At 39.9% G+C, this 119,975-nt stretch overlaps 3 protein-coding genes across 9 annotated transcripts; 1 reads left to right on the top strand and 2 right to left on the bottom strand.

The window, feature by feature from the left end:
• The first annotated feature begins 15,260 nt into the window (after positions 1 to 15,260).
• LOC116055761 (very-long-chain enoyl-CoA reductase) lies at positions 15,261 to 27,939 on the top strand. The gene is made up of 13 exons (XM_031307774.2): positions 15,261 to 15,441; positions 19,546 to 19,596; positions 20,034 to 20,085; positions 20,669 to 20,713; positions 22,107 to 22,210; positions 22,649 to 22,764; positions 24,270 to 24,375; positions 26,223 to 26,295; positions 26,424 to 26,467; positions 26,559 to 26,616; positions 26,882 to 26,970; positions 27,066 to 27,111; positions 27,200 to 27,939. Exons 1-13 carry the CDS (start codon positions 15,418 to 15,420, stop codon positions 27,325 to 27,327), a joined length of 936 nt encoding a protein of 311 aa, XP_031163634.1. The 5' UTR covers positions 15,261 to 15,417; the 3' UTR covers positions 27,328 to 27,939.
• A 5,032-nt stretch (positions 27,940 to 32,971) lies between these two features.
• On the bottom strand, positions 32,972 to 70,939 carry LOC116055741 (retinal-specific phospholipid-transporting ATPase ABCA4). 3 transcript variants are annotated; one of them, XM_035999445.1, is made up of 51 exons: positions 70,823 to 70,939; positions 70,258 to 70,369; positions 69,502 to 69,595; positions 69,226 to 69,367; positions 68,857 to 68,996; positions 65,935 to 66,062; positions 65,202 to 65,399; positions 62,362 to 62,451; positions 60,751 to 60,985; positions 59,984 to 60,123; positions 57,027 to 57,143; positions 55,141 to 55,338; positions 52,535 to 52,740; positions 52,276 to 52,452; positions 51,686 to 51,908; positions 50,648 to 50,869; positions 50,110 to 50,314; positions 49,437 to 49,514; positions 49,056 to 49,289; positions 48,164 to 48,341; positions 47,884 to 48,015; positions 47,541 to 47,680; positions 47,144 to 47,281; positions 45,667 to 45,845; positions 45,230 to 45,335; positions 44,479 to 44,684; positions 44,035 to 44,089; positions 43,791 to 43,871; positions 43,086 to 43,261; positions 42,650 to 42,774; positions 42,413 to 42,511; positions 42,123 to 42,312; positions 41,870 to 41,964; positions 41,385 to 41,417; positions 40,752 to 40,857; positions 40,579 to 40,653; positions 40,229 to 40,398; positions 39,763 to 39,940; positions 39,479 to 39,594; positions 38,504 to 38,651; positions 38,301 to 38,424; positions 37,889 to 38,018; positions 37,616 to 37,736; positions 37,407 to 37,469; positions 37,202 to 37,308; positions 36,562 to 36,703; positions 35,820 to 35,954; positions 35,569 to 35,672; positions 35,384 to 35,476; positions 34,983 to 35,232; positions 32,972 to 34,113 (listed from the first exon to the last, which is right to left on the bottom strand). In XM_035999445.1, exons 2-51 carry the CDS (start codon positions 70,321 to 70,323, stop codon positions 33,994 to 33,996), a joined length of 7,008 nt encoding a protein of 2,335 aa, XP_035855338.1. In that variant the 5' UTR covers positions 70,324 to 70,369; positions 70,823 to 70,939; the 3' UTR covers positions 32,972 to 33,993. The 3 variants fall into 3 exon arrangements, with proteins under 3 accessions (XP_035855338.1, XP_035855343.1, XP_035855345.1); XM_035999450.1 differs by having other exon boundaries at positions 45,230 to 45,332; XM_035999452.1 differs by lacking the exon at positions 43,791 to 43,871.
• Positions 70,940 to 71,313: 374 nt separating this feature from the next.
• Positions 71,314 to 112,347, bottom strand: arhgap29a (Rho GTPase activating protein 29a). 5 transcript variants are annotated; one of them, XM_035999456.1, is made up of 24 exons: positions 112,096 to 112,347; positions 110,568 to 110,709; positions 110,267 to 110,537; positions 93,737 to 93,880; positions 90,599 to 90,695; positions 89,975 to 90,047; positions 89,433 to 89,493; positions 88,803 to 88,949; positions 87,446 to 87,510; positions 87,234 to 87,344; positions 87,047 to 87,127; positions 86,246 to 86,440; positions 84,339 to 84,476; positions 84,000 to 84,190; positions 82,026 to 82,195; positions 80,085 to 80,213; positions 78,519 to 78,617; positions 77,978 to 78,141; positions 76,442 to 76,630; positions 75,750 to 75,887; positions 74,721 to 74,956; positions 73,712 to 74,012; positions 73,432 to 73,540; positions 72,283 to 73,241 (listed from the first exon to the last, which is right to left on the bottom strand). In XM_035999456.1, exons 2-24 carry the CDS (start codon positions 110,607 to 110,609, stop codon positions 72,283 to 72,285), a joined length of 4,110 nt encoding a protein of 1,369 aa, XP_035855349.1. In that variant the 5' UTR covers positions 110,610 to 110,709; positions 112,096 to 112,347. The 5 variants fall into 5 exon arrangements, with proteins under 5 accessions (XP_035855347.1, XP_031163632.1, XP_031163633.1 ...); XM_031307771.2 differs by having other exon boundaries at positions 110,267 to 110,709; XM_035999454.1 differs by lacking the exon at positions 112,096 to 112,347 and having other exon boundaries at positions 71,314 to 73,241; positions 110,267 to 110,609.
• Positions 112,348 to 119,975: the final 7,628 nt, after the last annotated feature.

Genomic DNA, 119,975 nt, shown 5'->3' with positions numbered 1-119,975 from the left:
TCCACTGCTCGCTTTTAATGCAAAGTGTACAACTGTTAGTTTTTGCAAATGACAGTGACTCAGTGAATGGTTTCAGTTAAGAGCAGTAGTTCATAAATGTATATTTTTATCATTCAGTCTGTCCGCTATTATCTGCCATGCTTTTTCTCGCGTTTTTTTATTTTTTATTTTTTTATAGATGACGAGTTTCCTTCTCTACATATTATATGCCTTGCTCCCTTGTGGACATAGAAAATAAACACACTGAAGAAATTGGACTCTAAAATCTAGAAACTATAAAGATAATTAAGTGATAAATTCCATGCACACTGTAAACATGAATGGAACAGAGTATATCCATCAGTTATTCCCCCCCCCCAGCAATATATAAGGTCAAAAACCATTGGGGTGTCCTCTCCCCTGTTGTTACATGAATGTACAGTAGCCTACATCACTAGATAGTTACTGGTCCAGTGAACTAAGACTATAATTTGGGAGAATTGTACAATTAGGATATGTTCTTTAAATTGTACAATCCTCCCAAATTACAGTCCCAGTTTACTAGACAACACAATTTGTGTGCTAAGAACGCCAAATACAATGCACATGGAAGCAGAACAAACATGATCCTTATTGTTAAAGAATAAAAAAAAATTAATCAACTAAAATAATTCAAGGTACATTGGTCAACTATAGAAATGTACAGCATTGTATGTATTGCCCTAGTAACAGACTTCATTTAAAACAGCCTTATCAGCCTTTTCTAATTATCTCAACAACTGCAGTAATATATTCATCAAACTTCTAACAACAATATGAACAGCAGTCTTCATACAGCAATATAACAGTAACAATGACAGTAACAACAATTATTAAAAAAAAATTATGGTCCCAACTTTAAATAATAACAGTACTTAAATGAACAGCAATATGCACCTGTGGTATTTTAATCCAGGCTGATAACAATAGGGTAAAACCACTGCTGGGTGATCAGAAAAGGCTCCAGGATTAAATAAATCCTGTCTGTTAGCCTGGTCGGGAGCAGGCTAGCTGCATAGAATAAATCTCCATGGTGATTTATGTGCCTCCGCTTTCGTGAAACCGAGTCAAGGCTAAATTCATCCAGGATAACGGGGAAATCCTGGCTTAATCCCTTATCTTGGTTTTGTGAAACAGGCCCCAGATTTCTGCTCTGGAAATTAGCTCATAGTTAACAAGATAATGCTTCATTTTCATATTTTAACATAAAATTCCAGAAAACTTGTAATACAAAAGATATTTGTCTTAATGTAAGTAATCAACTGGGGAAGTTTCATGGTAATTATTTTTTTTTTCCTATTCACCTGCACTGTCTCCCCTTAAGAGAAGCAGAAGAGCATTGTGTGTGTACAAAGACAGAAACATGCTTGTATTGAACCATGGCTATTTCTTCTATTAAACGTTGCAAAATGAAGATGGACGTGTTAATGGCAGTTTATTCTGAGGGTGCAACGTAGACTTTACCTGTAGAGGTGATTAAGGAACTGCTGTATTGACAGATTCCTGGTAGTTGTCTTGGCTTCTAAACTGATATAAATTCACAGACAACTACCCAGACTTATGCAAGTTAAAATTACCCCAGAGTTCCATGAAAATGTCTATGTAGTAATACTTACTGGCTGGCTGGCTGAAACACTCCATTTCCAAGCCAGAAAAGTAAATGACAAACCTGTATTGTCATTTACTTTTCTGGCTTGGAAATGGAGCATTTCAGCCTTGGTGGTGCAAAGTTTTACAATGCCAAGAGCACCAATGTACAAATTCCAGCACGTAGAAGTTTTTTTTAATCCCAAAAATATATACAGTATAAAACAGATCAGAAAGTGAGTTTTGAAAGTCAGAATTCACTGCACTCAGCCAGGTAATGGTTGAGACATTGGTACCGATTGACAACTCTATCAAAGCCACAAGATATATATCATGGTCACTTTGTAGGCTACTTTGGTACAGGAAAAACGTATTTACTGCACTTATACAGAAATGGGAGAGGAATTTCGAAGGATTAAGGTGAAGAACTGTAGATAATGCTGCTGTAGCTGCTGTTTGGCATTGAGTGCAATATCTGCACTGATACACTCACTATGCCTCTGGCTCATGTACAGATCTGGAAAAGAAAACAACCTAGACACCCAAGTGCTTGAATTCTGTCTCTTCTGTCTGTCCTCTTCTAAACCCAACTTTCTCAAAAGTCTAAACGTATTAAAGACGATATGATTGGACTGCATCTCAAGCATGAATTGTTTCCAATAAATCAAGGCTAAATAATTAAAGGATTTAGTATTACTCCACCAAAATATATTCTTGGCAGCATGAGAAGAGCTTAGAAAAGGCATGTATACCTAATGTTAAGGAAGCAACTCAGGAGCAGCACAACTGATATTCACACATACGTGACGAAGGTTCGGGAGACTTCAATGACTTACACAGAAGCATTAAATGAAATCTCATTTAAGGAGAATTGAGGATTAAACAGTGCCATCCCAACTTCTGGAGTTCCTTTCTTCCTGAAGGTGTATTTAATCTCATGCTGGAGGCGTTTACTTTAGGCGAACCTTCAATGTTAACAAAGATGTCCTCCTTGGCTACAAGCAACTGTGTGGAGGAGGGGTGGGTGTGGTGCGCGATCACGGAAGGCTTGTATCATGTGGATGTGCCTACAGTTTTGTTGTCATTACTTTTAAATTCCTCATGGAGGAAACAAACTACGCACTATAGCTTTAAACATTCAAAGACACAAATATAAAACATAAGGCTACTTATGAGTACTAAAGAAATACGTTGTTAATATAGAAGGTGCTTGTTTTCCTTCGTGACAGCATAACTTTAAGAACAACGTATCCAATATATTTGTTCCCAAGAAACATGAGAACAACAGACTTATTGTGGTTTTCCAATGTAAAGTACTGCGCAGAAAGTGTCCATGCCACCGAACAACTTCTCACTGCCCAGGAGCCATCAGTCTCCACCCGGGTTTCGGTCATGGTGCAACATAACATAAATGCACACCCAAAACATTAACGAAACGCACTTTACCTAGGACTGAAACCATTCTGAATTTTTTTTTCCCCATGAGCCTTTGTATCACTTCAGCCAGAACAGTTCAAATGACCCCGCCCCTCCCACACAGAAACTTAACATCTTTAGTTATCTCGGCTTAATATGATCTGTGCACTGCATTAGGCTGATTATTACAAACAACTAATGTGATTTAGTAATGAACATGGTTTTTAACAAAACATGAAAGAATAAGTAGTGAGCACTAAAAAGTTCACACACACACACACACACACACACACACACACACACACACACACACACACAAAAGGAAAACAAAACGGCCATCCAGTAGCTTAATTAAAAGTACACAAAAAGTCTTAAACTGGGAAAAACAGTGGTTGCCTTATTCAGCAGTGTCTTTGTTTAGAACTTTAAAAAAATGCTTTACAGAAGAAAACATCACAAATACATTAGCACTTTAAAAAAAATGCTTTACAGAAGAAAACATCACAAACACATTAGCAAAAGATATGCAATAAAATAAAATAAATGTACCTTTCGTAGCTAGGATAGTCCCTTTTCCCTATCCGGAGACATGCAGTTGACTAGAATCTACTATTATTAAAAAAACAGGTTAATATCAAAATATACTAAAAAACCCATTTAAAAACATTTACATTCAGCATGAGCATACCTTATTTATTGGCTCATCTGCCTAAGCAATCACTCAAATTATTTGTCAATCACCAAACATGACATGGGAAATCTAACAAAGAACATGTTTTACCATTTAATAACAAATCTTTAATGTGGTTTAAAAACATACTTCTTGATAAAACAGGTCAATGTTAACTAAAATCGTGCTTTTAGGCACATTTTATATTAAGAAAGGGCCTACCAAATCAAACACCAAAGAAAGACTGGCCTCAGCTGCTTTCTCAGGTGTGTCTCAGTGCAGGAAGAAAGGCCCAGGTAAGCTCTCCGCCCCCTCTTATAGATTCTGCCCCTTGTTTGAGTTATTCCTGTTCCTTTTTTAAAAAAAAACTTTTTCCGAGTGAAAACGTCATCATTCACGTCCCTTCCTGTGGGAATCAGAGGTGGGAAACTCGGGCCAGATTTTGCTAACCGAGTTTCCCAGTTGGTGACGCGTTGTTGACAACTGACGTTTGATGTAGGCGAATTTGGTTCACTGAACATATTTCAATGACAATAAACTTATTTATTGTGGACATATACACAGACATCACATGTTTCAAATTATTCATAAATAGGCCTATGTATAAAAAAAACAAAACAACACCTTATCCGTGTCCTTTCTCGTTCGTTGTCCTGCAGATAACACAAACACCTGATGATGTGCTGTTTGTATGCTCGCATAAGAAAACAGCAGCAAATTATTGTGGCCTCCATGTTTTCACCAGGTTTTCACACACCTGATGCTCTAGGCTATGACAACAGTTGGTGGCAGTCATGCAACAAGTTGTTATGCCAAACGCCAATATAACAGAAGAAGAAGAACACGCATATCGACCATCCTAACCATGTGAACGCTGGTAGTCAGAAAAACAACGTAATCACGGGGGCGGTCCCTGTCATTCCGAGGTGGCATGAATGCGCCATAAGTATAGGTATAATAGAGACAATGTTCTTTGACAGGTCTTTAATTGAATCTATTGTTGGTTTCTATAGGAATGTGCAAATTCTCTATTTAAATAAAACTTGCAGAAAAAAACAACTGAACAGCTAACCAAATTAATAATGTATAGAAAATCCAAATAATAAAGAATGGGGATATGTTTGGGGGCTGGGACTGACTCACAACCTCAGTACTCTAAAATCCTTGTCACGACCCTGTACTGTGTGTAGCCATTCTACAGGCCATGCTAGCTCCATTTTATTCAAATAAATTGTATTGTTCTGTTAAAGTTAATACAAGAAGAAATACATTGAAACATTTCTTGAGACATTTCTTTCCAAATTCAAAAATGAGGACTCTGTGGTACAAAGAGGAACAGAGGCTGGCGGGTGCTTTGCCCTAGATCTCTCAGCACCCACCAAATCAGCAAACACACACGTGTAATGTGTACTGAAATCCATTCTAGTGTAGAAAAAACATGGAAAGTCAAGACCTCAATAAAAAATAGAGGGGCCAGAGAAGCTGAGAGACATTACTCAAACTTGACTCACTTTACTTGCTAAACTATCAGAAGGGAAAACATCTAGGAAAAGAACTACATTTACATAAAAAATACTGGAATTTTGAGCCATTTCAAGAATTTGCTGCTGAAATGTAAAAAATAAATTAATTAATTTGTAATAAAGTACACCAGGGGCGATTCTAGGATCAGAGCTTTAGGGGTGCCTGACACCCTTTTAACATAATTTTTTAAAACATTATTCTACTGTGCTAACTGCATTTTAACATACTTTTACATCATCATTCTACAACATGGTAGTGGAAACACTGAAAGAGGCTTCGTTGACTTTTAAGGCATGGTACGACCACGTCCCAACACTGAAACACTGAATTATGTAATGGTGTAATACACCAATATCCATCTATGGAAAAGCAAACATTTCCAATATGCAGTATCAATAACTTGTCAAAATTTGAGATTTATGTGATTTTGACTAATGGCTGACAAGCATTATTTTCTGAAAATGACTGAATTTTTGAATGATCTAGGCGTCTATAGATTGTGGGTTTAGTTTAGCGATGCTGTGATTTTCCTAGTGCAGAATTCCTTAGCTCACAATAGATTGTTTTAGTACTGTCAAGATCAAATAATAAAAATAATGCTGTTGACACATTGAAAATGGTCACTGTGAGGCCATATAATCACACATGAATGGCTTTTAGGATCAGTATTTAGTCACATCCTATTTCTATAATGCCAAGGGAAGTGAAAAAGGTGATAATAATTTTAACATCTTTCCACTATTTCAATCCTTATTATTTTCACTTCATGCAGAACTTTGAATCTAACTTACCTAGGCTAAAGCTAGCTGACATGTGTCAGACATGGCTGTAAATGACTCTCACCAAAGTCAAATACAGCTCATTCAGATATATCTTGATGTGAGAGTTTAATGGACCCGTTCATGCCCATTTAGGTTTGAAACAGCTTCGCCGACTTTTAAGGCATGGTATGACCACTTCCCAACTTGCTAGCTCGCGGGAGCTCGTTAAACACAGACTTTTTAAACTACTTTGAACTATTTTTTTAGGGGTGCCGGGATCACATTTAGGGGTGCTTCAGCACCCCTAAAAAGGGCTAAAGTCGCCCCTGAAGTATAAGGTAACACTTGGTGTCAAAGACTAAGCCTAAAAACACAAGGCCACACAAAACACAGACAAAAGGAGTTGTTTGATCTTTTTTTCTGGAGTCTGGGGGCTGCGAAAAAACTTGAATAATGGATGCCACTGCAACTGACTGCTTTACCATCTGTCTGGACAATGAAGATGACATTACGTGAGTAAAACTAATGAAAACAATGATGTGTGAGGTTGCAGTGACACATCGTAATATGTTGAGTGATTACTTGTGATTTCTTCCGCAGCATTGGTAATATCTTTTCCCTGTCGCTCTGACAAGGCAACAAAAAGCAGCGATGACATCCCTCTTTATGAGAGCCTCATATCTGCACTGCAGTTAATGTGGCGAAACATTTACTTCATCTTTGTTGTGATGCAGACTTCAGTGTTGTTAGCAACAAACATTGTTGCTGCAGCCTCTGTTGGTTACCGAGGACAAACTCCTCCTGATGAGACCAACTGATGATTAGGTGTAATATTAGAGAGTAACTTTGATACACACATAAGTCATGACTTTAACTTGCCTTTTTATAATTCATGCACAAATATTCACATGTCACATTCTTTATAATAAAACCATAAGTAAGTACTGCAGATAGAAAAAAATTATAAAAAACAACCCATAATTGTACAATTTATTAATTATACATTATTCTCTCTTGGTTTATTTTCTACCATTAACTTTTTTGATATTATGCACTTGATTCAATGATGCAATGCATGTATTAATTACTCTTCTTTAAACTTGGTTCATAGCAGCCAAAGCAGAAACTCTCCTCTAGTAATAATCAAGTTTCTTCACAACATTAAAATCTGATCAAATTCACTTTCAGATGCTGCAGAGTTGACTTTCAGTTCACTTGACTCCATCTAAAAATTAAGAAGAACAATAGGCAGCACTTACGAGTTCGAACCAAAGCTCCGTCCATTCACATATACAGTCATAAGCTAGAAAACAAACCAGAAGATGAAAGATGATTAAACTGAAATACCTGGAAAAAAAAGCTATTTAAGAATTAAAGAGATCCCAGGTCTATCCAATAACTGATTCTGCAGGATACCTCTATCTCCCCCTACTGGAGAAACACTTTTTGTACTGGAGAACCCAATCAAATAATGTGCAGTAGACCATATGAGACTAATATATAGTCTCTATACTATAGATTTGTTTATGGATTGCAATTTGCAGCAGGCCCACTGCAGTGTAAACAGGTTGAATAGCGTAATGGACTATAAAATGAATTAATAAATGACTTAAAGTGTGCACTAGTTTTAATGCAACGCATACTGTTATACATCAGGCATGCCAACTGCCAGGCTGTTTTGTATTCCAGTCCATGCCTCTGTAACCCTTTGAGCACTGGCATAAGAGGCTCACATGGGGCACCAAGTGCTGCAGGGCCCCAACCTTTCTATGTCACTAAATGGGTGGACTGCAATCCAGTTTAGGAATGGGCTACTGATTTTTGAAGATGAATGTTTCCTGGGGATATTAATTAACATGTGTAAAGGCTATAATAAATAATAATAATAAAATAAAGAAATAATAAAAATAAAGAAATGCTTTCTTTTGGCTGAATAGCCTGACTTTTTTAGGAGTGTATGGTCTTTTATTTTTTTCTCATCCTAAATTAATAATTTATTCCATCCATCCTTTGCTATGGATTTAATAGTTACATCAAAACGACAACTTTGGTTCTTAAAGGAGCACTTTGCCATATGCAGAGGACAACAGCTCTGTGTCTAAGATATTCAGTGTTTAATTAATGTGCACATTAGAAGCACCATTGAGATATTAAGGTTTAAATTGGGGAACACGATTGAACAACTTGTACCAATTTTACACTGTTATATTATTTTAACATGCTGTTGGGAAGGTTTTTTAAAGTCGAGGACGGTTCAAAGAAAACCACCCCAATCATTTTCACACAGTCCCTAATTGGATGCCTCCATGGTGGCAAGCCCAGGTGCAGTTTGCACAATTTGAAATTAGAGAGGTGCCTTCATGGACCCTTGAGGAATAAATGAAAAACACTTGAGGGTGCCCACTCTGTAATTTCATGTAAATGATGCTCACACACATCTCATATGAAGTGCATTTTCTTTAAGCATCACAACTATGTCTCCAACACACATTTAACTACAGAGGCTGATATGTATGTACAGATATGTATGAACTGTATGTCTTCTGGCACAGCCTCAGTTCCCAGCAGGGAAAGTGGAAGGAGACATCCAGCCAGCCACCCTCACACCCCCTTAATCCTGCGTGCCGATTGCATATAGCCTCCAGCCCCTTTTCATCCAAGCCCCACATTTCAACACCAGACTGTGGGTTGCTCATTTAGAGGACCAACAGCAACTACAAGTTTAAAAGAAAAGCCCCCAAACTACAATTAGCTGGCATCCTCAGAGGTTTGAGGGGGGATGCAGACTGATGGAAAAGTCAATAATGACTCTCCAGACCTGCAGGTGTCATGCCCTGGCTGTGGTGTAGTCTCAAACCTTTGATCATAGAAGGCAACTACCATCACTGAGCAAACTCACTGCTGAGAAACATTATGGTTGGGCTGCACAAACGTTTTCCTACTTTACCTTTTCTCCTCATTTTCAAAGTTATTTCTTCCAATAAACTATAACATTATTACATTTGAAATACATTGAAGACCAAGAAGCCTTTATTGTAAATATGTATTTGCCTTGAAAGTAACTCTGACTCAATTAACCCAATACTTGATCATTAGCTCAGTGGCTGAAGCTTTAACATGATTGAAAGTTCAGCCTACAGACAGTACTGTAGATATTAATCATAGGTACTGGTCATAATGACCAGCAGAGGACAGTGTCCTCCCATACGGAGGAAGCCCGTGAGCACGTTGCAGGGTTAAGGTAGGTATCCACTATGTTTAGTGTCGTGAACACATGCTGGAGAAAACCGCCATTATATATTCAACTGACACTATATTTACACATTTGTGTGCATCTTTTCTTCTATTCATGTGTCAAACCAGTGTATAGTTCCCGGCCATGCAAGGAATGATCATGGAATGTCTGAAATGGACATGGTTCATCATCTGGGAAGCCCGAATGTGCTCAGCAAATATTGTGGTACAGTACTCTTCCAGATACCTTTTCATAGAAGGAAATTGTGATGAATTAATACTTATGTACTCTTATATATAAGTTGTTCAACTTAAGGGGGGATTTTGACCTTATGGTGGTGTGAGACAAAAGATCAAACACAGGCTGCAGACCACTGCATAGATTTATTGATAGCCAGACAGGCTGAATCAACATTCCTTTGGCAGTCACTCAGGTGTGAGTGTCCTGTATGATTCAACATACAGTATACAGTAGCTGATATAAGGGTAATACATGACTCAGTCACAAAAGGTATATGTATGGGAAAAGATCTCCCAGTCTTCTACTTTCTTAGATTCATTTTTCATTACTTTTCATACTTTCAATGAAACATCAAGATTAAGGTCAAGTCAATTTTATTTATATAGCGGCAAATCACAACAGAAGTTATCTCGTGACACTTGTCATCTAGACCATTCTCTTCGATTTACAGAGAGACCAAACATTTCCCCATGAGCGAGCACTGGCCATGGAAGGAAAAGGAACAACTCCCCTTTAACGGAAAGAAACCTTGAACAGAAGCGGGCTCTAGGTGGGCGGCCATCTGAGACGACACACACACAGAGAGACACACACAGAGATTACCAACAACAACAACAATAATAACAATAAAAACAACTACAAAAGAAAACAGAAACATGATCTCTTTTCCTAGTTCTTGTCAGTACATGCCCTGCAGCATTCTGGATCACCTGGAGAGTCTTAAGGGACTTATTAGGGCAGCCTGGCAATAAGGAATGGCAATAATCCAGCCTAGAAGTATGCATGGACTAGTTTTTCTGCGTCTTTTTGAAACACAATGTGCATGTTTTTTGTAACGTTATGTAGGTGAGAAAAGGCAGTCCTGAAGCTTGTTTTGTGGAAATTACAATGTGTGCATAATTTACCCCAGAATCCTGAAATGTCAAAGCCATTTTCCATTAAAGCACCACAAAGCTACAGTTAACTTTACCTCCTCTAGGTGTACCAATTACTAGCTACGATGCTATTTTCGAAAGGTGGTCTCGTTTTAAATTATACAGTCTTAAATTTACAAGCCCTCCCAAATGATCATTTCACAGTCCACAGAAAGATATTTTTTGCTGTTTGAAAATGAATAGGCTGCTGCCTGTTAATCTGGTATTTTTAGGTGAGGCTGCAAGCATGAGGAGATTAAAAAGTGCATGTGTTGCATTCATTTCCCTCACATAAATATGTCACACAGTCAAAATCCTTCTGTATCCTGGCATTGTGAATAACAGATGTTAACATTCACCCACACGTCTCGTTGCTGTCTGTCTCTGTCTCATTCTTCACTGAATTTTGCCTGGATTACACTGGCCTGAGGCCTTCAGGGTCTGGTCCAGCTCTGTATATTCTCTTTCTCCACAAATTGAATCCCCTCAGGCAGCACAAGAACAGAGTGAATACATACTCAACTAGATTTTCATTGTCTGAATCCATTTTTGAGGGGGACAAGTTGAGAAAAATGCAGCTGAGCAAGCACATGTGAAAGACTGGAGGGCAAAGCAGGCTAAAACAAAATGCAGACAAAGACAACATAAAATGCAACATGGAGACATTTCTCAACAAGGCTGTGTATGACAGGAGTAAATGGCACTTTATCTCTGAGACAAAACAGCTTAAATTATTCATAATTCAGTCTTTTGTTAGGTCAAAATGCATCTAATACAAAACCATGAATATTCTGTCAAAACAGGTTCAGCCTTGTTAGCTGTGTATACATAAGCTATGTTTGGACCAGACACTCAAATGTTGTTTCACTGTAATAATCATCTCAATGCCACTCTGCACACTTAGTGTTTTGGGTGGCCTTGAAGTAAGTTCTAGATGCATTATGCTAATACAGCTCATACCTGCTAAAATGCAGATAGAGGCGACTGAAGATGTAGTGTAGTTTCTATGTTTTGTGTTCACATTGAAGAGCCATCAGTTATGAAACCATCCAAAGTGCAATTGTAGGCTATAGTTCTCACCTCCTTTTTTATTCAGTACAAATGAAAAGCTGAAATAGATATAAATACTGCATCAAGCAGCATATATAATATGCTGCTGGATACAAACCACTTACTGCTCTAGCATTCATTATAGTGTAAAGTCTGTTCAAAAGCAAGATCCACACAATCTATCAATACATGCTTCCTTTCAAGGTGAAACGCTCTACATAAAGTAGAAATAAAACCGAGACAGAGGGACATCGCTGGAGTGAGAACGTATGTGATGTGATCCACCCTGAGTTACATCAACACCAGCAGGCTTTCTCCCATTGCTCTTCATATCTTACAAAGATAGTTTAAAGAAAGCATAAACTAGAAACTTTTCAAAAACAGTGTATGTGTTTGCTAGAAACACTTCTCAAAAAAATATCTAACTGAACACTGAAGAACACTGTTACAGGGTTCATGGCACTATGGTCCACAACAATGTACTGTAGGCAGGGACGCCGCCAGGAATTTTGGGCCCCATGACAAAAAATCAAATTGGGCCCCCTCTGCGCAGCTGTTGTCACCACATCTCTAGGACCTAACTGTCCCATCAAAAGCTTTACATAACTCTAATTAAAGGCTTGCAACTGTCTTGCTTCTTGTAGTTCAATACAGTTAATATTGTCTGTATCTTACATGCAGGCTCAGGTAAGCTACTCACGGTTTCCAACTGTCCAGCATCCAGTACAAAGAGTAGGTTGTTGTTTTTTTTTATTTTATTTCATAATGATCATTATGTGAGAAAATAATTGTTATTAATGTGTTTAAATTTCTGTCATTAATAAATATTTCATTTTCTTTTTTGTAATGGTAGAGCAAGAGAGACAGAGAAATCCCCACAGACTCCCTGCAATGATGCTAACTGGCATGTCATTGAACACAATGTTGCTCACCTTCTTCACTGGGACAGGGAGGGGCACAGTTAGGGGGAGACTGGGGTGCTGCAGACTCATCTGTTGTTAAGTCTGCTAAAAGGGGCAGGGACAATGATTTAATATGAATATCTTGCTAAACGTTTCCCTGCCCTGATTAAATGGTGATTAAATGCAGGCTAACACTAGTCTGTAGCTAGCTAGCTTATTTCACTATGGACATTAAGCCAACAGGTTAATACCACTCACAGAAAGGTGGGTATAGGCTACCCACCTTTCTTGGTGAAAAACTGGGTTACAGTTTGACACCCTTTCCTTTGTCTTTCCTCTCTCTCTTATCTCTCTTTCCATTTTTGAAAACCAGATTTTGAGTTAACGTTACTTGGTAACATTGTGGTCACTGTAGTTCTGGCGCATCTACTGACTGCAACTAAACACCGTCCAAATGTGCAGTGCACATTCATAACTCCCAGAGGGTGAATTAGAGAGTTTTTGGTGACCTGTCAGGATTATTAAACTCTAACATCAGCGTATCTTTACATTTACAGAAAACCTTTTGATGAACACAACATACTACTTCGGTCTTTTAGTCTTGTTAATATAAGACAATTGATGTCCTCGTTGTTTGCACTGCAGGTTACCTTCTTTCATGAAATACATACTGCATCTTTAACTTCAAGCATGATTAATCAAAGTTTACATTTCACTTTTAGAGTACAGTTTGACCCCTAGTATAGGGTGACCAGACGTCCCCGGTTTCCGGGGACAGTCCCCAGTTTCGGTGACCTGTCCCCAGCTGGAGCTGTCCCCGGAAATGTCCCCGGTTTTCACTGTGACTGACAGACCCGAAATTGGAATGAAAGAAAGAAAACATTGACCAAACGTATAGTCGTGCACCCTACGCGCGCAGGCTCAAGACAGCCAGAGCGAGCACTGCTCAGAGCTCAGAGATGTTTTAGAATGCCCATTTTTTACAATGCTAAAATTGCTGTTTTTTTTATTACATGGAGTCTGGTGGGTTTAACAAACGCAAATTTGCGGACTTTTTATGTTTGAAAAAAGGATCTTACTCTTTAACAGAAAGGTCCACTTCCTTAGAAATCCTTTCCATAATGTTGTCTGACACTTATAATATTAATCTAAGCCTGTCAGCGGCAAAACAAGCACTTTTATGAACGTAAATACAAGCTGGACAATTGTCTTGTTTCGCCACTGCCGACTGCAGCGATCTCATTTAATACTGGACCAATGTCAAAGGAAAATATTTCCTCAATAGTTTTAATTGTATCTGATACTCAATGAGCTGTTGCAGAAACAAGCCCAGGTGTGAAGCAATAAAGCAAAAGCTGTCAGATAAATGTAGTGCAGTAAACATTACAACATTTCCCTCTGAGGTGTAGTGGAGTACAAGTATGAAGTAGCAGCAGGGGCAATTCTAGGATCAGACCTTTAGGGGGGCTCAGCCCGTAATGAGAATGTGACACGGATATAGTGGATGCAAAAGTTAACCCCCTTGCTGTGACAAATGGTTTGCAAGAAAATTAACATTGAACTTACATGAAATGTTATCATATTTGCATTCTGCACAAATCTCTGCACACCCATTACTCTCTGTGAAATATCTCACAAACTCTATACTCAACACATGCATCAGTACAACAAGCGGTTCCTGAGTAATCTGGTTTTGAAATTGCAACAAAATTTCTACATGGTCTCCAACTTTATAATTTAATCTCATTTAAACTATTTATGTCAGCACAGATATTTTTTGTAAATTGCTTAGCCAGTGTATCCCACCATAATGGTTATTATATTGCCAGATTCCAGACAATCCCACTTACTTATATATATCCCACTTACAAATATGAATATATATTTCTACTGGTATGCTTCCTAGTGACATTAATGCAAAAATATGAAGAAAAAACTATTCCACCTGTGCGTGCATGGTTAAAATTCTGAAGTGCAAAATAGTTCAGGCTACAGCACAAATAGATTCCATCCATAGATAAGAATAATCAAGTCTAACCTCTGAATTTCTTTTCAAAGTGCACCAGATTGATGCATTTAAATGTTAAAATAGACACAGTTTTCTTACAGGGGAGCATGACCATGGACCCCCCTAGGGGGGCTTGTTGGGGCACAAGCAGCTCTAGGTCTAATGACGTCCCTGGGGCAGTGTCCCCATTTTAAGTTTACAAAGATAAAAACATTACCTGTTTTTGAGGTATTTACGCTTCTGAGCTGAAAATGTCCCCGGATTTTGGCTCAGAAATCTGGTCACCTTACCCTAGTAGTTCCACCTTGACTTGTGTGGGATATGTTGGCGCTCTGTCCAGCCCTGGTGGGCTCATCTTCTGCTGTCACAACTAAACACTGAAGCTGAGGACGAACGTGGTTCACAGTTTAGGAATAAAGTAATAGAATGGTATTTGCATTTGTATATTTTTGATATTTGCTTTACCTGTGTTAGCATACTTTTACTTTTATTTGGGGCAGTGTTCTAAAAGATTCCTAGTTCCGAAATAGATTTTAAAGTTTTGTGTCATCTTGTATTTTATCATCTTTGGTATTCTGCAACATTCTTGCAGTAGTCCTCATCTCAGGTGAGTATCTGCCAAGTTGAGCCCAGTTGGACTTTGCCAAGTGCTTTCCTCCAAAGATACAAACTGGAAAAAAAGAGATTGAGGGGAAAGCAGGAGGAAGCAGCAGAAAAGTTAAGCTGGGGGGAGAGCATGTGCAGTGTTTCTGGAGTGCCTCTAGTGATTCTGTGTCCCAGCATTATCTCAGAGAGAGAGAGAGAAAGAGAGAGAGAGAGAGAGAGAGAGAGAGAGAGAGAGAGAGAGAGAGAGAGAGAGAGAGAGAGAGAGAGAGAGAGAGAGAGAGAGAGAAGGAGGCTGGAAAGAATAAGGGGTCAGTCCAGGGATTGTCCTCGAAAGGAGAGGAACTACTTCTGTATGTGTGTGTGAGGAACGAGTGTGTGTGTGTGTGTGTGTGTGTGTGTGTGTGTGTGTGAGTGTATATGTGTGTGTTGTGTTTGCTTATACTGATGTTTCACTGTATACAAAGGACGTAATAATAATCCACCACCATGAGCCGGACCACCTTTTTTGAGGTAAGTCTAAATGTACAGTATTGAGCTAACAGCCACAGAATGCATTACAATGAACTGAAACTTTTATTAGCCACTTTCTGATAGAGAATGTAAACTTTGTTTCTTGTTTCACAAGGCCTCACTTGAACAAAAGATTCACTTTGAACAATAGAGATCAAGCAGAATTTGGGAATTCATTAAAAAAAAAGGTTGCATTAATAATTTCTTCTCCATCACAGTTTTAATGATTTAGATTCTTGGAAACATCTCCAGAGGCTTTTTTTGTTGTTGCAAACACTGTTCTGTCAGGTAAACTCAGACATCTAGCTCAGAGCTTTTTTTACCATAAAAGCATTTTTTTGTTAATGAGTATCTGTCCAGATAAAAAACTACCACATATTGACTTCCATGTCTTCAGGCACTGATGACAACACATAAAGGGATACTTTAAGAGCTAAAATCATGCCTGTTAAAATTCATGTAAATCTGATGTAACAGCAATCGATATGATCAGCAGTCTTATTAGAAAAGTATAGCTTGTTAAATTAAAAAAAAACGCTGAAGAAGTTTAAAGTGTCAGTAGACTTTATGAAGTCCAAGTTGCTGTGTCGGAGTAAACAAAACTGAGCTGGATTTGTTTTCATGATTTTTCTCTTGTCTTCAGTCTTGTCTCACAAGGTTTTATAAGAGTACTACTAATGAAGAAGTAGACAGTAACTAAGTGCAGCAGCAGGCCTTTGAATTCAAGTTAATTTACAACTGCTCTGGGATGTGTGCCATGCTCTCAGTAACTGTTACATAAAGGCTGCAGGCCAAATTAGCAAATATTTAAATGGTTTATGAGAAAGATATACATTTTTCAAGCCTGAGTTTAAATGAGAAAATGGATACCAAGTTTAGATAAGAAAATTGATACCACTCTCTGTACGCTTAAGTATGAATTTACAGCCAGGGGCAGGTTAGCTTAGCTTAGCTTAGCCTAAGGACCGGAAACTGGGGAAACTGCTAACCAGTGGTGTAGTCTATGTGATACGCAGGAATACGCCATATACCCACTAGGAAAGGTCAAGGATTTCCGTATACCCACTTACAAAAGCTCCAGGATAACGTTACGTAACGAAGATTGTTTTTGTGACAGAACGTTCACACTTTTGTTCATAAATTCCCCCGCCGTCTGTGTTGCATGTCGTGTAGGAACAACAACACGGTTGCTTGGCAGAATTCTCTGTGCAACCCTAAAGGAGATATACTGTATAAAACAAAAGCGAACTTTTCACTACACTCTTTCAGTGTTTTGGTAAGCCTGCCCCTAAAGCTACACTGCCACTTCGGGTGACACTGCAGCAGATGTTAACGTTACAGAAACTAAGAAAAGTGAGCCAGATGAGGCAGATGCTATACGTGGTAACGTTACAAAAAACGTATGGGATTGTTGCTCTGGGACTCGTCGCTCTGGGATGGGCGAATATGAAGTTGTGAGGGAAAAATTACAGTAAATTCACCACAAAAAACTATACTACACCACTGCCGCTAACAAAATCCTCCTACCAGCAACTCTAAAGGTCACTGAATGTACAAAAACCAGAGCATAAAAATTGGAGGGTTGCCGGACTATGTTTTGGCCGGGCACAGTAACTTCCTGTTTTAGAGATGTTGGTAGGCAGATTTTACCTTCGGACAGAGCCAATTTACATTGCATGGGCAAACATAAGGGTCGCATCGATCTTCTCATCTAACTCTCCGATAAATACAAGATCTTTTGAAGGCTTAGCACCCATCTTTGCACTTGAAATCAGATTAGAACAAGCATCACTTACAAAACTTTCTCTACTGAATTCAGGGTATTTCCTTATAACTTTTAATGGAACACCACAGGAAATTCAGCTCTGCTATTTCGCACATAAGCAACCTCATCTTAGCTGACGGTCCTTCATCTTTCAGAGCGTGATGGCATCTTGTCTATCTCTCATCCATATATAGTATTATTTGAAAGTTGCATTTAAGGCAGACCTCAAATGGCAGCATGCATAGAGTAAGCTGAATGTTTTCAGTAGATTACTTACTGAACTCTATCTAGTTTGAATGCGTGTGCGAGCAAAAAGGACATTGGTACGCTGGGCGTCTATACAGCTAATCGGCTTCAATAGTATGAGTGGTGTTTGAAGTAATGATCCTGTGGTTCAAGAACAGCCATCATCAGCTTTTCCATTGAGTGGAGCTATTATGGCCAAGAGACTTCTTCATTTGGCAGCCATTAATAAAGCAGCATATGGTGAAAAGAACAAACCGGATAATGTCAGATGTTTTTTTAAATTACACTTTGTATACAAATATGAATGTTCAATTGAAAAACCACTTTAAATCCCCCTCACCTACACAAAGCCCTTACACGCATACACACATGTTCTGTATGACCTATACTGTCAGCTGTGCCCTGTGTCCCCCTGAGAGGACAGGGGCGTCTGATAATTAGATTTACAAGGACACAGCACAACCGAGTGCACACTGTTCCACAGCTCACAGCCCTAATGACACCCTTGATGCTCTTAGTGAACACACAGATGCATCAACATGTGCCCCCAGAATGCAGTTGGGAAGGTTAGCAGATTGAAAGCAAAACAAACCCATCTCCCAGGACGCCCTTTACTGAGACGTCAGCCTACCCTCATGCTCAGATCCTGCAAAGCATTAACACACACAGCAAAGAGTGAGAAGATGGCACACTCATATTTTAAATCTAGACTTGCATGTGAAGTGTATTGCAATGTATTTCTTGTGTGAAAATGTCACTGTATTGGGAGGTTTTGCTGGTTGCGAGAAGCCTGGGAGTGTCATTAGTTTAAAGACATTTGCTTTTCTTTTTTTAAATCAATTTCTTGTTTGAAAATGTAATTGATTTTGTGAAGGTTGAGGTGCTACTGACACAAATCAAGAAATGATTAATTACTAGAATATTGTAAAACAGGTCTAGGCACAAGATTAAAAGACTTACCATACTTGTGTTTTTGCAATGCAAACAGCAGATAGTATAGAGCTCTCTCTCTCTCCCATTCGCATTCACTCTTTCTCAACTGTGCACTCAGCAAATCTTTAGGTATCCATTAGCGGGTTATTACACTGTCCAGTAAGGGAACCAATTAAGTTAGGACAGCTCTGCTGAGCAGCATAGTAAGGAGTGCTTTCAGGGCAAATTGTGGGCTGCCACCCACCATCCTCCTTACATATGCTGTACATCACCACTGACATGGTCTAATTAAGATGAAAAAGATGTGTGCAAGAGAGCAGCAGGACAACAAGAATCCCTTTTTCCCTTTCCTACCAGACTCAAGCAACCTCATTATTCATTGAGATTACTGTACTTGATCAGGAAAACTGGACACATTTGGAATTACAGTAGGGCCAAGCTGTGCTTAGCCATACAGTATATTTTCATTTATATGTCATACACATTTCTATGGTTGATTGAAGAAACTTGAGGAATCATATTGCTTTGGGAAATAAACATTTCATGCAGGCATTCAGTTTCTTTCCAATTGTCTATCATATACTGTAAAGGGGCTGTGATTTGAATTGGAGTTGTTTAAATTGAGATCACATTTCCAATAATCCCTGCTTGCTCTTGCAGGATTAGCAGTTTAAAGAACAGCCAATATGTAATGTAGATATACTGTATGTAGACCAGGTAACATGTAGTTATAGCCATGTATGTTCTAAAGTGGCCAACCTAATATATCTCTATTGCAATATTAGTGTCAATATCATGAATGTTTTGTGTTTTAAAGAGGCTAACATATAGATGCTTTATTGAAGAAGATAAAGTGATGGGGGGCTTATGAGAAAACTTGCTTACATAAATCAGCGAAGGTGTATATAAATATTGTGTAGTAGAGATACATATTGAGTCACATTTAGATACATAGCTCCATCATTCTGGTAATGGGTATGCACATTTTTTTTACAGCTCCTTCTGAGAGAGGGATGTGAAAACAGGTCCAGACCAGTATCACATTTACCACATTCTGAATTTTCAGTAAAATCTGTGAAAATCTCTCAAATGTTTTTTTGTGAAACTTATTGTTTTTGTGTTGTGCTTTACAAAGGCGGTACATCTTGTGTTTTCTTCAGGTGAGGATCCTGGATGCCAACACGAAAGAGCACCTTTGTTTTTTAGATAAGGTATGCTGACATACTGCCATGACTACATGTTTTCCCTTTTGTTTATCCTCAGGTAGCCTTAAGGTTGGAAAAATAATCTTCTTCCACAGTCTGACCATTGATATTCTCTATTAGCTTGTTCCAAGCTTGTTCTTCATTAAAACTATATTGTGTTTACCACAGAGTCAATTATTCAAACCCCAGATTCCATGTTGTTTTTGCTGCGCCATCGAATGGACAATAATTATTATTTTACTGTAGCTAAAGTCCCGCAAAATTCAGCCTGACATACGTGGTATTGTTATAATTTTAGTGGTCTCCATTAGAATTTGAAATAAAGCTCTGTGGGTTGGATCAATGTTTGGCTGCACAGTTTGTAATGTAACACAAGAAACACTGTCAACCTTTCCACTGATAATATATCAAGTTTACAAAGTTAATGTTTGTATTCCATTCAGGTGGAGCCCTACTCAACAATAGGAGACATCAAGAGCCTTTTTCACAAATCATGTGAGTGTTCATATGCAGTTTTTACGTAAATGAATGATTTTGATGAGCCTGGGTGTCCATCTTGTTTTTTGGTTCTTGTTTTTGCTGACCTTCTTGTTTTAACTTAATCCCTGACAGTCAAATAAAAATGTATTGTATGGTACTCTGGTCCACTTGTATAAAACCTGATATTACATACTGATGTATAAACTTGATTATTGTAAACTAAAACTTGAATTGGTATGGTTCTTAGATAAAATTATGATTAATAAACCTGCTATGGTATTGAGTGAATCATCTCAAAGTCTTGTTTAGTCCTCGGAAGCCTGCAGATGTTCTGTCATCACTGTGTGTCTGGTCAGAAATGTTACCAAATGTTTGCCAAGTCTGAGGCCATTAGAATGCATCAGAGCAGCAGAGCTCCACGTTATTCCATTGTGATTAATTATTATTGGGTCTGAAGCCAAAATCTGTGTTTGCAATGCCAGCTCTGTCCAACCCTGTGTGTGTGTGTGTGTGTGTGTGTGTGTGTGTGTGTGTGTGTGTGTGTGTGTGTGTGTGTGTGTGTGTGTGTGTGTGTGTGTGTGTGTGTGTGTGTGCTCAGATCCTCAATGGTATCCAGCAAGACAGGCCCTGATGCTTGATCCCAGTAAGTAGCTATATTGTGATCAATTACTGTATGTGTATGCATTAGGCTCCAAATTGCAGTGGGTGGTAGCTATTTGCTGTTTTCTAAAAAAAAAACTTGAACTTCATCACCCACAAATACCGCATGGCAGTGTCAGTAAGCTGCAGACAGCATTCATATATTTACCATCCAGCCATCCAGTATCTGAGGCTTTGTACAAAAAGAAAAAGTGTGAAAAGAGAAGAAAATGTGAGCTGTTCAGCCGTGGAACCAATGCTCACTCACTACTATTTAGAGGACAGTTAATGTTTTGTTCGTATGTTTTTACATCTATCTATTGCTTGGAAACATGATGCTGTCCCTTGTTGTAGTCCAATAATGTGATTTAGGCTACGGTATGCTTCATGATCCCAAGACCCTGTATAGTCTACAGTGTGTTTATTCTTGGGCTCCAAAGCCATTATGACATAAGATTTTTTTTCTGCAAAATGCAACTCTAAAAATGTCATGTGTAGCACAGAACATGTAGTCATCATTAGATAGGTAACCTGAAGTAAAAACAGGCATACTAATGTTTAAAGTTGTTTCAAACACAAATGAGCAAGGGGCTGTTAGTTAATGTTAGTGAGGTACATAGTTTAGAAGAGAAATGCATGTCCAGCAACGCTATTGAAATAACTGGGAAAATAAAGCATCGCAATTAAAATGCATCCATCTCAGGCCTAATCTTTCCACAAGCCTAATATTGATGAACTATTGAAAAAGGTAGTTGTGATCAATGGGTGAAATGAAATTACTGCCATTACAGACATTACATTTTGCGATGACCTTCACTCTTGAGCCTTAAAAAGCACCCCACATCTTTACAGAGCCACCATCACTGTGGAAACAACTGTTTGTTCTTTTTCATATTTTCAATATAAAAGGTAGTCTGCTTAATGTTCATCCTTTTTCAATAATTATAGCCTAAGTTAAAACAGCAAATACTGATGTTGCAGGGCTTTGAAGGGACTATGAGGGCTATTTTGTTACTAAAAAGAGTAGAGACTTTGGTTGAAAGCTATCTAGGGCAGTCCCCCCTGATGATATTCTAAAAATGTCCTCCAATTAGCGCAACATATTATCTGTGGCTGTGCCCCCATGAGCTTCCAGGTAGAGAGAATGTGTGCTGAAAAACTGATCAGACATTCATTAAAAACACTCTGAACCTTCAGTTTAAGCCACAATGCTCTGCACATGACTGCTTACATTTGCATACTCATAACGAGTTTCAGTATGATTTTTATTGAGAATTCTGTCAATATGGTCATTCTTCAATTCTACGAAGCTTGATAGTAGAACTATGTTTTAAGGTACATTTCCAATGAAGCTGAATTTGTGTATATAAAAAATATATTATTCTTCTTTTTTTCAGAGGAAAAATCACTCCGAGATGATGAAATCTTACAGAATCTACCAGTTGGGACCACTGCCACCATGTACTTCAGAGATCTTGGTCCACAGTTAGGTTGGACTATAGTAAGGAGAGCACACTCAAGGATTACTGATGTATCACTGCAGCAATTTCATATATTTACAATAATTTCAGCTGACATAATATTGGGGTACTTTATTTTGGGAGTGTCTGGCTGAATTCTTCTGAGTAATGACTAGTAAAGACAAGGATTCAACATTGGTTCAAGATATCTCTGTTTTTGCCTACCTACTTTTACATAGAACTATGCCACTATGTCAGTTTGTTTGCATATCACCTTTGTGATATTGTTTTTAAAAATGTAAATATAGAATACGTTGCCCCGAACGTGTCATGGAGAGAAAAAAAACTAATTTCTGCACACAAATAATTTATTCGAGAGCACTAAATATTAAACTGAAAGCATGAATTTGTTTTTGTCTTTCTCCATGACACCTGCTGGGCTCCACAGTAGACAACTTTTTCTCTTCTTATGTTTTCAGGTGTTTATGGCAGAGTGCATTGGGCCTCTTCTCACCTACCTCCTCTTTTATTTTCGAGTGCCGTACATTTACTCACACAAATATGGCTTTACCTCAAGTCCCCATCCTGTTGTCAGGTGAGTGGAAAAAATAAACTTTAACTATAGCGCAGGTGGCAGGCTGAAGGTATCCAACTGCAGACATGAGGCAAGTTTACAGACATGAGTCTGATCAAACCTAAACTGACCAAGTTTAAAGGATGTTTTTGGAAAATATGCATATTCACTTTCCTCTCAAGACATAGATGACAAGATTCATACCCCTGATTGATGCCAGCAGCCAGTAAGCTTCGCTTTAGCTTATCACAAAGAGTGGAAACAAGGGTAAAGAGCTAGCCTGGCTAGCCAACAAATTTGGGGCGGCAGTACCTTAGTCTGTAGGGACTTGGTGTGGCTGGTTCAAGACCAGCACAAACCAGGAATGGAGTGTGGACTGGAACATGTCACCTCCTGGGCACTGCCGAGCTGCCCATGAGCAAGGCACTGAACCTCCAACTGCTCGAAGCGGCGGACAATGGCAGCCCATTCACTCTGACATCTCTCCATACCAATAATGCATGTGTATTGGTCCTGTGTGTGTGTGTGTGTGTGTGTGTGTGTGTGTGTGTGTGTGTGTGTGTGTGTGTGTGTGTATGTGTGTGTGTGTGTGTGTGTGTGTGTGTGTGTGTGTGTGTGAGACTATGGAGTGAAAAAACTGAATCTCCCCAAGAGGGATCTTCTTCTGGGTCTGCCAAGAAACCACAACGTTATTCTGTACGTTCATGTTGTGTTCATGAGCGTTAGGGGTGCTTTTATGCAGATTTTGTTACCTTTGGACAAAGCTAGGCTAGCTGTCTCCCCCTGTTTCCAGTCTTTGTGCTAAGCTAAGGTAATCAGCTGTCGACTGTAGCTTAATATTTACCGTACAGACATGAGCGTGCTATCAATTGTTTCATTATCAGAAAGGGAATAAGCATATTTCTCAAAAAGTGGAACTATGGTTTAATAATTAGTATTTATTAAGTCTGTCGTTTACTTTTTTAAGTGCCATTTTATGCTTCACTACATCTGGAATTACATCTATTGCTGGGTAAAGGTCAGGCTCTGTAAAATTAAATCAGAATCTGAAAACTAACTGCATTATGAGATAATAAAATCCAAATTTGATGCAGCTATGACAGGATGGTTTGGACACTCTTTTATTCGTGTTGATCTGCTTATTGATCCACAATCACTCCTTGGGGGTGTTTCATTTTATTGTAATACCTTAAGGAAATGTTCAAACCCTAAATATTTTACACTTTATCATATCTCCTCAGTAATTTATACAATTCTTTTTGATGCTGTAGTGTTGCATCTAGTTGCATATGTTTATATTATTCTGCTGTGTTTCACACTATGATGCACTTTCTTTGCTGAATCCCAAACATTTTGTTGCTGCAGTGACCCACTTTGGCACACGAGGGTCATTTAAATTTAATCCTTCCTCATCTCAAACTTGAAATCTGCCGCAGAACTAGTGTGATGAAGTATGCTGATTGGAAGCACCTCAGTTAAATGTGCACACTTGTACTTCTGACCTTATCCCCCTCTCTGTCTCTCAGACTGGCCTGTGCCTGTCACACCTTCCACTATATGAAGAGGCTGATAGAGACTATCTTTGTGCATCGTTTCTCCCATGGGACAATGCCTCTCGGGACAATGGTCAGGGTGAGGACATGACTACCCTTGAGAACAAGAGTTTCTGATAATGTGCTCACCTCTTGTGCGGACAGTCTTAGTGTGTTGAGGTGAGGTAGTTATTAGAGGTCTTCTTTTGTGTGTGTTTACTGTATGTATTTCAAAAATAGAAACTGGATCAAAGTAAGTACATTTTCATTTTAATTGAGCGATTATTGTACACCATGCAGTGATATATACGTTTTACATTTTCAAATATTTATACAGTGCCAAGAAAAAGCAACCCCTTGGATTTCCCTGCATTTTTTTGTAAAATGTAGTTATAAAATGTGGTCTGATATTCTTTAAAGTCACTATAATGGACATGCTACATCTGCCTGAAATAGTAACATAATAACAAGAGAATGTTTTTTGGTTCATGTATTGAATTATTTGCTTGAACAAGTCAAAGTCAGGTTGGAAAAAGAAAGTAAACCCTTGGTTTTTAGTAACTAGTTAAACCTTATTTTACAGCAGTGACCTCAACCAAATGTTTCCTGCATGTGTTGATCACTTCTCCACATCGTGCAGGAGGAATTTTAGATAATTTCCCCGTTTACATTATATTCATATTTACAGACTATTCAAGGCCTGGATTGACCTTAACCATTCTGAAACATTACTTTTCTTATGTCTGAGACATTTTGTAGTTCATGTTTCGCTGTGTATTGGAGCATTTTCGTGTTACATGACACAACTTCTATTAAGCATCAGATGACTGACAGTGGCCCTGAAACTTCAACTAGTAAAAGGGATTTTTTATACATTTGACTGCATTGTTTTCTCAATGAGTAATGGTTGTTCAGGTCCAGTGGCAGCAAAACTACAAATCATGGTGATACCTACTCTGTGCTTCACTTTAAGGATGGTGTTATGATAGGCTATTAGTTTGCTTTATCACTCCGAACAAAGTGTAAGGTGTTTCTGCAACAAAATATAGTCTTTTGTTTCAAGTTCTCCTAGAGCATTCTCCCAATAACATAATAGAACTTTCAGGATGTCAATTGTAGATGTACAACGTCATCAATTTATTTAAAGGGAAAACGAATCTTTCCTCCATGGTGGCCTTCCATGAGCACCATTCTCGCCCAATAGTTTTCTCTTTGCTGAGACATAAATAGCACCCTTGTGACTTTGAGATATTTGGACTGTAACCCAAGGGTTCTCTTCCACCTTTTTCAACCTTTCTTTGCCTTCTTGCTTACTCTGATTTACTCTGAAAGCACATTTGAATGAGGGATGGTTCACATCAGCTCAGCTTGGGAAGAGATGAGTGTCAGTAACCGATATTTACCTCCACTTAGGAGGTTATGTTTCAGGTTTGGTTTGTCCGATTGATAGTTTGTTTGTTGGTTTGTCTTTCAGCAGGATTACGAAAAAACAACGGCCCGATTTTCATGAAAGTTGGTGGAAGGGTGAATCATGGGCCAAGGAAGAACCCATTACATTTTGGAGCAGATCTGAATCATGGAGCAGATATAGAAATTATTTTTCACCTTGGTTTACATTGCTAGATAGGGCTTTTGTGCTCATGTGGTGCCAGAATAATTGGAAAAATTAGTTCCGGACAGGAAAAATTAGTTCCCGACAGGAAACATTCACACTGCATAAACATTGTGAGATAGGGCATACCTTGGCGGAGGTCTGCGCTCTCCGAGTGCCCTTCTAGTTTTTTTTAAGTGGTTTTGTACAGACACAGCTAAGTCTTTTATAGGGACTTTGAACTTTAAAGATCAGACCACATTTTATGGATTAAATGCATAAATGTCGGTAAATCCAAAAGGTTAACTTTTTTCCTTATGTCACCGTACATCTGTGTTGTTTGTTTCTTCTCTCAGAATTGTGCCTATTACTGGGGTTTCTCAGCTTGGTTGGCATACTACATCAACCACCCTCTTTACACACCTCCATGTAAGTCAGCCCATGTACACACACACATATACACACACACACACACACACACACACACACACACACACACAATGCTGTTTGTCTCAATTTTCTGCAGCTTATCAACACCAGCCTATCTCTCTTCACAGCATATGGAGAACTACAAGTCAACTATGCATTAGCCATGTTTGCTGTACGTATACTGGTGTTCACTCAGGGCCAATATAAATTCAGTGAACATGCATGTATGACAGTAAGGTGACAAATGCTTATTTCTGTTCCAGATGTGTGAACTCGGAAACTTCTCCATTCACTTGACTCTTACTAATCTCAGAGGAGAGGGTGAGTTGTTGACCTTTACTCTGTTTACTCCCGTAGTACGTAAAGGAGGAATCCACCAAGACATTATCCAATCCATCAATTCAGAATTGTTTGATAAAATTACTAAAACCATCTAAAACCATTCAGTTGTTCCCATTTGATCATGTGCTCAGTACTCCAAGCTAACATTATTTTGGTTGATCCATCATGGAAACCTGGATGCTATGGGTGTCTACAATACGTTATTTAACTTAACAATTTCTTCTTCACAAAACCGGTTTCCCAGGGTCCAGGAGCAGACGGTTTCCTATGCCAACAAAGAACCCCTTCACATGGCTATTTGTCTTTGTATCCTGTCCAAATTACACATATGAGGTAATAAACATTATTTCTAATTCATCATGAATATCACCATTGCTTGTGTATTTACCTCTCTGCTTGCCTGTATATTTCACCCATACATACTGTAGGTCGGAGCTTGGGTGAGCTTCTCCATCATGACCCAGTGTCTCCCAGGTATATGCAGTAGGCTACATTATTAACATAAATCCATTTACTGCACCTAAATGTCTATGTTCTAATACTTGTATGTTTTGTATTCCAGTGGCATTGTACACATTACTAGGCTTCATTCAGATGACCATCTGGGCCAAAGGGAAGCACAGAGCCTACAGCAGGGAGTTCAAGGACTACCCAAACCTCCGGATGGCCATTATCCCCCTGATTCTCTGATAGTGATCAAAAACATGAATTATTGTAGCATATAAGGCATGTATATTCTCTTCCCTCAAGTGTTTTTTACTAAAACAAAGAGGTTTGCTGCTGCTTAAACCAGCACTATGCAAGTTGTTTTTATGAACTGGAGTGGGAATGGGAGCAATAATATTTTGGCAATATACTAGAGCATTTAAAGCTTTAGTGCCTAACTTTTTAATATTAATGAACGTCTGTCACATTCAAGCCATTGCCAAATGAGTTGCTACAAAGTTTATTAAGACTATCAGCTCCACACTCTAAAAAGTAATACCTTTGTTTTACTTATAAAAAGTGAGGTAAGAGTCTTCATTGGGCATTTTGTGTTTTGTTTACTTCAAGGCTTTTTTAAGTAGCATGAACACTGTAACAATACGTAACGTGAACCCAGCTAAATCAAGTTGAGTTAACTAATATTACTGATATTATTTAGTTAGATGAACTTAATTTTTTTAGTAAATGTAACGCACTTGTACAGGATATTAAACAATTAAAATGAGTATGGGTTACTTGTAGCAACACATAATTTAAGTTGCAAGAAGTTAATTTTATAAGTAAAATTAACCTAATCACATGTGTGAATGAACTCCGTTACAATGAGTCCAGGCTACAACCTCTGGTAAATCAATGATGCTGCATTAACGGCTATAAAAATGCATATCTATATCCCAAGCACTACGTTTTGCTTGTTAAATCATCTCTCATCATTAAGAATTTCATATTAAGAAGAACATCGAAAGGCAGATTTAAGATTATAACATTTATTTATCTCTAAACAACCCATTGTTTCAACATTTTTAATTCTAACAGTATCATTTACTAGTAGTACTATTACAAAACAGGCCATACATACATACATACATTACCTGCAATAAAAAGGTAATTGTGAGACATAACATCCCATTAAAATTGCAATAACAATTTTTAAAATTGTTCAAAGAACTGCTGAATTACACACAGTACGTGTATCTACCTCATGAGGGATTGACTAGTAAACAGTTAAGTCAGTTTTCAATTTAAGGCACATTAGAATGAACACAAATGCAATGAAATTCTATTACCTGAAAAACTTGCCAAAAGACTTCATCATGTAGCATGACAAACTGAACAGTTGCCTGTCAATTTAGTTTCAAGGCACAACAATGATGTAACTGAAAAGGCCATTGAGTTTTGGTGAAGATACTTTTTTTTAAATGTCAATAGTATAAACTAAATAGTATGAAATAGAACAAGTTGAACTAAGCATGATTATGTTAACTTCAGACAATATATCATCCTGAACATTTCACATTATGCTATTATGCTTAAGTATGTGTAGTCTCACCTACCAAGGTGAGATAAGTGACAAGAAGTCATCTAAGACAACTTGTTGAGGAGACTTGTGTATTTAGATGATGGTTTAGGGCGCATGGGGTCTATTCCAACAAAGAGCCTTTGGTACGTCTCAAATGTGTGCCGCAGTTGTGGTGGATATTTCATATCCAGGCAATAAGTAAGTCCAAGCAGTAGGCAGCATGCTTGTGACAAGTTGTTAGGTCCTCTGACCACTGGATGTCCTTCGATGACAATGCCAATGGCATTGAGCTGATGGCACGTGTAAACTTTCATTGTGCAATTGATGAGTTTGGCGTACACCTCGGTTTCATCATGACTCTATAGGTGGAGACAGAAAATGTAAGAGTTTGGTTAGAGAAACAGGTAATGAGAGAATAATAGCTCTACATTATCCAGGGGCTACTCATAGAGGTTACTCGGTCGGGACGGTTAACTTTACCACTGATGAGCACAACTCTGGAGGAAGCCAGGTCACACTGATGAGCTAACAATGGAGCTAACTAATGCTCTGTTATCTATTTCCCTTAGAGCTCCATATGAGCACAAATATTGATTTTAAAAAAAGATTTTATTTGTTTAAAAAACAGTCAGCCCTTCTATAATCACAACTCCATTGCAACTATCTGTTATACTTGATAATGGTCTGTTATATAGAAATAGCAGAATGAAGTGATTGACCAATCAAAATCAAGTATTCAACCAAGCCTTGTTGCAGTAATATTTTTGAAACACTAGATGTAAAGTTTGTTTAGCTTCAAATCATACTGCGTTCAAGTGTCTGATTAACCAAAGTTGAAGACCACATTTCCAGTGTCCCAGTCACATGTAAGCTACACATCGAAGCTTTCCTGTGCTCCAACCGTGCTGTGTCAACACGGTCTCACGGCAGTTCGTGTAATTGTCACTTTATTTTTAATCTACTGATATGTGTACAACAACACGTTTATCTCATTTTTTCGTGGTGGCCAGCACGAAATGGGAGCCATCTATTCAGAGGTTGGGTTTCGGAAAAACACAACAGGGAAAGGACGCCTCACACGCCGGGAGACGGCCGCTAGGGACGCGCGACAATAATGGGATGGTTGTGATTAGGAAGACTGTGACCACGAAATATGCTTCCCATTGAAATACATTACTTTACATCTTCGTTCTGGCCACCACGAAAAAACCGAGAAAAACGCCCCCGTGAACACGAATCAATAGATTAAATAACGTGACCATTTGGCGAACTGCCGTGAGACTGGGTTGGCCAATCTTAATTTCTCATGATAACATTACTAATGCCTGTTTATCACTTATCTGCAGTGTGTAAATATATAGTTTTATAGCAATGATAATCCCTATTAAATCATCACAATATCAATAGATTAAGACATTTTCTTAAAAATACTGATCAAAAACAGGTGATCAGTTAGACTGTTAGTCGGACAGACACATAGCTTTATGCCTTACACATACCTGGTGGTCACTGATCAGTTGTTCTTGGCTCTCCCCCATGTACTCAGTCAGACATCTCAGAATCACCTCCCGTCTTTTCTCCACAGAGGCAGATAGATCCTATCACAAATTAAAACCTGTTCAAAATTCACCGCCTGATGACACCAGCACAACTCACACCTGTACTACTACCACTATTTTTTCAACTGCAGTATTAGAGACTTAGCATTCTTTAAAGCTGTAGTTCTTAACTCAGGCTACTTTATCAGGCTATATTTATTCGTGATTCCAGGATTTCTCCCTTCCACGATAACACTCTAGGCGCTGTGCCTGTGTTTTAGTAGCTGAATGAAAAGAAAAAACTATGCCAAGTTCTCCAACACAGCTTTGACGGTCTAATATTTGGTTGATTTATTCTGTGTCAGATTTATTATGAATTACTTCTAGGCTCGAGTACTTGTGATATCTACAGGTAACGTTTAATATAATACACAGTAAGAAAGGAAAGGACATTTCTACGTTCTAGCTGAGGTGTACACAGTACCGCTGCAGTACTTGTTTGTTTTACTTTATTTATAATAGAGCTTTCTGAAATGTCTGTAAAATATCAACGGAGGAGAGAAAGAGGCGTGACCGCAAAGGACAGCAAAACGCTTAGCGTCCTGAATAGGCGTCAACATTATCATGGTTTTTATAATTCATTGGTACAACCTTATTTATGTACATTTATTCAGTGTGACTTCCAAAATACCTTACATTGGGAGATTTTTTTTCACAGTGTATACTGATTTGTTTATGTAATGTAGCCTACTTTTCTCTTTTTTCACTCTATTTTTTTCCTTCGTGTATGATGTCCGTTTTTATGCTACATTTTGTATATTATGTTATTAATGTTAGCTGCTTCGTTTCAGTGTGGAAATGGTTAACAAAACTTGAACTTCAACAATCACATCTGTGTTAATCGTTACCTAACAGCTAACGTTAGCTGTTGTAATTAGCTTGATTTATGGTTCTTAGCGTTTTTTGTCTGGAAGGTTTTATCAAACCGTTACTGCAACACACCACGTTACTGCTTAGATGCTAAATAAAAGAAGCGAGATGGCAGATACAATGTAGCTAGCTAACATTAGAGCACGAGTTGATAAAACTCTTATATACTGTCTATGTAAAATTCAAGGCTGAAACGTTAGCAAAGGCATACATTAGCCAGCATATCTGTAGCCTGTCTTTATTGAATCTCAGTTAAATCGGCTCGGCTTAGCCTTTATTGAATCTCTTCGCTTCGGGTGTCTGTTTACAGTTAACGTTAGCGTTAGGATGCGTTAAACACGGTGACAGCCCCGACTGTCGAACTTACAGGACCTCCGAGCAGCTAACTTAGCTTGCCATGCATGCAGGTCCGTTACGTTAGCTAACGTTAACTGCCGAAGAGGACCGAATCATCGGTTTAGCACAAATTCAACAATCATTCAGCAATATTTCGGCTAAAATTGCTTAACTTACCGTTTAACCAGCATCCGTTGTGTTCTGCAGCGCCGACGGTATGAAGTTACGTACCGTAAACGTTTTCAAGCAAGCTGCTGGTACCTGTTGCCCACGTGTCCGCCCAGATCAAACAGACACTTCAGACCCATCAGAGAGAAAGTGATGACTACTTGTTTTGTATAACCTTTCGTGTATACAGCAATCACAGACATAACTACTCACATAGATTGTGTATGTTAACTCACTTTTATAACACTTCACGTACACAATAATCACATAGTAATAACTACTCAAATAAACTTTGATAGTTTTATTTAAAATATATTGTTGTGTATGTACTGACACATTGTAAGTAAAGGCAATGTATATTGATATTTTTTAAGATAAAACAGATAAAATAAATTAGATCACAACTATTTTAAATATATTAAACCTACATGGTCGGTGTAGCACTTATTACAGTGCACACAGCTCTCTCTGCATGGCTATGTTCAGAAGGTTGTGGCGTCCGCTGACTTGAGTGAGTGCAAGAGTGAAGATAATTACCTCCATCATGTTTTTTTTTAATCCTCCATGTCGTCTTTGGTTACTAGCAACTGCGTGGAGGAGGAGTAGGGGCGCGTGCGCGTTCACGGAAGGCTGTATCATGTGGGCGCGGCGTTAGTGTTGTTGTCATTACTTAGAATTCCTCATGGGGGCGACATAAACTATGCACTATAGCTTTAAATAGCTGGGGGCATTTTAATTGTCTGTCCAGTTTCAACATGTGTTTTAGTTTCTTCCTAGGATGTGACGTTGTGATATGAAGTCAGTAATGAGATTACATACATCTTCATTGCTGTCATATTCTCTATGCTGTGTTAACCCCGGTTACACATTATCATTGGAGAGTTTTGATATTCAGGATGTGACTACAAGTTGAAAATGGCACCTTAGCATTTAAGCAACCCTTATTTAAACCAGCCCACACACACACACCATGAATGCTTACAACACTAATAAACTGAAAGAAGTAAAACATACTCTAGCTTATAATGAAGTGCTTGTGGAAACTAGAATTTAAGATGTCATGGCATCTATTTGAGAGTGCAACATCCCTTTTAAGCTCTCAGGAGGAAAGCTGATAAAGCAGACATTTAATTATGCTAATATTAGGCTTCTTCACCGTATATCTCTACTGTTTTCTTCAGAGAAATGGAAACTATACTGTAGAAGTGTAACTTCTGGCATTAATGTGTAGAGGGCTTATCAGGTAGTCAGTGATAATCTCAGATTTCTCAGTTTTGTATAAATATGAATGTGAGTAATGTCAAGCAATGTAAATTTAAAACAAATCAAACAGGTTGTCTGGGGGGGGGGCGGGAGATCCACATCGTAAGGAAAAATGTAACTTTATTTGACATGATGCCCTTCTCAGAAACATCATTTTTGTGACATTGATTTCCTCTAATGACACCAGGTGCTGGTGAAGTGCAGACAGTTTACCAAAGATGAACATATATGTGATAAAGCGCAAAAATTGGCTGGCATAAAAATATCACGATGTCGAAATGAATTCCATAGCACCGTGAGGATTTCATGAAAATCATGAGCTGTATTGCACTAGCAGAACATCTTAAAAATTGTGATGCTTGAACTAAAGCTGCGTCAATAAAGTGCTGAGGCTATGCTTCTCTGAGTGCTTATTTCACATATCTAAAGAAGGCAAAAAAAAAAGATGATCTCGCTTGGCATCTGAAGCAAAAAAAAAATACACAGGACCTATACTTTCATCACATTCCCATTACAACTTGATACTGAACTTTTTTGACATGTCATCAATCAAAGTCATGGTCCTTGTCATAAATCTCAAGCTCTGTTTCATTTAACTTGCAAGGCCTAGAAGGTGAGCAGAGCGTGGAACATATAGCAGGCACAGAAATGCTCCACACTTTCCAAAACCAAAGTCCACTAACCCTGTTCACTGAAAAAGCAAAGTATTGCTGTCAAACATAACATGTCATGTCCTATTTAAGGGGCTGCCTCCTTTACAAACTGCATTTCAAGCTAACGCCACATAATGGCTCAACAAGCACTGCCCAGTTCCAAAGACTCCTCCAAATGACGATGAGAAAGACAGACTTCTTTGCTTAAGTATGGAGAAAACAATTTGATTCATCTTCTGCAACAGTCGCTTGTCTCTACCAGACTAGGGGCAGGATGCCATGATGACACTGTAGAGAATCTTCTGTAGACTGGGTCATTTGAAGAGGAGGTTGGAGGTCTCCTGACTACCTTTCAGTTCTCCACACACACACATCCATAGGGTGCATTCTTTGGACACGGTGGCCCCTAAAATGAAAACTAAAGACTTTCTTCTGTCTTCCAGTTGAGCTCATTGAGGTAAGTTCACTTCTTCAAAGACTTGAAGAGTGCAGCTTCAATATATCGCTGTGCCCCAGCAGCTTTTGGATGCAACACAATGGTGTCATCCTCTCTTGACTGCTGCTTAGCGAAATTCACAAACACCTACAGGGTACAGAAATACATAGACACATCAGCATCAACCTATTGTCCTCTGAGTCAAACTGTCATGACTTTAAAAAAGGTGATAATCAATGCAAGGCAGTGGACATAAGAGAATAAAATAATGTAGCAAGATTTGTTTGAACCATCAGGTGGACGGATTAAATATGAGGAAATCTTAATATCTGATGAATAGTCAGCAATACGCACACCACTTGCTTGGTCTCCTTTGTGGTGCAGGGAATTAAATCCCCCAAAAATCCATTTAAAAAAATCCATTTTCTTTCTTTTTTTAAAAGAAATCTTAACATCTATCAAGTAAAATCTCTGAAAAGAAAGATGTGAAATATAATGCGAGCAGCTCTGTGTTTCATCTAAAGACCACCTTTTTTCTATTATATTACTATGTGTTTTTATGTTCCTTGCCTTTGTGATTCATTGTGATTTAGTGTGATTATTATTAGGTATCAATAGGTTTTGAAGTATTAATTTGACCTGTGAAGCACTTTGTAACTCTGCTTGTGATAAGTGCTATATAAATAAACTTATACTTAATATACTTTCCTTACTTACTTTCAGCTGAACGCTAACGTCAGCATGCTGTCATGCTCTCAATTACATTGGTAAAATGCTGATGTTTGCATGTACAATGTATACCAGGTTCACCACCTTAGTTTAATGTGTTAGCATGCTAACATTTGCTAACAAGCACTAAACACAAGATACAACCGAGGCCAAGTGTCATTAGTTTGGGATAAAAACCAAAGTATTGGACCTTTTAAAAAACTTGGCCTGATGATGGCGCTAGATGAAAAGTGGTTGGGAGTCTCTACCAAATTTTAAAAATTTAAAATGGTCCTATGCTTATTTACCTGGTCAAGAGTGGTCTGGGACACTGAGTAGTCCTCTATGTTGAGCTTGTCTTTGTTAACCAGGACCATTTGAAAGATCCTAGCCAGGGAGGACGAGGAGATCTTGTACTGTAGAGTGTTGTAGTGTTTCTCGGACTGGATGCAGCCAGGGAAGGTGCTCTCCATGAAGGCTTCCGCAGGGTTCAGATCTACGGCAGAACCGGGCTTAGCTGTCCTGATCTTCATGGTCACCACGTAGCCATCACCAAACCTAGGTTCACATTGATGTAAGACAAAAGAAACAAATCAAAGATCAGCAATTGCGTAGAATACTAATGAGATTGGATTTCTTTTCATTGTTGCAAGAAAATGTGTATATTTGAAATTTGATATGATATGGGATGAAATTAAAAATGACAAACTTGTATTTGAGATGCTGAATGGTTCCCAAACACTTAAAGGATCCATTAACCATAATTGCTAAGCGGGTACACAGCGCCTCACATTCCTCCATACTGTAAAGGCAGATGGCAAAATCAGAATTAAAATCTGTGCTCATAAATATGCATGCACTCATACAGTGGAACACCCACACCAGATAGTTTACCTGTGTGAGGTGAGGACCACTGCTCGTCTGTCCTGGATAACACTCATGATGGAGTTCCACAGGAAGCGTCTAGAGAGAGGGTCCATACCTGTAGTGGGCTCATCCTAAGACACAGTAATAACAACAAATACATAAAAATACACACAGAAACATCTTGCATCTCCTCTATCACCTAACCATGCTCGTATAACTGCGCTCCCCATCCTAAACCTCTAATCCAAACCAAGCAGTGCCGTTAGTGTTGGTCTCACCAGCAGCACCAGTGCAGGGCAGCCTATCATGGCGATGGCTGTGGAGAGTTTCCTCTTGTTACCTCCACTGTATGTCCCAGCACTTTGGCCTGCATACTCTGACAGACCCAGCTTCTGGATGGCCCACTCTGCAACCTGAGCACAAGGAGGATATTGTAAGTGCCTCATGTCACAATGCAGTCAAACTTCAGTAAAGTAAAGCTGTACACTTGATACAGGAAAAAAAAATGGGGCAGATTGAAATGACAAAATGTACACTTTGTAGTTTCCAAATGTGCAGGGTTTCTAACTGAACTTGTTTCATTCTTTGAACAACAGTTCTACATTAAGACTAGCTGTTTGTAGTAGCTGATTACTGGTATTTTTTTATTGGTATTTGCATTTGGTAAAGGAAGGAGCAAGCTTGCCAAACATCTGAATGTCAATCAACTGTGGATCTGTTTCTACATTATTGAAATCATATTGCGGCTTTTTTTCTCCTCAGTGCTTACAGTGAAAGGATGTGCTACTTTATTCTGCATGCAATTCAAATAAAAAGTATCACTTTTTCATTCATCTTCGTTTTTACTTCAACTTCCCACGCCCGATGATTAATAAGTTAGGCTTGTGTTCATTTTAGACATAAACATTATATATATTATGTAAGATAAACTGATTATTTTTTTTATTATTTTACAGTGCTGCTTACAACTGAAATGTCCAGTTTAAAATTATTTATTTCCTGGCAAAAGATGCAGCTCACCCGGCTGATCTCAGGCTCCGGAACTCCACGGAGGCGAGCGTAGAGGTGCAGATGTTCTCTACCTGTCAGCAGCTCATCTATGGCATCAAACTGTGGGCAGTATCCCATGTTCTGGTGGACGTCCAGGATGTTGGTTAAAATGCTGAAGATTTAGGGGAAAACACTTGAAGTAAACAATAGGGGTGTGAATCTTCACTGGTGTCACGATTCGATTATGATTATCCTGTCTACCATTCGAATCGATTCAATATCACGATGCATCACGATGCGTCACCTCCTCAATATTGCTACACATGGTTTTCATCAACAAATTCAAGCATTCAGATATACGTGAACTCCCCTTTTTCATTGTATCTGCTCTTAAAAAAGACACTTCCTGAATGTAGCGGAGTCTGAGCACAGCAGACAAAAGGCAAAAACAAAAAAGTAAAAATTAACAAGTAACATCATTAGGCACTAATCGATTATGGTCGGTCACCGCATCGATGCAGAATTATCCAGGTCCACATCGCGATGCATTGATGCAATGATTAATTTCAACATCCTTAGTAAACAACACGAATGCTGACTACAAGCCTCAAAATGTATGTCACATTCCATATTGGTTAATTCCTGTTTGTAAAAACAATATATTACCAACCTGTGACCAGCGACTGAGGCCTCTCCTGAGGTGACGTCAATGTCTCCAGTCAACATCTTAAACGTTGTGGTCTTCCCTGCTCCATTCACCCCCAGTAGACCAAAACACTGCCGAGGATCAGATAAAAAAAAAAAAAAACATGACAGTGACCAGAATGCTTCATCTTTGGAGTAAATTGCATCGGATTAGATTTAACCACACAAACCTCTCCAGGTGATATTGCAACACAGATTCGGTCCACTGCAGGGATGATTGTTCCTTTGTATGTCTGGGAAGCGAGACGGGAACAAAATAAGGACAAAAATTGAAGTATATTTTTGAGTTTTAAATCTTTTTTGAACATCAATTTTAGCATGTCGTCCATTGTCCGTGACCTGATCATATTTTGGAAACTTTTGGAAAAAAATGTCTCACCTTGGACAGGTCTCGTATGCATAATATGTCATTTGTTTTTTCACTCTGATAGAGTCGCTCTCTTTCCTCTGCCACATCTACATCTTCTCCCAAAATAGGAGGCTTTGGGCAATCTGATATCCTGCCAGTGGAAAAATCAACAACTCAGTAAATCAACTTTCCGTCAATCTACGCACCAGTCACATCACATTTATCTGGAGGAAAACATTTTACAGCATCCCTGCATTTTATGAAACCAATTTCGCTTTCTAATTCAAGCTCTACTACACTTACCAGTGATCCAGGAAAAAGCGATACTGGAATAGAATGTTAAGGATGAAATAGACAAATCCTTCAGCAGCCATGCAGAATAGATTCTTTCCAATAAAGTCCCAGTTATAGGGGTCTGGGCTGTAGTCCTCGCCTGAGGAAAATATATAAACACAACACACCTTTCCATCACACTTTAACACTTTAAAAATGTGTTTTCCCTCGACTCCGTTGCAGAGCGTTTGGTGCACAAGGGGGGGTTCTGAGTGTGTTAGAACTCTGCAGTTGGCTCGTGCCTTTATGGCACATGTAAGCTATCCGATTTCTGATGTGTTGAAATGGTGGATGACAGTTGGAGGTTTTCATTGCTTTCACTGCAAGTATTTACTTGCTGGACCATGAGGTACTGTATATATGAGCAGTTGTGTGTAATTACCAAAGCGAGCGTAGGTATCAGTCACAGCCTGGTGCATGGCCATGTCTATGAGACCTCGGCCCAGGCAGTAATGGGGGAGAACGAGCAGCAGGGTCTTTAACAGCTGGTTGAACTTGTACAGAGCCTGGACAGAAATCCAAATTAGGGTGATATGGAAGATGCATGGGAGATGGGATTTACAGAGACAAGCCATGTGGTCTTACTGTGGTGCCTTCAAAAAGGTCCAGGATGAAGGTGATGGCACTGCTGTTGATGCCGACGAAGAGGTTGATACATGACAAAGAGACGTAGGCTGTGCTGGGAACACTGAATATAAAGGACATGGGGTACATCATGGGTATCACAGACCAGCTAAGAGAGAAAAAGAAAAGAGAGAGATCAAAAAAGCATCAGTTAAGCACAAGGAATGTCACAATCTAAAGACAGAGACCTGTGATTCCCTACGTGATATACAATGATATACTAGACAGACACTTAGTTTTTGCAAACCAGCTGTTGATGAGTTTGCATGTGCAGTGTAAAATGATATATTTTATAGAATATATTCCACTGCTGATATTTTGACAGCCATAGCCACTCGGCTGGGTGTGTCAGTAGCTAGCATGAGCTGTGGAGTTAACCTGACCCGCAGGAGTGTAACAACAATCTGGTGATGACAGTTGCTCACATTTAGGCTGGATGATGAAAGATAACTGCTAAGGGAGGCATCTGAAAATCTACCCATGTTTCAGGTGTTAGAAGAAAGTCAAAATTAATCAAGACAGGCACACAACTGATCATTGTTGGAACAGAACGAAAGAGGGTAACACATCCTGTATTATTCCCCGATGTTAAAAACCAGCCAGTTGTTTTGGAATCAATTCAAGTATTAGGCTTTAAATTTCATTTTAAGGGAGAAATAATTTGTTTTTGGTTTTGTCAATATTTCACAAAAACACAGACAAAGTAAAAAACAGGGGAATATGCTGAAGCTTACAGATATTTAATTAAGTTGGTTTTCTACACAACAAGAATGTTTAAATCCTGAATATTGGTACAATATGTATAATATAATATATAAGTCATTGGCAGAGTCAATTCAAAAGCAAGGCTCTGCTACTTTTTTAGTTTGGCCCTCATTTTACATCATTTGTTGTTGTAACAAATATAGTTAAAGCTTAAAAAGGACAGAAACTTACCCATAAAGCATAAGCAGGGAAATAAGTGGTTGGAGGTTGGTTGGTGAGGTGAAGCACTTCTTATCAAAAAAGATGAAAATTTCCACAACCATCGCTGCACTGATGGAGTAGTTCAACTGGAGAAACAACAATAAAAACAATAAGGGCTGGTGAGTGTCTACAAAGCTATGTCATGAGCAAAAGCAGAAAAGCCTATTGAAGTTCTTATAAACATTATTATTACATGCCGTTAACTTTAATGATAATTGCCAGGTATATCTTGTAAGGTAATAGGGTCACTGTACCATGTCCCAGAGGAAGTTGGCCATCCAGTAGACCAATGGACTGACACCACTGACAAACTGCAGGTGTTTGGCCTGAGTGACTCTCTCCTGGATTAAATAGAGGATGAAGCTGGCTGGAACGAAGGACATGGCAAAGATGACACAGATGGCCACCACTGCATCCACTGAGGTGGTCAGGCTGGGAAAAAGACAGAGGGAAAATATCAGAGACTCTTTAAAAAACTGACTTTATCACCAAAAGCAGTTTCTTCAGCTCTAATACTTCTTAGAAACTCCTTACTTTTCTTACTGGGGTATTTCTTTAAACTAATCACAACTGTCATGGGCAGCGCTAAGCCCCTGATGCAGCAATGGTGCCCTTGCAAAATAGATAGCGGAGGGGAAGGATGTCCCTCCCCTCCGCTATCTATTTTGCAACGGCAGGCTTTATCCCAGCACTGCACATCTGGTCAGCCAGACTACTCACACAGTGATCTCAGAGAGCTGTTCTTTGGTGAGATTCAGAGGATGGTTGATGGCAGTTATTCCATATTCATCCAGGTTAGCTCCTTTGGGCAGGTTTGCACGGAGGATGGCATTGTTGGCCACATTCATGAAAGAAACCACAGCATGCCAGCCCTTATTGTTGTACCACACCTGTCAAAAGACAGTCAATGATGTACATTGAGTACTGCTGATTTATAGGCTAATGTTGATTGATAACATAGATGTGTCATCTATAAACTACAGCAGTCTATCACATTGTGTTATACAATGAGGCTGGTGGATCACAGTGATGAAGGCTTCATCCTGCTGGTGAAGCTTTACTGGACTGACCTTGACATTGTTTTGAGTCTCCATGTACCTGAGGAACGTCCCCATGTCCTTCAGCGTTTGTTTGGAGCATTTTCCCTGCAACCGAAGACATTTGAGGCCCAATTACAAAAGAAATCACAGAAGAGCAAAGTGATGAGCACACACAAACACCATTTTGAGTTTTAAAGCCATACCCCAGTAACATTGAGCAGTCGTCCCAGCTGTGCTGCTAGATCCTGGATGGTCTTCGGCTGCAGCTCTAAAACAGGAAGCTGTCCTCCCACTGATATGCCTCCATACCTGGACACCACAGAGAGAAAACCCCTGCTGACATCTGCAAAGCTTTACTGTACAGGGGTGCAAACTCATCAGGGGTAAAAAAGGTGACAAAGACGATGCGGGAAGAATGTTTTTAAATATCAGCATTAAAATGTGGATTTAGAGTTGATTTTATGATGAGGATGTAGGGAGAATTTCACCCTAGAATTAATGTAATAATTAATTAACTATTGCTACAAATGTAAGGGGGACATCAGTTCAGGGTACTTTCAAAAATAAATAAACTCATTGGATCAACACGAATCACACAAATGACTTATTTTGGATTCGAAAAAGAGATTTTCACTGAAATGTGACAATTTTGCACCCCTGCTGTAACTCCAGCTACTGCAGTCCAAAACTGTACCACACCATTACAACCACTGGAGGGAGAACTGCACCACTACACATTATACATGTAATATATATAAAAAATACATATAAGATAGCCCTTTTTGGACCCAACAGTGGACTGACAATGAAGCAGTTGGATACAAATTTAAAATTACCTTTGTTCATTCACCCAATATTTGCTCTTCAAGCTGAAAGAGATTAACATTTCAACTTTAGAAAATACTTTAGACACTCACGTTTCAATAGCTTCTTACAGTGTTGCACTTTTACATACATATATATATATGTATATATATATATATATATATATATATATATATATGTATAAGAGTACTATACATTCTTTGTTATACAAACACATCTCGAATAAACCTTTGATGTAATAAAATTACAGTTTTTCCTTTTGTGTGCAACTACAATATATTTCAGTATTTTTTACCAAGAGTATTTTTAGTTTTGGTCTAATTTGATACAAAGTACAGCTTATTACGTCATATTAATGTTTGTTAACACAAAGGTTAAGATCAATGTAGAGGGGAGAAACTATAATACATTGATTCTATTAGTTACAGTTACTTCAGTTTTTGCTTTTTGGAATAACAAAGTTTTTCTTTTTCAATTGGTGTGAAGGTTCTTATACCTGGTACTAATGAGAGTGGGGTAGGTCTTCACCAGGTAGTCAGAGATGTTCCTGCCTGTCAGGTCCAGGAGAACATCTCCTGTTGACTGGATCCTCTAATGCACAAAAGAACACATTCAATATGAGAAACTCATCAGCAGTGGCAGACCACTAAATGTATGCCATTTCAGTTGAATAAGTGGAAGTGATACAGAAGTCAGTGCACAATACACAATAGTGTGTGCTGAAGGAATCTAGTGACCCAAGCAGCTACCTGTGGAGGTGGCAGGCCTCCAGCTCCAGCGGGACATACAGGGAGCATGCTGAGTTTCCTGGGTGTGCTGCACTGACAGTCTGGAGACGGCCTGAGGGAGTTCCATTCTGGGCCGGCCAGCATATCTATCAGGACAGGGTTAACCAGGGGCATCTCCCACTCCGTGGTGATGTTGTTACATGGAAAGTCTCTACCAGTGGGAGAAATTGACCCATGTAGTCAAACAAAACAGCACAGAAGGCAGGCTGGGGGGGGGGACAAAATGGTTTAAATCTGTGTAGGTGACTCACTCCAGTGGTTCATCCGCCATGCAACGAGTCCCAAAGCCAGGCTTGTCTAACAGCACCTCACCAAAGTATCGCATCGGAGCATCCATAGGACGCTCATTACTGCAATGGACAAAATCACAAAATGTAACTAGAGACATTTTAGCTATTTTAGCCAAATTCAATAGTGACGTTTTGCACTGATCTCATTCCTCATATCAGCTAGATAGTGCTTGTTCACTGTGTGTCCATTATACCAACCTGAAGAAGGTGTACTGTCTGCCATACATCCAGGGACTGAGAGTCAGACTTGGATACTCTCCAAAAGGTGGAACGATCAGAGTGAAGGTCAGTGCCAGGAAAACAAAACTGGCAGGCAGCACAATCTACCAAACACAGAAGCACAACTGCCACTTAAAAACCAGACAAAATGTATACACTGATGAGGATCAAGGCCATGGTCTGTCTTGGAAATTCAACTCTAAAATTCAGACAGCCAAACTGAGACAAGCACCTCTGCTGATTCACTGTTACCAGCCTAGTTTTCATAGCTTTATCTTATTCTTATATCTTATACATACAAGTAAATCCACAACACACAATATAGCAACACTTAAAATGCAAAAAAATAAAATGCTATTAAGATTACTGACAGTGCTGCAGTGGATTATGGTTTGATACATTATAGCATGGTTACCTGGGCAAAGAAGTCTTTGTAGGAGCGCGTCGTGTGATGCAACCTCTTGATCAGCAGAGCGAAGAACTGTTTGATGGTCAGACACAGGCCTCTAACCTGGTAGGATCCCCTGCCTGCACTGCCTTCTGGGACATCACACGGGCCCTGGCCATTAGTGTGCAAAGCCCCATCTGTCCCTGGAATACAGAGCTCATGTCAAGCTGCACAGACTGACTTGCACATGCAGTGTACATGCTAGATTAAAGAGGCCAGCCAGCAAGCCATGTTTAGTCTTCTGTGAGCGGTGATCAAAAAGCTATCCGCAGTGCTCTACTTGCCTCAGGGATGTAGTTCATCATCATAACATGTTTGTGCCAGTGAAAGCTCTGAATCGAGTATATATGTATGATAAATACATCAGCTCATTACATCTCACTAGTCAAAAAGCCCAAGCCAAAGCTCTCTGCATTACACTGTTGTCAGGAAAAACACTTTTTCCCAAAACATGTTTTCAAGAATAGATTAAATGTGAGGGCATTGCCCAACATGTCTAACTATTCAGCAAATTTCTCAGTTGACTTCACATATTCTTTTTATTCAACAAAGGAATGTTAAATCGGTGTCTTCTTACATCACATAATAGACTCTAAATCCTCTTGAATTACAGAAATTGATACGTTTTTCCCACAACAGCATTTGTCCAGCGCTGTAAGCTAAAAATGTCACCTTTTGGTGGTTCCATATCAATTGCCACTCTGTTGTATCCACAGAGACTAGCTCGAGAGATCTGTCGCAATGAGTTCTTGTCTGAGAGAGTTGGAAAGTGGGATACAAAGAATGTGGTTCACATGATGACGGGCTACAAGAGACACAACTACACATTCAGACACACGACAAATCAACAGGATGAGAAAGAGAAGTTAACGGAAAGTACTACAAAAACAAATGTGTGCGTTTCTTCTTTTTTTACCTGGTGTACATTTCTTGTTGGTTGCATTCCCATTAGCAGTGACCTTTAGGAAGATCTACAAAAAATAGCTTATGTTATTGTCAGGATCCAAGATTAAGTGATGCTCTTTATTACAAAGCCTTGTGTAACAGAGCCTAATCACTGTAAAGGTGAATATCAGGCAGTGTTTGTATAACAGATTGTCCCAATTAAACTCTTCTTTTCTGTTCAAATTGTTGTTTAGCACTGAAAATGAAAATATAATTTGTACTTCAATAACTAAGAATCTGTCTTATTCAGGGGGGCAGTGATTGTCAGTTTGAACTATTGTCTTATTTTCTTAAAGTCTGGGACTATAATGTAAATTTGTAATTTTTTTGTTTTATTGTCCTAATAAATCAAAACTGCATGTAGTTGTTAAATATAAGCAGTCCTACGATTCCAGCTGTTATTATTTCCACGCACCTCCTCCAGCGATGTGTCGGACACACCGAAGCTGCTGAGGCCGATGTCCACCAGGGTTTCCTCCAGCTCCCTGAAGAGGCTTGCGTAGGCCTTGGGCTTAAAGTTGCGGTTAGGCAGCAGGTAGGTCAGCTCCTGGCCGATGGCCTCAATGAGACGAGCCTGCGGCACGTGATGGTGGATCAGGGCGGTGATGCGTTCCATGTTACCTGGAGATTAGTGGTAGAGGATGATTTTGCTTTATTTCAACGTTCATCATACGCTAATTGCTTTGATTGTGTTATTTATTATCTTATTGCGTGCTCGTTACTTATACTTTTTGAAAATGAGGCACTAAAGAATGTAAACTAAGCAGCACCATTGGTAATAGTAAAATATCTCACAACTGACAGGTGGCATGTTACTGTAAGTAGAAATATGCTGTAAGAAAAGTAAGAGTGTGTGCATAATCACAGCAGAGAATAAAGAAAAACAGAAGAAAAACACATTAAATCACATCATGTGGTAGGCAAAACTAAAATGAAAACTGCATATCAAATTGGCCTTTAAGAGGTCAGTCAACACATGGTGTTTCTAGGTATGTTGGCAGCAGACTGACTATAATCCAATGCAAAAGAGCTTTTCATCAACATGACAAAGATACTATGCTCCATTACAGCATTCATTTAGACGTTGAACAGACTTAAACAGGTTCAAGGAGATTGGCAATGCACACCGATCTCTGAAATAACTACAACACAATAATGGAACATACCATCCATCTGTCTGTCTGGAGGCCGGCTCTCCTCCTGGTCCACTTTAAACTTTGAACACTTTGAACAATTACAGGAGCAATCGTCTGTACGGTCACAGCTGGCCTGTCGGACAAAATGTGATTGGAAACCACCATTTACTCTCCTGCATGTATTTCTACTCGCTCTTAGTCTCACTGGGACTCATTTATACACAAATCACAAAGGGAGTCGTAAAGGTGAAACCACTGTATTAGTCGTTAGTTGTTAAATATAAGTAAATGAAGCTAAATTTCTGTTTCATATGCAGTTCTAGTCAAACAAGAATTGAATTCTGGCAGTATAATAAATCCACCTTTAACCCAAATTCATACTTATAACTTTTAAAGCTACCTCTCTGTACCATTTAAAGCCTAATGCACACAAACACACACAAGGCTCCGTTTTCATAAGTCCCCACCTTTGGAGTGTCATGTTTCATTCGTCGCACAACAGTGAGGTAGAAGCCAGCGCCAAAACAGTTCTTGAGGAAAATGGGGGAGCCACAGCAGTAGAGGCGACCCTGAGAGATGATCGCCACTCTGTCACACAGCAGGTCTGCCTCGTCCATGTGGTGGGTGGACATGATCACTGTGCGCCCTGCAGCATGGGACAGAGAGACACGATGACCAAAGGAAAAATAGAGAGATATGAAAGAAGGACAAACCTTCCTTCTTACCTTAATCAAGATCTAACAACACTGCTGTGCTGTGAAATACTAAGGCAGGAAAAAAGCTCTCCATTAAGTTTTATTATAGAGATTTCAGTACGGCTGCACTGAATGTGGTATCATAAATTAGTAGGTCCAAGAATATATATGACAGAATTGGGATATTTAAACGGTAAGCATTTGTCCTTTAGAATTTAAGACAGAAAGAGTCTATTACTTTATACATAACAGCTTTAGGTCAGAACTTTACCGTTTTTTGGGTATCAGGTTTAGTGGAACAACTGTCAGACTTGTGGTCAATATCGGCATCAAGGATGCAATTTCTTTTTTAGATTATTTTTTTGGGCATTTTCAGCCTCTATCCTGATAGGACAGCAGAAGACAGGAAAGGGGAGAGAAAGGGGGGAATGACATGTAGCAAAGCGCCACAGGTCGGAGCCGAACCCAGGCCCCGAGTAAACCTCTATATATGGGCGCCCGCTCTACCAACTGAGCTATCCGGGCGCCAAATGATGCAATGTTTTGAGAAGGACATAGGTTGAATTATTTGTGGTCTGACCAGAAAAACCTGTCAGGTTTGTTCATCATCTAACCTCTACATGTCATATAATACAGCATGACAAGCTACACTGCTACTGTTTATAATCATCAAGGGAACCTAATAATGTAACTTCATTTGTGATATGAAGGCAAGGATATTAATGAATTAATGAATTACTATTAATTAAATTATTCATGATACTATCATCTAATGAACTAAAGTAATTTAATGAAATATTTTCCACACTTTAGCTGACTACAAACAGTAGCAGTAGCAGTTATTACAAATGCACTATTATGTTAAACAGCTTGTTAATGTGACAAAAATGAATTAAAATAAAATTAAAATAATGAATAAATAAAGAAAACATTTAAAAAGCAGTATGAACTACTACCTATTTTTAACAGCTGGATTGTGTCCATGGCATAACACATTTCAAGGCGTCATCCTATAAGTGCTTTATTGTATGTGCATGATGACGATTATGATGATTACAATTAGAGCATAATATAAGACCGTAAAGGTTGGCTATTTGAAGGGACAACTGCAACCATTATATTGGATACTGTAATAAACTTATTTTAAGTTTTGGTATCTGTTTACTTTAGGGGCTAATGCAGAAAACCTCTACAGTACCATGACATTAGGGCTCTATACCGTCTTCTAGCCAGCAGGGGCCAGTCTTACCTGCGCGGTATTTGAGCAGCAGGTCCCAAATGGAGCGCCTGGAGTAGGGGTCCACCCCAGAAGTGGGCTCATCCAGGATCACCACCTTGGTCCCACCAACAAACGCCAAAGCAACTGATAACTTCCTCTGCATGCCCCCTGGATTAGAACATCATAAAGTACTGATCATAAAGTGTGCACATATCAGTGTATGTGCGTGTGTGTGTGTGTGTGTGTGTGTGTGTGTGTGTGTGTGTGTGTGTGTGTGTGTGTGCGTGTGTGCGTGTGTGTGCGTGTGTGTGCGTGTGTGCATGTGCATTCTAGGTGTGTGCCATTTATTTAAAAACAAAAATAAATCAATACAAAATTATCCATATACACTTATTTATTTTGGATGAAGAAGCAGAACCAGACAGACCTGAGAGGTTCTGGGTCAGCTCATCTTTCTTGTGGGGAAGACCCAGATCCTGCAGCACATTCTCTACCTCCTCCTCGGCCTCTGCTATTGGACGGCCTTTCAGCAGCGAATAGAAGAGGATATGTTCTGCTATAGTCATACTGACAGAACCAAACAAAGAGGGGGAAGCAATAATCCAGTTACAACTAAAGAAATGTACTGCAAGCATGTTTTTCTGTTTATTTGGTTGTTGTTATTTTTTTATTACACTGTATGGTGATAAATACTGTGGTAAATATAACATGCAATCTACCAAAAGTAAGTATTTGAGTCCTATATTCTAACTGTGTGGAGAGTTACATACTGCTGAAAAAGGATATTATGTTGAGGGCACATTCCCAGAGACAAACGGATGGTGTCCATGTCTGTGCGGATGTCCTTGCCATAGATGGTGGCTGTCCCGGAGGTGGGAGGGAACATACCGGTCAATATGGACCTGGGAGAGCGAGACAGAGAGAGAGAAAAATAAGTTGAGCGAAACACAGTGTCCCCTAGCTACATATTGACACTGCAAAAGTCAACTGCAGAGAATATTAGACTATTTTCTACATGTTCTTCCCTTATGGTTGTTGTGTGTGACATACATGGTTGTGGTCTTCCCAGCACCATTGTGGCCCAGAAAGGCAGTAATCTGGCTCTCATAAAAGCTGATGCTAAGGCCATCCACGGCCGGTGTAGAGCTCTTGCCAAACACCTTGACCAGGTTCTGGATGCAAACACCCTTCACCAGGTCAGCTGGCTCTGCTTCAAAGAATGGCTGACCTGCAGACAGCAAAGACAACCACGTATGTGTTACTCATTTATCTGGACTAGGAGTGAACACTGCTTCTGGACCGTTTGAGTATTTAAGAAGCAAAATGAAATCCACCATAATGACGGGGCACGTCTTTCAAGTTAAAAAAAAAGCAACAGAATGTAAATGAAAAGTTTACCAAATTACCACATAACACACCATATCCCTTCATTTTCCCAGAAATATAAACAAAGTAAAGAAAAAGAAATATACACAAAGTAACAAAAGTGTTACTTTGTGTATATTTCCCAAATGTGTATGAAAGACACATATGACATCAGGCGACTGGAATGTCATCCAGTGTAAAAAAAAAACCAGTTTCCATCATTTATTAACTAAGCATGAAACTGAGAAGCTAACAGTATATGTGTTCACATATACCAGCAAGTGCAAACACACACAAGGGCACTGAGTTCCCACACAGTGAATCTGATTGGCAGAGAGGGAAAGTTGCAATTTGTTCTTCAGAAATCAGAAAGAAGCAGAGATGCTGATAGATAAGTGCAGCTGTAATGTGTTATAATAAAACCATAATAGAACTGTGTATCTTTTACCCTGTGATTGAGTGCAGCTCTTCCAGGAAGTTACAGTGTTATCTTTTTTTGGTTATGAATTTAACAAATTGCACCTCTCTGTGTAAGAAAAACAGCTTTGTAGACAGAACCAATGTGTAAATATTGTACCGTCTGTTTCCTGGTTCTTCTCTGCTTCAGCCTGGTTCTCCTTCTCCAGCCCGTCACGCTGAGCCAAGTGTTCACATGAGTATGTCTCCTCCAGAGTCGGGGCTTTCTCCTGGTCATTCTCCTGGTCATTCTCCTGATCTTGGTTCTCCTCCTCCTCTTGCTTCTGCTGCTCTCCTTGCTCTTTGTGGGCCAGGTTATTAAAGCCTTTTTTATTCAACTCCAGTTTGTTGTTGCCTTTGGAGACAAAAGAAAGAATTTTAATACTGACTTAGGGCTGAGTTCGGTACATTACGTCACAGGATAACAGTCTTCCTCCTTAACATACATCTTGTATGCACAGTATGTGAATAGGGAAAATGGTAGGTAAGTAAGTTGGCTTACCTGAAGCTGGAGCCACACTGTTGATCCAATAACAAGGCAGGAAGGGGAAGTAAAATGGTCGACCAATTCCATACTGGCCTGTAATAAAAACAGAAAAATAAAAGAAAATAAAAAAATACATGCGCAATAGTGAATATGTGAATAAATCCAGTGGTGGAAGAAGTATTCAGATCCTTAACTTAAGTAAAAGTACTAATACCACATTGTAAAAATACTCTGTTACCAGTAAGTCATGCATTGAAAATGTTACTTAAGTAAAAGTATGTAAGTATCATCAGGAAAATATACTTAAAGTATTAAAAGTAAAGGTACTCAATGCAGAAAAATCCTCACATTTTAGAAACTGGAAACAATCAAAACAATTATGTGTTTAATCGGCTAATCATTTCAGCTGGACTTTTGTTCCATTATATTGTTGGGTAGTTTAAAGTACAAAAATGTGTTTTGTGTGATGTAACTAGTAAAAAAGTACAACATTTCTCTTTGAAATGTAGTGGAGTAGAAGTAGAAAGTGGCATGAAAAGAAATGACTCAAGTAAAGTACAAGTACCTCAAATTTGTACTTAAGTACAGTACTTGAGTAAATGTACTTAGTTACATTCCACCACTGAATAAATCAAATTAGTATTTGTTTTGAAAGCAAAAGTTGCCATACACTCTCTAACACACTGACCAGGGAAGACATTGTCCAGGTACCAGGCCAGCACAGCATACAGCACAGTGTCCAGGCCCATCATACAGATGGAGGTGAGAAAGCTGAACTCGTCCCCCTCCAGAGGGCTGGCCTGGATGTTGTCCCACTGCAGACCCACGCCTTGCTCTTCGTACCGGGACAGGTACTCCGTCCCAAAGCCAAAAGCCACTTGGGACAGCAGACTCTGAGGGGAGAGCCAATAGTCCTTCAACCATAGTCACTGAATAAACGAAACTGAAAATAGGACCATGAAGTGTATATAACATAGAATGTGTCACTTTTAGTCTGGAGTTTGATTCGTTATAATGCTTTGGCTCCTTGGGATCTAATAGGTCTGTGATACAAATAAGAAACAACAACGTATCTGATAGTATAAGTGGTAGGAGTCAAGAATTAAAGATTCTGAACACATCCTGTGCTGTAGCTAAAATTCAATAATGACAGTATACACAGTAGCAATGTTATTATTTGAAGCATGCTCGCTTGATAGAGGCAGATGCTGAGATGTGACACCCACCACCAAGATCTTCATGTCCTTGGTGATGCGGTCTTGCCAGGCGAAGCAGAAGATGTGCGGGAGGTAAAGGGCAAAGTAAACAATGCCGCAGCAGGCAGCTGCCAGGTTGGCCTGGTTGAAGAAGACACTGAGGAGGAAGCATTGCATGATGGTGGCCGTTGTGAAGGTGAGCAAAAAAAGGAAGAGGATGACGCTGCTGCTGTAGTTCAGTACCCTACCTCCCTGTAGGCCAGAGACAGAGAAACACACAGAGTGATGCCTTTAATTAACATGCACTGAAACTGCATAGGAATACTGTCGGAGAATGACTTGTTGTTCAGACAAGAAAGCATACATGCTGTGGATGTAGGAGAAGGGCATAGGGATTAATGTAGAGAACCAAACAAAAAAGTTGGTAGGGGAAGTGAAAGAGACACAATTTTACCAAAACATATTTGAAAAATATAGAAACATATGTATGTTAAACAGAATTTAAAAGTAGATTTCATGTGAAATAAGGGCTAATAAATGCTACATTGGTGACATGCAATATAGACATTATTTGGGTAATCTTGGTATAAATCATTGCTATACAACTATGATCCACTAGAGGTCACAACAGTCCATCTTACGACAACATGTCAGCTGAGCCACTGGCTGACTCCAAGAGAGACTTGTGACTTTTACAGTGGTACAAGTGTTAATTATTATCCAGCAACCCATTCCTGCAAAGCTGTTGACATAATTCCCATGATGTCATGGTATTGACAGTTCCTTCATTAATGATTCATTCATTCATCAAGTATGCAACCAGTGAGTCATTACTATATCAAGGGAAAAGATCTGGTAATGAATCACAGTAAAACTGGGTGACATTTATATCCAGAGAAGTTAACATGTTTAGAGACATGCACTGCATTCATATACTGTATACTTTGCATTATCAGTGTTCTCCCCACTTGGGCCCCATCAGGTATTCAGCCCCCTTTTTTGTATAAGACTAACTAAATTGTGCAGGAATGAGGATCTTTAGAAGCTTTTTGAAAAAGCCTTCCTTACTATGATAATGGCGGTGAGGAGAGCAGTGCTAGTGCCCATCATGAGGAAGCTGTCAATAAACCAGGTGGACCAGATGACGCCGTTGGTGACCCCCATGGCCTTCAGGGTCTCCTTCAGGCGGAGTTCCTTCTCCAGGACAATACTCTTGACTATCATGGACACAGAGTAGACCCAGGCCAGTACCATGAAGATGGGGAAACAGCGGTTTAATGTCAGCATGAAGCTGGACAGAAAAGGGGAAGGCGAAAAAAGATGGAAGAGGACACAGTTATTAAAACGGGAACCAGCAACAAGATGGCTGACTGGCCCTTTAGATAGGCCAGGTAAAACACACCTCAAATAATTATCACATAAAAGTTTTTCAAAGAAAAAAAAGCAGGAAAAATGTCTAATTTAAAACAAAGCCCACAGCTCTCTGCTTGTGTGATTCTCACAATCTATCATGTTTACCACCAAAAAAGAAGTTATCTAAATCATAACTGTAACTTCAAAATCAAATGAAAGAAAGTCAACAATGAATTCTGCTATGGCTGTTTAATGTGATTGAACTTTGTTTAAAGCTACTACATGATCATATATTTTTCACTTACAGATCATCCACATAACAAGGGTAGGGCATCTGCTGTAGATAAACACCCAGTGGCCACTCCTTTCCAGTCTGAGTCTTAATAATCCCATGCTCTATTATATCCTGGAGGTAAGCAAAGCCGCCCCAGACATAGCGGAAGTCATCCATTGGATCGGCTCTGGGGCCAGGGTCCCAATACCTGAGCAATACACACATATTTAGTATTTAAATGTATCACCAATAAACTAAACCCATCATTTACACTTGACTTTGATTCTAACCTGTCTTTGACCTTATTGGTGCGCTCCACTGCATCAATATCCATACGGATCTTAAACTTAACATGAGGCGGGACATTGGTGGTCCAAGGGTGCATATCTACGAAGACAAGGCCGGCCCAGAACTTGCTGTCCTCCAACAGGTCCAAGGCCCGATAAGTGACGGCGTCCTCGTCAGGCACAGCCACAAACTTATCCAGGAGCACACACTGAGTGAGGGAGAATGAACAAGAGAGAGACAGCCAAATAAATGGAAAGGTGTTAGACAAGGATAATGCCTGGGTATAAGCAGAACACCAGCCAAACAGAAGTTTAAGTGCTCTCTGCTTAACAGAATATTGGATTTCCCTTTGAAAGTTAACTGCAAGATCAGTTTCCTTTTACGTCACTTACTTGAGCTTACTGTAGTAGTAGTAGTATTACCTTTAGTTTCACATACACTGTAGCATAACTGTAGCCAGAGGGAAAGAATCCAGGAATCAAAAGTACTTCTCAAAACATTTTAGACACATTGCTAACCTTGATAAAGTCAAACATGTTGCCAATTAATCTATTAAAACAGTTACAGTAGCTATTAATACTGATAAGTATTTGTATCAGTAAACTGATACGATTGCATGTGAAACATGGGTTTCTTATGCAAAAGGTATTCAGAAAAATACCTCAAAATGCCCTCAGTGGTCATTTCTTTGGTCTTAGAATTTAGCTAAACCATAGGTCAGTAGACTATATTGTTTTAAACAGCCATGGTAGTGGCTCTGTGAAACTGTACTGTGGACACAGTAATGCTTTAAGTTAAATGCTAACGTCAGTACTGTGTACATGTACTGACAATGACAATGCTAACATGCTGATGTTAAGCAGGTAGAATGTTTGCCATATTCACCATCTTACTTTAGCGTGTTATCATGCTAACATTTGCTAATTAGCACTAAAAGCAAGGTACAGGTGAGATTGGATACATTTAGATTTTGATCTGATTACAATTTATCCTGAGGGGAACATAAATATCTGTTCCAAATTGCATGATAATAAATCCATAATTTTGCCAAAAGATTTCAGCCAAAACTGTAGACCTCATGGTGGCGCTTGAAATGTCAGAGGATCACAAAAGTCAATAGGATAAATACGAATGTCTGTACAAAATTGTGTGCCCATCCATCCAGTAGATGTTGAAATATTTAACTGGATAAGTAGAAATTTTGACCTGCTGGTGGCGCTACAGAAAGTCATCATGGATTCATCCTCTCGGGACCATGAATGTTTGTACAACAGTGAATGGCAATGCATTTCTATAGTTATTGAGATATTTTAGTCTGGACAAAAGTAGACTTACCGGTCAATAGACTGACAAGGCCATTCCTAGAATGGCTAAAATTGTGAAAAGCCCAGAGTTGCCAGTGTTGGCTCAAGTCACTATGAATCACACGTTGCACCCACATTTCCAAAGAAGCTTCAGAAGTGGTTGTCTGCTCCCTGCAAAACGTGTCTGATATAGCCATTCACTGTAGGCTAATGCCAATAGAGAGGGACCTGATCCAAAAGGAAACACTCCAAAACAACAATTTACCTCTAAGATCCCATTCACAGATACCCCCAAACCCCAAAACAAACAAGCCTGCATCCAAAATACATGCATATATGCATTTACAGACACAATGTACACTAAACACACCCAACAAATTATTCAGAGACCCTTAATTTGCACAGATACACCTACTAACACTGCAGCCCCACTGTGGTGAGACACACATGGCTACCACCAACGTGCAGCCAACCAGCCATCAAGCCCACGGTCATTGTTGTCGCTTTATAAAGGATGGTGGATGGAGTGACAGCTGTAGCTAATCGGCCTCAATCGTTCCCACTCTCCCTGTCACACTCAAGTGCTGTAAGCTTCAACTTGGACAAAAACAAAGAGCACTAACCATCCAACCAGCCATGCCCCAAGGTGCCCCCCGTGTCACCCCCCAGTGTGGTAGGCCTCTCATTCCGATTAGCCTTCGCATGGAAAGGGGTGATTTCAAATTGCATTGGTCTACTAAATGTGCAGGGCCTTCACAAGAGAAGGTTTGTGATGTTTTTTTCTGTTTTTCTTTTACCCTCTACTCCATCAGCAGTAAACAAAAGAGACTCGACAGCTAGTTTGTTGCTCTGGCTCTCGCCCACCTGGGAAGATTTCCATGTCTCTGGACGGGCGGACAAATTGCAGAGCCAACTTATCTAAATGCTCACATCACTTTGAGAGTGGTATTGGGCACATAGTGGTTAGCCAACCAAGGTATTGAAATCAACAAGACTTGTGCTTAATTGGATTATTTCATGAATAGGCCCGTCCTAGAACTTGACATCTCAGGTGGAGAGAAATGTGGAAAAACAGTTCACATTCTAGCTGTCAGAGCCCAATGAGAGAAGTTAGTAAAAACAATCCTGACACCCTATTTACATCTAAAGAGATGTGGAGGCCCCTTTGACTTTTCAGTATACTGTAGTTCTGCATGCTGACACACATTCCTCAAAATCCAGGCAGTGGTATTTGAGAGGCAAGTAACACCTTCTACAAGATGAAGCAAATGCTAAAACGATGTCTTTTAGTGATGTCAACTCACATCCCCATATTGGTTGAGCATCCGAATGACCCGGTCAGTGAGGTTGAAGATGTCTCGCCAGTCAAAATCAGGCACGTCGTCTGGACGGTCCTCTGGTGACCCGTTGTACAGGAAGTTAAGGATGTGTTTGGAGGAGAACGGCGCCTCCTCTAGACTCCTGTCAATGAAATCCATCACCGATGGATTGCAGATGGAATCCTGAAATAAAAGGAAGTAGGCTTTATTTACCCTTGGTGTTTTTCCTTTAAGGAAGATGTTGCTAAGACACCAGTAGGAACACAATAAACATTTCATAACCCAAGAAAACCAAAAGGAAATAGGAAAGAAAAAGCAACACATATGCAAAAAGATCAACTTAGTCAAAGCATTAACATTGTTATTTAGATTTGTCTGTTATAGAAAAAGGCTAGAAGAAGAAAGGTAGTTAAAGGGGAATTTCAGTGTTATGCAACCTGGACCCTTTTTTCCCATGCATTTGTGTCTAAGTGACTAGTTGTGGCTAGTTGTGCTACAGCTAAAAATAGATCCTAACTCTTCTTGCCATACACTGCCCCTTGCAGACCATCGGGTCTGCAGTGACCATTTTAAGCGTGGATGACTACTGCCGGCCAAAGAGGAGAAGAAATCCTATAACAAGAAAAGAAGAAAAATGCTGTTCCAAGAGTGGAGAGCTGCAGACAGAGTGGAGGTAAGCTAATGCTATTTGCTAAAGTTACGGTGTTGACCTGGAATCAGTAAGTTACACACGAAAGCATGGCAGGATAACAGCAACTTCGCCATCTTTCCATAATGTAGTCAGACGCCTATGATAACAATTTAAGCCTGTCAGTGGCAAAAAGTGGACATACATTAACGGTTCGTAATTGCCCCATAGGCTTACATTGCAGCCCGTGTCACGGCTGCTGGCTGCAGGGCACTTGCTCAATACTGGACCAGTTCCTATTAGTCACAACACAAAAACATGGGAATATTGGGTCCAGTTTGAAAAATACCAACATTCCCCTTTAAGAGAAGGATAACTGATTAAAAGGATAAAGCCAAATTGACTGTAAAGGTGACATAAGGAGGAGAGTTAGAATGTAAGGGGTAAGCAAACAAGGTCAAAAAATACAATAGATGGAGTATATAGTGAGGCAAAAAAAGAGGAAATAAGAGGGAAAGGTAGACAGTAGGGCTGTGTAATTAATCAACATTTTATCTTGATTATGATTTTGGCTCCCAGTGATTTAGCTCATTAAGTTTTGCAAGTAAACTCTTATTTTCTCTTGTGTTCTGAATGAAAAAAAAAAAGTTTAAATAGGAAAAGTATTAAGGCAAATTGCACAGTTGTAGGTGTTTTTTACTGTTGATTTATTGATTTATTAGTGACTTTTTCCACTGTTTTTTAAGTTCAATAACTGCAACATCTTTCCAGTCTACCAGTAATCGTGTTAAGAGGGCGATAGATGGAAAAGGGAAAAAGATGGCATATTGATAAGGTTCTGTATTCAAGTAGGAAACTTTGTGAATTCCTGTGACCTCAGCAAAAATGTTCAGAGAGGAAAAGGAGGATAAAATAACAACATCATTAATCACCTCATTCAAAGGGACAATTGTTTGGCATTGGATGTCAGCTGAATGGCAACACAAAGGTAGATCCTGATCATATCTGCTGTATTAGGCACAGTATGGCTGGTATGGGTCAGCTGTTAGCTTAAAGGGATTAAATGCAGTGATGTGCAAGCAATCTTTTGCTTATTTGCTCTTCCAATATTTGGTTGCATATTAAAGGAGTTTCGACCACAAACACATGATCTGATGCACTTACTTTATACATGTCCTCATTACTGATAGTGTACTGTTTAAACCTAATTATTCAGTCACACTACAGTATATTGCTGTCCTACCCGGATCATGTTGACTTGGACTCCATCTTGGAAAAAAGCCCAGATCTGAGGAGCCACTTCCTCCCAGGCCTTCCCCATCGTCCTCAGCCTCTCCAGTTCCTCAAATGTCATGTTTGCCTGTAGGAGTGATAGAAGTGTGTGTGAGGGGTTGGTCTATCAACATTGGAAGGACATGAAATTGTTATCAAAAATAAACATGCACACACAACTTTTCTCCCAAATGCACAAATATCTGGGTGCACACCATTCAGAAATATTGTAACTAATGCAAATATAAACATTTTGTACTCATGTATAGAAGACATAAAATCCAAAACTTAAACTTAAACTTAAAATGTATACGCACGCACATGTGTACACGACATTCAGAATCTCACACACATTGTCGCAGTTCTTCTAATCTCCTGCTACATACCATTCCCACATGAAACTATCTGTGAAAACAGGCTTTGCAAAGGCAACACACACATTCTCACACAAAGAATTCCCGCGGGCCTGTTCAGATAGCCAGCAAATGTGCAACAAATGCCCTCTGCGCCAAATCGCCAAATATTTACTGCACGCTTATCTTTAAAACCCTGGATGGTGTGTGGGTACAGTGCTTTGTGTGGCAGATACCAAAGGCTAGCTATTTCAGTATTCAGTCATGTGCAGTGGGGGATGAAAGCGCTCAAGAGTACACCCAATTAAACGCCTTCCTCTTGTGTGTGTCTGATTTTGGGTGACAATGGGGACAATGGAGCCGGGGTGACAATGGAGGCTGTTGGTGACAACTGGCCAAATGCATTCAGCCTGCCCAGTGAATCCCAGTCAGGTTCCCACAAGTGAGTGCTTCCTCATCCCCCGAGGCAGTTCAAAACAGCAGGCAAAAGCAGGAGGAGGACCGGGGGGATTCCTCGAGGGGATTTCTTCAAGGGGGCAGTGGAGGAATCTTGGAATTGGTCAAGATGTGGGGTATTCTGTGCCTAACTTAGCATATACCTACATAAGCTGCAACAAAGTGTGCACTTGTAGCAAGTTTAGTTCCACAAGTATTATCTACTAAACTCAATGAAATACTTGGTGCCCTGACATACACTACTCAGATGCATCTTTGCCCCAATGCAAGCATACCAAGTAGTATGCTAAAAGGTCCAAAATCATCGCAAACATGGTGCCTATCAGCGATGCTTGACTCATGGTTTTCATCAGCATGGTGAAGCCAGTGATACAATTTCAATATATAATCTGTGATTTTTTTTTTGTGTGAATTTCCTGGGGAAAATTCTCTATTACACCATTTCTATGACGCATATGTCATAGAAAGAACAGTTTCTATGACGCATATGTCTATAATGCATTATACAGTACACATAACGTACTAATAATGCATGATAATCTGCTTATATCACTGTGTAATTATAGTTATACACACTCATCAAGTATCATAATACTTTTTTGCAAGAATCATAGTATATTCTAATTCTCATAGGTCGTATTATCTATATTACGGTCAATTCAGTGTATGTATTAAATGTAAATGTTTATCATATAGTTGTGTTTAATTGGAGTAGCTTACCAGTACTCAGTTTATTGTGTGTTATGACCCGTTTTATACAGCTACAGGTAAAGTATAAATTGTTTTAGGTAGCATCTATAATTTAAGTCAATTTGAGTTTTCTGGAGAAACATTACATGATCAGTGAAATGCCCATCATTAAGTTGTTCATCATCAAAAGGTTGTGTAAATACAGTATGAGTACTCAATTTCTGTTATGACCCATTAAATGTTTGGTGTGTTGTTCTTGCATAGACTTAATAATATTCACTTTACTTAAATCAAACAATGACCACATAATGACTTATAACCAGCTTGTTATTTCAAATTGAATTAATTCACTTGAAGCACACAACGACCACTTAGAATAATCACATTATAATGCATTATAATAGTGATTATATTATTAGAGCTATTTATAGCATTGTAAGTAGTGATGGCAGGATGCAGGTAAGACCTGCATAGCTCATCATTACACAAGAGCAGTCACATTAAGCGTGAAAACATATGTTTAAATTAATGGTACTTCACTTTGAGTTTCTTCTGAAACACACTGATGCATGACAGAGTTAAGAGGAAGAAAACAAAGAGCCTGTATAGAGGCCATGTTTTTGGTCTGGTAAAGTAAAGGATTAACCCCTTAATCATTATTGCAATTAAGATCCCAATCTAAGGGAAGAGGGAACTAAAGAGGGCATTAAAGGTCAGGAAAGAGGAAACACAAGTGTGTGTGTCTCTTTGTGTGTGTGGTCAGTCACACGTCTTTCAGGACGAACTCTTACTGCTGCTTACATAACACTGAAAAAGCCATGGCGCCAGTCGACTGTGTGGTAGTCACCACAGCCGATCAGCCTGTGTTCTTCCATTGCAACCAAGCCATCCATGACTACTGCTGCACCCCTCCTCCAAGGGCTTTGACCAACATGTATCTACATCTAGATACAAAGGGCTGGACATGACATGAGGAAAGCTGATCCCCTTTATAGGGATTGTTCATTGCAGTAGGTTTGCTTGCCCCAAAGAAAATCAAAGATACAGATGTCATGAGTAACAGAAATTGTAAGATTAAGCAAGTGGGAATTCAGTGCAGAAAACATCGAAAAGCTGCTAATCTGGGAAAATCTTTGTGTCTTAGTAGATGCAACGTGTTTCTTTGTTTGTTCAATGATCCTGCCAACTACCCAGTTCTCTCGCTATCTAGCTAAATGTCTTCTCTAATAGAAACTTGATATAAGAATACTAGGGTTACATGAATCAGCAATAAAGTATAAAAATAATATACTTGAAGAATGCTAACAAAATAACTCGCTGGCTGGAATTTTTTATTAACAGGGTTAAGAGTTTGATTTCCACTATCTTACATGTATAAAGCCATGCTTCTACACCATGCTTTGGATAAATGCTTCCACCAAGTGCTCACATTTCGTATGATCTGCCTGACAGCAGGTGAGTCAGGGGCGTAGAGGATCTGTCCCATCACCATGGGCTTGACAGAGTTCCACACAATCCTGGTGGCAGGGTTGGACTCCAGCTCTTTCATCAGATCATTGCAGAAAGGAGCTGCAGGGAAAGAAAATATGGGAAATGGTTACATTGTTTTTAAGCTCAGCCAAATTTACTATGTACCATACTGGTGGGGTGACGATTGGATGGTATTTGTAGGTGAAAAGGAAAATAAACAGTATTGTAAAAATACTAACAGCCATCCATCTTGAAAGAAGGAATTCCTAAAAAAGGAAAAACGTTTGCTCCTGACGCATTTCCGGAAGGGGCCAGAATGTACAAGCCATAACAGGATTAGGAAATGGCTTTATGGTGATTTTACTAGATTAAGATCTGCGTCAACTTAACATTGTTTGTTTTTTTGCATATGGCCTAAACTTCCACTAAATTACATTCAAATGTTGGGGTTTTGAGATATCTTGCAAACTAACACAAGTGGGACTGAAATCACACTTTCTTGGCAGAGGTAATTCAAGTTAGTGTAGAAACCCAGTGAGTTTGTCAAACTATCTCTGGAGATTCACTGATATTTAACACAAAATAAAAAAAAATGGTTACTCCAAAAAGGGACTGAGGCATTGATCTAGTCTCAAGAACAAGGCCCTTGGTTTAAAGTACAACAGACAGCTCAAACAGCTTGAGACAATGCCTGCTCTAATATCTGTCATACTAATATCTACTCACTGGTGCTGTTGTCGTATGTGTAGTGGCCCTGTGCCCTGCCGCTGCTGATGCCCAGGAAGGCTTTGTAGTTATTGTCCTCGTACCAGTTAAAGGAAGTGACTCGGGAGAAAGCGCCCTCAGTGTAACCACATACCAGGCTGGAGGCAGCTGCCATCACCTGCCTGAAGGACAGATTATTCTGGAAGAGAGGAGTCATGAGCTGGAGAAGCTCCCTGGAGCTATTCCTCTGGTACAACTGTGGAGAGAAAGTAAAGTAAAACAAAGAAGTAAGAACAGAAAAGTGTTGGCTTTGAGATGTAACACAACATAACAGTTGTTGCAGTGACATGAGTCGATGATGATGATGATGATGATGATGAAGAGTTATTTTGGGTGCCCAGTGTTTTATAAGTAAAAGTGCTATTTGTTTCCTCATAGACACTTTAGGGCGACTGACTTAATTGGAGCATCAAAGTACAAAACTGTACTTTGGACATTTATTAACTATAGAGCATATGTTTTGTTCCTGATTGCAGTCTCTATTTGCTTTCAATTCAAAGTTGGGTAATTTGCTACCGCTCTGATTAGCACCTCTGGCTGATAACAGAACAAACTTGTATATTTGCGTGACTAAATTTTTACCAGATGAAGGAACCGTATGCATAGAAATTATCAAATGTGCAAGGGTGAGCTCACCCTTTATTTACAATATTTATTTAACCTTAAAAAATACAGTCAACAGTACCTAAAGCATTGTTGTGTACCTACACCCCACTTATGTAAAAAATGCAATGTCACAAAGCTGTAAATGAGGCTCTTGTTGATATTTTAGAGATACATGGTTTTCACAGGACAGTGACACTATGCTCCCTGAAAATATACTTATGTTCTAATAGCAATAATTTGATTTATTTCTTTTTTTACCTTGTTTGGTCAGTTTTTTTCAATTTTGTGGTTTCACGTTGTCTGTCTCGACTACAGACTGTCTATGGTCAGACAAAGGCAAGTGTCTTGCCAACAGGATGTCAGACTGTCAGCGACACTAAATATCCCATGGAAACATCCGCAACAAACAAAGCAATATTTCCACACACTCAAGTACACTGAATGTTTAAAATACAGATACACCACAAATTACATGGTAGTTACAGTTATATTATAGAATCAAAGTCAGAATTGCTATAGACACTGAACCTTGTCCATTGCATAAAACTCATATAGTAGTGGCCAAGCTGAACTAACTTAGGCAAGTAGCGAGGCACTTCACAGAGGTAAAAACATGGGGTTGATCCAAGCAAAAGAATAAGAATGTGCATGGACTCAATGTCAGTGAGAGAAAGACAAACAGATCATTCAATCACCACTGGTGTTTAACCTTTTTCCACATCTGGAGGCTTCACCTGTTCTTGCAGCCTCAGTGTTGTTTCCATTGGGATGGTCCCATGATGATGATGTATCTGTTTTGGAGGCTAAAGAGGCCTGTTCTGGATTTAGCCTTCCTCGTACGCACTAAATGATATCCCCCCTACTTTCTGTGTTTGCGTAAAAACTCAGGCAAGAGGAAGCAACTGTTTCCTGACAGCTAAATATAGCAGGGCGGTGAACTTTCGAATAGACTGGATCATGCCTTACCTCTCGCAGTTTGTCCGAGACAGCGGAGACGACCCGTACCCACAGCTGAATTTCAATGCCTTGAGAGTGATTGTCGAGCACAAGAGGAAGCTGGAGAGAAACACAAATGCATTCTTTTAATATGAATAGTTGTCTGTTTCTCAAAATTAACACCACATTTCCCATAAACCCTGACATACAGGACGTTCTTAATGTCCCTCCTTCCTGACGTCATTTTGTTTGTTTTGATCAGCAAGAAGGATAAGATGATACGGCCTTGATAACAGCCAATATGCAGTCTGCAATCTGCATGGTTTCAAGTTAAAAGTATTCAAATTCATAGTGTACACAAAGTCAAAGTCCTGTCTTGTATTTTGTGCCATAAAGCAACGTGTCTTTGTGCTCTAAAGCAATTAATACGGATGCCGTGACATAGACATCGTATTCGTAGACAAGAGAGAAACACCTGAAAATTGCCGTCATCATTAATATGTTATATGTTCTATATCTGCTGGGCACTACTTTCTCTTGAGGATCTGCTGGCTTGCCCAGAGATCTTCTAGCCAGCTCACAACACAATAGGCTAAAGGTTCCAGGAAGCAGGACGAGGCCAAGACACAGAACTGCCAGAGGAGACATCCGTCCCTATTACAAATATAGATTCAGCCTATCAGTGAGCAGTGAGCACAGACAGATATTCCCAACTTCCTCAAGAGTTTGCTTTACAACAACATTGGCACGTCCTCCAAAGCATTTTAACTTTGAGGGCAATCTTTTCCGAACATCCACTAACTTCATTCAGACGAGCACATAGCGTTAAAGACTAAATCTAGTTAAATCTAGTCCATCCTTATCTTTCCAAACCTCCATTGTCCACTTGGGCACCATCTCAATCTGCTGGCTTTTATCACTGTGCTCACTGCTCAAACTCCACTGATGCAAATAATTTTGGGGAAGAAATTCTAAATCCAGTAATTTATAAACTGCAGTAGCACTTACGTTATCAGTATACTGAAACATCTCTGTCGTCTGGTGTATGTATACTATATATACTAAATGAGCTCTAAAATTGAGAATTGCCGAGCATAAGACTGCTATTGGCTCTTAGAATCTTGAGTATGCCATAGTGCGTCATTATGTGAATGCATTGTTGGGTATTGAAAAGCTGTCCTCATCCCCTAGGGGAGGGGACATTGTAAACAATATATATATATATTTATACACTAAACACAATCCAACCATTTTGATTAAATGAGGACATTTATCTTAAAAAAACATGATATGAAACTATGGTAAAAAGCATTTCAGCTTTTCGCTGTTATAGCACTAGACAGAGACAGACAGACGACTAAACTCACTTGGCCCAGTCCCATGTGATTGTGCCTGAATGAAGATGAGGCAGAGGTCAGCCATTGTTGCTGTCTGTCTGTCTCATTGTGACCCATGTTAACTCTAAGTGTGTTGTGATTACTAAAGAGAAGAGTGTCTCGTCACTAAGCCAATTACACAGAGGCCACGTCTGCCTGCTCAGCTAATGCTCATAGCTGTTTCACTTCTCCCGTACCTATTTGAAGCATGTTGGCAGAGCGGATTCACACTTTTAATTAAGTCTCTAAATATGGCCCTGCTTGAAGGTTACAAGGTCTTCCCATCAATTTCTTCAACTGTGAAAGTGTTGCGAGCTCATTCATTTTTGGAGGCAATTTTGTTATGTTTGCAGTTTTAAATGTCGAGTTGTTTGCTGTATTGTATACTGTAATCCAATTAATTGTAGTCACAGATTATGGTTGTGTTTTTTATAGTATTAATAATAATATTAATAGTTATTATTAAAAAAAACAATATAACCACTTTATATATATAATCATTTATATACAACACTACAACATTTTAATGCCTGGTAATATTTATATTTTAAATATTCTTGCCTTTTTGAAATATTAAAATAAATCTAAAACTCTACACAATTGTGTTTTTTAACATTCCGGGAGAATGCTGTACTGTGGTATACTTTATTTACTTTAGACACAAAGCCAACTTGCATTTCCCTGAGAAAGCTTTGTCCCATCCTGTGAGTCAGAGCCCTTATAAAAATACTACCAGCAGCTGTTGATTGTTGGTTGTATGATAGGCCTGTACGTTTTGATCCAGGTGTTGTTTAAGCACAAACTGCTGATGTGAAGTCAGACATAAGCTGCAACCATGACCTAATACACTGAACGCACTAAATATGAGCTGTATGATGATACCTTTCAGTTATGTTTACTCTAAAATAGTAGGTTTGTCAGTATGTTGTACAGTCAGACATGACTGTGAAATGTAGACCATGAAAATATTGTAATATACTATTATTTGTCAATTAAAAGCCTAAATAGGTTTCCTGAAATGAATGTGACATTTTCAATTTCCAAAATGATGAGATTTATTTTCATCGGCCAGTTTTCATCACTTAAAAAACAAAGTCTAAATGAACTTGTCAACAAGATTAATGCATTAATCAGACACATACTGTGTTTAAAAAAAAGTTAACACTTAACATGACACCGCTTGATAACTATTTTGCAAATGTCATAGCCTGCCAAATACTATATTTCCTTATGCCAGCTTAAACAAAAAAGCCCTACAGCCATACAGATGGCTTAGCCTTTTGTGAATAGCCATTGAAGAACTTTGCAAATATGCTAATAAACATGCCAACACCCCAAATGGGACTCATCCAACCACAGCTCTATACTAACCTTTCCTATTCATAAACTAAATAATGGATAACTCTGCCAAATTATGTCACGGGGGTCCCACTTTAATTATGGCAGATTGGAGTTTTGATTGTATTTTTTAGATACATCCCAGCAAACACTGACCAGCCTGAAGAGCTTGAAAAAGTCAACATTGGCGTAGAATTTGTCCTCAATGATCTGCAGCCGTTGTGGAGTAAGGATGCACATAGCATTACGAACAGCGAAGAGTCCTCTGCGGCTGGGGAAGATGAGGAATCGCTCCAGCAGGGTCAGGCTGCAGGCAATGTCCTTTAAATGCAAGGCTGGGACCCCAAAGGCAAACTGGGAAGAAGTGTCAGTGGACATGTGATGTATGGGTTAGGTTGAATTCAAATAAGAACATTACAACAACATAAGGCATTTAGATTTGGTAGATTACACCATGATGTCTGTCATGGAACTTCACAGGTAAGTATTTTCTATTCTGTTCTATTCTATATGTATTTGCTTGTGAATAAGTTGAGCTGTCCAGCAATGCATGCTAGGATAGGAGCCCCCGAGAATGAAAAGAGACTATAGGGGATTGATGAATGGATGACATGTACAATGAAGTGGCATTACTTGTGAAACCTACATCACTACAGATGTGAACACCAATTATACCATCTTTCAAAGCTCATTCAAAGCCAATGACTCATTTGTACTTCACATCCTGTCAAGAAAGCAATGATTAAGTTAATGACACATTTTATCCTTATTCAACCCTATCATGTGTGTGTGTGTGTGTGTGTGTGTGTGTGTGTGTGTGTGTGTGTGTGTGTGTGTGTGTGTGTGTGTGTGTGTGTGTGTGTGTGTGTGTGTGTGTGTGTGTGTGTACCTGTTCAGGCCTGATTTGGGCATTGACTAGCTGATACACCACAGACTCTGTCAGAGGAATGTCTCTCAGCAGGAATGATGTCACAGTCTCATCGTCCTTAAGGATAGCCTCCACCTTTACTCCTCGGCCTACATCGAGAGACAGAGACGGTTCGTGTAACTAAAAAGTGGCACTTGAATGATTGTGTACATCAGAACAACAGGAGACCACATACAGTAACCAAAATGAGAATTTACCCAGACTCTTGTTGTCTGTGCTCCACAAAAGTACACTTTATTGTCACACTCTATTGTCAGGCAGTAGACATTGACTAGGTAGAAGAAATCTGGATATTTTGTTGCACATATTTTGGGCAAGTTGTGACAAATCTGTTGCATTACAACACAGGATGAAGACATTCCACCTCTGAACTGTCTCATTATTGTGGCCTGTCTGTGCATGAATAAAGTTTGCTGTGTCAAGCAAAGAGCTGGTGTGGCCTGCATCCAGGTTGAGCCCTAGATTGACTCGCCTTGTGATGATGTTCTCATTCAACCACTGGAAACCACAAAAAAGCAAGAAATGGAGAGGAAATGAGGAAATATTGATTTGAAAAGCCCAAAGAAAGTATGGGATGTACATCGAAAAGTTTTTACAAGTTTCTATCCAAGGGGTGGTAAGAAAAAAGTGTCATATCTAACAGACCAGTTAGCCAACATAACAAATTACAAAATCATACCCTCTCTGTTGATGGTAACTTCTTGTTTTTGTAGTGAGGTTACGCACACTAAGTGAACATTTGTGACGCACTGATCACTGATACCAAAGTCATATGTACACTTTGATTCTTGTATGGACGAGATACAACATGTTAATTTTAGAGGTGCTGGTTGTTGCTGGCTTTTTCCCCCTGCTTTAAGTCTTTATGCTAACTTAAGCTAACCGGCTGCTGGCTGTAGCTTAATATTTGACGGACAGATATGAGAGTGGTTATCAATCTTGTTATCTAACTCTCTGCCAGAAAGAAAATGAGTGTATTTAAAGGTACATTACGTAACATTTCTGCATTAAAATGCCTAAAAACGACAATACCTATGTTATATATTTTGTTGAGTTGTGTACTTACACTATCCCAAATGTTTCCAACAATGTCCAAACCCAGAAAAATCTGTTAATTTATTTTAATGACACGGGACGTTTCCTTTAGTCGCCTGTCAGTGGCGTCATAAAACCTTTGACCCCTCTGGTTCCTCTAACTTCCGTCAAAACACGAGAACCCAGATGATACGTTCGAGAGTAATTGTAAATCATACAATGTCACAGAAAGCATAATACTCAGTAACCGTAATACAGCTTGCTTTCTGCCACACTGCATCATTTTGTCATCAATTACATGCCACTTACAACACAGTAATACAACAGAGACCTTATTTATTGATACATTTCAATATTGATCGATCCAGCTTTTAAAATGTTATGTGCTACGTTGACAAGTAGCTCATGCTAATGCTTGGTAGGGAACGCTATAAGGTTACAACATCGTTCAACACGCTCATGACGTTATTTTAGGTATAATTGTTTTGATCAAGGTAAAGTTAACGTTAAACAGCACTGGGCTTACCCACCTACCCTATCCCACCCTGGTTTTTCTGCCTCACTGCCCGCCGCTAATGGACTTCACTCGAGATGAAACCGAACAGCCCCGGGGACACGACACATCCACAGTTAGCCAGTAGCCTGCCATTATTATGCCATAACTTACAGCATTCCAAACCCTGCTAGCACAAACTCCAGCATCGGGTGATAACGATGCTAACGGCAATAACAGAAAGCTTTATGTTCCATCGGGGAAACCAGGCGTCCTAGTCTGGCTGGCCACGGTGTTGTGCTGAAAGGATCTTTCTTTTGGGCTATATAATTATGGGGCACATACACCTATAGACCCATGGACACAGGTGCATGCACACATATATTGGACACACACACACACACACACACACACACACACACACACACACACACACACACACACACTTTGTCATTATCAAGGGCCTTGCACATGAAACGCACACATCCACTCAAACATTTTCTGATAAGTCATATACAATTACATAACTTGGTTGTCAACATGATTCAATTTTCTTTCCAGGGCCTCACATGTCGAATGTGGATCCATATCTCTTTTAGCTCTGTTAGTCCATCTACATATTTCTCCACTAGAGTAGCAGCATAGAGAGCAACCAGATGTAACCATTCACAGGCTGGAATGCACTCAACCCATTATAAAGGTTTATTTTGCTGGGAACATGCTGTATAGACTGTAATCACATGTATGTTGACATGAAAAGAGAATTGTTTGCATGGTGTCCCTTGAGATGGAATAAGTGCTTCTATGTTCTCTCATGGAGAGAGGAGCATGGATGGAGGGCATGTGAATTGCTTTCCCACCAAATAAATAACATGTTGGTGGTGAAAGTAAGTAGCTTACGTCATGGGCCTTTTTTAAACCTATGTGTTGTAATCCTGTTAGGCTGACATGGTTTTTGACCAGATGAGGGTTCCAAGTTTATAAAAATCATGACTTGACATTTATTGTCCATTTCCCTTGCGATTAGCACACCAAAACCCCTATATGTTTTTAGAATATCCATCAAAATACAACAGCAAAAAAAAATAGAAAGAGAAAAGGCTTAAGCACCTAGAACCAAACTCTTTGTATGTTCTTCCAGGAGCGGGACACTGAGAATAGCTTGCGTTGCTAAATGTAGTCATGCTGTATATCAAGATTGATAGAAACTTCCAAATGAAAACCCTTACTGGTAAATCCAGAAGGACGATCGTATTCTGCCACTCACATCTGCTCCAGTGAAACAACTAACAAGAAAACCCTGGCTGATGTTGGGTTTGCCTCTACATACGTTTCTGAAAGTCTGGAGCACTGACCTGAGACCTTTTCAGGATGCGTGCGTAGGGTGTCCATGAAGTTACTCATAGCATTCAGTTCCCTCCAGAGGCGATCAAGCTGCAGAAACTCTGGGTCACTGAAAAGAAGCTCCTGGGCATCCGTGTAGAACCGAGCCAATCTGAGCAGCGAGGTCAATAACAAATCACACATATGCAGCATATAAATTCACAAATGATTGTATGCACACACAGAGGCTTTGAAACAAGTAATCCAGGGACGTTTAAACATATTCTCTTTGACGCCATTACATAATTCTGCCCCCTTTCATCTCACATCAAATTTTTCATAGGAATTCAACACCTCTGGCTTAAAAAGACCTCCCTCTACCAGCCCAGGGTGATGCTTACATGGAGTTGTTGTAGTTGGACACCAGGCCGGGAGATTCACCACGGGTGGGGTATTGAAAACAAGGGTTGTTGGCATTACAGAAGATTCCCTGGATCCATGGCAGGACCCCTGTGGAAGGCATGGCCTTGTTTGGGAAGTGGCCTGAGGTAGAGAAGATACTGTTGGCCTTCAGTGGTTTACACAAGTCATTTATGAATATTTATGAAAAAGACATCATATTTCTCTCTCAGTGGATTAAAATCTTTGATATTTTCTAGTAAAGTTGGCTTGCTTACATTCATGTTGACGGTAAAGTGGATTCACTCGTCTTAGCCACACTAGCCCCATGAACAGCATAACAGGCCACATGATCTCCATTAGGAAACGCACCTGGTTTATGACAATACAAACTTTGTAAATTTGCTGTAAATTGTATTCTAAATTTAGTTTGTGTGCATTGGATGAGTCATTCAGATGTCAATGCATATACAGTACGTAGGCCTATGGTTTGATGATTGGCAAACTGGTGCAGTAATGCCCCAGCACTATGTTCTCAATCGATATCTCCCATTTGATCTGTATGTTATAGCCAAAAATGATATGATAAACTCACAGTTGAGTAGCTGCAATAAAGACTATGCTGATATGATAAAAAGTCACAAGACAAAAGCACAACTTTCAAAATCATCTGACAGTTTCTTAATGAATCTTACCAGAATAGTCTCTACGTTTATAAGATATTTTCATGGAATCTGATCTTTGACTTCATTCAATTTTGCAAGTAAGCAACATTGCTAATGTCCGGTTTTAAGCATTAAAGAGAGATTCTATTAATTTTCTTTAAAATCTAACTAAGACTTTTTTTCCTACATTCTAGTGCTTTTACATTATTCCATAACATACACATATTTCAGTTGATCACAGTACCATGTTTTAGACCCAGTAAATGAGTTGGTATCATCTGCAAAGAATGACACGTGAAGGTATTTTAGCTAACTGCAACTTTCACAGGGATGACAGTAGTGTGTAATTAATGGATGAGAGGATATTACCCTCTGCCTCCTGCGGATGGTCCAGTTCTTCCACAGCAGGAGTTTGACCTGTCTTCCTGCCCCCATGGCGCCTTTTTTTCACCCCCACAGGGGCTAGCACCAGCCAACAAACCTGCATTAAACCAGTCCACAATACTCCTATGAGCTAAATAAAGCTACCTCATGTTTTACAAAAAAACATTTGACTTTAAAAGATCATTTGGAAAGCTAAATTGTGTGAATGAACTCCTGTGTCTAACTGTAGAAGTGTGCATCCATTCATCCTGTGAGTACTCCTAGCAATAGCTCTGTAATGAGGTTAATGAGCTCAAGACACTTCACATGGTCAGCATAACAAGTAGAGACTTTTCCACTGTCTCCAAACATTTTCTCAGTACTAATCATGTTTAAGGTATATCAACAGAATATCGCACATTCCCTGTGTATTTAACAAGATTAACTTTAATCTCGGTCAGTCACAACTACTGTGCAATTGTTATGGCTACCACATCTCTACTTATATATACATTGACTAAACTCCAAAGCATGGCTATAGTCCAGAATGACATACTCAGTAATGACTTACCTCAGAAGAACGCTTGCACTGTAGAGCGATACCCGATATGTGATGCATTCCAGCACATATTCTCAGTGCTCCCTGGGTTTGCTAACACAGCTAGAATCCAGAGCTTGTGAATAGTTAAGCAGATTGATTTAATCTCCTTTCTCAGTGCCAATGCTCTCAACCATCAGTAGAGGCCTACAGTATATGAACTAACCACCTGGCCTATGTTATTCTGCGTAATCCTAAGGTTATAATCCTACAACTGGTAAACAATAAATATGCTACATTGAACTGAACAAATATTAGCATCTTTATAAATTCACAGAGCCACCACACTCTGTTTATCAATTAGCTTACTGTATTACAGCTTTCCTTGCTAAACAATAAGATTGCATAATTTACTAATACTAACAACTAGTAATCATGGGAATAATTCTTCTTTGTTAAATAAAGTTGCTGCAATTTTCAAAGTTCTGAAGAAAAAAAAAACAGACAATCATGGAATCATCACGGAAGTTGTCAGATATATTTTAATAAGTTACAAAAGGGTGTTTGTTTTCATGTACCGGTTTCTTTACACTGAACTATTCAACATTCTGTCAACCTTGTACATTACCATGAAAAACAGATACCATTTAAATAAATGATGCACTTCCTATTACTTACAAAGAACTTGTAAGGTTTAGGTTATTGATAAAAACTAATTCAGTCGTAAAAAGAAAAACAGCTTTGGCTATTAAGAAATGAAAATTATATGGAAATGAGAAAGATAATGCCATTATACAATCCAGTGGCATTTCTAAAAGCTTTTCAGTTCAGTGTAAGTTGACACCATACAAGTTCAACAGTATAAAAACAAGTGGATGTATACCCTTTGCAACTGGTGCTTCATAACATTACCAAATGTCAATGCAGATACCCAGTACAGCATGTAACAAAGGGTCATTATATTGCTTTATACACAGGTTATTAGAAAAATGATTAATTATAAATGTAACAGTTTAAAACATTCTGACTTACAGTAGGTAGAAACATGTGTACTAATAAGTGCACCAAACTTATTTTCAGTGCACCATTGTAACGATACAAACATAGTTTTTTGGTATATAAACATACATAGTGAGCCTGTAAGAACTTGGTACAAAATAATAAAATAAAAATGTAATTGCACAGTTTAAAAAAAATAATAATTATAAATATTCTGACCAGGTGCCAGAGTGTACTGAGCAAGTGATTGGTAAATGAAATATTGGTGAATCATGTTAAAAAAATATACAGCATTTTAAGTGCATCTTGTTCGTCTTTTGAGGACTAAAGGTACATTTCATTGTCCACACTGTGCCCACATTCATAATACCTCTGGAAATTGTCTTTGCAGAGTCGATGCAGAGGTTTCTTATTCGTTTGTCTAATAGAATACGGCACACATTGTTCACATTCGAGCACTGGTTTTTTTTGTGTTTTTTTTAGATCTCTGATGATCACACAAAATGAGCCTCTCGGTGTTCTACCTCTTGGAGGCGTCTGGGCCTTAGTCTCTGGTACACGGGTTTGGCCAGGCTCGGGCCCAGCACCTCAGGGCTGGAGCTGGGAGACTGAGACATGGCTGCCTGCTCGGCCTCATTGTCTTCCTCAAGAGGCTCATCAACAGACACCTCTATCTCAATGCCCAACTCCTCCTCCTCCTCCTCCTCCTCCCCCTCTTCCTCCTCATCTTCTTCTGCGCTGTTAGCTAATGCACAGTGCTGTGGCTCTTTAACTTTGCTCCCTGATGGGGGCTTGTAGAAGGTCCCTGGGGGAGGCTGCAGAGTTCTGGGAGCCCTGAAAGCTGTTGTGACAGGGCTGTACTGTGTTACATTGTCCTCCCTTCTTAAAGTCCTGTTAGGTCGCACTGCGACAGTGTAAGGTCTGTTAGGGAAGATGGTGCTAATAGTGCTCCCAGTAGTTTCAAGGGAGAAAGATGATGAGGATACAGGCACCGAAGCGGATAGGTTGCTGGCATCCACTGCTGTACTCTCTGTGGGCAAACTGGCCACTATTCTGACAGTTCTGGAAGCAACTTCATGCTTGTACTGTTTGTCCCAAGTTCTGCGTAACGTCTGGGTGTCAATAAATGTACTCCGGTAATGTGTGCCCGCTCGCAACTTTGTGTTCTCGGTTTCGTCCACCTCTTCAATGGACTGGTCGCAACCACCTCCTTTCTTGTCATCTTGGTCAGTGCTGTTCCGCGTGTTATTCTCGTCTACTCGGCCTCGGTTGAGTATCCGCTCAGCAGGCATGCTCGCTGGCCGGGAGGAGAGTTTGTTGCGAGGGTGTCGAAGCTGGACCCTGGCGACGGCGATATGCTGAGACCGACAGAGGCCTCTGTCGCCAGGTTTAGGGACTTCATGGACGTCTGATGACAAATCCCCATTGAAGGCCTCAAAATCCATTTCATCAACTTTAATAAGAGAGATAAACAAGAGTTTAAACTATAACATACCAAGTGAAATGATACGGACTCCAGAAACTGTTATAACTTTTTAATAAGAATATCCAGCAGCCAAAAAGAAAATGAACTTTTGGAGTAATATTGGCCTACCTAATACTAATGCTTTCCATTGCTTAACTAGCTTTGTAACAATACTAACCAGGTTCAAAGTTGCTTCCATCGAGGCTTGGCACGGTCTCATGAACCTCAGCCAATAAGTGGGAAGAAGGAATTATGGAGGAATGCCTCTTATACACCTTAGAGCTCTGCTGTAATAGTAAGACAGAACCAAATAAGAACAGCAAACAAAGCGTCAATCTACCATTTCATGTTAAAAGACAAATGGACAAATGTGCTGTGTATGATATTGATGTTAAATCTTGCGACATGCCATACCATTATATGAACACAATCTCATTTTTAGCATGAAAACTAATTACCTCCTTAATGTCTCCCAGCGACTTGGAGTGTCGGCTCAGCTGCTCCTTCTCGTGGTGGCCGAGGCGGGGTTGGGCATCCATCTCTGTAGGCGAGGTGCGGTTCAGGGGGGTGAGGGGGGTGTCAAAGATCATCTGGTAGTGTCTGATCAGGAGCTCAACAATGAGAGCCTGATACGGGTAATCCACCAGAGAGGAAAGGGAAACTTCGGCGTCCGCCTGCCTTGGTTTGATCAGTGTCGGGCCAAAGATGATACCCAGGTTGCTGGCTGTCATCTTATTCTCCTCTGATTGCTCGGTCACCCTGGAGAGAGAGAGGATGGATTACTGCTTATACATTTAAAAAAAAAAAATCCTGACCAGTGGTGGAATGTAACTGAGTACATTTACTCAAGTACTGTACTTAAGTACTAATTTGAGGTACTTGTACTTTACTTTAGTCTTTTCATGTCACTTTCTACTTCTACTCCGCTACATTAATGGGACAGCTTTAGTTACTAGTTACTTTACAAATTAAGATTTTTGCACACAAAACACATGTAGTTTATAAAATACAATGTTTTATTCTAAATTAAACTACCCAACAATATAACGGCCTATAAGTCCAGCTGAGATGATTAGACCACTTGGTTGATTGACAGAACTGTTTTGATCGTTTTTAAAATGTTTTAAGATTTTTTTCTGCATTGAGTACTTTTACTTTTTATACTTTAAATACATTTTCCTGATTATACTTACATACTTTTACTTAAGTAACATTTCCAATGCAGGACTTTTACTTGTAACAGGGTATTTTTACAGTATGGTATTAGTACTTTTACTTAAGTAAAGGATCTGAATACTTCTCCCACCACTGATCCGGACCTATTTAAAGCCTATCTTTCTTCTACTGAATGGCTTACTACATATTGAGAATTCTAAGAATAAGATTCACATCCATATTGTAAAAGGACCATTTCAATAATGCACTCAGCAGAAATTTGTTTGGGTTATTTAAGTGAGGCCGCAGTACCGGTGCAGATGCTCCATGAGGAACTGCAGGGTCTTGTAATGAGCTGGTGGCAGCTGCCTCAGCAGGTCCTTTATCTTGAAGAGGACCCGGTTGAGATCCACGCTGACCTGGGCCGGGGCCACTGGGTTGGGACTGACCCGCAACGCCTCCAGCTCCTCCACAATGATACTCTGGCTTTCCTTGGCCAAACCGATAAAGTCATTATAGTAGCGGAACAGGATGAGTGGCTCTGGAAGCTGCAGAGGAAAGTATGAGGGGAACAAAGAAGCAGAAAAACAAATGAAACAAGGAAGTTAATAATAAACAGAGACAACTGAAATATGTAAGTAAATAGACAAGTGGGACAGAATTAGAAATTAGATAAGCAATTGGGGGATGAGAGGTGGGAGTTATGTCCCAAAAATAAACAAAGACAAATAAATACCACTGCAGTGGGTTTTTTCAGTAGAGCACAGTTTTAACCATCGCATGTCTTTATTAAGGTTGTCTCGCTTTGCCAGACCTTCCTCCACAGCGCTGCAGAGGACGGTCTGGCGAGTCTACACAGCATTCTGGGATGGGAGAAAAAAGTGCTCCGATTTATTGGAATTTAAACCAATCACAATCGTCTTGGGCGGTGCTAAGCGCCAGGCGGAGCCACGGTGCCTCTGCAAAACAGCCTGGGGAAGGAACTTGTTCTGGTGGAACATGTGTACGTTCAAAAGTTGTTTTAGTCGTGCAACAGAAAACTCAGATTGGACAGATAGTCTAGCTAGCTGTCTGGATTTACCCTGCAGAGGTCTGAGGAGCAGTTAACCATAGTCCTCACAAATCCACCGGAGTTTAAAATTACAACACAAAGAAAGCGGAAGGTAACTGACATCCGGCCGAAAAGAGTGACATCTGGCGGAAATTCCGGCGGCACCGGAGCAATCCCGGAAGTGGAACGTAGTGGATATAGACTTTTATTTAGATGACTGTCTTTGCTGGTGTAAGTACATTTACAATATACCAATACCTCTATTATAATGCTTTCAAAAAGCAGCTCACCTGTCTCAGGTAGAGTTTGAGTACGTTGCTAATGTCGTGGGGATAAAGCTCGGAGAGCTCCACCAGGTCCTTCCCATTCTCAAACGCCTGGCAAAGCTTCTCCACCCGAGACTTGGCACCATTCACGCGGTAGATACCCTTCGCAGCACAAAAACAAAATGCATTCAACACAGGGAAAATCAGATGCAATTTTCAGGATCACCATGGCAAAACTGGGTTATCACCACTGCAGAATGTTAACAGGATACATCAAAGTAACAAACATCATACAGTACATGCATTTAGAGGAAACGCATGCACTGTGCTCCTTCTCGAACTTATCCTTTAATAACTTTTTTATGGTCTTTGGTAAATTCTGATCGTTTGTGTTTTCATTTTGTGGTTTTAATTTGTTTTCTTTTCTTTTGCAACACTGTTGATTGTTCGAGATAAATAATAAATCAAATCAAATCAAATGTTGAAGTTAAAGAATCCAATGTGGGTTAAAGAATTATAGTACTTCAATATTTCTCAGAAAATAACATTCATTTTGAAACACTAGAATAATCATTGACAACACTGGCAGCCTCTACCAGCTCATCTTTAGGAAAGCCAAGTAGAAAATGTTTAAACAAACAAAGACCTAACAACAGGACTTAAAACGTGAGCAACATTATCATGAACTCTTATCTCTCATATTTGACTGAAAGTACCTTAATGTTGAGCGCTCGGTTCTCGATTTCTGATGTACACTTGCATATGATGAAGGGGATGCCGCCCCGACTGTTCTTGGCTGCCTGTGTGAAGTCAATGCCGAAGAGGTGCAGCTTCCCCTGGAGCTTCTTATGGCCACACTGGATGGCCAGGGTTTCCAGACACTTCTTATGGCAGGCTAACGAACACTGCAAACACGTTGAAAAGTATCTCAGCTCTAAAAGTGATAGACTTAAACATTTATAAGACACGGCTGAAAAGGCAGAGATTAAAAAAAGAAGAGATGGAACTGAACATATTGATCATTATAGTAGCAAAAACAATAGGCTAACACCAGGGTAAAGCTTAAGTTAGTTATACACAACAGGGTTTCCTCCGCCATTATAAGGTTTAGGTGCACCACCCGAGCCGTTTTGGGCGGCACCTTAGCCGAATGTAACTAAAAGGCTTTTTCTCAGATCTAATGATTGTAGTTCATCCTCAGTGGACTTTTTTTTTTAGCAACTTTCGTCTTTAAGATTTTTGAGTATTATTCCATTTATTACGTGCTCTAGCTTTTCCAACGTTTTGGTTCAGATATGGTGATAATAACGGTCCAAAGTGATGTGAAAAACAGATGCAAAACTACCACAAAAGGGACAAAAAACGACTACAAAGAGACGCCAAATGACCACAAAGAGACACAAAATGTATGTGGAAATTATATATATATATATATATATATATATATATATATATATATATATAATATAAAAACATGACATATATGAAAATATATCCCATTCAAAATGTTTAGTTGACATTGGATGTTGATAGGGACCAATGGACACTCCGTTTCTACATCTCTCTTACTAAAGTAAATCAAATCCAGCTATTTCAGGCTTTTTACAGCTCGGCCACAAAGATGTGCACTCAAAAGTAGTTTTGGCTGTGAACTACTGCTTAACATGAAGACCAAAAAGCAAATGTCTGGTAAGCTCTTGAACCAATGCCATGGAATGATTCCAAACAACTGCAGAGTTTGATTCTTATGTCCTGTCAAGGTGTCTACCACCATTTCATAACTTAAAATTAAAAAGAAAACGTTCCCAGTAACCGTTTTGTTTTTCTCTTGTGTATCATCAGTGTATCTCATAAATATGGAAAGAAACTGGATCTAAAATAAACAGGGTGATGGAGGCGACTTCTAGGAAGACGAACAAAAGTTCTTCAGTTTCCACTGCCAGTTCCCCGACTGAGAGCAGTTGGAGGATTTGGTCTCTGAGGCGAGCCTGTGGCCAATTTCAACTTTTCCCTTTATACAAAAAGTTTTGATGAGGGAAGAGGTGGCCTTTCTCTTTTGTTTTTGTTTAGATTTTTTGCTCACCATGATAAAGACGCCATTGTGAAACTTTGGCAACGTCCATCTTGAACTTGTAATACTCTGAATGCTGTGGCCTCACTACATTTAATGAAGGTCCAAATAGAGGCTCCTGGTTGGCGTTTTGTTCCATTAGTTTTAAAACAAAATTTAGAAGAAAAGAAACCAAGGTTACCTCCTCACACTCTGCTCCATGGAACACCACCAGGCTGTCGCACTCCCGACACTTGGATGGCGCTCTAAGCTTCCTCAGCTTGTGGGTTTGAGCAGCCTTGGACATCTGGGTGTTTCTAAAGGGACCGGGGGAGCTGGCCGTTTCAATTATCATCTCACTTAAACCTGCAGAGTGGGGGGACAGAAAGAAGAAATAAGGACAGGCAGCATCATTAGAAGCCATGTTCTTGTCTACTTGTATCTACAGTAGGAATACATTTAAATCCTACTGAGAAATATGGTCATTTCCATGCAGAAAAGAAAACCAACTACACATATTAACAAATAAAATATAGCCAAGGTAGTACACTCTAAAATGCAACTGACAATCCCAAAAGAACTGAGCTTTCTGGGTTAATAATGCTGGGGGGACAAAAATGAAATATATGTAGTGTAAATAAAAGAATACATTAAGAAATAACAACACAAACACATAGACAAAAATATATCCAGAACATGAAGGAAAACATGTATTATAAAGTGTGGTTTATAGTTTGACTCACCATTATCAGAGGGTGAAGGAGGCTCTCTCTCATCCAGGTCATCAGCAGACGACATGGTGCCGGTGGAGGGGGTTCTGGGTAATCTCCTCTTGAAGTCTCCTGAGCAGTAAGGCAGGACACACAAGTAAGTCCACAGCTCCACAGTCCTAATGAGTCTATTCTGGCCAATTCTCCTTTTTTCTGTCTCCTATGGTCTACAATCTACATTAGAGTGGTGGGAATGAGCAGTACTGAGCCCTGCACGGAGACCACTTCCTGAATTTAAAAGCGCCAAATGAAAAGGTGCGGTCGACTTCATGTTGTTAATAATCAAATTACCAGGAGGGGATTGTTGGGGATTCACACCTCCATTGACAGGTCAGTTATTTCCAATAGGCCCCATTTTAATAATGTTGTTGATTCTCTACTGACGCTCATCAGGGATGAACTCCTCCATCGTTTACACTCTGGGGGTTAGATGGAGGGTTGGTGGGTGGTGGGTTGCAAGTACTTAATAAATAACATGACTTATTTTCACCCTCTTTATGTATTGTTAATAGTGCAACAGCAATCTACTGTCCTCCCCCAGCCAAGGACAGACCTGATCTTACTGGGAAACTAGAAAATCCTTAAACCTGAACATTTTAACCAGACAAGTAACATAAAAGAGTAAGTGTATACTGTAATATGTCCTTAGGTTGCAACAGACTGTTTGTCAAATGTTAATTCGTGAAATGGGACACTGTGTATTTTAAGTGTAAAGCCCACATTCTACATGAACGTTCACAAATTTGAGTGAAAATCTCTTCTGGAGGAGATCTGCCCCAGGTCTGTTTAGGAAGCAGATCTGTACATAGTCATTAGACTGTGACACATATATACTGTTGCACAGCAACAGAGGAAACATTGAAAAACTCCAACCTTCAAATCTCCACCAAAACCACAATTGTATGCGTTTGTTTTCCTTGTAGACTAACAGAGTTGCACAATGTTTAACAGAGAGGCACCACTGTCAGTGGTTGCTAAGCCACTTGTTTCTGAGATAACACACCAACAACATTGGGTGAACATCAAGTGCACAGGAGAAAACAATGTTTGCTGGCCCCAGGGGTACTTAAGCCAGTCAGCGCTGCAATGTCAGGTGTCTTTGTCAATGACATAAGACTGAAAACCCTGATATTTAGAGCTAGGTGTTGTGTAAAACCACGGGTTCACCAGGTGATTTGTCTTTCTTGGCTAGGCGGTAAACATAAAAGCTCGACAGGAAGTAAATTTGTTTTCAGGACCCCTCAAATGTAACCGCACCCAAAGACTTATGCAGAAGATAATTATCCTCTTAATTAGTTATTAAGAAACACCTATTACAACATAGTGTATGCAAAGATGGTTGAAGCCAATTATCTGTTGGGGGCATTTGAATGGCTTCTAATAAATTAATAAGCAACCTGACCATTTACACTTATACTTTGTTTGCCTAGTTTCACTGAAAAAATCATTTGTCTTGTGAAAAAAAAAGGCTAAATCCAACTTATAGCTAAACAAAAAAACGACCATGTTTGGGTAAAAAAACTTTTAAATTACGCCTACCTGGGCTTGCGGTGGGTGAGTCCATGGACCGGGACTCACTGCTCCCTCCGGCACTTTCTGAGTCGCTGCTCATCCCTCCCCCCTGGCTGGCCGAGGCCCAAGGACGAAATGGGCCCTGAATCCGAAGTGCTGCATAAAAACACATTACAACACTGAAAGGCACAATATTACAGCCCACATTTCTTCATTTAGTACACACTATACATACATTATAAATGTTACTAAAATCTTGGTTTTTAAATAAAATCATAGATTACTTAATGCCCCTTGTATTTCTTTCTGTTTACATGCGCATATCTCTGTTTTTAAAATGATCTACAGGCCTACGTTAAAGATATTTTCTTTTCATTCCTAAATTCTTACCATTTGATCGGAGTGTTGAATCTCTGAAACAACACATGCACATACACCCACAAACAACCAACCTAAACGGCCAATAAGCCTGCAGAGTGTATGGCCCATTGTCAGTAGCTTACTACTAGGGCTGGATGATTAATCGAAAAATAATCATAACTGAAATTCAGAGCCTATAACCGACGTAATTTTACCAAGTCGGTTATTTCGGTCTTTTAATCCTATTAATATTTCCGCGGCCGCCCACTGTGTGTTAATGTACTTTCTTTTTTTTTTTTTTTTTTTTTTTTTTAAACTTTATTTCAAAACGTCGATTACAAAAGTTCAGTCATTGCAATGTATATACAAATAAAATACAAAAATATATACAAGTTATAATATCGAAGTAAAAATGAGAATAATAAATTAAACAAAAGGAGTGTTAATGTACTTTCCCCTTAAAACATATTACGGCCGCCGCGTGTGTAGTCACGTGACTCCGCCCCGTCCAGTCTGCGACCATAGGTGCTTTCCGATCGGATAGTACTTTTACTTTTTAGAGGAAAAGTACACTTCTAAGCAGTTCTAAGAACTACTCTCCCCAAACATCTTTTTTCACGTTTGCATTCCCACTGGCCGAGTGGCCATAGGGACTGGTAGGAGGGGTAAGGGAGCGACGCAAGCACGGCAACGGTCTTTATAGCATCGTCACTAGACCTTAGCGTCACATACAACAACAACAAATGATGCTAATACTTGTGCACTTTTCCTATATTAAATGCACGTCCATTCTCGTAGTAATTCACGTAATGTTTTGCTCAACACAGACGGGGCTTTATTATACTCAGAACAGACCCCGCCTCTGCCTGCAGCGCTGTGGACGTGTGTGTGTGTGTGTGTGTGTGTGTGTGTGTGTGTGTGTGTGTGTGTGTGTGTGTGTGTGTGTGTGTGTGTGTGTGTGTGTGTGTGTGTGTGTGTGTGTGTGTGTGTGACGGCCGGCGAGCCGCAGGACACGCTTGTGGAGTTTAACTCCGAAAAGACAGTTAACCACAGGTTCCCGTTAATCTTATGATGGACATTTATTATTTATTTTCTACATTTTTAGGAAACTTTTTTTTTTTTTTTTTTTACATTAAAACTTAAATTACTTTTTCATAAGACGTTTTTATTTCATTGTAAAATCTACTGTTGTAGATTTCAGTTCAGTTGTTTGAAATATTTAATAAATAAGCATTAATTGCTATCTGTGTGCTATTTCCTTATTTTAGAATCACAAAGATAGGATTATGCACTCTTTCATTAGAAAAAATAACCGTGAACATATTTACAGTATAGGAAAAGAATTTTTTTTTTTAAATAATCGTTTAATAATCGTAATCAAGGTAACTTGTTCGATTAATCGTGATTATGATTTTAGCCAAAATCGTCCAGCCCTACTTACTACTGCTATCTTTTTACCTAAACCAGGCCTGTAAGTCATGAGCCCAATAACCAGTGATGCCCCTTTTACACTGAAATCTCTTTTACCAAAACAACCCAACAGGTACTTGCTTAAAGAAGACGCCATATAAGAGCAGGAGCTAACAGGCTAAATGTAAACCTGCGTACCTTGGATGTCAGTACTACTGTTGGAGCGCCTTTCGGCAATCTTGGCATGTTGGGCAGTGACGGGACTGTCCACGTCATCTGCAGCGAGGAGGTCAGACGTCACCGAGGCCTGTGACAGGTTACTGTGGGACGAGTGGCTGCCACTTAGCGAGCGCTTGTTGAAAGGCATCCTAGGGAGGGAGATGATGGAATGAAAATAATCATTATCATATTCTTTGAAACGTTCTTCTTGTTCAGGTGGAATATTACTAATCACACAATTTTATTTAAGACAAGGCAATTTTATCTACGAAGCCTAAAATAACAAATTCGGGGCCTGCAATCAACACAACAAAAAAACAACCTCTATTCTTAGATACTAAATCTGGATATGGAGAAACAACAGGAAAAAGAAAAACTCTCAAGAAGAGCCTGGCACCATCATTCCATTCAATTGGATTTCTTCCTGTTTTCTGGCTACGTTACATTATATTGACATTTCACAGTATTCACATTTAAGACCGGCAATAATACAGTCTGGGATTTTTGTCTAGCAATAACATTCCTCTCTTCAGACAATTTTAAATGAGATCTGTATCTGTAATTCCTGTACAGTGGGATCAAATGGCTAAGTTTATTTCCTAATTCCATCAGTACTGAACAGATCCCTGACTAATCATGATATCATGAGATCAGCCCCGCCTCAACATCAAAGACGGCAGTTAATTAGAGTTTAATGATGATTAACTGATAGGCTTGTGAATGGCCGACATGCAATCCATGCTAACCATTGTTATCAAAAGAATTCTAATGTATCTCACAATATACAGTATGTAGGTCAGTGGTCTATATTTAACCTTTTAAAAACCAATGCTGCAGATGCATGTGAGCGTGTGTGTCTGTGTGTGTGTCTGCATGTTTAAGTGTGTGTGTGTGTGTGTGTGTGTGTGCTACTGAAAACTTCCACAGAGGTTTAGTGAAACTGATGGTAAGCCCTCTCTCCCGTGACCACAGTCATTTCCGCAGGAAGCCCTGGCCAACCCAATTGTTTTAAGCTTTCCAAAACAAGCTCTCTCACTCAATCACTCCGCGTCTCGCCAGTGAGGTCTAGAGAACCACAGACCATTGCAGTTACTCAATGTCACTGTATTTACAACCACATTACTATAAATAAAACATTCAGATTGCCACAGATTCCTATGATGAAAGCTTTAAGCTGTTGATATAAAAACAACTGTATAATACCACGTTATGTGGAACAACTGAAACCCTTTTAAACTGATGGGAAATTCCAAATGATTTAAAAGACACTGACATTAACTGTGAACCGCTCTGTGAGCCACACCTTTGTCTTAAAAAAAATAACTCAGTCATTTCCTTGATAAATTCTGAGAAAGAAAACAAACACTGACAACAAAGAGGGCCGACGTGGTTAAATTTAGTCACAATCCCTCTCTAGTGAGCATCAGATTTCAGTTATATTCAAAGGTAATATTCCAGTAAGGTTAATGACATGTAGATCTACCTACTCTACAATATGAGGGACTGTGATTAAGTTTGCAAATCCATGTTCTCAAAGTGAAAGATTCATGTCATTGTAGAGTTAGTCTCCCATTGCCAGACCTTGCTCCACAGCGCTGCGGAGGAGGGTCTGGCTAGTCCACACAGCACTCCGGGATGCGAGAAAAACGTGGTCTGGTTTATTGGCATTTCTTTAAACCAATCACAATTGTCATGGGCGGCGCTAAGTGCCGCACGGAGCCGCTGCAGGTACGGACATCCGGCCAAAAAGAAGGACATACGGCGGAATTTCAGGCGGCAACAGAGCAATCCCGAAAGTGGAAGGTCGTGGATATAGACTCCTGTAGAGTTGAACTTTTGTGTCAGAAACGAAAAAATGCAATCTTTCGGCTTAAAATCACTTGCAAACGCCAAAATGTTAACGTAAGCCATTGAACTTATTTGTTTCTTAGCAGCAGTGTCTTGGTGTCTCACCCTGTGCTTTGTGGGACAGCTGAATCAAACGAGTGGGACTCCAGACGAGGCCCATCAGTGGGTAGACTCCTGACAAAGTCGATATAGCGCTGGCCCGGCTCGTACAGTTTGGCATTTTCACACAGACTCTGGTAGTTGACAGGGAGGGATACAACCTGGGCCTGCTGGAGCTGGAACCAATTGACCGTCACCTGAAAGAAGAAACAAGCAACATTAACCTGCACGTCGGGCATTGAGTGCCTCCTTATCGGTCTGTCCCAAGATGAAGTACGTAAGTTCTGTTATTCAAGTTGGTCTAAATTTTTAATAAAGATTTTAAGCGCAAAAATCTGAACTTACAGCCTTGAGGGTGAGGTCGCACTGGGACACCATCTCTCGGATCTGAGTGATGATCTCGCTCTTGGTGTTGGCCAAATCGACTTTCTTGTCCCCAACATCAATCTTACACGCGTTGAAGTGCTCCTTGGCCTCCCCAGCCTGCCAACACAAGGGAGACAAGTCATTCTCAACTCGATGATTGATCACGTTTACATGATTTGACTCTGGATTGAGCTTGTTTAGTTCCAACTGCTGTAAGTCACACGGTCAGAAGTTGATGAACCAAAGAAGTGTTAGTAGAAGAAGTGATAGGAGAGACTAAAGATCTTGTTATATGTCTTCCCTCACCCGTTGTTCAAAAAATGAAAACTGAAAGCTGATAATGAGGTCTTAACTCAGAGGTCTTCCTTCCCAAGTGTAGGACCAACAGACTCAAGAACTCCTTTGTCCCTCATGACATCATACTCTACAACTCTTCACTCGGGGGGAGGAGGAAATAGGGTAAAGAGGACAGAACAAGAAGGAAGGGAAGGAGTGGTAGCCAGCCACTCACTCATTCACTGTGCAATTTAATTAATAATCTACTCATATACATAACTGGACACTCTAACTGCTCTTAACTGCTAATTTATGCTAAATGTCATTTAGTCACTGTATAATAACACAATGCCATACACAGTCCTATATATTTATCTATAGTTTTTTGTTTTACTGTTTGTTTATTTATTTACTTTTTGTTTACTTCCTATTTATAGCTAAAAGTTTGTTATTCTTATACTGTATTTTCTATACTGTATTTATTTATACCTCTTTATTTTCTATACAAGTGTTTGTAAGCTGAAATCTGCTGCTGGAAATCCAATTTCCTTGCGGGAGTCATCCCAAAAGGATCAATAAAGAGAAGTCTAAGTCTAAGTCTAAGTCTTAACAAATTCAACAGCTCATATACACTCTGACCTGGCTAGCTACAGTTTAATTGACAGTATTCACATTGAATAATGGCAACTGGGAAGGTTTTCGTGGTCTGGGGAGCCTGCTATGTGGTCATGGCATAAATGTTGGAGTCTGGCCCAAAATCCTTGTAATGCCTTTCAGCCTTGTCCGTCTTTCTGTACTTTTAATGTCAACAAAGTACAACAAAACAGGAGTATGTGTGTAGTACTTGGGTTCCTATTTTCTGTGTGTGTACTTGCTGCCAAAAGGGTCTATGAAGCACCAAAAGTAGATAGTGATGTGGCCGATAGAATCTCATATTCTGTTAGACGATGGTCTTGTTAACAACAACTCTGCTACTGAGTCAAATGGGTTTTTGAAATGCTAATCAAATCATTTAGGTAATATCATATAATTAAAACCAACTTTTAACAATAAAAATCGAAATAATTAATTTTTAAAAACCTGTAAACTGAGTTCAGGGCTGATTAAAAATCTTTTTTTTGGCAGTTTGCAGATTATCTGTATCAGCATTTTATTTGCCTGATAACTTAATTAAAAAGTGTGCTACTTTGGCTCTGCTACAGCTCTGTGTCTGTCCCTCTGCTTCGGTTTCACTCACCACTGAGTCTGACTTAATGTCCTGCCCACAACATTTGTAATTTTCCCATTGGGGATCAATAAAGAGTAATAAAAATAAACAAATAACACTATCTGACTATCTTTTACTGTGTATTATGTTGAAACTTTCTAATTTATTAAATAATTGCTTAAAGCATCTAATCAAAGTTTTGTGTTGGACATTCGGAAATCTTAATTTAAAATAAAAAAATAATTGAATTTTTACTGTATATGCATATCGGTTCCAGATTCCGGTTATCGGTTTTATTAACTATTAAAAATCAGGATTGGCCTTGAAGAACCAGTATCGGTCGATCCCTACAATGTACTACATTAAAAGAGCTCCTGGCAGAAGAACAGAGGAGGTGCTGTACCTTCTGCTGGGCCTCCTCCTCCAGCCTGCGCCTCTTCTCCAGCTGTTTGGCTGCCGCTGCTCCTCCTCCTCCTCCTCCTCCTCCCCCTATCTGCTCTTCCTCCAGGCGGCTGGTGGACACCTTGGCCTTCTCATACTCCTCCTGCCGCTGGGCCAGCAGCAGCCGAGCCTTCCTCAGAGCACTGTCTGCCTCGTTCTGGACACACACACACAAAGTTTATACGCAGACAAACAAACCCAACACCATGCATACTGCACATACAGTATTTTTCCTTTGTCTCTCTTCCACTGGATCTGTGCACTTAAATGAAATCCAATACTAGTCCAACAACGCTAACCAAAGCTAACATATATAACAAATATGGCTTTTAAGTTTATATCTGCTTTTAGGTTAATAGTAATCTGTAATATTTACTTAACATACATTTCAATAATGCAATAGAGATCAATGTAATTTATACAGTATTACATACACAATTAATGTTCAATGATTGTTCTATTTGTATTGTAATGAGTGTGGGAGCTTAAATAGTAGCACTTAACATTAAAACAAATTACATTTGAAATACCAATTCATTAACCAAGTTTAATTAGCTTAGTTAATTATGCTTATTCTGTCATTAGGTGGAATAGAATGATTGCCCTGACTACATGACAGAACAAAGCATTTGTCTACATGCATATATTAAGCTGAGGCATTTGAAGAGCATCTTTGGACCGAGGTCAGTGAAACATCTTTAGATTCCGTGTGCATTTGTGTGTGGCCCTCTACAGAATGCAGCCTTTGTGGCAATCGACTCACCATTTTCTTTTGCTCTCTCTGCCACTGCTCCTTGACCTCTTTTCGTAGTTTGTCCAGCTCATTCTTTCTGGCCAGAAGAGGCTGAAAATAAAACACATAACCCCCCCCCCCCACACAGTCTGTAAGCCCTCTTGTTTCCATTATGCAACCAAAGTCCCAGTTCAGAAATGCATCGTCTGCTCTGTACCTGTATGAATTTGTTGCTTTGGAGTACTGCTGCGGTGTGAAGTACCAGCTGGCTGTATTCAATGTCATTTTTGAAAGCAGTCATGTAGATCTCACGGAAAGGCATGAATTCCTTTAATGAGAAGGAGAAAGTCTTAATGTCAACCCCTAACAGCTAAAATGCAGGACCAAAAACTGTAATGTCAGTGCAAGTCAGCTCTAATATCACCTCACCTGTTGACTTGAAAGCGTCTTGGCAGATTCAGCCATTTTGGCGTAACTCTTTGCACACTCAATATCTGCAAATAGACCAAACTTTAGGTTTTGTTGAATTTCACAGCATATATATATATATATATATATATATATATATATATATATATACAGTGCTCCCTATTGGCCTACAAATTGCCATTTATGTGCGTGCAAATATTTGCAGAAGTACCTTTAATTTTGTATCAACTGTTGGATCTTCCTTAAAAAGCATTTTCTGATTAAATCACACAATGTCCTTGAGTCATGAGACAATTCTACACAATTAATCAGTAAAGAAAGCATTAACTAAAGTAGATGTGTTAGACAAACAGCATGTATGTGTTTGCCTGATAACAATGTACTGTACAGCTTGACTGAGTGCTTTGTGCCACTGTGTTGACAGGCAAAGGGACTAAGGGTTTCACTGAAACCATTCATTAACCAGAGTCCAAACAAAAGCTCTCACACTGCTCACTCAACCTTGAGCCTGGATAAGACTTCATTGTTTTAAGTCTAGCTCAGGTGCAAAATTTGTCAGGACATTGGCTCCTAATTAATCCCCACATTTGCAGATCTAGTTAAAATGCTGTGCTTCGACACAATGTCTCACTACAGCACGGACTAATTTAGGACATTTTCAGCCACCTGTTGCTGCCAGCAGCTACGTTGACAACCAACTGAACAAGTGAACCAAAAAAAGCTGAGAAGTAATCCTATTTGAAAACAAAGTTTTTAAAAATCACAAACTATAAATTATAAAGTCATTAAATATGGAAAATATTAAATTTTAGATAAATCTCAAAGTGGGTGTTCAATTAGATAAAAGTGAATGCAAACTAAACTGCCAATAAAAAATTTTTTGTCTTATTTTCAAACTCCAAATTCACATGATGGATGTTCGAGCTTCACTGTGCAGAATGATGTGTGTTCAGTTGGACTTTTTAGTAGAAGGAAACAAATATTGAAAAATATTTTTCAAAGCACAGTATTTTTAAATGTCTGAAAACATATCTGGAGGGGATCGTTAAGAAAAAAAACACCCCAATGTCTTCCACTTAATTAGTCACTACAATGAGAAACCTAAGTGCAATGTTTAAGATGTTGCTTTTTTTTTTTAAGACCACAATTGTGCATGACCTATACATGAAAACATCTCAAAGATTCCCTGACATGATTACCCATATAAAAGTATGTAATGAAGTACTTTAAGTTAAGTACATGGTCCATGACACTAACACATGACAGATGACTTTTGTACGTCGGTGTACTTAGCTGCTGCCTTCCTACATGTCTGAAATACTCTTGTATTTATCCCCCCACCTGTGCCCTAACTCACCCACACTGAGACGCTTCTCCACCCACGCCAGCAGCTCTTTGGTGTACTTGGACCAGGCCTTGGCGTAGAGCAGCGCTGACTCCACCCCGCTGTCCTGCCGCTGCAGTGTCCTGTCCACTTCTTCTGCCCGAACCGGCGGAGACGGCCCTGTGAAAACCACCATGATCCCACGAGGGATGTTATAAAGTCTGGGTTTACTGTAAACATGACCAACCCGCATGCCACACCTCTATCGCCCCCTCTGGACATACTAAATATGAGTTCAGCTAGCAACATCTGTGACTGTGAGTCAGCGAGCAAAGCCCACATTGCCCTTGGGTGAGCGAGATATGAACTAATACCATTTGAGGATAAGTAATGCTGACAGGAGACTGACCGCTGGATGTATAAATAAGTGGTTGAGAGCTAGTTGTGCTCTTAGCCCAGATAACCCTACAACATTCCAATGGCAGTGACAAAGCCCAAACAAGTCAGAATGATAAAGTAGCAACAGTAGATCAGCTTAAGACTGATTTATAAAGAAGCTTTTTTTTTTTTTTCAACAAATTTTCCATGGTTACATTCCCACCACACACTTTTGCAGAGCAGCACCAGAGCACAGTAGCTGTGTGTTATAGAGATCTGTCGTACCTGGTGGATCATCTTTCTCTGGACCGGATCCTCCAGATTCCAAGGAGAGGTTCTCAAAAGACTGGAAAAAATAAAAAAAAATAAAAATAAATCTACAATGGGACGGAGGAATTTCCTTCTCAAAGCACAGTATGCTCTTCTAACATACTTAAAACAAGCCTTATCAGAACCTTGACTTTCTCCTTAGAGCGGTTATGAAATCTACAGCAGGAAAACAACAATACATAGCGTCAATTCATCATTTTCAGAGACCATTTCGGAAACATGCCTCAACCAACGAGCGCTCCCGAACTCTGCTGGGTAATATTTCATATCTTTTGCGTGACATTTCAGGGGCAGTAGGCCACATCCTGGTGTTCACTGGACAGTGAATGAAGTATGTAGGTTTAAAAGAGGTTTAAGAGTGGGGGCAATATGAATACACTAATCTTAGCCTTTCATTTGTGATGCCAAGTAGAGTTCTGGAAGGTGGCTAGTGTCAATTTGACACCTCACATGTGCTGAATTAACATAGATAAACATAGATATTGTACTTTTCTTACCCTGCTTCTCTTAGTTAGGGGGAGCCCCAACACCGATCCATTCTCTACATCTCCCATAAGGAAGTCAGACACTCTGAAGGAAAACGGAAATACAAATTCAAATACAAATGAATACATTGAGTTGAAAAGGGTTAAATTGATCAGAGAAAACATATCCAGGAAGTTGTTCGTGTTTGTTTTAATTTCAAAGAGGTACTCGTAAGAGAGATTGAAAAAAGAATGGTCTAGATGCAGCAGAGACCGAGATGTCCTGACTCATAGTCTCTAGCATGGGTCCAGCTCCAAAACAATTTGGAATTTACAGTTCCCATAATGCAACTCCATTGTGTCTTTCATTAAACCTTCCCTGCCTCCTAAATGCCCTTTTCTTTTCTGTGACCATTTTTGTCTTCTTTTATCTGCTTTTATGTTAACCATTTTTTTGGCTTGCGCTGGCTTGTGCTATATGAATACTAATTGACCTACATTAATTATGCAATCCCAGAATTGACAGGGAACAAATACAGTTAAAAAATGGCTCTTTATTAAGTATAACAACCACTCTACAGTGTGATGGAGTACAAAAGCCCTAAGAAGTGAAATGAGCCATGAGAATTGCAATCACGGTTACGACATTATACTTACACATTGCCAAAGGTGAACGCCAATGTGTCAATAGCAGTGTAGATCTCTCCAAAAAGCTGATGTTTGTTCTCTTCGTTCACCTCCTTAAAGTTCACTCCTGTCAAATTGTGAATAAATAGGATTGAGTAGGATGCAAACCTAAATCCTGCATTCTGAAGACATCCTGCACTGGCACCGTTGATATTGCTGTGTTAAAGATATGAATCTTAAGGTATGATTCATCATCCCAATGAAAATCTCTTTTGAGTCATACTGTGCTCTTCAAATCAAACTAAGACCTAAGGAATTTTCTATCATCAATGTGCAGGCATTTTAGAATTGAAAAGTCCCTCATGGAAAAACAACTTTGTACCTTAAAATCAGAAAACATAAGCAAAGACTGCAAGTGTATATATTTGGCTGTAATCTGGAACAGGCAGTAGTTTCCTGCTGAAAGTCTAAACCCAGTGATGACTGAGGACAGAATCGGGGAAAAACACCAGTGTAAATACGGCTGTAATCAGTCTTTACAATAAACTTCCTGTCCTTACTGAGCAGAGAGAAAATAAACCAGGGGAGAGATGCTCAGAAAATGAGCCCAAACACCAAACAATAAATCAGTGATGTCACTGACCACTCTGCTGCCTCCATGATTTCCTCAGTCTTTCCTTTCCATAAGAACAATGGGGATTTCTAGAGTTCAAAGACTCAGAGCAGACATTTTAAATAGAAAACATGCTGTCTTTAGTTATCTCTTTTAGCTTAGCTTAGACTTGTTCCGGTTGTGAATCTTCTCTGTGTAACAGAAGAAGAAAAAGAAATCCATGGAGAAACCCAAAGCTGTAGAAAAGTCCACCTCCAACTTATCTTGAGTAGTTTCTCTAATCTTTAAGGAAGAATGCTTCAAACAGTACGGGTCTGCACTTACAATCCTAACTCTTTGGCCAGGTCCTTGAGAGTTGAAGAGCACCCTCCTACCAATGCTTACCAAATGCTAAGATGCTTCCTCATTAGCTTTTATAAATTGCAGGTCTTTTGAAAAGAGTTGTCAGAGAAGTATACTGAGCTACAAAACTACCAATTACCTACCTCAAAACATTCTTCAGCATTTCTCCTGTTTAATAGCAATAAGTTGTCTTGATCATAACAGTAACCACTAGGCTACTTTGAGTGGATTTTCTGCCCAAACACCTTAAAGATGCCACCCAACAAGTTACTTTTCATTCCGATAGTATGTTCCTCTATCCAGCCAAAGGAGCACTTCTTCTCTCAGACTCAGGCAGGAAGTTTTAAGATTCTGTCGGAAGGCTGCGAAAAGGATCCCAAAAGCGGTGAAATGTCCATGGGGCCCTGGGAGCCTCTTCCAACCCCAGGCCAGCTTCTGTAGCCACCACCATTCAAATCACACAACTCTCTTGTGCTGTTACATCTCCTCCTCTTCTCTCCAACCCCTACCCCCAACAGGACATCCTGAGGCTTGCTGGAATACAATGCCAATACTCGCTCAGGCCCAAACCAGTGCTCCAAACGTGGAAGTTACATCATTGGGGAAAAATGGTATTGTTTCACTGGAAAAGCACAACACTCTCGGAACACTCGTCAGCTGCACAGTCCTACGCAGAAACCAGGTCATGGGGGAACTCGTCCTCCAATAGTGAATAACGCGAAGGTTTAGCAACTTGGCATGTGACTGGATATGTCACAGGATGGAGGAAGTGACACAACTCTGTATGAACAACTGTTTGATCTTGTGTTTAAATGCAATACAAACTCCACTAGAAAAAAAATTAACAGGATTCTCAGTACACTTTTAATTTTTTTTTTTTTTCTAACATTAAAATCACATCAGAACAAAAATAAATATAATAGCATAACATTTTACATAATGTTGTGTAACATAAGCAGCTTTCAGATTTGGTAGTGGAAAATATTGGTGTGCACTGTGCACAGCTGATATCACATTGTCACTGTGTGAGGGTCAAGAAGTGAGCAATGCTGGCCACCTAGTGGCTGAAAAGACATTATGGCATGCTTCACTGCACCAGATAAGACCAGATAATTAAAGCTGCTGTAAATTAATAAACACTATTTGCTTTTTATCAAAAGGCACTTGTTCAGATATAGCACTAACACTGGTGTACTTAAGGCCCTTGCTATTAATAAGACAGGTTTGAGCTGAACATTTGAATCTATATTCTTAATAATCCTTCCACCCATTAATGCAACATCGGTAAGAGCCTAAATCAAAGACAACTATAAACAACTATTAAGCTGTCAAATCCAAGTCTTCCTCATTGAAAAGGTCTGACTCTGTGTGTCTCTATTGTGCATTAACATGTTTGAATGCCACACAAATAGTCAAGTTACTGCATGAAAGATGAGACTTGCATGCACGTAATAATTGTTTATGGCCCACATGCCTGCACACACCTATTTGTGTATGGTCCTATGCCAAATATTTCAGTGAAGGTGAGCTACATTCATACACAGAGAATCTTCAGGCTTTGCTCACTTCTACATGTCACCATTCCTTATAAAGTGAAAGCATTTCAAAGCTATGCAGCCCCTCTATGTCCCTCTTTGCGATGCAAATTGAGACAAGGTATACTCAGGGGATTCTTGTGTGGCGGCCAAGTTAAGAATTGACCTGCATGCCAGATCATAATCTCAGAGAATGAGAGATTGAAAAAGGATTCCTCAGTGTAGTTCCCTCTGGACTGGCAGACAAAGCACAAAGGACACCCGCTTTTCCCTGCCTCTTGAAACAGGTATCTGACTTCCAAATATTATTTTCTTGCTCTCTGTATGGGGTTTGCAAACACATGCTGCTGCATTCTAAGCACTTGAGTGACTTTTGAAGGGCTGCATTGCTTTGAAGCTAGAAGAAAACTATTCAGAAACATTCCCTGGGAGGTTCTTTTTAAGACTTTGGGAAGACAGTGTGAGAGCGAGAGAACATAGAGAAAACTGTCAAGGGAGAAGGGGGGGATTAGATAAGCAGAGACAGAAAACAGACCAAAGGAAGAGTGGAGGAGTAGCTAGTACGTCTCACAGGAAAGCTGTGAGTTCTGTGTGTGTGTGTGTGTGTGTGTGTGTGTGTGTGTGTGTGTGTGTGTGTGTGTGTGTGTTTTGAAGGGAGATCTGGTCATCATAGCGCACCTTTGACCGTGGCGATGACGGTTCCAGCTGTACTGAGGATGTCCACCGAGTTGAGGCTCTGGTGTTTGCTGATGATGGCCTTCAGGACTCGCAGCAGCTCCCCGAGACGCTCGTGTACCACCTGATGGAGGCAGTCCTGGTGCTCTGGAAAGTTATAAAGACACGTTTACTGTAACGGTTAATGGATATGTTGCATTCAATATATCTTGTAACAAGCACTGTGTGGCTGTGATGTACCTAAAGTCACAATGTAATAATCAGTGGTGGAGGAAGTACTGAATCTCAGTACTTAAGTAAAAGTACAAATAACCAGAGACATATTTACTTTAGTAAAAGTAGAAGTACCACAATGGCAACCCTACTTAAGTAAAAGTAAAAAGTACCTGATTTTAAATGTACTTTAAGTATTAAAAGTAAAAGTACTTTGCATAACGATTTATTCTCTTAATGTCTATATTTTAATAATAAAAAAAAAAAAAAACAGTAGGCCTATGGGCTGTGGCATTTTAATTAAGTTAGTTTTAGGTTAATTTAATTGTGCTTACCATCTGTGGCCCAGTTTACATTCTGACTTACAATTCTGGTTATCAGGGTGCTCTGCATGAAGCTCGACTTTGCATTATTTCCCACAGGACAGTGAATGCTGCACACATTTATCTAGCGAGAACACACGGGCTTGGACAACAAGTACGTGGTTTCACAGCTGAGGAGGACCGGGAGTGTTTTTAAGATAAATATAAGGGCTGATCAGAAAATGTAACGAAAATGTAACGAAACGTTATAGAAATGTAGTGGAGTAGAAAGTATAGATAATTGCTGCAAAATGTAACGAAGTAGAAGTCAAAAGTATGCACTATTGATTCTACTTAAGTAAAGTACAGATACGTGAAAAATATACTTAAGTACAGTACATTCCACCACTGGTAATAATGGATAGTTTTAGTAAAACCTCATGGATTTGACTTAGAATATTATTATTTACTACTTAGGCCAAGCCCTTGATGGATGTGGATTATAGAATTCACTTGCACTTTAGCTTCCTACACAAAAACACGACTGTGTTTTGCCACGTCAATGTATACGTATACGTGAAAGTGCAAGAGCAATACGTATATGGAAAAAATAAGATATCACGATATTTTTGTCCAGACACATCGATGTCGAAATAATAACCACAAGGTTGGTGGTTCAATCCCAGGCTCCTCCGGCCATATGTCAAAGCATCCCTGAGCAAGACACTGAACCCCAAGTTGCTCCCTTGATGCCATTAGCTGTCCACTACTCCTAATACTTAGGATTGGCTAAAATGCAGAAATAGAATTTCACAACTTTGTACTGTGTGTACGTGACGAGTAAGAATTAAGTTTGTGTTGTTTTTTTTATTGCAGTGTTGACTATTCGTGCTTTCGCAAAATATTAACACAAGGAGAGTTTTGATAAATAATGACTAAGTGGGTAAAGGCAAATAATAAATCACTTTACTGTAATGTAGCCTTTAAAACCAGGAAGAGACAACACTTTTGTCACATCACGATATTCAAAATGTAAGACGATATCTAGCCTCATATATCGATGTTGATATTATATCGATATATTGCCCAGGCCTATTAACAACTTCTAGAAAGCAAGCATTTTACAAAACTTGTAAAAATCTGAATGCCCCCCCCCCCACCCCCATCAACCCTCAATTAACCATTTAATATGATGGCATTGGTAAAGACAACGTCAGGCAGCGTAGTGGATATCAAGCACTGAAATCTCTTTAACAGCTCCGACACTATCCATTAGCCTGGTTAACGTTAGACCAATAAGATAAGAGATCATCGTGGTTCAGTCTTCCTCTGTTACAAGTCATTGTGACATGAATTTGGCGTGCTATAGAACATGCAATGCAAAGGCTTTTCAAGACGCTATTTCATGCTATGAATTGCGCCTTCAGTCTGAAAAATGCTTTAATTATGGGACTTGTACTGTGTTTCAACACTGAGGCTTAACATTGTATCATGTGCTATAAACCCTGAACAGATTGACCTAGAACCCAGCTATTTAGAAATCTCCCTGCTTTAAATGAATGGTGCAACCTCACTGGAAAAAGGATTACTACATGACATTCCAGCTTTGTTGGTTGAAAGAGTGTCCATGGCAGCCATGTCAGACTACTGTCTGTCTAGGCAACTAAACCATAAAGCAGAGATGGCAGAGGGATTGCACACAACTCAGCAAACCTACACATAGAACTAAAAGGGTGCTAACCTGACAGGCAAGTGCATAACTTAACATGACCTACTGTGCTCTTTTTGCAATTAGCAGTTAGTTAGTCAGTTAACCAAAGAAAACATGGTATCTCAGGTATGTGGTTTTGTGACTCGATGTGACTTTGCCAACAGTTAGTCACCACCGTTTAAAAAGGCAACCTCGGTAATGTGCTCTTGACATTGTTGAGAAATTAGGTAAGAAAATGTAAACAGTTCAGCACATGCACTGCAGTCAGACCAACATTATTGTCATTTCGACTAGAATATGTTCCGGTCCTAAGCTGTAATCACACTAAATATATAGTAGGCTGCTAGGCAGGTTGTTTTCATGTCATGCTTTAAATGGTATTATAATAGTCATGTGTATAAATGAGGTCAGATCTCCTTGTAACTTCCTAGTAAATAAAAGTTAGTGAAAACAAAAAAAAACAACCACACCCACACGCACAAACAGACACACTAAAAGAATGGATGCAGCCAGTCAAAGCCACATTTTGTGCTGACGATCACCCCTGGATTACCACTTCATGGAAGCGGGGATCAGAAAGACTTTAGCTGTCTCCCATTTTTTCTTTTATTCATTAGCCCTCTTTTTTGGAGTGGGACAAATAGTGCCGCCAGTGGGGCTAATAATGCTGGGTCTGTGTGGCTGCCATGACAATGCTAGCTGAGTCCACTCCTGACCCGGAAATCCAGCCAACTGACCAGCAGGTGACAAGTTCACATTGTCCAACAGGTTACAACATCACAACAATAATCAAATCAATATGCGATCCAAAATCCCCCCACTAACTATCAACAAAAAGCTATAGAGGACCAGACTTTTGTGTTTTCTGTATGTTGTATGAAGCTTTCTCATAGGACTCTGGCAGCCCGTTTTTGTCTCCATTAATGAGACACGGCAGTCATTACCCATGTGCCAAATGGCTATACTTGCTGCTGCTTTATTGACAACTTCAATGCAGCCAATCAGCACACTCTGCAAATCAACAATGGGCCACTTAACATGAACCCAAAGAGCTGGAGTAATTGGATAAGGTGCAATAACTCCGGGAAACAACACTGCAAGTAGTTCACAAGGCAATTCCAGCAATTCCAGGTGAACATTAAGCACTTCCCAAACATCCACACACAAACAAATCAACTCCGCTGCTTAAAAACCCTGGACACACCAAAATGATGACATAAGACAGCACAAATCCCAGACTGTTCCACTTCCACATGAACTACTCCATGCCAACATTCCCTGTTGCTTCTAGCTTACCAAATGCTTCAGGACCTGGAGAGTCCCATCTTTCACTATAGCAACCCTCTTCATCCATCTTCATCAGATGCCATGCACAGCTCCTTCTAGTGCCAAGGACCTAGTGGTTTTTGATGATGAAAGCCTCTTGTCCTTTTGTTTCAGCTGCCCAACTCCTCACGAGGCAGGAAAAGGGCCAGCGGTTTGCTTCTGGCACAACCACACATCAAACTGAGACTCAATACTTCTATATAATCAATGCACATGAACGTACAGAGAAGGTCATTCTGTTTGTTGGTCGCCTGTATTACTAGGTATTTAAGAAAATGACTGTACAATCCCGAGTAAAGGAGAAAGACTGTGCCAAGTGGTTTTGTAGTGGTATGACATGTATAATTGTATTCATTTCCATTACAAACCTTGTGAATGGTGCTTTCCCATTTACACTGGGTCAAAAATATATATACAAAAATCTTTAAGTGAAATACTTGACAGGAAGTCTGCATTGAAAGAAAGCACACAACTAGATTCTTTTCAGAGAAAAAACAACAAAAACAGAACAATTAACCAGTATTTTAGTAAATGTTAAAAAAAATATACGATATATAATTTTACTTTAACCAAAAGTATTTTGCTGTTAACAGAACCGAGTCTTTTCAAAGTCCTTATCTCTTACAGCCTTATACAGAGACCCTGACCCACAATAATATGATAAGGGTCAAAGTTTACAATGAGCCGCTTCAACCCTTAAGCCCTTAATTGGTCCTGGTCAGTTTAGATCCCATTTATGGACATTATCCTTTCAATGACAAAATACACACAATGGCCTAAATCTTCCCTACACAGGCTATACACCCCATTCATCGACCGAGTAACTGAATCCTGAGTCCTGGAGGCATCAAGCCTGGGCAAGCAAGATGTTTATTAAGGACAAGCCTAAACCATGAATGCCCACGAGACAGAGGGTCTTCCTTTGCAAAACTCCATGGGCTTCAATCTTCAATGGCGGTTGTGTGGCCTATTGGACCATCCTAAATGGTGGCTAATTAGCAAGACATTATGGTTGCGTCCACCAGCCCAGCAGGACACAGGATAATGTACAGAGACTGATTATTTAACCCCTCAACTGCCATTCTGCATGAGACACAAAGAGAAGAAGACTCGTTCCCACCAAGGAGGGCCGGTTGAAGGGACATCTGACTAGTGCATTTGTGTTATTGTCATGTTTATGACGGGAAAAATAAAGTTTGGAAAGGAAAATGTGGTGGAAGAAGTCGCAATGACATACGATGGCTCAATTTGCAAATATTAGCCATGTGAAAACAAACAAGCTGCTGGCAAGATCTTTATTTTTTCCCCAGGGAAGACCACTGAGTTTTGCATGAGGACTTGTTTGAGTGCTGAAAACTCACTATTGTCCCTGGGGCCACTAGCAAACAGTGGGTTGGTCGCCTTATGGGTCTGTCACATGAAGCATTTATGGAACAATAAATCACAACGGCAGCTTTTCACGGGAAAGAGGGATTGGAGTGTGTGTGTGTGTGTGTGTGTGTGTGTGTGTGTGTGTGTGTGTCTTTGTCCATGTGTGATGGTTAGCAGTGGGAGGATTGTTAGGAGTGATAGGAGAAGTTTGGGTGTGTATGGGGGGTGGGGGTTGTGTGTTATTTGGGGTAGTACTCTCCCTTGGGATTTGTCCCAAATTTACCCCTGCACCCCACATCCCTGCTTCAGTGGGGGTTATGAGAGAAGGAGTGAGTGAGAGACATTCCTGGGCATAATAAGCCCTGGTGAATGAAGGCTACAGGGGGATCAGGCTCTGATCCTGATGAGAAGGAGGCCGCGGATCAGGAGCTGCTCGGAGGCTGCCAGTAACACATTGCCAGGTTTTTACTTCATTAGCGTCATGGAAACCCTACATTCCAGCCTCTTGTAAGGGAGCAGGGACGGGAGTTGCAGGAGTGAGGGGTGGAGGGGGATCCATAATGAAAACATTGTCGGATCATTCACCATCGAGATGACACCTCAATACCAAAACATTCTGATGCTCTTCTGGAGCAGAGACTCTTCGACATTTAAATGTTATGGACCCACAAACATAAGGCCATAGACTCCCATATGATAAAATGTTATCCTTAGAATCTGGTATGGAAAGAATATCACATTTGTTGATTTAGTCTATGCAGTATGTAGGGACGCAATGAAACCTGTAGACATAGCAATATTCTCTAGCTGGGACATTTGTGAATCAGTAGTCTAGGTTTCCCTACACCCTCTGACCCTCAGGCCACTGCAGTGTTTCAATGTGAAATTATTTCTTTGGTACCCCACAAACTACAAGCCTCTATACAGGTCCAATGTTAACCTGCAGGGTTGATGCAATGGTCCAGTTTTAACACACAGTACAACAGAGTTTGATTTACTGGTGTCTAGGCCTGCACGATAAATCGGCTTCACCCTCAGCCAATGACAAAGCGCCTTTTAGTCACGTGTTTCACTCGTCGAGCGAGCGCAGTAGTTCGGAAATAAACCAAATGGATATTGATGAAAACCCAGGTACTAGTTACGAGAATCAGCCAACCACTCAGTCTCAAACCGAACTCGTTCGAAAAAAGGCTCGCATTCGGTGGTGTGGAAGTATTTTGGATTCAAGCAAGACGACAAGAGTCAGTCTGATGTGATTTGCAAGGCATGCAGCACCGCAAGGTAACACCACAAATCTTTACCAGCACCTCAAACGTCACCACTAAGTGCAATATGATGAAGCCGTATAAGGAAAGAGGTCCGAAAGACGTTTCAATTAGCCTATTTAGAGCCATGTTCAGGGCCATATTCAGCGCAGTGCATTAAACTTCTATTTTTGGTAACCTACTTGAATGGCCAGTTGAATGTTAATTCTATAAAAAGGCAAGCAGTTAAAGAGTGTGCTAAGAAATAATTCTGTTTTTGATAATGTACTTAAATTGGCAATTGACAAACTCCATTTCTCTAGAGACTGAAGCTGTAGCTGCAGCATGTTGATTGACATGTTTTAATTATGTAAAGACATGTTCAAGGAGTTCAGATAGAGCCTGTATCAGGGCCATATTTAGTTCAATGTGTTATGTCACTATTTTTGGTAGCCTACTGTATTTAAATGGCCAGTATGTACTTTCTTTCTTCATTGAAGCCTCTATGTTTACAGGCTTGTGGTGATGCGCAATGTGCTATAGGTGCCAACAAAAAAAAATCTATGTTTGGTACTGCCAATTTGTTTTGTTTTGTTTTGTCATGGTTCATGTGTGCAATAAACATTACACTTCGTGATAAAAAAAAAAAAAAAACGTGGCAGAGAATCGTGATATCAATTCTAAGCTAAAAAATCGTGATTCATATTTTTCCCTGAATCGTGCAGGCCTACTGGTGTCACACAACAGATGTAACAGACTGTAACAGTCAGCATTCTGACTTGTAATACACAAGTCATACTGTTAGTTTAATAGATGTGTCAGTTTGGTAGCACCCAAAGAAAAGACGGAGAGAGACAGAAGGATATTGGGGCAAGAACAAAAACGGTTATTTGTAGAAAGTTAAAGTATCTTAGACTCAATCATTCAACGTGAAAATGTTTGTAATAGTTAACATCTGCCCACAATGTATAGACTACCATATAAGAAATAGAATGTTTTTGTCGCTCAAGGCTATCAATGCTAAAAAAAAAAAAATGCTGATGCTTTTCCTTGATGTGTACTATAAAGAACCTCTTTCAGTTTGGGGACTAAGCATCAATGGCTTGACTCTTTGAAGAACAAAACTTCCACTAGGGCCTGACACAATATGACTTGGCAACATTCCTTTCGCTCTGGCCCTAGCTATGCTCAGTCATGCATTGCAAATTATGGGAGCAATGTATTATCTATGCTTCAAAACATTTGAGGGAACGGAGGGGTGCTTATTGCCACAAAGCAAGTGTGAAATCACTAAACATGTCACAACTGGGTCTGCAGAGGTCCGATCAAATGGAAGCAGCTCATGGCAGAGGGGGCTAAATAGGATGTTGAACAGGCTAGTCATGACCAATGTCAATCAAAACCTCTCAATGTGTCCTATTGAGTCAGACAACAGCTGGACATTCCAGCTACTCACCCCTAAATAACCAACTAGGACTCTGTAGTGGCAGTTGTTTCAAAGAAATTGTCCATTCATCAAAAGCAAGGGTAAGGCTAGGTTTCAAGGGGCTCCTATGAGACTTGCCCCCTTCTTCAAAAGACAAGCATCCAAATGTTGATCTAATAATCAACCACTGTGTCACTCAATAATCTTTGTTTTGTTCAAATGGATTCTTCTTTAATTGGCTAGGGTGAAATGCCACATTCTTTCACATTACCCCCTCACCATAACAGCATCTTAAAGGGAATTTATGCATGATGATAAAAATGACTATCGTTTCAATCTAAATTTTAACTATTTGCCCAACAGTGAGGGGGTTTTGCAAAATGGGTCCACTTAACCTTTAACACTTGGGCAGGGTCACTGCAATGGGTGGCCCATACATCTCTTGATATCCCCTCCCCAGCAAACTTCCTGTGGTCAGTGGCCCTGGTCCACCTCTGTCGACGGACCACCGGCGGTCCACTCTACGGATTAGCAGATTACATGCAGCTGGTAAAAGGCAGGGTGACTTTGCCTTCCCAGACTTCTATGCTCATACCGAGGCATTCCCTGTTGCTTCACCTTTGAAGCACTTTTTCCCATGACTGCATGCACAAAGAGCTGGCGTTTAAAAAGGCCTTGAGGCTAGACACACAGCACCTTCCACCTAGGTGGGGGGCTTTTATGTTCCCACTCTGCAGGCTACTGCCTTTGTAAGGCTTGTTAGCTGTTAGCTCAGGAAACCAAAAGTTAATGGAAAATTATGCTCAACGAAGGCTGAAGATAGATAATGCTTATGTTTGACTACTAGAGAGGAACACAAGATATAACGACACATTGCAAACTCCAGTAATAAAGATCTGAATTGACAATTAGGCGATCCAAATTTCCAAGAGTGGCCTAGTAAAAAGTTCCAAGATATCTTTCTAGTCAACAGCCACATTTACCCTTGGATATTTCTCTCTTTAGTTGTTCGCATATAAATGAGATACCCAGTGCGAAGTGAAGAATTTGTTTTACCCCCTCTTTCATTTCTCTTTGGAGCTGTCTGTCACAGTGAGGGAAGACAGGCAACCTTTCTCTCTGGATATCCCCCACATCTCCACCACCACCTACTGTTGATGCAAAGCTCTGAAGGTTGGCATTCCAACTATGCTTTCTTGAAGAGAAACTGCAAATCCCCCCACCGTCCAACCTCGAGCTGGCAGCCAAACTAGTCAGGCATTGGGCTGAAGAGACTACAGTTGCTCCCCAAGCTGTGTAATGAAGGCAAAGGAACATCAGCAGGCCAGAGAGATGGGAGGTGGGAGAGCTGCCCAACTAGTACAAAGATGGGCCCCTTTAGTACACCTGTCAAGGGGAAAAACTGGGAGGTGAGGGGGCTGAGGTTGGGGGACAAACAGCATTGAGAACAAGAGGACACTGTTTAGCTTTACTAGCATCCTAATCCTGAGAGAATGGGCTTTGTGTGATAGAAAGTGTGCACTAGAAAACGTATTCTCATAACTGTCAAGGCATTACTTTAAAATGTTTATAAGAAGGGAATTGGGATAAAATATACCTTGCATTTCAAGAATAATTTCAGTTGGAAGACAAAGAAGATAATCAGGAGTTCAAGAAAAACAATGGCCCTCTATGAACACAAGGCAATGTTTTCCTTCTTACCAAGGTTACAATTAAAAGCTCAAGCAGACACCGGCCTTACATGGGGTTGAAAGCATTTAGGGCTGTGGAGGCAATGCTGATGGACTCCTGTCAGTCCTTTCAAAAAGGTACTAAAAATCTAATGCCAAGGGGCCTCCTGCATGGGCCCCATCATCATTAATTGAAAGTTATGAAATATGCAGATTTAGAGGCTCGTAAATTCAATCCTAACAATTGGTAAGGTGAAAAGACACTGTTCTAGGAAGCCATAATCCGTTTGAAGAAGCCGATTCAAGAGAGATAAGGGTATTGTTGCTTGTGTGCCGGTTGCTTTGGCAAGTTCAATCACACCCCAATAGCTCCACTTTCCTCCCCTGCCCTTTCTACACCCCAATGAGACCTTATTGGAGTCTCACAAGACACGACAGACTCCAATTGATCCTGGCTATGCTTCACGCTCGGTCTGTCTGCCTCCACATCAAACAGGGTCTCTGTTCCTTTCACTGAGCACAGCAACGGAGTTCCTAAACTTACAGAATGTTGTGGACAAAGACAGTAGCTGGTTATCCTTCTCTCTCCCCCATCAGCTCCACTGGCCTTTAACGAGTTATGAGCTGTACCCAGCATGGGGCTGACACAAGCACATGCAAGCATGCCCTAAGGTTGGCTCTGGCAGAAAAACAAGGCTAATTATGCTCAGCCTAGCCCTTGCTACACAGGGAATTGCAATACCATCTGAAGAAACTGATAAAACACAAAATCAGTGTTTAAGATTGAAAACTATTTACCCAAATTTCACTGACAGACCAGGGAGGCTGGGATACCTGCGTCATGCCGTGAGTAAACACAGTTAGTGCCTGTGCTGAACTGAACATAAACAGCATGTTAAAACCCATTACTTACTTTGATGACAGGCTGAAATTGAAATAGACACCTGTCACCTGCACCATCTTACCAATTCACTATGGTTGACTCTTATGTACAAATTCTTTCTTGCAAAGTCGGCTCGCCGAAAGCGCAGTTAAGGTGAATAGACGGCGGATTTATCTTTCACCACATAGATATGCTCCTAAATAACAGAAGACATAGACTTAAGGAGTTCAGAGCAGTCCATGTTATTTGGCTTCATGACATAGGGATTTGCTGATCTAAGAATGAGTTAGACTTTGTTATCAGTCCTTCCAGAAAAATGCGGAGTTCTTTTGTGATTGTTGCGGGCAAAAATCCTTGATTATGTGGCACGTTTTTTTTAAAAATGCGATGAAATATGCGGGATATTTATGCAATTTTATGCGATGAAATTGCGGGAACTTGCAAAAACTGCGGTTTCATCATGGCTTCATCGCGGGGTTTGCAGCTTTTCGATGTTCACGTCGCATAATTACGTCACTTCATAACGTTCCCATGGCAACAGGGGGAAATGGTTGCTCTTGTGTGAAGTAAACGCAACATTTTTCAACTTTCTGCTGAGATATATGGGACTTTTTTGCAACGAAAATGCGGGGATTATGAAATCATGCAAGCCCCGCATATTTTGCGTGGAAATCGGCAATTTATGCGGCGAAAGTGCGGCGTATTTGAAAAAATGCGGCTCCCGTATAAATATGCGGACTTTGGCTGATTATGCATTGAATAATGCGATCGCATAATCGCGTTTTTCTGGAGGGACTGTGTACAATGCATGTTAAGTGTCCTGTAATTTCAATCCAGAAAAAATGTGTATCTTCTACAAAATCTTTATATTCAATCTGTGATGGCCAGCTGTTGCGTAACAACAGACAGAACAAGAGCAGGAGTCGCAGTTGGTTTGATTTATGATCTAAACAATTCTGCTGAGTTTCAAATCAAGCTTTCAACCACAAAAAAAGATACACTGTGTTTTATGAGGTTGTTATTAATCACAAACATGGCCATGAATCTTAAAGACATCTCATACATTTTGTATCCCCACTAGTGGATGCATCTGAATCAAATGACCGTATTACTGAATGAATAATTTGCACCACTGATGCTGTTTAAAAATGCAGGATGTCAATTAATGCTGCCCTGCCTAATTCTAGATGACTTTAATCCAATGCAGGGGTCGAGGCTACAGATTCAAGGGCTACTTAAGCTTATTCAAGAGGATCATTTTGCCATTCTTTGTTTCAAAGCCTTAATCCAAGAAGGGCGAGGGGAGGTTTTCTGATCACGCAACCAAACGGGTGTTGGTTAAATCTGCCATTCTGACTACTGAAAAATACTGCCATCTTTTATATCCCTAATACTTCAGTTGGACTAAAAGCCTCAACTGTGTATAAGAAGCCTCCAGAACGGTGTTTCTAAAGTACAGCCCCCTGTCAGAGCCCACAATCCTTGGCTTCTCATGTGTAGTGTGGGAATCCTGAAGCTTTATCTTAGTGTGTGGCAGACATCGACAGCCTCCCAGAACAAAGCTGCCCCAGCAAAAACATAGCCCATAACCATAAATCTTACCAGAGGGAAGGAAGGAGAGAGACCCACAGAGAGGGAGCTTCCTTGGGTTACAATTTGAAAACAACTTACAAATCTTCAAGTGCAGTTGGGCTATTAAACTTGACAAGTCAACATGGTTTTGCCACCTGTATACATTGTGCACAGCCAAAAGATAGATTTTCAGCTGATGGTGCCCTGAAAAGTAGATGATTTCATGTCCTCTTTCCTCAGGCAGATGGAATAAATGGACCTGCCATATGTCCCAATACTCTGCACTTTAATCCCAGGCGTACCAATCCAAAGATCTAACCCTAGCACGGCATCAATTAGACAATAGCTGTGCTTTTAAACAGAGATCACCCAAAACAATTAAGGTAATGTAATAAATCCTGTTAGGCAGCTTAGTAAGGAAGATAAGTATGATTAAATCAAGACTCCCAACCCATGAATGTAACTTGATCTTCAAGAGGCAACTTTAAAAGTAAGGAAGGCTAGTTGTCTCGTGCTTGTGGTAATTTACAGTGGCTTTAAATATATGGCCACAGTAAAAGAACCATAAAAGGAACTTTTTGGAGGCAAGAAGAAGCTTTCAATACTTTACAGTGGCTCCCAGACCCAGTGGGATAGACTGTCTAAACAGAGCACAGTTACAGCCATTAAGACAGTCTGGAATGGTTAGTGAAAAGCCCAAGTAGGGCTAATTTTAGGCTGGTATTTCACAAGGGGTGATTTAGAATACAAATCGCTAAAATAGCATTTAGGCTTTCTCTGAGGACCCCGACCAAAATCACTTTCCCACAAAGCTTTAGCATCATGGCAGAATACTTAACCAGCTTCCAAATAGAGAAAAATCACTTATTTCCCCCACATCTTTCCAGCACATTTCAAATAAAAGGCACAACAATAAAGCCAAAAATGCAACTCAGTAAAGCATAAGTTAAAAGTTTAACATCAATGTAACCATTGTAACATTTTCCTTACTATCAATGATTTGAAAAAAAAAAGAATAGTAACTCTAAAAACATTTTTGGCTCTGTGCCACAAAAGTGTACCTTAATGAGTGGTCAGGTGCATTACAGAGTATTACTGAACATTATAAAAGACCTGCGAAACATTTTAATCAGGGCCCTGTGAATTATTACAACCCAGAACCTCCAAAAGCCTATACTGATTAACTGAAGACACTTATGACTCGGTGCTTATGACTTGAAGTAAAACGCACAGCTGACATAAGAGGGTATGACTTCAGTCATACATTAACACTGACAAATTAATACTGTGACTAATGATGAGATGGGGATTGTGAAATATGTAGAAGTTACATTGGCAGGATGGCCTTTTCGGCAGGTTTGGGCGGCTAAACAGACGTGCTGCATTGAACATTGAATTGGATGGACAAATACTGTATGTATGACTGAATTCATTCAATGAAGTAATGTCTCACTGTCAGCGTATGTTTCAAGCAACGAGTGGGTGTTCTGTATGTACGCAGGGTATGTGAGACAGGGGGAGTGTGTGGCAGGGAGTAGTGGCTGTGTATGCAGATATCCCAGGAAAGGTGTTATTAATAGAGGTGACAAGGTATCAGACAGATCCAGATACTTAAGATTTAGAACTTTAATAGAATTATAAACATGAAGTGTAGCATTCAAACTAAAAAGCTTTCCTGCAACACCCTGTCTGCAGCTTCACTGACTGAATTGCTCGCTGGTGCTGTTTTCATTCTTAAGCAGCTGACGCACAGAATTGGTCATCATTCTGCTTGGCAGCGTTGGAGCATGAAAACCACTGACAACACACCTGTCCCAGTCAGACAGGCAGCCACAACAATGCATCCTCATTCCTAAGAATAGATAATGAGACGCACGACAATCTCGTGCAGAGCAGATCCTGCAAAACACAGCAACTCCAAAACAGTGTGGGAGCCTGTTTGTTGTGAACGAGGACACGCTAGGGCCAGGTGTTTGTTACGCTCACCCGGTCCCCAAACTTCCCCTGCGACCCCAGTTAAGACCAATCGTCAAAATAATAAGCCCTTCCAATTACTGATATGTCCTTCACACAAGTGTCCACTGGACAACGTAAGACCTTAAGGAAGAATGTAAATATCTGTCAAACTGTGGCGATGCTGTGAAGTGACGTCTACACTGACCTGACAACAATGAAGGCACATAAACACAAATTTCTTCTCAGGCACTACTAAAAAACAAAACTCAGTCATGCGTCATTTCCTCCAACCACAACTGAACAGCAACTACATTATAATTACCATTTATGGTCGACGTGCATTGCTAGAAAAATAAACTTTTTTTATAAATAAAACATTCTTAATGGCTGAAGAAGCCCCCAGGGACCAATCCCATAGGCCATAGCTATTCTTGACTTGGGAAAGTATCATTTCTGCAAAAGCTGCCAGTTAGCAGCAGCATGCTAGTCTGCAGATGCCTCCGGGGACAATGGGTGTCAGACTCACATCGTTGACTGTGAATGCAGGCACTGTTGCGAGAGGTACAGGGCTCTAAGCTGAATATTGCTCTTGACTATTGGCCCTGCGTGGTAAAAAAAAAAAGGAGGGTTCACTTAGGTTTCAGTGAGAGGCCAGAGTAATGAGAGGTTTGAACTACTGTGAACTGCTGCAGAGACAATATGGCCATAAATTAGAGGGGGGGGTTTAAATCACATCCAATCACAGCACAAGCCATTGACTCTTAACAATCTGTTAGCCAGCTCTGCTAAAGCCCGAGAGTGCCAAACCTCCACAATGGCACTTTGAAGATGTTTATTGATGACAACCATCCTGATATGACCAACAAAATTAAATCCAAATACCTTAATATGAGGTGTGTGTTTGCATGGGATTCCAGTGTAAAAATCACTGATGCGTCAAACATTCTCCCCAACTTATTTCCTGGAGTTTAAACATTACTTTGAGACACAATGATCTCTTTGCTAATTCCTCAATAGGTCTGTTTTCTACATCCTAATCAGCCTATTTCCCCAAATCTGCCCTTTCCTGCGTTTAGCCAAAACAAGCCGTCTAATGGGAATACTTTGCTTTCCAATCATGTGTTGGCATCTCAGTGGCTACATTTGCATAATTGAGCTTGTGCTTACTGGACCTGTAAATTGTGGGTTAGCATTAGCAGCAGTGTGGGCCGACACAGTTGCTGAATTGCATTTGTCATGAGTTTATTTTTAAACCCATTTAAGGTATCCTCCTTTTGGAAAGAACAGAGATTATAAACCGGTTTCTTAATGACAAGCAGCAAGGGCAAAATTTCTAGTATGACAGCTATGCAACCTTGGTAGCTAGCAAGGGCCTGTGCGTGCATGCTGTATGTTGATCTACTTAATCTGATATCAAACCGGACAAAGTTACAACTGTATCTGTGGTTGGGAACACTCAACTAGGTCAGAAACAAATAATGTGAAGCCATGAAAGATTACGGTATAGTTCTTATGTCGATCTCTTGCACATGAGGATTTAATGCTTTGATCCTTGGCATACTGACAGGTCATTGAAAAGTCTCTCAAGCTTAAAAAAAAAAAATGTGGTCTCTGTGAGTCCTACTCTCTATAATGCCGACATGTCCAGCTTGCGATTCTTTTTTCCCGGGCTTGGATGTCATGGCACAGTGGTAATGGGGGAATAACGGGTACCACCACCACATGCGCCTTCCCCTCATCTTACTTAGACCTTTCCAAACCAGGTCTGGGGATTAGCAGATCTAGGTCTGATCCAAAAGCCAACACCGAACGTACCAAGTCAGGAATGTAATAACCGCCCACACAAATACACAACTTCACTATGGTTTGGAAATGATCTATTTCATAGCCTATATTACTGGCTTAGGAGGGTGTTTTATTCTGTTGGGTGTCAAAAGTGCCTGCTGGAATGCTGCGGTCAGTGTAATTTTGAACATTTAACAGAGAGAACATTGTACAGTGTGAAATGATCCTTATCATTTGATGTTAAAATGTCTTTATAGGGTAATTTACTCTGACTAATATCAACATTTGTGGCATTGCTTACCTTGACCTGAAAGCTAACCAGAATATCGTGAATCCTTACTGTGTAGTAAATTATTAATTTTTTAGAGAGACTATTACATGTTTGTATTTTCTACTGTACAGATAGAAACAAGGAGGGCTAGAACCAAAGTAAAAGTGAGATAAGGCTGGTTGACTGACCGAGCAGCCAAGGCCACAGGGGGGACAAAACAGGTAGACAGACCTGGGACTGTGTACATTGTGGTGAAAGCAACAGTGTGTACACAAGAGTTGACTGACAGCCGTTACCTTGTTGCTGTGCTCACGCCGTCTATTGCCCATTTTTCCCCTCTACACTGCCACAGGTTCAGATTTTTAAAAGATATTTATGAGCCAAATTTAATAATGACAAAGCAGAGAGGGCAGAGTTTAAACACACTAATGTTCTCATGGCATCCCAAGTAACAGGAAACAAGATGTTAGGACATGTTGGGGTGCAGTCTAAAACTTGAACTTACTAAAAAAGTCCACATCCACAATGACCAATTGTTGTGGCAACAAATCATTAACAGGTTACCTTAAAAAAGACAGCAGCAGTTAGTATTTGAATCTACTAGTGTGAATATAATTGATAGGATTCATTATGCCAGGTGTGAGACATCGGCACCTCAATAAGTATTGTTTAGAAGAAGAGCGTGATGTGTTGGCCACTTTTTATCATGAGCAGAAAGAGCAATTACCACAGCAGAAAGTTAGAACAGTGTGTATTTTTGCCACATTTCCCGCAATGCCAGTGGTAACTCTTTCCAAACATACCTTTGCAGTTGAAAACTTCTTTGAGTTGTAGAAGCACATCAGCAAACTTGCGCACATCACTGACTAGCTGCATAATATAGACTGGGTCTGAGACGGGGATATCTGGGCTGTCCGAGCTCCCCAAGCCGCTCTTTGAGACCCTGCCTGGCACCCAGGGGCCCGCACTGCTAGGGCTTGCTGAACCCAAGCTGGAGCTGGAGAGTCGGGAGATGCCTAGAGAGAATTTGGTTCCACCACCTCCGCCACTGCTGCTGCCGCCGCCGCCACCACCACCACCACCACCACCACCGCCTCCTCCTCCTGATCCTCCACCAGAACTCTGGCGCAGCATGGCAGCCAGCATGTCTTAATGGTCCAGTGGCCCTTAGGCCTGGTGATTGTTATCCCGCAGTGTTAGCTCCGTGCTCAGACCCAGCACCGCACCACAACAGGGATGAAGGATTCTGCCAAAGAGAGAGAAGACTCTTAATCCTGACCAGAACCATTTGGAATATCATTACTGACTGCTTCAGGTGGGACACGTTACCAGATGGGTTTTAGCAGGACAGACACCCTCACTGCAACTGGCCTGTCTGTCTCGGTTGTTTGTTGACAATATTCAACATGTGGATTTTCTATATTTCCCTTGAAATTAACGATAATTAATCTGCAGGGAGTTTGAATGGGTCAATCAGAAGAAAATCAGGTGTGTAGCTGGACAGTTATAGTGCTGCTGTCTGTCTGGAATAGTTCACAAAGATACTGTTTTGAACAACGCGTGGGGTAATTCAATCAAGTAGTTGTTGGAGTACTAAACAGTTTCAGCATTCTTGATCTTAATATAATAATGATACCAATTACAACCCAAAAAATAATCTGACAAATCAAACCAGTCCTTACTATGGAGTTACACTATGCCTACTACTGTATGTTTGGCTGTGAATAGCCATGCCTCACAGGACATGAAACTTATAAGTACGTGATATATTCAATTAGTAAGTTTGTGAGGGACAGCTTTCACACTTCACACTATATTCATCGTTTGCCTCTGTGCCCTTGCTTGATGTTACCATCAACTCCTGATGTAAACATGTGCTGCACGTTAATTCGATTAAATTTGAAATACAAGCCAAACATTCATAGGTTAAAATCAAAGTGTCTATGCGATAGACGGAAAGAAGCAAAAACTTTAGAGAAAAATACAGGAGGTCATTCATGTCCCTTTCTACACTGCGTCTAAGCGCATCTCCCCTTGCACAGGCAACTAATGAACACGACACTGCTGGTTCAAAACTCGAAAATATGATGATTTCTTGCTTATTGCTAAATAAAACAAAATGAACTTAACCCCCATTAAGACCGTCGGATCATTAGGGTCGGCTAGTAAATTCGGCATCCATAAACTCTACCAAACAACTCTCTTTGTCATCATATATCGACGTTTACAACCAGTTCTGACTGCTATATCGCGGTCACCATTCGCGTTTGTTAGCTCAATGAATCGAAGAGCAATCTTAACTTTGGGGGTTTGTGGACGTAATAGGCTACATGCTTGGTGTATTCAAGTTATGCCGAATTGGTGTGTTAAGGGGAAAATACAGTTTTAACGTCATTTTTCCACAAGAGCAAGGAACAGTTAGGCTGTTTGCCTCCAGCAAAAGGCAGCATTGAAGCACTAAATGTGTGAACGGAGTTCAAAAAGTAACGTTACGAAGCTAACGTTAGTTAAGTTAAACCGTCTCTAGACACTTTTCCTGTCTTCAAATGTTAGGTCAAATTATTCATCAGCAGCTGTATGTTTTTGTAGCAACTCAAACAAACATGACAAATTAGCAGACATAATTACAAACCTGCCATCGGATCCTAAAACATTTCAGCCGAAAAAAATCCTGAAGCGGAAAAGTGACCGAAGATCAGTCTTGAGAAGGACGAATTATTCCACAACCACTGCGCTATCCTTATCTTTCACTGCCGTACGTTTTCCCAAACCCCTTACTGTCCCGGCTCAGCTCCACTGTGTTCAATCGGCTCCTCTCTCCATGTGATGTCACGTAGGCTGTTAACTTCTGTGTGTGTCTGGTCTGTGTGTGTGTTGGGGATTTCTTGTGGAGTCCTCCCTTCAACAGGTGCCCGGAGTTTTAAAGTGTCAAGCAACCCGTAAAATCGTTGAACCTCCGGTTATGCCTTTCAAAATAAATTCCCTGGATAGGAATTTACAATTTGCTACATGTCAATGTGTTGGTGTCACTTTGAAAAAAACGTTTAAAAAATTAGACTACAATATGTATCCCCATATTCTAAACCTGTAAGGTTGTCATAAACATTGCACCTAAAAATGCCCATACATGCAAGACGTCACTTTTGTGACGGCTGAACTTTTATTCTGAACACAATATATCTTTACTTCCGGTATTATTTTTGATGGCTTTGTTTTTATTACCACAACCTGAAATCTGTGAAACATATGTAGTACGTCACCTTAAAAACAACAGAATTGATAAGAGTTCAATAAGATGCATTAAGTAGTCTGATTAGCATTTTAATAGAGATAGAGATACACTGCTCTGCTGCTGCAGGGGCAGCAGACAGTTTATTGCGTTTGCCTTGGTTGTAAATCTATGCAGTTTATTTAGAGGCCTTCTTCAATAGCAAGTCTGTGTTCCAGCCACAGTTGGTTTCTTTGGAGGAGGAAACTGTTGGACATGGGGACATTCTCCTGAGAAAGACACACAACTGTCTGTTATTTTAAAGAATAAAAAGGAGTGCTCTATAGATAACAGCACTTGGTCACCTAGGCCTATATAGGCTTTTACTGTTAATACGCCTCAACTGTTGCCTATATGGTAAATAAACAAAAAACAAAAAGGAATTGGGTCTTTAACCTTTTAGGCTTTTTAACCATGTGCACCGAAAATAAATCTAGCACTGGAGGTTGCAAGTAACACACACATGATTGACATCTCCTGGTAAAATGAATGTAGTGCAGTCAAATAAGGCCGTTGCACATTATGTCAAGTGTGAATCTTTTCATTTTACAATAAATAAGGCTTGTGCTTGGAATAAATTGCTATCATATATGGATGTCTGTGGTTTAACTATATCTGAATGGCATGTTATCCCTTTATTTCCTAAGAAAAAAGGATTTTAGAAAACAAAAACATTTTGTAATAGTTTTTTTCCATCGTTAAGTTATTAATTAATTTATTTCCCCTAAGTCCTCTCTTCTTTCTATTGTTATTATAACCTTTAAAGCATATGGCACAAAACAGCATATAGTCTATTATGATGAGGTGCATCAGAGAAAACAGGTAGACTAAGGAGCATTTCATGGCTCTATTAAGACTGTCACTACTTTATTTTTGGAAATGACAATGCTGTAGATGTTTTTAGAAGAAAGAAGAAATCTTTATTCGTAACACACAATTATACACATTACAATTTGCAGTGCAATTTCTTCAAATCTTTTGTATATGGTGGGAGGAAACCGGAGCACCCGGAGTAAACCCACACAAACACGGGGACAACATGCAAACTCCACACAGAAAGGCCCTCAGGGACCGGGGATTGAACTCTGCAGTGCCTACTTGCTGCTAACCACTGAGCCACTGTGCCACCCTAAAGGAAAGATAGATCCTGGAAGGATCAATGTTTTATGTGTTATTTATTTAAAGAAATATGCAGGAAATGTAGTGTCTAATGCACGCTTCAGATCTTCTTGAGCCTGGCGTGTGCCCTCTTCTATCCGATCATTTCAGGGAGGAGGAAAGGCCCACTGTGACTTTTACTTTTCTGTAGTTTTATTAACCTGAAACTAAATAAAAACTAAAATCTTTAAGAAAAACTATATTGCCAGGTTAAAACTAATTAAAACAAAGTAAAAATTAACGCAATCATTTCAGTTTTGCTTTTTTACAGAAATTGAACAGACTTGACATTGACATTCCAGGTTATGGCACTGTGCCGCAATTGCCTCATATCGGACAGTAAAGTAGTGTGAAGATTAAACATTAGAGCTATAGTGCGTAGTTTCTGTCTCCCCCATGAGGAATTCTAAGTAATGACAACAAAACTGTCGGCGCGTCAACATGACACAAGCCTTCTGTGGTCGCGCACCACCCCCACCCCCTCCTCCACGCAGTTGCTAGTAGCCAAGGAGGACACGGAGGATTAAAAAAACATGATGGACTCTTCAGAAGAGGGAATTATCTTCACTCAAGCTTCTGCGTGCGAATGTCGCCGGACGACACCATTTTCTGACCATAGCCATACTGAGAAATACAGAGAGAGAGTTGTGTGGAGCTGATATTCTTAATTAGCTTTGTATTAACTCATTTGGACATCCATTAAAAGAAAAACGTTACACACTAAAGCTTTAAGCATTGTGGCCATTCTAACCCTATATTCTGTATGCCTATAAAGGTAAATATGTCTGAAAGATTATACTTGCTAAAGCTAAATCATTCTGATAAACTGAAACTAAACTAAAACTAATTCAACTCAATTTAGTTTATAGTGTCAAATCATAACATAAGTTTCCTCGGGACCATTTAAAGGAGACTGTCCTCCCCCGAGAAACACTCCCAGAGGTCATTTGTTCAAGCAGCAATTACGATCTATATATTTACGTTTCTAGTGGCAGCGCCCTCTAGTGGCCATAGTAGTTATTACTTTCCGCATAAGGATGTAGGTGGTGGATGGGTCATAGCATTGAGTACTGTTTGGAAATCAAAGTAAATGGCGAGTTTTTTAACTTAAGGAACGTCACGTTCAGCGTCACGTGCGTAACCTTCAGCAACCTTCAAGTGAAGTAACGTCTGATTGTAACCCAAACCACGATTATTATTTTTTAGACTTAACTAAGTAGTTTTTGTGCCTAAACATAACCAGACTGTGACCGTGGCAAGTTTTTTTCTTCTTTTTTTTTTTACCATACGAACATCACGTTCTGCATCAAGTGCGTAACCGGATATGAAGTAAAGTCTGATTTTTAACCCAAACCATGATCTTTTCTAAACTTAACTGAGCAGTTTTGGTGCCAAAACATAACCAAACTGCAACCATTTAACAACGTTACGTGTTTAAAACCGCGTCCTTTACGTTCCATACAGCGACCGACGTCCTCTGGTTTAGATATATGTATGGTCGTATTACCGCCACCATGAGTGGCGCTATTTGATAAAACGCTCCCATACGATGACCCATGTCATCGTATGGTTTGGACAGGGGCGTGGCACAAAATTCTGGGCCCTGTAGAAAGGCATTTTCTATGGGCCCCTCCCCGCATCCACAGGTATTCATTCTAGCATCTTTTTGGGCCCTCCTCACATGAGGGCCCTGGGTACTAAGTCCCCTTTTTCCCCCCCAGTCCGATGCCCCTGTGTTTGGAGGACTTGTTGCTTTACAGATAGAGTAGGTCTAGACCACACTCCATAATTATTTTTTTTTAAGATTCTTTTTTGGGCATTTTAGGGCTTTATTTATAGGACAGCTGAAGACATGAAAGGGGAGAGAGAGGGGGGGGAATGACATTCAGCAAAGCAGGTTGGAGTCGAACCCGCGGTCGCTGCGTCGAGGAGTAAACCTCTGTATATGGCCGCACGCTCTACCAGGTGAGCTACCCAGGCGCCCCAGACTACATAATTTACATAGACCCAACAATTCCCCCCCAAGAGGAAGCATTTGGCGGTGAGGATGAACTTCCTCTTAGGTGGGCGGCCATCTGACGCTACTGGTTAAGAAACAGAGACACTAGCAAACACAATTGGAAAACTAACTATAACTACACTCAAAAATGAAATGCAAAAGTCAAAACTAAAGTAAAATAAAAAACTAATTGAAATTTTAAAACTATAACTTTTCATAGAGGTAAATGATCCCATGTCGGTATAATTCTGGCTTGCTTCTTGATACGATTGATATGTGATCGTGATCGTAAGCTTCAATGGTAATAAAATCTGAAAACAAATACGACCAAATGTGCCCTCTGGATGGTTCATTGCAAATAACAGAGGACATGGAGTATATCTGCGTTTTGTTTTTTCCCACAGGAAATTCTATAAATTGAAATGGAGTCACAGGGTTGCTAAGTACCGATCCATTATGGCCCGCTCGAGGCAAATAAAGGGTTACAATGTCGGGGACATTCCAAACTCTTTTTCTCTTTACTATGGAACCACATATCTCACATGGTCCTGTGCTCTGTTCGATATCATGTTGGAAGAGAGAGAAAACCTTGCCTTGGCTCGGTGGGGGTAAAAGATAAACGCTGCCCAGCCTTGAGATGCTACATGTTTCGCATGTACATTCTTCACACCTGCTTTTTTCTTGCACTGCAATAGTTGTTCGTATCTCACAGTGATTTAACCAGAACAATAAATGTTTCAGTAGTCTAAGTGGATCATTATGCTGTAATAAACGCAATGGCGGTACTCGTACACTTAATTCTTCTAAAACCCCATAGAGTTCTGTTGGACTGAAACTCCTCCCTGGGTTTCTGAGGGCTTCTAGAAACAGTCCCGCGAATGATGGTGTTGTTGATAATTGTGTCAAAGACTCCGGCTGTTGGTGTATGAATGTGTTATGCACAACGTTAAGGTTTAGTGCAGCTTGCAATGTTGCATTCATCCAACAGTTATTGTAACGATTTGAAAATCTGCAAATCTTCCCGCAGGGATCTGTTTCACATGTGTCTTCCATTCTTTCTGCAGTAGCACTGGTTCTTGGGCTGGCCTCTGATTCTAGAGTGCTACTGTCTTGGTCATGGGGATCAGCAGGTAATGGTGTGGTCTCCTCATCTCCGCCACTTTCTCCTGGTTCAGGTAGGTATACATCAGTGGAACTAACATGTAATGAGCTGGTCTCTTCATCTCCGCCACTGTCTTTTTCTTCAGGTACATACAGATCAGTGGTACTAACAGATAATGAGCTGGTCTCTTCATCTACACCACTGTCTTTTTCTTCAGGTACATACAGATCAGTGGTAGTAACATATAATGAGCTGGTCTCTTCATCTACACCACTGTCTTTTTCTTCAGGTAGGTATACATCAGTGGAACCAGCAGATAATGAGCTGGTCTCTTCATCTACACCACTTTCTTTTTCTTCAGGTACATACAGATCAGTGGTACTAACAGATAATGAGCTGGTCTCCTCATCTACGCCCCTCTCTTTTTCTTCAGGTACATACAGATCAGTGGTACTAACAGATAATGAGCTGGTCTCCTCATCTACGCCCCTCTCTTTTTCTTCAGGTACATACAGATCAGTGGTGCTAACAGATAATGAGCTGGTCTCCTCATCTACACCACTCTCTTTTTCTTCAGGTACATACAGATCAGTGGTAGTAACATATAATGAGCTGGTCTCTTCATCTCCGCCACTTTCTCCATGTCCAGGTAGATATAGATCAGTGGAACTAACATGTAATGAGCTGGTCTCTTCATCTCCGCCACTGTCTTTTTCTTCAGGTACATACAGATCAGTGGTAGTAACATATAATGAGCTGGTCTCTTCATCTACACCACTGTCTTTTTCTTCAGGTAGGTATACATCAGTGGAACCAGCAGATAATGAGCTGGTCTCTTCATCTACACCACTTTCTTTTTCTTCAGGTACATACAGATCAGTGGTACTAACAGATAATGAGCTGGTCTCCTCATCTACGCCCCTCTCTTTTTCTTCAGGTACATACAGATCAGTGGTACTAACAGATAATGAGCTGGTCTCCTCATCTACGCCCCTCTCTTTTTCTTCAGGTACATACAGATCAGTGGTGCTAACAGATAATGAGCTGGTCTCCTCATCTACACCACTCTCTTTTTCTTCAGGTACATACAGATCAGTGGTAGTAACATATAATGAGCTGGTCTCTTCATCTCTGCCACTGTCTCCATGTCCAGGTAGATAAAGGTCAGTGGAGCCAGCAGATAATTGGGTGGTTTCCTCATCTCCACCACTCTCTTCTTGTTCTAAGTATGGCTCCAGGAGTCTTCTAACAGTTTTAGTGACTAAAGTACCCACAATGAAACCCAGAGTTAGTATGGGCATTATGCTGTGAGAACTTGTCTAAATCTCAGTGGAGAAAAAAAATAATCTGCTCTGCTTTCTGTGTGATCGTACAGATTATATAGGCTACAGTAATTGTGCAAGAAAAATTGAAAACCCTTTTGGTCAGCCAATACTGGCCTATTTGAAGATTCTAAGTAGGCCTATTGTTTGGAAAAGAAACTGCAGATCATCTTTCTCCTTGAGGGACAATAAAGCTCTCTCAACGCTCAGAACTGAACTCTGAATTGATCACTGAGTTGGAACTGATCTTAGATAGAATGATTGATCTTACGCCTTTGATACGTCACATTAGAATCAATAGCCCCGCCCACATCTGGTCAACCGCGCTTTCATCGTCATATGACGTTCTGGAATGGAGCAGAACTTTCTTTTTCGTCATAATGAAATTTTTGAACTGCAGCCTGAATTGGTTCGCATGTTTCTGTAGAATGGTTTTATGACAATACAATTAAATAGCATTTAATTTCATGTTGATTGTTGATTTCATGTTGTTGACATTTTGTGTATTGGCTGCTCCTAAAAAGGTAATAGAGTTGAAGATAAATTACGACAGGAAAAGACATGATACAAGAATTTACAGTTAGGCTACAGTATGAAAAAGTGTTTCTAAAATGCATTGTCCAAAAGTCATACTGATAATTAAATCAACCAGTGAAAATCTAATTATCCATCAAACTAAGTTGTACTCGTGAGTAAAAGTAATTTGTAAAATCGGAAGTAGGCTACAACAGAAAAGGCAAATCATCAGAAGTTTAACATGCTTAATGTCTGCACTGAGCTAGAGACGATCTGTAGAGTTGATGGTTGAGATCTGTGTGTTAATCACGAATATACACTGCCATCCAGTGGTCGGATTACGCCACTACGCCCCTGTCCAGTTTTTATTTTGAATGTTTCAACCGGAAATATTACTACCGTATGTTATTGTGTCTGGCTTGATGCTAGAGTGCCGTTGTAATGACTCACTGTGACCACGAGAGGGCGGTGTATACTCGGAGGACGCTACAAAACTTTATAACATTTTTTTTATTTACTTTTTGTTCCTTTACAGTACATTTTCTTTTCATGTAAGCTTTTTATTACTTGATTGATATTATTTTATGAATGTTAATTCATCTAAAGAATTGTTGTAATTTTTTTTTTTTTTATTTGCTCAGTATGCTATTGCGTACTGCTATTATTAAAAAAAAAAAAAAAAAACTTGAAACTGGATCTTTAACAAACAAACATGCAAACATGCTACTTTTAGGTATGGCTTGCTAGTTAGACTAAAACTGTCTGAGCCAGAGTGATAGAGAAAACAAGCTCACTAGTACTCGCTAGCACTCTGTATCAGTCATCAGAAATATAAACTCATGAATCATCAGCGCCCTCCTGTGGTCAAAGTGAAGAACTACATTTGATGAAATTCGTCAAGCTAGCGTCAATGCAGACATGACTGTATTTCTGGCGATTATTTGCCAAACTACCGAACTAACGAATTATCATAAATTGTTAATGTTAATTGTTTTCTAGTCACTAGTCACAATTAGATACCACACTACACATTATTCAGTGTATTAATAAAGTATTACCATTACACTTTGTTATCAAACATTTAAAGCATTAACGTTTTTATAATACATTATGTAATGACCCTGTGTCCCTGCCCTTTTAGAGATTA

This window comes from Sander lucioperca, chromosome 1, assembly GCF_008315115.2.
Source record: "Sander lucioperca isolate FBNREF2018 chromosome 1, SLUC_FBN_1.2, whole genome shotgun sequence".
NCBI classification, from domain to species: domain Eukaryota; kingdom Metazoa; phylum Chordata; class Actinopteri; order Perciformes; family Percidae; genus Sander; species Sander lucioperca.
This window is presented reverse-complemented; position numbering and strand designations above follow the sequence as displayed.

Coding starts and splice junctions, on each gene's coding strand:
- LOC116055741 (XM_035999445.1), bottom strand. CDS start 70,323: ATGGGGGCAGGAAGACAGGTCAAACTCCTGCTGTGGAAGAACTGGACC. Junction 50,315..50,647: donor AGGACATGAAGATCTTGGTG/GTGGGTGTCACA, acceptor CTCTCCCCTCAG/AGTCTGCTGTCCCAAGTGGC. Junction 40,858..41,384: donor TATTGGGTGAATGAACAAAG/GTAATTTTAAAT, acceptor TGTGGTGTCCAG/GTATGGAGGCATATCAGTGG.
- arhgap29a (XM_031307771.2), bottom strand. CDS start 110,609: ATGCTGGCTGCCATGCTGCGCCAGAGTTCTGGTGGAGGATCAGGAGGA. Junction 82,196..83,999: donor GCTGTCCCACAAAGCACAGG/GTGAGACACCAA, acceptor CTCCCTCCCTAG/GATGCCTTTCAACAAGCGCT. Junction 78,618..80,084: donor CTCACCCACCGCAAGCCCAG/GTAGGCGTAATT, acceptor CTTACTGCTCAG/GAGACTTCAAGAGGAGATTA.
- LOC116055761 (XM_031307774.2), top strand. CDS start 15,418: ATGAGCCGGACCACCTTTTTTGAG. Junction 22,765..24,269: donor AGTCCCCATCCTGTTGTCAG/GTGAGTGGAAAA, acceptor TCTGTCTCTCAG/ACTGGCCTGTGCCTGTCACA. Junction 27,112..27,199: donor CATGACCCAGTGTCTCCCAG/GTATATGCAGTA, acceptor TTTGTATTCCAG/TGGCATTGTACACATTACTA.